The following is a 144179-nucleotide window of genomic DNA, read 5'->3' on the forward strand; positions in this document are numbered from 1 at the left end:
TATACCCTTGAGAAGTGAAAGAGGAGAAGTGGGTTACCGCTCCTCTCGGCTGTGTGACATCTTTTTGGTTTCATCTATGGATTTGGGCCTCACGTACCTTGCGTATATCGAGGACTCCCTAGCTAAACCAAATTTCATCCTTGTAGAAAGCTTCCTAGGATGTTGGTGTGTTTGACGTGCTTGCTGAAAACTTTTTTCTACTTGTTTGTTCATAGCTTTTGAATGAATGTTTACCAATTTTGGTCGAAATCCCAAAAAAGTAGAAATCTCCCAGCTCAAGGCATACTTAGCGTAGTCACTGCCTTATCAAAAAATTATCCAAGCTCCCCCGCTGCAACCGAATCTATCTAGTTCTTTGCCTTAGAACAATCTCAAATCCAAAGTCCATCCAAATCATCCCCCTAGCCAGCTAGCAACCCAATCCAAAATCACCCAAGCCTTTAAAGAGTTGTTGTCACTTTGCCAAAATTTGCTATCCAATCAATCTATCCTACCAATCAACCAATCTCACCAAGGTTATCCCTCTGAAAGAGCATTTTCTAGGGTAATCTAGCTTTGTCACTTGCATCCCTCATCACCTTGAGCTAAAGGTTGGGATCCACAAGTGGTCAATCTCGTGTCATGCCCATAGGATCATTAGTCTATCCTCAAGTTGACACAGCCACCACCAAATCTAGCGCATAGGAAAGCAAAATTCTCACCTTTTGACAACATGCCCTTGAAGTCTTCCATCCACAGGAAAGCCAAAAATCTCCAGCCAATCCTCCTTAGGTCTGTCATGCAGCTTTGACTCTCCCTAGGAAATCTTTCATCAGCCAATCCAAAATCTGTGCTTAATCCAAATCCAACCATGAGCTTCCGTGTTCATCCATATGCAAGACCCCATCCCCATCAAACTCACCATCAAAGCATGAAGTACCAATCCTATCATGATGTGTTTGGTCGCATTGTCCTTGCTCCCGACACCTCCTATTCCAATGATGATGAAAATCTTGTTGACTATGACGGGTATATTGAAAGCCTTAGAAACATTCCCCCAAGCATCCCCCAAAATCCAAGAGTTATTCCAAACTATCTAGTCATGCCATCTGATATCCTAGCTTCCCACCCATCACCCCATCAACCAAGCTTCCAATCTTCCACCCCCATCACACTAGCTATTCCTGTCAATCCACCTCCACCTTCGACACACGAGTCTCCAAGGAATCTCCTAGAGGAAATACAAGAAAAGTTGCCTCCAACAGTCGATAAGCCATGTCATCTAATCCAACCATGTGAAGTAGCCAGTGATGAAGCTTCCCCATCTATAATATCACCTCCATCTCCCATAGCTATCATCTCCATACCATCCATCAAATTGCTTAAAATCCTTCCACTTCCCGCAAGCATCAAAATTCCACCACCTGTCAAATCCCTCCAAATCCTATCCACATCGCCTCCAAGCATTTCCCAAATCTCTCGTAATGACCCTTATGCATCCATCTTCTACTCACCCATCTCCACTACTGAATCTCCCATCTATCCATCTGTTGCCTTTGAAGAATCCATCCCTTCACCTCCTATCACACCATCCACTCCAAACCAATCCTATCAAGATCCTTCCCAAAAGCATGTTGACATCCCCCAAAGCATAAATGAAGATATCATTGTACCATGTCTTCCATCCATAGTGTAGTCACCATCTCCTCCATCTCCAAAACCTCGAGCCATATCTCCTCCACTACAAGATATCTTGTCATCCCACCAGCTACATCAAGATCCTATCCTTCCATCTCCCCCGCTCCATGCTTCCATCTTACCACCTATCCAAGCTATTCCACCATCTATAATCTACCCTCTTGGTTCACTTACATTCATCCACGGTGGCCCTCTCTCAGCAGAAGAATTAAGAACAGTATCTCCCCATTACAATACACCTAATAAATCACTTCTACCATTTTCTGCAAGCAAAAAGTTTCCTCAGCTTGTTCAAATGCTCAATCGATGGCATTATCAAGGTCAAGGTTTAGGACCACAAGAGCAAGGAATCAAAGAGCCTATTATTGCACAAAAAAATCTAGGATTTCATGGTCTTGGATATGTATCCAAAGGCTCACCATCTAAAGGTGTTGGTACACCACACCCCCAAACCAAGCCTATCTCCAAGCCCACCATGCTAGCCTCCCATCACTCCTTCAAGAAATCTTATGTCATCCCCCCTCCACCATCTTTGCAACCCAAAACAACCTACCATATCCCCCCTTCATCCGCTAAATCCATTTTGGGTCCCTATGTCCCAAAATCTACCATCCTCCATCCTCCTATTAGCCATCATTCAAATCCTATTCCCTCCATTCCTATGCAAGATCAACAAAGACACATATCAGGGCACATCATCCATCATCATCCCCCTACATGATCTTTCATATCCTCTCCATCTCACAAAGCTTCTCCTAACCATCTTCCCAAAGCTTACCACAACAATGTAAATGCCAACTTCAAAATGCATAAAGCTAAAAATCCACATCCTAGGCAATCATATGTCTATTCTAAAAGACATACTCCAAAAAGGCAAAATCCAATTAAAGAATGCAAAACAATGCAAAAGCCTATGAAAAGAAAATCCAAAACCATGTGGATCCCCAAGAAAAAAGTTGAAACCCAATGCATAATGGCATCCACCATTGCTAATCCCCCATCTAGTGACTCATGTCCCCCATCTCCTAACTCCATCTTGGGTGCCTATATCCCCAAGCACGCTTCAACAAATCCTCCATCATGCCCGCATCTACCATCTATCCCCCATATTCTCTTTTCACACCTATCCCAACATGTGCCAATGTTGCTCTTGCAAGCATCCCCATCTCATGCTCCTTTCCAACCTTTTCATCCCTCCATCTCCTACCATCAATCCCATCTAATCCAATCTATTGCATAAATCACACATCCGGTGTACCAACAGCTAGCAACAAAATTGAACATTCCAACAGCCAGTGAAAAATCCCAAAAAAGCCAAAATAGCTGAAGAAAGCCAAAATCATTCCAGCTAAGTCCAAAGTCAAAAAGTCAAAAAAGAAAAGAAAAATAAAGCGTCCACTGGTGAAAACTTGGCAATTCAAGCACCTTGGACAAGTACCATGATGAAAACTTGGCAAACAAGCGTCATGCGTAATCCCGCCATCCCCAGCTTAGCCTATCACCCTCATGCTTTTGGTCATCTCTTGACATCCAACTCCATCTTCCAATCTATCCACCTATCCTCCATCCTCCAGCTTCCATCTCACACCATCCACTAATCTTATGCAACTTCAGCCAGTCATCTCAGCTATCATCCATCTCCCTAGCCCCTTCAGCTTTTTCCATCCTAGCTTCAATCCTATCACATCCATCATAAGACCTCCTTCCGCACGTTATCTTCTGATTGGGGGCACTATATTCCTTGGAGATCTTGTCTTGTCCATCCTCTCTTGTCATTAATATCTAGCTCTAGGCTATCCTCATGCAAACCCAATGTCATCTCCTTATATCCATCATAATCCTAGCTATCTACCATCCTATCCAGCCATCTCATCCTGCTCCTCTAGCTATCCTTGGTCACAAAATCTCTCATCATCATTGGATGCATCTTGTCAAATCCATATCTTTCGTTATCACCTCATCCTTAGCTTCTGCCTCTTGCACCAAATTGAGCCATCCTGCTATCCTCTCATCCTGAGCTTTTTATCCATCTGTATCATCCCTATCATTGGTCCATTACCTTGTACCATATCTTGATTAGCTCGCTTGTAAATATCTTGGTTTGTCAGCTTGTACATCCTCTTTAGCTTAGTACCATTGCATCTATCCAACTTTCATGTCAGTTCGTCCTTGATCAGCATCTTGCACCCATCACACATCTTGGTTAGCTATTCCAATGCATCCTTTAGCTAGATTTCCTATCACCAAAGTGTTATCTTTCTTAGTTCAACTTGCCAGATGCATCATTCATCCAAATCCACCAGCTTAGGTGCTCCCCGATAGGTCCTTGCAGGATATAGCTTTCCTCATGTCTGATCTTGGTCCGTTAGTACCTCGTCCTACCCATCTTGTTGGCAAACAGTTCTCTTTTGGATTTTCGCTTTCTTTTGATTTGGAGTCTTCCCTATTGGGTCTTGAAATATCTTTTCCAAGCAATCTCCTTGTTCCCTCCTCAAGGTTGCCACGATCTTCCATATCATGGTATACTGTGAATGGGGCAATCAGAGTGTAAGGTCTTGATCATGTCTTTTGCTTGTTTTCTTTTTTGCTTGTGGGTTACCCAGTGTCGTTTCCACACTGCTTCCTCTGGGATTCATGTGTGATACTGGGGCAATCCTTGCGTGTTTGTTTTGAGTCAGTTTGTTAGTCCTCTGGATAGTTGGTGAAAAGGCCTTGATGTTCTTGGTAACCTTGGAAATTAACCAACAATCCTATAGCAAATCTAGTGCTCAACTACATGGTGGTACTTCTCTTTGAAGTATCCCCCTCGCTCAAAAAGCTTCAATGGTTTTCCTTCATCTCCATTATCCCCCATCCATATCCAGCATCTGTCTCTCCTACCCCAGCTTATGCATCAATATCTCTTTGAATCACTCCTCACATTTAGCTTTAGGGATCCACAATCCTAGTCTTAGGGATCCACCAATCCAAATCAATCCACCAAGCCTCATCTTTCGAGATCCACAATCCTAGTCCTAGGGATCTCCAAAACCCATCTTCCGCCAATCTGACTCTTTGAAATCCTGTTGCATCAACTTTTTAAATCCCCTCATCCATCTCCCCATCCTGGATTCCTTTTATAGTGCTCCGCTCCTTCATCCTCTGCAATCCCTGAGATCTTAAGCTTGCTTCCTCTTGTGCCTCTGATTCTCCCTTTATCATTCTCCTGTAGTAAGAGTTTGAGCTAACCAAACCTCTTCTCTTAAGCAAATCTGAGTCTTCTTGCTCATCTCGAATTTTTGTACTTTTCAAGAAGTCGTCGAGCCTCGCTTTCTCTCCCCACCGCCTTCTTGAGGGGGCATCTCACAGTCCATTTTCTCCTCTTCTGCTCTAGCCTTGGGCATCTTATTTTCTTATCTTTGATGCCATGCCACTTGCGGCATCACATCAAATAGGGGCAAAATGTAGACACCTAAAAATCCTTTAGAAAATAAAGTATTTTTATTTTCTAAAAAAGTCCTGATGACATCATCATTTATTAATTAATTATTAATTAATTTTTATGCCATTAAATCCCTTTATCTTAATTAAAAATATTTAATTAAGGAATCCCTCCCAAAAATGTTTAAATCTTATTTAAACATTATTTCTTTATTTATTAATTATTTAATTAATAAATTGACCAAAAATCTCAAAATAAATAAATAATTTATTTTTTTCCCAAAAGTTGGCCAATTTCCTTAAGACCAATAACCTCTTCCAAAATCTTCTAATCCTTCTTTAATTTTGATTAAAGGCTAATCCCATCATTTCCTACCCCTAATCCCAACTCAAAATATTTAATTAAGATTAAATATTAATCCTCATGTTTATTAAAAAAGTTTTAATAAATATCTCCTCAACCCAAACCCTTGAAATAAATAAAACTTTATTTATTTCCTAAAAATCTAATTTATCCTCATCCTAAGAAGTTCTAGACTCTTCTAGAAAGTCTTCATCCTCATCCTAGGAAATTCTAGACTATTCTAGAAAGTCTTTATCCTCATCCAAAGTCTAGACTCTTCTAGAAGATGTCTTTAAACCTAATCCTAATCCCCTTCTAACCTTGTCACATTCCCTAAAAATGGGTTAAGACTTACTAACCCAAGCCAAAGTTAACAAATATCTCCTCCTTCACCCACCCTCATTAAATGCCATCCACTTGCCTATCCCTAAGCTAATCCTAAACCATCCTAATCCATCCTCTAATCATTTGCACAAGCCTAAGCAAGCTTAAAACCTTCCTAATCAAGTCCAAGTCGAAATTGCTCTCAGCACCCTCAAAATATCTCAACCATAAAACTTTATGAAGCCCACTAAGCCATAAATGACTCTTCCAAGCTCTTTTATTGCTCTTACAAGCCATTATGAGGGTCTTTATGAAGATTTTATCCCTTGAGCCTCTTTTGTTGACTCATCCTTCCCCTTTCCTTCATCCTCTCACCATGTGACATGTGTCACTCCTTGATTGGGTGTAAGGAAGCACAATCCATGTGCTCTCTTCTCATGCAATCTGAGCCCTCCATGAGCTTTTTCCTATCCTTGCATCTTAGCCCTCAATCCCTCAAGCCTCTTGCCTATAAATTGGATCCTTCCCCTTTGCAAAATAACACAATCCATGAAGTAAAGTCATAATGCCATTTTAAGAAGCCATTTTACATCAAAACCATACACTCACACCCAAATTCCAACTCCATTTGAAGCCATTTTTGAAGCATAAGCTTGAGCATACATCATATCTATTTAGACAAAGCCACTCAACAAGAGAGCTTCTCATTGAGAGAGTCCATTAATGGCTCATATTCTCAATTGAGAGCTCATCTTAGTCTATCTTGAAGTTTATGAATTTTGTTTAGTTTGTAGAAGCTTTATTTAAATTTGGTTTCTATTAGCATACTAACATTGCTCATATACAGATAGGAGACCCTTGCAAGGCATACCATAGAATAGAAGATTCAAAGATAGCAAGCAAAAGAGATGCAAGTATCCATGAGTCTCAAAAATGAAATGAAAATGAAAATTAATCTAAATGAGATGAAATAATGCAATATTAATATAGAATAAAATACAAGATCAAGAAAAGTATATCTAATTTAGAAAGATGAAAGATTACTCTATCTTATTTAAGCTAGATGTGCTAAGCTAATTGCAAAAAGAAAAATACTAAGCTATATAAGAATGGAAGTACTCAAGATCTCAAGAATCAAAATGACAACATAACAACAATATGATTTTTAGAGATGAAAAGAGTGAGAAGAGAGCCTCCTTTTAAAGAAATTTGGAAATGAGAGGGCATCCAAGTTTAAGAGGCAAAAGAATGAGCAATGGTGGAGATTAAGTCTTGGTTGACACATTTCCTTATGTCTCAAGAGGCCAAAGGAGTGGTTGAGATTAAGAGGCAAAGAACGAGTGGCGGAGATAAAGAGGCAAAAATTTTAAAAATCAAAATATTTCTCTCATCTTGGAAATTGCACTTTCAAATTGTAGATAATTTATTTTTATTTTTATTTTTTAAATTAGAAAATACCTTTTCATGTGCACATGCAATAAAGTGTTTTTTTATTTAATTAAAAGGGATCATGTTCTTTCAATTAAATAAACTTAGGATAAAGTGGTAAAACTATATAATATCATTAAATAAATGATTAAATGATATTTTGATCAAGGATTACTAATTAGTTAATTATGAAAAATCAATTAGAGCATAGTATGATCTACTGTATAAATTTAGATACTCAAAAAGGGTGCTTATAGTTTATTAGACCAAAATTGGGTGATTACACTTGCCCCTCTTTGCATCAGTGTACAAGCAAGCATATTGAATCAAAGAACAACAATGTCAAACAATTAATAAGAGGCCTAACTCCAAACCTTATTGAATGAAGTATTATTAGATAAATAAATCCAAACTTGATCAAACTAATACTAGAAAGGTTGGTTCTAAATCCAATTGAACAAAAAATAGAAAGATAATCTTGAATGCATAGTTTGATGTAAGGCAATGAAACTAAACATTAGGAAAAGGTTGATAAGACAATACCAAAATTGATGTGATGTGATTAGAACTTCTATGACCAAGAGGATCTTCCCTAAGTATAGAAAGGTTTAAAGAATCTCAACTTGATTCAAAGCGATGAAACTCAGATGCCCTTAGCAAAGATCACATAACATAATCCATTTAGAACTGTGAAAGATCTGTGATAGATTATTCCTGCCCCCTCAAGATCGAAATCAAAATGATGTAGAGGAGATACATAAATGGGATATATTGGATCAAATTGAGATAAGGTATGGTTCAAGATGATTGATAAGCAATTTAGAAAGTATGGAATTGAGTTTACCCATCAAGTGTTGAGAATTTGCCATAGTCTGACTAAGTTTGACCATAAACCTATATCATTAGAATTCGATCAAAGAAAGTGATGATGTAGAAATATGAAAGATTTTGCCTCAAGAGATGAGTAGATGATCCTTAGAAGAAAAATCAACTATGATGAAGATAAAATAATTTAGATTACGATTTTGACAAGAAAGATGAATCTAGATTTTCATTTTGATCTTGAAAATAAATTCAAGACATCAAAATTAGGAAAGGGTACAATTTTGTGAGAATATGAGATAATTGATAATGATTTGAAAGATTAGCATTTAGATACATTAGATATGATGGTAAGATCAACCCCTTTGATTATAGGATAGAAGAAAGATGATGAAAAAATGAAAGATCAAAGGATGATAAAGAGATGATCAAGAGGGAGGAAAATTGAAGATAATGTTCAAGTGTAGTTGATTGGAAAAGGTATGATAACTAAATTTTTCCAATGGGAAGACCTTCCATCACTCTATGCAAGATGAAATCCCAGAATAAAATTGCAAGGTTCTTAGTTAGTTCCTTATTTCCATTGTTAACCCTTATTAAAGGACATCACAAGATCATATAATGATCACTAGTGCAAGTGCAACTATGAATATGATCTATATCAAATAGAATGTAGGAAACTAATGTATGCATCAAAGACATAAATGTCAAGATGACTTAGGTTAAGTTTCTAGTTAATATGGAAATACTACACTAGCATTGATACATAAGTGTCAAGATGGCCATAAGTTCAGTCTTGTATGAACAAACACAAGGTAAAAATTAAGAATGTGATTCTAAGTCATGTCTAAGTGTCCAAATGAATTAGGTCAAGTTATATGTGACATTCCAATCTAGAGGAGGCAATTATCATAGACACCTAATGCAATAAGACATATGGGATCATCAAAACCACACCCATAGATAGAAGGCAAAGAAAATATGCCTCATGCCCCAAGTCCTCTAGTTAAGTGACATAATAGAGAGACTAAGAAAGAAATATTAGTGAAAATCATCAATAATAGACAATATACAAAGAAAGTATCATTAAGCATAGCTCAATTATTTTATTTTAAGAACAATGTAAAGATTGTCATTAATAAAACCATAAGCCTACAAGTGAGATTTATCACACAACCTTGACTGCTAACTAGATGTTTGTTGAAACTAAGATATCCAATAAGTGTTGAGAAGCATTCGATGTTTTAAAGGAGAAGTGTTGAGAAACACTGGTTGAGGTGGTGTTGAGAAACTCCTATTTTTCCCTAGAGACCAAAGATGACATAGAACACACCCCCTAGACAAAGACAAAGGTTGGTTCTAGACCAAGAAGAAATGCATATGGTGAGGATAATTTGGTTCATGGATAAAGCCACAAGACGATAGATGGAGTACAAAGGGCACAAAAAGTTCCTATTTTTAAGTTTTCACCGCTTGGGAGGACATCTTTTGATTTTTTAAAAGACTTTTTTACATATATATGTTTGGCATATATTGAAGTGCCTTTTTGCCAGGTTTTCACTAAGGTGATCATTTTTTAGGATATTTTATGATCTTTATATTTTTTAGGATCATATATCAGTTTTTGGGTTTTTCTAGGATCATATGCTATGTATAGGAATTATAGATGTAGAGAGTATCAAGTGTAGATTTTTTTTTAATGAAGAGTGTTGATAGACTCAAGAAGTTGTTCTTCCTCTAGTGTTGAGAGATGATAATAATTGGATCCAAACAACTATGATGATATAGGGACCTGTTGAGCGATCATTTTGCACAATGCATAATGACAAAAATCCTTTCGAATCTCTCTCTTGAAAAGTTGATCAATGACCAACTCCAAGGTTCTAGATGGTTATTTTTCAATTTCCTGGGTAAATCAATTGAAGATAAATGTGAATCTTCACAAGGAGGCATTTGCTAGTACAAACCAATTTGCACAACTCTACTAAAATGTAACCACGAAGGAAGATTTTTTTATTTTTTATTTTTGTGTATTTTTTGTTTTATGATGAATGTAATTTCTAACCAATGCAACTATATGAACTCCTATTTTAACCAAGTGTTTGAAAACAAAATAACAAAGATAGAGTAATGATAGACTAAAAAAAGTTACTGAAAGGGAAATTCCTAATATACATAAGCCAAAGTAACATCACGCTTGCAAATTAAATTATCAAAAGGATCTAGTAGGAAACAAATGAAATTAGGAGAAACACTTCCTCAACTCCACTGATGCAACTGTCAATGGGAACTCCAATAATAATTGAAAGATGTTTCATGAATCCTGAGGCCACAGAAAGTGTGCTCACACAAGACAAAATATTATGCAAGAACAATAATGATCCTTTCTCCAATTCGTCACAACAATGCAATTTGTTAACACAAGGCAAACACTAGAACTAAAAGATTGCACAATCATAGAAATGCAATAAAACCATTAGCTCCATTATTATTCATGAACATGCATTAAAAAAAGTAACACACTATGGCCAAATTTACTACACTCAGAATGAGAGCACCAATAGCATATATTATTGCATCAAAATAACAACCTGGAGTACATATTACATCCATGTATTTAAAAGAAGTCCTCTGCTCCTTTTGTGTTAAGAACGAGAGCTCTTCTAATACAAACTCATTAAAAAAAATCTAATTACATACAAATTGACTGTCTAAATAGTGCTAAGTAGGTCTCCACCCTTGTTTATATCAATTAAGGGGTGCATGAGCCTTTACATGACTTAAAACAATAAAAGAATAAGAAGATAAGAAGATGGAAGCCATGAGATGATCTGGGAGTCAATGAGAGCTCTAAAAATGGAAGCTCGACCTTCTCTACGTGTCTCTAAGAGTTAAATTGTCATCAAAACACATTTCTTATTTATGTAATGCTTTAAAATAACTATTGATAGTTAACTATCAATGCACCGCTTCTTCAAAATTTTCACTGCACCTCTAAAAAAAGTGCACCTTGGAAAAACGCACCTTCAAAAAGTGTACCTTGGAAAAGTGCACCTTGGTGACAGGATCAAAATTGACAAAAAAATTTCTATCTCCACAATTTTCCAAGGTGAGAATTTTTTCTAACTCCACAATTTTCCAAGAGTGAGAATTTTTCTAACTCCACCATTTTCAAGTTTCCATCATTTGGGTCTTGTTGAGCTTCAACCAAAATGATGCGTGGATGTTCCCCTTTGAACTTTCGGATGGTGGAGGTGATTTCTCAAGGAAATAACAAGTCTAAATCTTCATACTTTGTCCTTAATTCCCTATGGAATTCATGAAGTGTGATTTCTTGGGTATTCCCTAGAACTTGAAAGTCATGGGTTTGAGTGTGACCTTAGTTTCTATAGAAGACAAGGAAGCCATGCTAATGTTCAGGACCTCGAGGGCCTCTAGATGTTTTAAATATGCACACCTACACACCTTTAAAGTGAATTCATTCACCAAATCTTCAAAATGTGCACTTGCACACCTTCAGGGAATTGTTCACTTGCACACCTTCAGGGAAGTGTGCAAGGTGCTCAATTCACCCAAAATCAAAGTTCTTAGTTTTGAAAATGATTTCTAGGTTTTTCTCAAATGAGGTCTATGACCACTCTTTTGTAATTATTTTTCTCTTTTTGTTAATTTAGGTTATTTTTGCACCTTGTGCACCTATGCACTTTGTTCATAAAAAACCATAAGATTGTGCACATGCGCACCTTAGCATCTTTGGGAGCTCAGGCATCTTCAAGATTTTAGAATTCCACACATTCACACATGCACACCTTCTGGAGTCCTCCAACTTATGCATATTCAAAATTTTAATGTACACCTTGTCCATCTGCATACCTTCTAGAGATAATTCCTTCACCTAATCATGAAATTGTGCACCTGTGCACTTGCACACCTTCACACCTTCAAGGAAGCGTGCAAGGTGCTCAATTCACCAAAAGATCAAAGACTCTAGTTTTCAAAATGATCTTTGGATTTTGCTCAAATGGGGTTAAGGAGCACTCTAATGTACTTATTTTGATCTTTTTGATGATTTAGGCCCACTTTATAGCCCAACATTGTCATAGACTTGAACTCCTCCTATTTCTTCTATCTGAAGTCCCAAGGTGCCTATTTTGAAATTGTACATGCAATACCATGGTATTTTTTTTCCACTATGGATGATGAGGATGCCATGATGACCTACACAAAATATAAACATCATTATACTGGTGTCAGGGGTTAAAAATGATGCTAACTGACCAGACTCCTAAACCCAAACTATAAAATTTCCACTCCTAAGGCACCTTGGAAGATACCCTATTTTGATGAACGAGCTTCTGTGAGTAAAAAAAGGGGGGATCCCCATTTCTAAAGTAAAAAATGGGGTGTGTGTTGTGGAACCTCAACAAATAGCCCCTACAAAAGGAAGAAATGAAAAAGGCATTTCTTTGTCAACAAGCAATTTTAAAATTCATATCAAGTTTGCAACTTGATTCCAGATGTCACTAACGGCTTTTGAGAACTTCAAACTAGAAATTTGAACTTTTCAATTTTCACGCTTAATGTGCGTTTAGTGTTTTAATTCTTTTAACGCTGCTAAGTGCCAACCATGATGAGTGTACAACAACATAGAAACAATCTTTTGCTAACCGATGAGAGTTTGAGAAATCCCATCAAAAAAATTCCAATCACTATATGACCATATCAATGGGCTTTTAATAAGTCATCAATTACTTGTCTTTTGTATTTTTGGCAATCCATTTGTTAACTTCATAGAGTTCATGTGTTCCCACTTGATTCTTCCTTGAAAATTTTGTTCATTTAAAGTGATCCAACAATTATATTATGCTAGCTTCCATTGATCACCTTATTTTGGTTCATACCAAGTTCTGGAGTCCTATTTGATGACACTATTTATTACTATTATTTATATATATTCTCTTGATAACGATTATACTGTGTGGTCAAGGTATTCACATTCCTTTCTTATGGACATTTTCCAATACGATGACTAGTGTGTTCCTCTTTTAATGAACTTTGGGAAACTCACATGCCAACAAGTGATTTTGATAAGCCCCAGGGGAGATCCTTTGTTCAAGCTAGAAATTTTTGGACTATCCCTTAGCCACTGTCCACTTGGGTTGAAAGAAACCTAGATGATCAATTCTCTAAATTTGTAAAGTGTTGAGAGTGATCAATCTATAATCCAATTTTAAGGTTGAAAGTCATCTTTACCTACGAGCAACATGTGTATTTAGTCTATACAAGAAACAAAGTTATCCAAATACTTTGACAAACAAAAACCTCTTCTAGAAATTGAGACTAGTTGGGATGGATCACATGTTGTGAACAACCTTGATAAAATGTAGTGACTCCCTAACTCAAATACAAAAAAAGAAAAAAGAAGAAAAAAGATGAAAAAACCCAAATAAATAGACTCACACAAAGAAAACTAACACCTAACTAAAAAGACAAAAACAAAAACATATATACAAAAAGCCCTCAATAATAAGAATGTGGGGGGTGTTTGTTAGTAGATTTCTCATTATGTACGATAGCAATAACCCAACACATATAGTTCTAAAAAATGTTGACTTTTGTACTTAGAAAAATAAAATCTGGGCAATCCTGGTTCAAATTCTGGGTACAAATCACACAAAATTAGAAGTTTTGGTAACTCTTCATGGAAATGATTAATCCACAAACAAGTTGTCTTACCTTTAGCATCATATTCAAATTGAAAACCATCAAATTGAGAGGGATAATGGAAAGATATCACCTAATCTAGCGAGCCCCCCACCATAGGGGTACACTCACACATTGTAATTTCCCATTTTGGTGATCTTATCTCATGGTACACAACTCTATGTGCACATGGAAACACTAGTGTCGATGATGTAATATAGCTATTAGAACAAGACCCAAAAGATAGAACATTATTTTTATGGTCCTTATTATCACCATCATTAGCCTTAAACTGTGAATTGTCACCTTTAGGCTCCTTGGGACTAGAAAACTCAATCATAAACCTTCCTTTTGATTACATGATTCATTAATATCATTAATCAAGGTGTTTTCTCCCTCATATCCCAAAGAAGCATGTTCAAAACAAAAAACAAAAAAAAAACAAAAACAAAAACATATATACAAAAAGTCCTGAATAATAAGAATGTGGGGGGTGGTTGTCAGTAGGTTTCTCATTATGTGCAATAGTAATAACCCAACACATAGTGTTCTAAAAAAGTTGACTTTTGTACTCAGAAAAATAAAATTTGGGCAATCATGGTTCAAATTCTAGGTACAAATCACACAAAATTAGAAGTTTTGGTAACTCTTCATGGCAATGATTAATCCACAAACAAGTTGTCTTACCTTTAACATCATATTCAAATTGAAAACCATCAAGTTGAGAGGGATAATGGAAAGATATCACTTGATCCAGCAAGCCTCCCACCATAGGGGTACACTCACACATTGTAATTTCCCATTTTGGTGATCTTATCTCATGGTACACAACTCCATGTGCACATGGAAACACTAGTGTCGATGATGTAATATAACTATTAAAACAAGACCCAAAAGATAGAAAATTATTTTTATGGTCCTTATTATCACCATCATTAGCCTTAAACCATGAATTGTCACCTTTAGGCTCCTTGGGACTAGAAAACTCAATCATTAGCCTTCCTTTTGATTACATGATTCATTAATATCATTAATCAAGGTGTTTTCTCCCTCATATCCCAAAGAAGCATGTTTAAAATCATACCTACCCTCCATTGTGATCTCCCAAGCTAACAAGAAATCAAAACAATTTACTTTTGAATGGAACCCAAATGGATGGATTCTACATGGCTCGGTTATTGCATAGTTTGATATATAGAATACCCACAAAATGGCATTTCCTTAGTCAAGCTTGAGACCAAATTAAGAACTCTATTGATCTCATCTAATGACATATCTTGTTTTGAGGGAGGTGCCTCATCATTATCCAATGGGGGATCAATATCATAGTATGAAGCATTTGTATCTTCTTCTTGATGACTTCCTGATTAAAAAATTTCTTCAACCTTTGGATATTCTATATTTCCATCATTTTTTGCAACTTTGAGAATTTTTGCAACTCTATAAATATTTGGGAACCTCAACAAAATTTTGCATCCTCAAAATTTCCTAGGATATCCATTGTTGAGAATCTCATGTTTTGGATATTATGTAACTTGTAATAACACTTGTAGATTTTATGTGTTTTCCAAGTTACTATATGAATGAATATATATGTTATATAAAGAGGCATGTCTCTTGAAGAGACATGTCTCTTTAATATATTAACTTACATTAGTTATAGTTATAACACAAGTAATATATATATATATATATATATATATATATATATATATATATATATATATATATATATATATATATACACACACACACACACACATACACACACACACACACACACACACACACACACACAAACATATATATATATGTATATGTATTGTATATGTATGTATATGTATATACATACACATACACACGCACACACATATATACATACATATATATGTATATGTATACGTGTGTGTGTGTGTGTGTGTGGGTGCGCACACAAATTATTTCATATATAATATTTGTCATTATTTATATATCTCATAAGTATAATTTATCCAACAGAATTATAACATTAACACTCCCTCTTAATGAAGAAGGATAAAACACATAGATATTACACTATAGGTAATATTTTAAGAATAATACATATAGAAAATCTTTGATTAGAAGATTTCTAGTATATGATATCATATAAATATTGGCCTATCAAAATATTCACTAATTACTATTTGATATCATATTAGGTAACACAAACATTGACCTATCAAAACATCAATCAAATGATATTCACCAAGTACTCTGAGTAATGGCTTATCAGAACATCAACTAAATGATATTCACCAAGTACTCAATGCGGTAATGGCCTATCAGAATATCAAGGCAAGATATTCACCAAGTACCTAAAATATATCTATACAAACAACTTGTAGATAGTCAAATTAATGACATTTAACACCTAGTTGTTAATTTATAAGATAAAGTGTTTCATGATTTATTTCAACATCTACACAAAATGTATATCATGATACAAGTTATTGTAAGGTCGTCACCTTTCAATAACTTCTCCAAATACAAGTGACATCATTTGAAAGTCATCACTTCCTCATGATGTACATAGGGGGAAGGCTCGTACACACATGACAAGAAAAGTTCACATGAAGTCACCACGGATATTGTCATGTGGTATTGTCATAGCATCTAGCATGAAACATACCGGAGAATAAGGTTTTTACCTCAAAATTATCTCTCATAGATAAGAATGCATTACAAGGGATTGCACTTAGAACTTCTTCTTCATGAAGAAATATTAACCTTACGACCTCTTATATCAAATTTTATGACCTCTTAGAACAAAGTTCTCTCTGATGAAGTGTCAAACTCCCTTTGAATATGTTATCATCCTTCTAACCACCTATTTCATGCTTCCTTAGTTCAAGAGGTACCCTAATAGCATAAGGTCTTATGACTAAAGCATATTTTCTATCTGCTCCCTCTCTTTGTCCAAGGTTTCCTCTAATGATTTGTTAGACTCCCTCTCATAGTCTGCACAATATTTGGTAGCAAGCCTAATGTTCCAATCTTCTTCCTTGCAAGAACATTCCAAAGAAAATAGAAAAAGATCAAGGCAAATAGCTTCCTATGGTACATATAGAAATACAAATAAGATAGAGATTAAAGTAATACTCAAGGATATAAATACTTATCTACACACCAACTTCCTTGATATAAGTTTCTCCAATTAGGAAATGCCTTCATATAAGCATTTGTCAAACAATGGAAATAGTACATTGGTTAATATTCCCCCCTACAAAGTAAAATAGCCACTTCCTACATTTCATAGAGTTTCCAGTCACTATCAAGTTTAATAAGAGACAATCATGTATGAATGATATCACATTCTAACTTTGTTAGGCATCCACTCAAGTCTCATGGTATAAATTATCAAGTTCTTTCTTTAATACAATCTTTTATGCTTTTTGATCCATCTTGAAGGCATTTTAGAGAGATTACTTATAGTTCATAAAACTAACTATCCCAAAGAGAAACACCGCTAATAAACATACAAGGTTTTCTATCCCTCCTCCTAAGATGATTGTAGCTTGATGACTTGATATGGAACGACTTTACACAATTGTCAACTTAATTTTTTCACTCTTTTAAATGCATCTTCTAGGTTTGATTGAATTCAAAATTAGAGTTTCATATATATCACTTGTAGTCATGTTATATCTATCACGATATCCACTCTACCCAAATACACCATATTTCAATGGTTCTTTAAGAGATCCAAACTAAACTTTGAAGTTTCGATTTCCTCACATCTACATGTTAATGTATAGATGAGGCATGTACCTTCTAGAGTGCTTAATGTTTCATATCACAGAGGAATTAAAGCTTCTCTAGGCCATGAGATCTTTGTGATCATCATGTGCACTCTCACATTACTTTCGAGCCTCTTCCCCCATATTATGACTACATGACACATATCTATTAAAATTTTCTATATCTACTGGGTGATCTTTCATTGAGAGATTTTGACCACTAACTATATGTAAAGACTGTCTATGACCTTCTGCAAATGGATCATTTCTCTAGAGAGGTTGAACAACATTAATGGAGAGCATGTAGCTTTTAAGTTGTCTAAACTAGTTGTTTTGAATGTCTTGCACATCCAGATTGGAAAATTAACTTTTGATGCTCATGATGACTCACTCAACACTTGCATGATGACTCACTCAACACTTGCTAGGTTGCTCCTCATTGTGTTGTTATCTTCCATGCTTTCTAGTTGTTCATCAAAAATCCATTTTGAGCATATATTCAACTATCCATGTCGCCTTTTATAAAACCAATCAAAGTCATCAATTGGCAATAAATTATTTCTTCAACCTTTCTCTTATTATGAATTTAATTTTTGGTGATCATTTTCTCAAACAGTTCGCATGTGCTTTCTACCCATTTGTGTTTTGGTCTAACTCTTATATATAAGACGTACTTCTGCATTCAACATCAATGATGCATCCAACTTCTCAGCACAAATATTGTGTATCATGACACATTGATTTTGACAACCAATTCAATACCAATGGTTTCACTTGCAAGCATTGGACACAAAACATGAGACATTGAGTGAGCCCTTCCTTCTTCCAATTCAATCATTGTCATTTACAGGGGACACATATATGTTGGGAAAGTGTTTAAGCATTGGAAGTCAAGAAACATTGTTGAGCATAGCATACAAACATATGAAATGAGTATTGACATTACCCTCCTTTTGTCACTCAACAAATTTACTTTGCAATACCACTTCAATAGTTTGTCCCTTAATGATCCCACGTAAGAGACAATGCTTCAAGCACTAGCGAAGTATGCGGTTTAAACTGGATCAAACATTCTATGCAGTTACCAACTCGGTGCCCTTTATCTCCCAACGTGAGTCTCAATGTAAAAATCCAACCAGGCCATTAATACAGATTCGTGCCTGTATTTCTCATCTTCCTTTTTGGAGGTGAGAAGGAAAGAGAGCATATTTGACGCGCCTTAAATCTGGAAGATGTTTTGAGACATTTCTACAATGAGAGTATTTTCTTTGCTAAAATGTATTATAGAATCAATACCCATGAACGCTCTCACTCTCTTTTGCTGCTTAGTGCTCACCTCTTACTTTTATCTTTCCACTGCACTTCCCTCTCGCAGGATGGTTTTATTCTGCTTCAAAAAACAATGAAGATTAAAGGACACCCAAAATGCTTTGAGTGATTGGAATGAGTCTTGCTAACATCCATGCGCTTGGACTGAAATCTCTTGCAATGAGTTGTATGCGTAATCCATCAAGTACATAAAATGACATTAGAACAGAAGGTTCAAATGGGCACCGTTTATCTCCGTCAGTCTCCCTCTCGTCTCTCCCATACCGTCAGCCCATCTCCTCTGACATGCATGCTTCCTATGACACGACGAAGATGTACCACAACGATCAATGCGTGTAGAGGCACTCGCATGCCAAGGCTCTTGGTGTAGTGCAGACATATTTGAGTAATTATTGTTTCCAATTTAAATATTCTTGTAAGAGGAAATGGGATTTTTTTTCCCCTCATGCAAGAGACTTTTGAATTTGTGTGGGAGATAATTTAAAAAATAATATAAAAATAAAGCTTTGTGTCTTAAAAAATAAGATTGAAGTTTGGTTAGTATTTGTTAAATAGAATAAATTTGCTTATTTATTAATTAATAAAAATTTAAAACTTGTATAATCTAGTGACATATAAATATATAATTGATGTAAATTATAATACATAAAAATCATGAAGTTTCTAAACTCGTATATTTTTAATTGAAAAAAATATAAATATAATATTAAAAATTATTTAAAGTTAATTGCATGTTCATCTTTACATGTTTCTAATTCTAAATCAATAGTAATATTGCATAATTTAAAATCATAATTTTTAAAAACAAACTAGACAAATATTTGTGTTCATATAATTTATCTAAAGATAATTTTTTAATTTCATATAAATATAGGTCAAATTCTAAAGTCATATCTTGATATCCTGAATACAGTCTTTTGGGGCTCATATCCTGAATATGTAATTGTTGGCATTGGAGTAGCAATAACCTATGGTAGTAAAGGTACTCGATTCAACTAGGGGCTACTTTATTGTTCAAAGTGAAGGAAGACACAAAGTTCCCTCCACCATGGGTATCTACCTGCTTCGTGAATGTAACAACCTCTTTGAAGACTTTTTCAATAGTATCAATGTCTCGAGGTGTGAGCCTTCTTAGAAAAATAGAAGTTAATGAATCCATTGTTCCCAAATAGATTTGGATGACAACCTCTTGTGGTATAGTGTAAGGAAACTTCATTCTTTGATACATCCTATAGAAGTGATGATTAAACTGTGAAATAGTCTCGTGGGGATCCCTATTAATTGAGAGGAAGTGATGATATAGGATAGATGGATCAATATAGAGCTTGAATTGTGCAAGAAACTCGCTCTCAAAAGAGTTCCAATCTCTTATTGATGCTGATGGTAGATTGAGGTGCCAATTGAATGTTGTTTCCCACAAAGTTTGAGGGAAAAGGCGATAGACCACGTCCATATGTCGAATCTGGTTCCAATTACAAATTTCCTTGAAATTTTTATTATGATCTTCTATTGTTCGCAATTCTCCATAGATGAACTGTGGGCAAAACTTTTTAGGATTTTTGGGCAAATTGTGTAATGGACCAGTTAGGTTCAAAGGTGAACTTTGGGCATTGAAGAAAGACATGGTGCATAATGATGGGAATGTGTGAAGTAGAATGTAAAGTGGATGATGATGATGGATTTTGCAATGTGAGTGGGTGGAGCCTAGGTATCCCTTCATCGTTGTGAGGCTTGCAACAATGACTGAGTCCCAAGAACTCTTGCTTGTCGAGAGAAGACCTCAATGCTTGCTAAAAGGGAGATAGTTTGTCAAGATCTTCTAGCTTGTGTTTACTCTAAAAATTGCACCTCCAAAAAGTGCAGCTTCTGATAGTGACAAACTTCGAAAATTACAAAACTTCCACAACTATATAACTGTCAAACAACTTTTTTTTGAACAAAATGATTTTCAAGCCCTCCTATCGCCACTTCTGTTGAGCAGTCATTTTGCACAATGCTTAACAACAGAAATCCTTTGAAATCTCTCTCTTGAAAAGCTAATCAATGACCGACTCCAAGGTTTCAGATGGCTATTTTTCAACCTGTTGGGTAACTAAATTGAAGATAAATGTGAATGTTTACAAAGAGGCCTTTGTTGGTACCAACCAATCTGCATAACTCTATTGAATTGTAACCACAAAGGAAGATATGTTTTTTTGTATTTTTTGTTTTATGATGAATGCAATTTCTAACCAATGCAGGTACACCCTCTGACAGTGACAGACTTCGAAAATTACAAAACTTCCACAATTGTCGAATTGTCAAACAACAACTTTATTTTTTGAGCATAATCATTTTCAAGCCTTCCTATCACCACTTCTATAGAGTGGTCCTTTTGCATGGTGCTTAACAACAACAATCCTTTCAAATCTCTCTCTTGAAAAGCTTATTAATGACCAACTCCAAGATTCTAGATGACTATTTTTCAACCTGTTGGGTAACTAAATTGAAAATAAAAGTGAATGTTTACAAGGAGGCCTTTTACGGTACCAACCAATCTACACAACTTTGTTGAACTATAACCATAAAGGAAGATATTTTTTATTTTATTTTATGTTTTATGATGAATGCAATTTCTAACCAATGCAACTATATGAATTCATACTTTAACCTAATGTTTGATGAAGATGATCAAGGAGATACTTGATATGAAGATTAGTATAATTATGAACCTTGGCCTACTAAAATCACACGATCAACCTATGCAAAAATGGATATTTAGCATGGGGTACAAATGTGAATGTGTGGTTAATAGTGTGAATAATTTGAGGAAGCTTTTAAAGGAAGAGAAGGAAATGATAGACCAAATTATTGGCTACTTCAAATATATTGGTTACAAACTTCAAAGGAAAGATAACTTTAGGATAATAACAATGGATGAGTTGTTGAATCAATACCAATAAACAATTAATACTATCACTATGCCTCAAACATTCTGCAATGAGGAATGGAAGAAACTAGATAATATCTATTCTAATATGGTGTAGGAACCACCATCAAACACTCAATGCCAAGGCTAAGTAGATCAAGGAACAAAAGGCATATTGGACCATCTGAGACACAAATGTCACTAACCTAGAATTTAAAGACACCACAAGTTGTTGGCACCTTACAAGTGTATAAATTAAAGCAAGTAACTTAGAAGACATCTGCGGTAGGAGGAGAAGAGGCAAAGGCTTTATGACAAATGTTATCTCATGCTTTTTTTGTTTTTGTTTTTTTTGTCATCGGGCATATGTCTTAAAGAACTCTTATTTATGTTATTTTAAAGAATACTTTTTAAAAGACAATTACTTTTTGTAACCATCTCTAGTGGAAGTTGAAGAGACTATGTATTTGAAATAGAATGACAATACAAGGATAGACATTTTTAATTCTCAATATCTCCCTTATTACTTTAATAACCATGTCTTGGATTTTGTCAATGACTATTGTTTCATTAAGATTTATTTTCTTATGTTGCTTTAATGAAATTTGGTAGATAATAATGTAGTTAAATAAAATTTTGAAGCTAGAACTTCGTTTTCTCAATTAATGTTTAGGTATTTTTTTTAGCACGATATGCATGATATCTTTCCATTTCTCCATTGTGTTGGAAGGGTTGTTTTCGTAATCAAGAAATATTTTTATGTTTTCATATGGGTGAAGGTGGAGTAGTTGATTTAACTTGTTTTAAAAAGACCACCTTCAAAATTTGTATGTGCTCTCTGTAACTATTTCATAATGATGATGTAATCATTTAAAGTCTTTCCTATTTTTTGGTGAAAAACTTACGTTTCATTTAGTCGATAGGAAAAAGCAAAAATTAATTGTAATTTTTTTGAGGGAGTTGTACCTTATAATTAAAAGAGGAAATTGTCATAGTTTGCTCAAAAGTAGCTATCAAGGGGATTTTAAGGGTGAGAGTCAACTTAAAGAAATCACAATCTATTAATCGACACTATTGATCATGTGAGGAAGATTGTCCTCTCATCTCCCCAAGGTATTCAACCAATTTGAGCTCGTGATCTCTTTTTTTAATCCCAAGCATCCAATCTTCAATTGATAAATATAATATATTCTTGAACCGTTTTAAGCATTTCATGAAATGCAATTGTATGTAATTGGTGAAGGCACTTGGGAACCACCAAATTTATCATCCTTGAACACAACCAACATAGCTTGGTGCAACAAGAGAAATTTTTGGCAAGCATATTGTTTTGTTTCATTTCCTAGGAGTGCTTTGTAACTTTCAAATATACCAAAGACTTCAAAGTTTCTTTTCAAGATACAACTCAAACCTCCTAGTGCAATCTTCTAAAAGGAATTAAATTGATCCACCAATTGATGCTAACTTTGTAGGACCACAGACAACTAACATTAATGCCAACAATTGTGATTTCTTCTTGTATTTCTAGTGAAGAATTTAGTCCTCTTTTACTTGTAATATATATAGTGCTTGCATAAAAATTCCCTCAATTAAGATCCTTCTTATGCAATGCATAAAGCCATTTTTTACTCATGTGACTAAAGCCTTTTATGCCATTGTAGTTCACACTTTATCCTAGCCTTCTAGGACATACAAAAGTGTCTAATTTGCTTCCCCTAACAATCACTGAGGCTCATTTTGTTACCTTCCATGCATTTGACTCAAAACTGACACAACATCCTTGAACATCTAATTGCCTGACTGCAATCAAATTTTTTAAGTTGAGGGACATGTCTAACATCCCTTAGTTGCATTGGTTTGGGAGAATATGGAGTTTCGAAATTGCAAATTGTTGCTTTAATACATTTGGGATTTCAATCCATATAGTGCTGTTTGTTTGAGCCATTTTGTATTTGATTGGCTTTGATAATATATAGGGGTAGGAATTTAGTTTACAGTTGCATTATATACTTCAGTTGAGTCTATGGACAAAATGGCTGGCAAGAACCATATTAGTATCAGAATTATGCAGTTTTTTATATTATTAATATAATCAGGCATAGTGCCTTTTGCTATAAAAAAAAACATCCCTTAGCAACCAGCTTTTACCATTTTCCCAGCATCCCTTGGCAATCAAGTTTTACCATTTTTCAATTTCAACAAAGCATCTCCCTAGCCAATGATATCACACAGCTCAACACAAAGGTAAACTATCCAAAGTTGTTGGTTTGATAAAAATTTAAGTACTCCTTGTGTGATGTTGCATGAAAAGATGCTCCTAAATCAAGCACCCAAACATCTATAGTGGCCCTTTCTATGGACAAGATGAGCATCCTTTGCTTTATCTTGATTGTTGCACTTATTTTTTAACTTTTACTTTATGTTCAAAAATCATGAACGTGTGGAAATATCCAAAACCAAGAAAACCATTTCACAATATTAAACAAATCACGTTGGTTATGCAATTAGATTTGTTACTTGTACTGGGAACTATAGCTGAGAAATGTGTGTTCGTTTGTTAACACAGAAGTTACTAGACGTTGGTTGCCACAGAAAAAAATGGTTTATGTACTTCATTCAAATCATGAATTTGATTTGACAGCAGCACCAAAAACATCAAATTTGTTATCTTTCAGTCGGACAAAATTCCATATGAGAATATAAATAAACTAGGATACTAATGATTGATAAAGTAAGGCTTATGGAAAAGAAAACAATTTTTAATGAGATTGAGAAGAACTATAATGCCATCAAATCTGATTTGGAGCAGATGATAACAAAAAAAAGTTGAAATGTTGATATTAGTGGTTTATTATAAAAAATAAATAAAATGCTAATACCATCTTCCAACAGATTAATTTACTACAAGGATCTGCTAATATATACTACATTGATGGAATAAATTTTCAAATGACATGTTTATACATCTTTCACAATTCTGCACTTGTTAGTTCTACTATCCTACAAATCAAAAGTCTAGCAAATCTTGTTTACTGAGGAGCTGAATTATGTTGAGCTCCACACTGTTGTCAATCATTTCATCTGCATTGGATAACACACTTTACTTAATATTTATGCTAAAAAGCCTTTTTTCCCTTGACAGATTGAGCCAAATGAATATCCATTATCCAACCTAACATGGTGGCCATTTGGCATACAGCCAACTGGTATATGGTAAGGAAGCAATTTTACCATTCATAAACAATCATTGAGAAGATGTCTGTAATTGATTCTTGATCCAAGATTGCAAAGAAGTCAATTCTTCTGAATTGAGTGAGTGGCCAAGACCAGGATAAGCCTGTTTAACAAGATAATCAAATTGGAATGCCTTCAAAATTGCCTTGAAGCTTCTTGAAATTGATGCATTGACAATTAAACAATATTATGCACCCATGATGGTAAAAATCCTAATTCTTATACCTTGAACTGGCAATTGACTCCAGCACGCTCAAGCAATGGTGGCCCAGCTTGGCCTGCACTGAATTCCACTACATTGTCACTCATTCCATGAGACCATAGAACTTTTGTCTGTGAAGAACACAACTCATTACACACCTTAGTGTCTCAACATCAGTTCTTCGTAATGAGACTGAGAAAATGAACACATACAACTAGAAGAGAAATCAGCAACACTAAAAAAGAAAATGAATATGAACAGATAACAGAGATAAAATCTAGGTACAACAGCCTAATCTTTCTTAATTTTTGAAAATGACCCTTCTTCATAAATTGGGGTCTTTGTTTGCCCCTATAATTTGTTGCAAATCACTTTATGAGTCGTATTGACCTAGCTCTCATCCTCCCAATGGTGGCCCAGCTTGGCCTGCACTGCACTCATTCCATGAGACCATAGAACTTTTGTCTGTGAAGAACACAACTCATTACACACCTTAGTGTCTCAACATCAGTTCTTCGTAATGAGACTGAGAAAATGAACACATACAACTAGAAGAGAAATCAGCAACACTAAAAAAGAAAATGAATATGAACAGATAACAGAGATAAAATCTAGGTACAACAGCCTAATCTTTCTTAATTTTTGAAAATGACCCTTCTTCATAAATTGGGGTCTTTGTTTGCCCCTATAATTTGTTGCAAATCACTTTATGAGTCGTATTGACCTAGCTCTCATCCTCCCAATGGTGGCCCAGCTTGGCCTGCACTGCACTCATTCCATGAGACCATAGAACTTTTGTCTGTGAAGAACACAACTCATTACACACCTTAGTGTCTCAACATGAGCTCTTCATAATGAGACTGAGAAAATGAACACATACAACTAGAAGAGAAATAAGCAACACAAAAAAAGAAAATGAATATGAACAGATAACAGAGATAAAATCTAGGTACAACAGCCTAATCTTTCTTAATTTTTGAAAATGACCCTTCTTCATAAAGTGGGGTCTTTGTTTGCCCCTATAATTTGTTGCAAATCACATTATGAGTCGTATTGACCTAGCTCTAATCCTCCCAAGGACATCAAAATTATTAATTTCTTTTTTTTGCATCCATACTAAAAGTAACCATGTAAGAACCAGCGTGGACTACAAAAATTTGCATCTTAGTTTTGAGAAGAGGCCAAAGCATCATTGTCATTGTGCTTTCACAATGTATTGACAATTGAATATTCTCGTTGTCGTAAAACTATACTATAGCCGAAGGGATTAGTATTAGTGTCCGAAAGGTTGCATGACAGTTGAAGTCCACGCCTGCCGCATCTCAGAGGTCTCTACGTTCGGCCATCCTCTCACCTCAAAACATATTGAGATGATGAAGAGAGCATTGGAACTTCAGATGCAGGCCTAGCTGAATTTGGACGCTTGGATGCAGCAGGTACATGAGTTGCGGGCACAGCTGAGCAAGCTAAGGGCATAGAGGATGTCTACTACACCAGCCCTACCAAGGATGCAACCCTCTTCTTCTTAGTTTGTTTTGAGTCTTGATGTACTTAGTAGTTTAGTTGTCTCTATTTTGTCGTCCGGAGATGAATTCTCAACCCAAAATGGAAGAAAATGCCATAGTAAAGTATGATTGGTAAGGGAATTCAATGCTTTTGTGAAGTGAATGAATCTATTTCAGATGTATGATAGCAAGGACAATTATCAATTTACACAGTGAAACTTATAAAAAAAAATCAGTTGTACATATTTCATTTGGTTGGGATGAGCTTCACGGAAATTCATTTTTACCAAATCCATAAATTTCTACTACAGTAGGAATACTTTTAAGATTAAGTGATTGATTATAGTGCTGGAGAGAGAATTTATAACCTTACATAATGAAAAAATAAGGCAGAGGCTAGGGTAGCTTTTCATAATGATAATATTCATAGACAAATTACTCAAACTTAATTTCATAGTTAAATACACAAGATTTAGAAGTAATGCAATGGAATAGAAATATATGACTTTCAAAACTATACATGGTTCCAACTCAAGATTTTAAAGCTAGCTCAAACTGTGAAGTATTGACATAAATTCCTTATTTTCATACTATGAAGTATGGGAATTTTCCCCAGCCACTGCATAGTTCTTACATATTCTTTTTGTGCACATGTTTCTTGTCAACTATACATATACACAAACTGTTTACCGTATGGATTAATTAAGCAACGCACACAGACAAAGAATACGAACATGAACAGCAACCAGCAGAACTCTTCTTATTATCGCATATGCCAACAGTACATTATGCTTTTCTTCCTATGATATGATAATGATAAGATGATTACAATGCTTCCCGAAGGGGTTATAAATACTTTCCGACGAACCTTCCCGAAGGTATCCGTCGGCTAAGTACATTATACCCGTTACAAACTGTTCACCGTCGGCTACATAACAAGAACTTTCCCGAAGGAACCCGTCGGCCGATACAAAGAACTTTCCCGAAGGAACCCGTCGGCCGATACACAATTTCTACCGACGACATCATCCCCCCCAAAAAGAAAAGTCGTCTCCTGACGACTAGCAAAATTACGGGACAATCCATACTGAAGAAGAGAAGAAATACTAGAGAGGAGGAGGAGTCCCAGAAGAGTGTTGTTGACGACGCAACTCATACACCTGGTCAGTCCGGAGGCGCAGATCTGTCTGAATCTGTGAATTAACTTCTACGGCCTCCTTCAGGAGAAGCGCAGCATCCATAGCTTGTCTCTTGGCCAACTGTAATTCATGCTCTGCTGCATCTTTATCCCGGATAGCTGCGTCCTTCTCCTGTACCACTGCAGCCATATCCTTCAAGAGTTTTGCCCGCTCTGCTACCCATGCTGCCTGCTGGTCGGCAAAATCAGTGGCTAACTTTTCTCTGGCCTCTTTTTCAACTGCTAGGGATCTCTGAGCTGCAACACTGTCTGCGACCCTATCCGCCTCCGCACGCTGCCGTGCATAGTAAACTTCTTTGTACAGTCCCACGATCTCATGTGCCAGCTTCATCATTGGAGTGTCACTCGGTCCCAGCTCTGGTTCAGTGGCCCAGTCTGCCAACATCTCTGGTGTCTCAATGGTCGGCCAACCTCTATCTACAAAACAAGTTTGAAATCGTTCAGGACAAATCCTACGAATATACGTTCGAATCAAATGCCACTCCCTTCGCCGAGTGAGAGCCTGAATGGCCACATCATGCCCCTTCTTCAATGCAGACTTCATGGTCCTAAGGTAGTCCCTGCACCTGTCCTCATCCGACCCATAATCCTCCTTGGCGAAGTCCTCGAATGACCATTCGGAGTCACTATTGTCCTCCTTATCGGCGGGAGCCACGCCCACATCTGGTGCCACCTCCTCTGCTGTTGGTGGAATCACGGCATGTGGCGTTCCCTCCTCCTGAGACTGGGGCTGTGGAATAGGTGTTACTTCAGAATAGCTGGGGGACTGAATGGATGGGCCACGCTTGTCAGGGACGAGTTGGAACTGCTGCCTCAGAAAAATACTGGCTCTATCCATAACCTCTGGCTGTGCTGGATCCGTACACTCCTGTGCTCCTCCGTCTGATACGTTCTCTACTGGGGGTATCTGGGTTTCTGCTGACGGTGCTACTGTAACAACTGCTGCGGGCTGACTTAGGGCAGATGCCCCGGGTGGTGCTACCGAAAGAGCTTCAGGAGCTGACGAAGTCTCACGGTCCACAGGTGCGGCCAGGTGGGCGAAGCCGACCGCAAATCCTGCCCCTGGTCGGACAGGAGAAGGCCGTACCCCATGTTGCCACGGTACGGCTAGTGTAACTGCCTGGTGGGATCCTCCAGTCATCAATATCGGTTGCCGAGTTTGTCCAAACCCTGGAATGTGAGCCATGTGCAGACCCCGAGGTGTCAATGCGGAAGTCATAGGGACTGTAGTACACGGAAAAAGCAAGGGAGTAGCCGTGACGACCTGAACCTCTTCATCATCCTCGCCCTCCCCCTCGTCTTCTTCCATACTGTCTTGCTCAAAAGATGTCTCCTGGCGGCCACTATCACTATCTCCTGCCCTGTCTACCCGTGGCCTCTTTTGACCTGCTGAACCCTTCTGCCCAGGGATTGTGTCCAAGTGCTTCCATTGCATGATAGGAGGTTCTCCTGGAGCCAATGGTCCAGACTTCGCCTCTAACTCTTCTGATGGAATCACCCGTGCTATAGCATCCAAAAATAGACCAATGGCGTAATGAGGCATATAGAATGTCTTGTGCTGGAGAGTCATGAATTCATGCATCCGCTCAGCTAGTACAGACGCCCAATTATACACCTTTCCAGTCATTATGCCGTTCATCATAGATACTTGCGGAAATGTGATATCCGATGCCCTAGAGGATCCCGTAAGCCTGCTTTTAACCAAGTCCATTAAACACTGCCATGGCCCTTCTTGAATGTCAGTTTTCTTTAAACCCCTTCCCTTGGATGTCTCGGCTAATGCCGCCTGTTCTACTTCAGTCAAATCCCCACAAACTAACCTGATTAAAAATAGCTTCCCATCCTTTGGAATTTTTTTCGGCTGAATCTTTCTGCCCTGCTGCCCTGGAATGCCAAAAACCCGTGTGAAATCTGTTGCTTTGAATGATACCACTAAGTTCCGTCCCAGATACTGAAATGTGCTTCTGCAAGAGGTTCTGTCATATGTTTCAATCATGGTACGCAGATACCCTTCATAATCTCGAATGCAAAAGACAGGCATCTGAATGGCCCATTCCACCTGCGCTTTTCTGATGCTTGCTTTAACTGGATGGTCCTCAGGGGTTTCTTGCCACCATTTCCGGCAATCTGTTCCATTTAATCCCTCAAATTGTATAGTCTGTGGTGTGACTTCTGCTGCTGGAGGTGCTACCGGCTTACGCTTCTCCTTGTTGCTACTCGAACCCACATTCAATTTGCCTGTACCTGCCATGCTCCTCCTGGCTTCCTCAAGTTTGGCCTGCGCTAATTGTTTTTTCCACTGCCGTTTACCTGCAGACTCCATTATCTCTTTCTAATGGTCTCCCCAAATCCGTACAGTGAGAAATTAGTCCGTACGGTGAAGAGTTCTTTCAACAATATGTATGGAAAATCCCCATCCGTACACGCAGGAAGAGATTAAAATCCGCTCAAGGTAGAAGTTGGAAGACAAATAAAATAAGAAGCCGTACCTCACAAATCCGTACCAAAGTTTCCCTCCTCAAGTCCGTACGGTGGTTGTTTTTATTACCCGCCTGTGAAAAATGCAGAATCCCTTCAGTTCCTCTCTTTCTGAAATCCGTACACCACAGGCTGTATTTCTGATGGAATCCGCACTGCCTGAAAATTGTACAAATTGTGAAAATTTCCGTGAATACAAAAGTTATAAACCGTACAGTGCAAGAGAAGTCCGTACGGTGAGAATTAAGGTGTTTTGTGAACCGTACTTCACTTTAGGAAATCCGTACGGTCTCTTTAAAACTGTACCATTCCCCAACTTCCGTACTCAAAAACCGTACGGCGCCTTTCACACTTGTGTTCCTCTCAGAAATCCGTACGATGCAAAACCGTACGGTGCCTTTAAACCCGTCAGAAAGCCGTACGGTATCTTGCTTTTTAAAAAACCGTACTCCCTTTAAGAAATCCGTACGGTGTAAAAACCGTACGGTGCTTCTTTTTTTGTAAAAAAAAATTTTTAAAATTTTTTTTTAATTTTTTTTTTTTTTTTTTTTTTGAACAGCAAAAAAACAGTTAATTTTCCGTTCGACCGTCGTCACCATCAGTCTGCAGTGACGGAGGGGTCTTGCGAAGGCCATTTCATGTTGAAAGAACGCCTAATGCAGGAGGGGGCCCGCGGGGTCAATTCCTGATGCAGAAGGCTTCCGGGCGTAATAGATTTTCAACTTCGACCCATTCACCGCTTGAGGCACTTCATGTCCATCTAAAGTCCATAATTTGATTGCGCCATTGTCCCCTACTTCTCGAATTTGGTACGGCCCGACCCACTTAACCTTGAACTTACCCGGTTTGATCTCATTTCGACCGTCGTACTTTAATACCCACTGTCCGGGCTGAAACCTGTTTAGCTTCAGGTGCTTATCGTGCCATGCCTTTCGCCTATTCTGTGTTACTTCAGTCGCCCACTGTGCCAATAATCGCTTTTCCTCTAACTTGTTCAGTTTATACAACCGCTCTCTTAAGCTTTCCATGTCGTCCAACTTGTTGTCTAGTGCTATCCGCAAGCTTGGTATCATAAATTCCGCTGGTACTACGGCCTCCTGTCCAAACATCAGTTGGAACGGCGTGTGTCCGGTTGTGACTTTGTATGCCGTGCGGTAAGCCCACAGAGCAGAAGGTAATTTCTCCTCCCAATCTTCCCCTTCGATGGCGCAGGATTTGTATATAATTGATACCAGGATTTTGTTGGTAGCTTCGGCTTGTCCGTTTGCCCTTGGGTAGTACGGACTTGACAGCGAATGGTAAATTTTGAACTCCGTGGTGAGCAGCCGGATCACATGGTTTACAAAATGTCCGCCTCTATCGCTGGTTAATTGTAACGGAATGCCGTACCTAGTAATAATCTGCTCATAAATAAACTGTGCTGTACTTACCGCCGAGTTGTCTGGTAGTGCACGCGCCTCCACCCATTTAGTCAAGTATTCCGTGGCAACCACAATGTAATGGCATCTTCTGGTTCGGCTGGTCTTCAGGGGTCCTATAAAGTCCAAACCCCATCGTTCAAAAAGTTCCTGAGCATGAGAAGGATTCAAAGGCATGAAATCTCGTTTCAAGGGTTTTCCAGCTCACTGGCATGTATCGCATGCGACAACCCATTCCCTGGCGTCATTGTATACTGTTGGCCACCATAATCCTGCTAAAAGTATTTTTCGTGCAGTTGTGTCCGGCCCCATGTGTCCTCCTGCCGGTCCTTCGTGCGCTTCCTACAGTATCCGTGCAATCTCCTCCTTCAGAACACAACGCCTCAGGATCTGATCGGGTCCCATTTTATACAACAATCCATTAATCAGCTGAAATGTTCCACTTCGGATCACCAACTTTCATTTTTCATTAGGTGGCATGGTATTTGGAAACTGGCCTGTGGACAAGTATTCGCCGATGCTTGTATACCATTCTGGGAGTGCAGCGATCTGAAATAGCTGTGCGTCAGGGAAGTCATCATTTACACCGTCTGTCGGTTCCCCTGTTCTGAGACGTGATAAATGATCTGCGCTTACATGTTTTCTTCTGGGTCGGACAATGATTTTGAAAGTAAACTCTTGCAACAGAAGTAGCCATCGGCTGATTCGGCCTTGAATGACTGGTTTGTTGATCATATACAATAGGGCCTGATGATCTACATAGAACACAAATGGAGTGGCCAGCAAGTAATGTCGGAATTTCTGTACAGCATAGACCATCCCCAAGGCTTCCCGTTCGGTGGTGCTATAATTTTGTTCAGCTTTTGATAGCAACCGATTGGCGAAATAGATCGGATGATCCAAGCCATGGCTTCCCGTCTGTGCGAGGGTTGCTCCAATTGCATAGTTCGATGCATCTACATGCACGTGAAACTCCTTCTTCCAATCTGGATATATTAAGATAGGTGTTGTAGCCAGCCGTACCTTAAGTCCCTCAAAGGCTTCATCCTGCTCCTTGTCCCATCGGAACGATGCTGTCTTGCAAGTTAATCTATCCAATGGATATGCTATTTTGGCAAAATTTTTGATGAACCGTCTGTAATACCCTATATGTCCAAGGAAAGATTTTACCTCTGTCACATTGGTGGACGGTTGCATCTCTAATATGACCCGTACTTTGTCCGGATCTGTCTTTAGGCCCTCCTTACAGACGATGTGTCCGAGTAACCTTCCGTGCGGGACCATAAATCGGCACTTTTTCGGATTCAGGGCCAAACGTGCACGACGGCACCTTTCCATACATTCGCCTAGGGCTGCCAGATGTTTGTCCTCCGTACTGAATACGGACCAGTCATCCAAGAACGCCTCAAAGTTTCCGACGGACATCTTGTTAAAAATGTGTAGTATGATCCGCTGAAATGTAGCAGGCGCATTGCATAGGCCGAACGGCATCCGATTGCAGGCATAGACTCCATCTTCTACGAAAAATGTCGTCTTCAGTTTATCCTCTTCTGCGATTGATATTTGATTGTAGCCGAAAAAACCATCCATAAATGAGTAGATCTCGTGTCCTGCTACCTACTCCAGAATGCTATCCGTGAATGGGATCGGGAATGGATCCTTGATGGTGACCGCATTGAGACATCGGAAATCAACACATGCGTATCTGAATGGAGTCCTTCTGTAGGGAGATCACGATCGGAGAGACCCATTCACTGGTTTGTACTTTGAAAATAATTCCAGCTTCTAACATCCGATTGATTTCTTCCGTAACCTGGGCCGCATAATTTTTGTTCATTCTATAGGGCCTTTTCCGTACGGGTATTGCTCCTTCGATCAATGGAATGCGGTGCACACATAATTCGGGTGGTACGCCCTTCAGGTCCTTGTATGTCCATGCAAAGACATCCTTATATTCTAAAAATATTTTGAAGGCCGCTGCTTTTAGTACTGGGTCCCAATTGTCCCCTACTAATATGGTCCGTGGTTCAGCTTCATCTCCCAAATTCATGGTCTGCAACGCGACTTCATTATACTTGATGGGTTCTCCTTCAGGGAACTGATGTGCCGGGGTCACATCGAGTGACGCATCTCCTTCCTTTATTTCAGTAAATTCTTTTGGGAAGGCATTGATCTTGTTTTCTTCTATTGTTAGTACATTGCAGGTTGGAAACAATTCATAATCCTCTATCTGCCAATGGTACAGACCATTTACTGAATCCAAATCGTCGTCTCCTTCCAGCCGTAAAACTCCCTCCTGATCTGGTTCCATACTTTGCCCTTTTTCATCCTCTTCCCCCTCGGAATCTGACGAAGGGCCTTCTTCCCCGACCATCTGAGTGTGCAAATCAATGACATACTTTCGGCCTTTGCTTTCCAATGATAAAGTATTTTTCTTCCAATCGTGCTTTGCTTTTGCTTGTATCAGCCATCCCCGACCCAAAATGGCGTCGTACCCCTTCCGCTTGAGAGGAATCACAACGAAGTCCAATAGGAATGGTTGTGTTCCGATTGTCACTGGTTGCGCTGTGAGTATGCCCAAGGGCTTGATTCCGTGTTGATCGGCTGTTAACAGCTGGAAGGTAGGTGGCCATAATGTCGGTCGTCCTAACTTTATCCAAGTTTCCTCTAGTAACACATTGACACCGGATCCTCCGTCGATGATCGTGTCTGTTAGCACCGTCCCGAGAAGGCCCATTTCCACAACCGCTGGATAGCGTCCAGATGAAAGGGTCAACAACATCGGATCTTCTGCAGTGGTACCCACCTGTTTGTCATTGGCTTGCTCTACAGGTTGCTTAACACTCGGAACTATATTTGCGAGGGCCGTACGGAGTTGAGGCATCGTGAGCAATAGATCATTTATCTTGACAGGTATCTCCGTGTGCAATAGTTTCCGTACAATGTTCTGTTCTGCACAATTCCGTACGGAAGTACTTGGCGTGTCCTTCAGGTGTGTTGTTTCTGCCTGTGTTGCTTTCTGGATTTCTGCCCTTGCTGCCTCCAGTCTCCTCTTTTCTTGTGCTGGGTCAAGATATAGCTTCGCTTGCTTCCGAGTGATGGCCAGAACTTCTTCCTCGTCTGTTCCTACAGTAATCAAATTTACTCCGGACTTTGGGCACTTGGTATCATCATGATCACCAGGTCCACACCAGCGGCATAGTAACTTCGGTGTATTTGTTGTTGTGCAGTCGCGGGCGAAGTGACCCCACAGATTGCATGCGCGGCATTGAACAATTGGCCGACCATTTGCATCGTACTGAATGCGACTCCTTCCTCCATTGTTGTTGTTGCCACCATTGTTGTTAGTGCTGTTGTTGTTTGGACCGCGCCGGTTGTTTCTATATCCGCCTGATGTGGCACCTTCCGTACTGGTGTTCCCATTCCCTCTGGACGGAGAGGCCTCCTGTGTCAGGAACACTTGCTGTGGTGTTCTTGTTTTCAAATTGAAAGGGCAGTCCTTTATTGAGTGTCCCATAATCTGGCAGATCTCGCAAAATTGCTCTTTTGGGCAAGATCCCTTCGTATGGCCTTCTTTCTTACATTCCGTACACCATAAGTCATTGCCCTTAGGTTCCTTGTTCATGTTCTTGAATTCCTTCATCATCCAAAGCATGTCTTTCTGAAGGGCACGAACCTTCTTGTTGCTTCCTTCGTCATCGCTGCTATCATTTCCGGAGGATGCATCGTCATCTGAATCGGACGAGCTGGTCTTCTTCTGCTTCTTTGTCTTCTGATCACTTTCGAGGTTCATTGCTCGGTTGTAAGCTTCATTGTATGTGGATGGCGGCACGATCTTCATCTTTTTCCGCAGCTTCGGGTGAAGGCCTTCAATGAACCATCGTTTCTGTAACCCGTCAGCTGGTTTATTCTCCATCTTACTGATTAAGTCCTTCAACCGCCTGGCGAAGACCCGTACAATTTCATTCTTCTTTTGCTTGGTATTGAATATCTCTGCGACAATTTCGTTGTCATCCCGCAAAAGTTGAAATTCTGCGATGAACTCCTTAATGTTATCCCAACTATTCAATTTCTGTGGATCGGCATCAGTAAACCAATCAATAGCAACACCGTGTAGGGTTGCGAGAAATTGTCGGATCCATTCGTTTGTATCTGTTATGCCATTCGCCCTCCAGATTGTTTCACATGTTTTACAATGCCGAATGGGATCAGCTGCTTCATCACCATCAAATTTAGGCAATTTTTCCTTCGGACCTGCCATTATTACTGTATGTCGAGGGTTTTGTTGTGTACCTGCGCTGTTTTTCACTCCCGCGCTGTTCTGAACACCCGCGCTGTTCTGTACACCCGCGCTGTTTTGCACACCCGCGCTGTTTTCTGCTTCCGCGCTGTTTTCAACACCCGCGCTGTTTTCTGCTTCCGCGTTGTTTGGTGAAGAAGAGGGTTTGTCAATCGTAGCTGTCCGTTCCGGAAGTATATCTCGGACGAAGAGGTCACTCCACGGTCGTGCTCCTTCTGCACTCCGAGCCGTGCGAGTCGATCTGCTTCCGTCAGGATTCTCTTCCCGTGGCGTATGCAGGTTCAGAAAGTCCTCCCTCGCTTCTTCCACCAAATCAAGCCGTTGTCGAGTCTCTTTCAACAATCCTTCCGCACTCTTGCTTCCGTCGGAAATCTTCTGAAACCTCCTTCGACGCTCTATCTGCTGAGCCAAAATTAAATTTTCCTGCGCAACGCGTATGTCATCTTTTTCCTTTAGCTTACTCTTGTCTTTGTTCAACTGATTCGGCATTTAATTCATCTCCGCCTGCCTGCGTACCAGATCCATCGGGCAACGGCGCCAAATGTTTACCGTATGGATTAATTAAGCAACGCACACAGACAAAGAATACGAACATGAACAGCAACCAGCAGAACTCTTCTTATTATCGCATATGCCAACAGTACATTATGCTTTTCTTCCTATGATATGATAATGATAAGATGATTACAATGCTTCCCGAAGGGGTTATAAATACTTTCCGACGAACCTTCCCGAAGGTATCCGTCGGCTAAGTACATTATACCCGTTACAAACTGTTCACCGTCGGCTACATAACAAGAACTTTCCCGAAGGAACCCGTCGGCCGATACAAAGAACTTTCCCGAAGGAACCCGTCGGCCGATACACAATTTCTACCGACGACACAAACATTGCTTCCCTTTGTACATGAATATTCTGACATATTCTCTATCTTTTCCATAAATAGACAGTCAAGGATACAAAATTATATATGTATATTTATTATTTAACCAAAATCAAGGAAATGAATATTTAACAAAATCAAAACCATTTTGTTAATGTATACTCATATGTCTAACAAAAACCCAACTATAGCTATACTGAACAAATACCAACTTCTGATGAAAACATTAAACAGTTATCAGCATTTGTTGGGTGGTGCTGGAATAACTTGTAATGTTGGAGTGGTAATAAGATTGAGTAGATAGCGGCTCCAAACAGTAGAAGATAATACTTGTAGAGTGGGAGTGTCAATAAGATTTAGTAGATGGTGGCTTCAAATAGCAGAAGATGGTACTTGGTTGTGGCATGTAACATTTCCTCTGAATGCTTTACAGAATTCAACTTTACAATCTATACTAGTTCTGAGTAGTTCTTGTATAATGTACTCTGTTATATCCATGTGATGCCCATTGGTTTTTTTTTTGCCCTTTAGAAAGATTTGCAACATTCTTGGCAATTCTCAATTCTGCAACTCCATCTATTGGCTTTCCACGTGTAGAGGGTAGAATAATCTATGAGAGAACTAGCGAATTCCATGAATACTGTACACAATTAAGCAATTGATCTGAACACAACTGCACACACAGCTTCAGTGTCATTAATTCGTGCATATTATGAGCCCATCTCTATTCAACATGTACCATGCAGTTCAAGCACACTTCCATGCAACACTTGTGCTAAGCAGCACAATTCCACATGGTATTTGGAGTTTAGTCCTACATGTTGCCATGAACCAAAATACAATACAAAAAAATCTATTAGATTCAAGGACAATTACAAACACCTCCTTGTATAGATTTCAAAGTGAAGAACACCGTGCATGATAATCTAGAAATAATTGTGTTACATGGAGACGTCCTCACCCCTCAAACCCTCAATCCATCTCTTGACGTATTTCAGGGATGGCAGAACACTAGGGGATGCCCTCTTGTCCCCCCTTCATCTACCATATCTTAAAAATGTCCTAGGACGTGTCCTTGAAATCAGGAACATAAAGCAGACCCCTGGCCATACCCCATATGGTCGGGGACATCTCAGATACCCCTTGACCATCCTAGGGCCATCTGAGACATCCCCCAACTGTCCCAAGCAAAAACACTGCATCATTCAAAAAAAATTACTATTCAATATTTTTGGTTGAGTTGTAAAGGATTATGGGAATTCTACAAACCCTCATGCCTCTTATAAACCCTAAAATAACAATAAGAATGAAATAAAAGTAAACATTGATTGTCGCAATGCTGCTGAGTCACTACACTATTGTTGTTTAATGTTATCAGTTATAGGAAGGTTATTTTTAGGGGTGGGGGCACCTCCTTGTGTGACACAATTACAAAACATAGCCCTAAACTTTACGCCTGATGATAGCTGAAAACTTGAATCCTGGCTGCTTAAGTAGAAGCTTAATAGTGAGGAAAGTTCAAAGCTTATGCAACAATCAAGGTATGTCATTTTGCTCTTTTTCTGTAAGTGCTTTATCTTGTTAGAGAGGGCATGCAATTAGTTTTAGTTTTAAACTTTTAGAAGTTTTGGTTTCAAAACACCACAAAATGAGCACAGGCAATAGTGACGACAATTTGAATGAGGACGATGAAGAAAATGAAGTAAACAGAATACACCTTTCTTCTCATCATGAAAACTTGAAGCCCGGGCCGCTTGAGAAGAAGCTTTAATAATGAGGAAAGTTCAAAGTGTATATAATGGTGTCAAGGTATGTCAGTTTTCCTTAAAAAGTGTTATAACTTGTTAGAGGAGTTGTAATTAGCTTTCATTTTAAACATGTACATGTTTCAATTTCAGAACACCGGAAAAGGAGCACTGGCAATAGTGATGACAATTTGAATGAGGGCAATGAAGGAATGAAGCCAACAGAATAGACCTTTCTTCTCATTCAGAAAATCTAAACATGGGCCGTTTAGGAACACCACAAGACAATTTTGCATGCACTGCACCCTCGCTTCAAAAATATGCAGAAGGCCCTTTCAACCTCCAAGAACATTTCAATTTGCTACCGATTTGACCATCAATACAAGAAAAAGTTTAGGAAGCAGCAGATATTGGTTATGTCATATTTGTAAAACTAATTAGCAAGGGAGTTGTAGGCCAGCATTTATCCAGCCACCAGAATACTAAATTTTACCAAGGAGAGTTTAAAAAAACTGTCCCTCGGTAAGATTTAGTGTTTCGATGGTTGGCTAGACACCTCCGAGTTGTAGTGAGGTTACACACCATCTACTGGGTGAGACATGAAAAAACAGTTGATTGAAATGAAAAAGTTGTTTGAAGTGAATAAGGACAAAATAACTAGTAAAACTCAGAGTGAGAAAGAGTCAATCCAAAACATTGCAATTTACTAATTAGTATGTGAAGGTGGTGTTTATCCACCCATTACAAGGCCGAGAATGCATGTGCATCAAGCATTAGATAGAAACCACATGAAGAGGATAATGCATGAGCATAAGGATAAAGAAGCAGGGATAGCGATCAGTTTGAGACAATTATCTTTTACACGTGAATATCCACATGATCTCAAAGAGATCTCTTTGAAGCAGTAAATTTCCAAATCTAGTTCATATTACTTGCATTGAGAAAGTAAGCACCATACAGTCTAGTTACAACACTGTATGCCATTTATTGCAAACCTTACATTGTTGTCCATCTCTTCCATATGGTCAACTTGGGTACTCTTTGTGTTTGTATCGTACGACAGCACATACTCACACACTGTATGCCCTTCACATCCAACCTCCCCATACACCACATTGTCTTCACTGTACAGCCAAGGAAGTCTTGTACAGACCACTAATATCGTATGGTAGGTTTGACATGCACTCCCAACCCACCATACAACCATCATTCTGCCACCGTATGGCCAGTTTTGCCATTTGCACAGTGTCATTTTCCTCCGCACATATAGGATATTTGATTGTACTGTACACCATTCTTCTTATAGGAAGAGTTTAAAGCTATTCGGGCAACTCATCTGTAAACAGAACATTACATCATCTGATTTGCTCATACATTTCTGTATGTCTCTGAGCGGTAATAACATCAGAAAATTAGTGGAGTTTGCAATACATCCGAGTCTTCACCTTTCTGTTATTTCATAATTTTCAAAGTGGCATGTTTGAATCTGAACTTTTGAATTGTATCTAGAATTGAATACATAACATTGATAAACATCTCTACAAGCAAACTGTGTTTCAAATTTCTTGAGGCAAAATATTGAGAAATCAGTAAGGGACATTACAATTATTGTTAGAATCTGACTGAAAAGGACAAAAAAACTAATAGCTTTTACTATTATCCATGAAACTGAAATTTCAATATAAATTCCAGATGCTTTGGTTTTACATATATATAAAGATATTAAGTTCTAGCACTCTCAAGTTCAGAACTTTGAATACCTGTTTTGCTTCAGGGGAGATCTTTTCAATAAACGATGAATTAAATGGCACCCAACCACTAAACACTGCGGCTCCTCCAAGAGCTTTTGGGTACAACATCGCACTTGCTAAAGTTAAAGCACCTGCAAAATGCAATAAACAACAGAAGTGTTCAGTAATTTACTACATCATGTATTTCAGAGCTTTCACTTAACATTACACCAAACCACAAGTTATAGTCCAAATATTTACCCCCCTGGCTAAAGCCACAGACGAAAATGTTCTTGGGACTGATGCCAGTTTCTATCTCATTGTCTATCATTTCATGTACCTTTTCAACAGATCTCAAAATTCCTTCCTCATCTTTAGGAGACTCCTGCAGCATTGATTTCATAGACCATTCTCACAAGGGAAAACTTGAAATTCACACATAAATTGCTAGCATAATAAAGACTTTCTTGAACTGCACTTGCAAGTTGCGTCAAACATTAACAGAATCAAAATCTTATAAAATTCCTTTTTCAATGTTCTGTTATTTAAAAGTAAGACCAACTCACATTATTTTAAATCACCGTTGTCTAAAACACATTGTCAGCTTTTCACAGAAGATAAAAATGCTTGTAACATATTTTCCATAAATTTCTCAGTCAAGATTAACAGAAGACAGAAGGATTCCACTTGATTTTTAATACTATGTTGTAAAGCAGGTCAGCTATGCCTACTGTATTTCTATTTGGCACTTCTTTCAGGGCCTGTTTGGCTGTGGGAATATGAATACGGGAATAGGAATTGTTATTCTGGATTCATTATTCTGAAATAGAAAATGGGGATACGTATTCCTATTTTCTGTTTGGTACAGCCAGAGATTGACTGGGAATATGTGTTTTCTCTGTTTGATTCTACAAAATTAGAATTGAATTGAAATAGCCATTTGATTATGTGGGCATGCACCTGCATTCGACTCGTACCTTAAGTTAGGGCTTTTGTTTAAAATATCATCAACCAACATCGACAAAATCCTATGCCTAGAGACAGCCGACTCAGATCTCGCAAGATAAGCTTGACGACAACGACATTATTGCAGTTCTAGGAATACACCATCTTATTATAGGCAAGTTTGTTCTCTCCACACAGAAAATGTGTGATCAGCACGTGCTCAATGGTCAAAGATTAGAAAATGATGGACCAAGCTCCAATTTGGAGTAGATCTAACCTGTCCAGGCTGCCAAATTTCTATGGAAGAGATCACAATTGCGATGTGTGCCGAATTTGGAAGACCAATGGTGATGAAGGGTTTGATTGCTAATATGAGTGTCTATTGTTGCCTTGTGTCAAATATGAGATCTGGACGATGATTTGGGTCCGCAGGATATCCGATTACTGTGCAAGCCCGCATTGGTGAGCCTGTGTCATTATCATGTCGCTTGTAACTTGAACCGCCAATCTCCATACATGCAAGCGGTTGTGAAGGAGAGTTTGAGAATGGATCCACTGGGGCCTCTACTGTCATGGGTGCACTTATGCACGGAGGACATTGATATAGCAAGAGGAATGCACGTTTCAGCTGGGACAACGACCATGGTCAACATTATTTTCACCTCTCAAATAAATGTTGGGCAAATTCCAGTTGAAACCGTAGAGCATATTTAATCCTCACCTTTGTTTCTCCGCCAAATCCTATCAACGGATTGCAAATTTACATCAAATCTGAAAAAGTCAGAACTAGAATAGGAACACATTCCAATTTCACCTATTTAGGTGGAATGGAAAATGCTTGTTTTTGGGCCAAAATTGGAATACGTGAATTCTCAATTCCGATTTGGCACACCCAAACGAAGGATTTGAGATTTTTGGAATTTGTAGATGCCTATTCCAATCTAATTCCTGCTGCCAAACAGGCCCTCAGTCTCCTCACTCAATACAATTTAGAAGCTAGAAATATACTAGGAAAACTAAACTCAATCAGTTACGCTAGAACCATACAAAGCAAGGGTCCCATGAGGTGGGGCTATAGATCTATTGGACGGCTACATGATTAGTTTGAATCTTTTCCTTCAAAATAGGAGCCCCACTTTTTTTGGCCTCTAAATTTGAGCAGATGAAAATGGGGTGGGGCTAGAAATTGCCCCACCGGCTTAAGAAAAATTTCAGCCACTTGTCAAAAAATGGCACACTTTATTCTCACGAAAACTACAAAAATCTTTACTAAAAAATAAAAATTAGAATTTTTTCCTTCAATTTAGGAGCTGAAACATCTAAGGTGAAGCACATTACAAAAATCATAGGGACAATCATCTTACAATTTTCCTTAAAAATCTCAGCAGGTGCAGCTCTATTTTTAAAGAAGTTGGCATCCATGGGACCCCAGCCTAAGAGGCCATCTCAAAAAGAACGAGCGCTGACAAAGAAAGGAGCACTCACAAGAAAGTCAGAAACAACACTGACAAAAGAAAGGAGCACTCATAATCAAATGTCAATAAGTACCTATTGATGTCAGTTTTATACCACTACATAACATATAGGAATTGAATGCTTGATATAGAATACCAAACACTCAACCCTCTCTTGAAAAGTAAATACTCATGAATAACATGAGAAAAACTCCAAAGTTCTTTACACTGGTGGATACTAACTCAGTTATATTAATGTGATTTGCTGGTTAATCATGTAGGCGGGCTTACATTATTCATTTGAAGATAATTTGGACTTTTGCTGTGATGGTGATGAAATCTAGCTTTGCAATGCATATCAGCGCCAAATGATGTTGCTGGTGATGATGGAGGGTATGTCTGCCAATGATGCTTCTCCTTTCTAACTTTCTTCTAAAATGAATTCCAGTTACTACACTACTCGCTGCTTTACTTCTACTCCTATGAATGGAAAGATTAGCAAATGGACGGGGATCAAATCTGATGAAAGCTTACTAGCGGCTCTACCTCCATAGATGTAATGATTCAAGGGAAAAAAGACTAGATTACCACGCAAGGCTTCCTAGCATTAGTTTATAGATCCCTATCAAACATCCACTAATATAACCATACAACTATCCATCTACTCTTACTCTTAATAACTTCTTGAAATAAAATCTACTTTAACTACTTCAATGAAATTTAACTCTAACTATTGGAAGTAGAAACCATGCACTAACACCAAGTGTCCCTAATCACCATGCAAGTCACAACAATGATAAGAGAAGCAATTTTGGTATTATCTTAAGCAACAATTTTCTTCAACCCTTGGGAGTAGAAACCATGCAATAACACCAAGTGTTTTTAATCACTATGCAAGACACAACAATGATAAATAAGCAATTTTGGTATTATCTTAAGCAACAATATTCTTCAACCCTTTACAAATGAGAGCAAATGGCCTTATATAGGGACCAAAATTACAACCAACGGTAGATATTAAAAGGCAAAATCAACAATCCATATTAGATCCTAGAAACCCTAATTAGGGTTGCCACCCCATCAGTTAATGAGAAGACGCCACCTCATCAATGGACCAATGAAAAAAAAAAAAAGTGGCAACCAATGAGAAGGCACTAAAATGGTAGCCAATTAGAATCAGACACCTATCGTACTCAAGAAGAAAGGAGAATTTGCCACTTCGGCTTACATCAAATAACCTTCTAATATAATTCTACCCTTTTCTTTCATCTTCTTAGCCAAGGCAATGAACTTGGCTAGCCTGTCGTTGACTTCCTTCATGGGAGAGCAAGGCGTGTGCTTCATCTTGAGCTCAGCTAAATTCATCATGTTATTCGCTGCTTGAAGTGTCTTCTCATGATCCTTCTCATACTCTTTCGCATATCCGATAAAGGCATTGAGGGAGGCAAGGGTGCCCAAATGTTTCTTCTTGATGACAACCTTGCCCAACTCATCCAATCTTGATCTAAATTTTGTCTCATTGACATTCTCCTCTTTGATATCTTCAAAATCAAGTGCAACCCCAACATCGCCCAACATGGTTGAAATGGAGGCGTCAATGCCTGGGCTATGCTGTGCAATCTCATTCCGTATCTCTTCAAGTATCCTCAATCTGATGATAAAGGCAACATACCAAGACTCCACCGTACTCATTCCTTCTTCATCCACCAACTTGGTTCTCTCCACATCTCTCTAGTAGCCCAATAAATGCTCGTAGCTTGGGAATGGCTAAGTCCTTGACTGGAAGGAAATCCTTCCACTCCCCTTCAAATGTTCTGAATTTGTCTCTAATAGCCACCAATGACCTAAATGTCGAGATAAAGGAAGGCAAAAAATTTCGCCCCATCTTGAATTATATCATTGATCCAATCTTTGATTTTGAGCAACTAAGCCGATATCTCTTCTATGTTGCTCCCATTGTCTTGTGGAAGGGGTTGCTTGATGCAAATTTTCAATAGGCAGACACTCTCTCCAATACTTGTTTTCGGCCTCCAACTTTACAATCCTCTCGTTTGCCTTCCTCAATCTTTCTCTAATTGAAACCACGCCTTCCTGGATCTCCTCACATTTCATGTCATTTGTGATTCTTCCCAAGTTATGCTCTACTATCTCATACTCTTGGGCTACAATCTCATCCATTGCCTTGCTAACCTTTGGTATAGCAATCTAAACTTTTCGGTGACCCTCATCATCACTCCTGATTACCTTTGCCACCATTTTTGCAGTTTGTTTCTATTTCTCACTATCTTCCTTTTCCACTAACCCTTGAATATCTTCAATTGTTCAGACAGTCACGACCTCGCCTCTTGGCATAAGCATTTCCCTTAACCATAGCAATACCGTGCATCTCCCCAAATCGGGATTCGGTTCGACTAGCAAAGCACCACCAACAACCTCGGGCGCCTGGCTTATTTCTTTAATATCAACTGGCCTATCCTCTTTTTCACTAGTGATTGTCACATCATCTTCATGTTAGTTCTCCGAGAGAGGAGAGTATTCGGTACTGTTGTTGTAACAACTTGATTCTGAATCAGAGCTCACCTCTACTGCGACCCCTCATCCACTTGTATTATCTCCTTGGCTTCTAGCCTCAATTATGCTCTCCCTTGACGGTGTTGCATTTCATCTCATTGTTGGAGGCTCCTAATGTTCTTTACTTTTCTCAACCTCCAAATTTCTCTTCTTGCTGTTAACTGTTTTTTGCTGCTGGTTACTGCCTCCACCTTTCTGTCTAACAGATTCCGTTGGACCTTCTTCCTCTGGTTTCATCTTCTCATAAGTAAGGTGTACCCTTCGACTTTGTAATTGCCTTAACTTCTCATTGTACCATGACTCCGTGTGTAGATCACCTGTCCTTGTAACTGCTTCTAAGGAAGGATCCTGATGATCATCCCAATCCACTGGACCCAATTTTGTTCCATCCACTGTATCACAATCCTCTCTTAGCACATTTTCATCATCTTCTAGTTGATCGGGAATATCAAGGCCTCTCCATTTGATTGCCTTCATCATGTGCACTGACAATCTTGAGAAAGCTATCTTCCTCACATGAAAGTCATCCTATGCATTGGTCCAAAAATCTTCTATAGTAGAAATATGTTTGAATGTGTTTTCGTGAAATGCCTTGATAAGGCCATTAGGATTGAATCCTTGTCTTGCTCTATACCATCCTAGATGATACCATTCTAACTCCTTTGCGGTTGCAAAGGCAATAGGATTGGGGCAAGTATCATTGCCCATTCCAAATAAGAAGGTAATCCCTGCCTTACGTTTAAGTTTCATCATCTTGTCATAATGCTCAAGTTGCCTAGCCAACTCCATCAAAACTATCTCATTGAGTGGGTACCTTGGAAGTCTCTTGGGACAAACTGTACTCCCTACTACTCTAATATATGTGAATTGCGAAAATTGGATAAACCAACTCCCATACTTCTTAACTTTTTTTTCCGCTTCCAATGAGAGCCTCCTAGTAGGTGTCCCTTGTAATATCCTTACCATCTTCATGGCAAAGGCATCATAAAACATCTTATAATCTTTTGGTGTTGTGCAAATGAAGCTGTGGATAGCACTCATGCAACAAACATTGCTCTGACCCATTGCCAATCACTCCTAAGGCCTTAAGTCCAAGATTTTCATATAGTCTTGCAATCAGATAGAACATTGCTCCGACCCATGTAGAATTGCTTTTGATTTTGCACTGTCCTAAGTTGCAACTCTAAATTTTCTCTTTTTGTTTTCAATTTCATTAATAAAATAGTACATCCAATTCTCAAATTGCATACCTTGAGCCACACTCATGATCTGGCTGAGAAGCACAATAAGGTCGCCATACTCTAATTTGAAATTTGACTTGGTAAGCCTTTACGACTTGGTAACTCCCATCTTGCCTTCATGTAACCAATTCTGCTTTAGATGAATGAAGTAGGCCTCTTAGTTACCCCGAAATAACTTGGTTGTTTGATCCATGGTTACCACCATCATGCCTCTATGTTGGGGAATATTGAATACTTTTTCAAACACTTGTCCGCTAATGTTAGCCAACACGCTAATGTTAGCCAACACTCTCTTCCCTTCATCAAAAATGATGAACTTGGTCAAAATATCAAACTGGGATGCACACTCCATTACCAATTCCAGACAAGGCAAGGTAGGAGGGAAAGCCGCCGTGTGTACAATTCCGCTCTTGTAGATCTTCATCATTGAGGATCATCCTTCCTTCAATCTATCTTTCAATTGCACCATGTTCACCATGCCAATATTGGTGTCACTTATTCAAGAAGGTGGTCTTAGGTATCATGTCTTCCTTGTCTTTTTTGGTATTCATTCCCTTTGGGTTCTTGCTTGCACTAACATTCACCATCTTAAACACTTATTTTTGCCCCTTCGTTCTAAATGATATGGACTACACTTATCAATTTCCAAACTTCTTTCTATCGATGAAATCTAGCTTATTTTTGCCTCTCCAAATCTTATCTCTACACTCATCAATCTTCAAACTTCAATCCTAGGGGTGGGACTACCACTTATTTCTGTCTTTTCGTTACCTTAGGATGAACTACACATTATATCTCTCAACTTCAATCCTAGGTGGTCTAGCTTATTTCTGCTTCTCCAAATGTCCTATCATGAAATCTACACTTATATCTCCCAACTTCAACCTATCAATGGAAATGATGAAGTGGTGGATGAATAGTGCAAGAAGAAGATAAAGGAAACAAACCAAGCAAGAACAAGGAATAAAATCCGTTTTTAAAACCAATCTTCACCTCAAAAGATGAATGCGAATCTTACCTTAAATCTGCCTTCTACCAACAATTGGGCCTATTCAAATTTAGATCAGCTCTCAGAAATTTCAATCCTCCTCCAAAATGTGATGCCCTATCAAATGAATTGCTTGCAAAATCTACTCATGCCACTGAATTTTGATCTTCTTGCCAAAATCGCCTAAAATGAAGGAAATCACTGCCATAGGGCAGAAAAATCTGCTCTAAATCAGAATTTCAATTTTCCAATTTCGCCCAAAATTGCCAAAAATAAATCAGACCCCAAATCGCTTTGCCTCTTCACCAAATAAAATCGCCATAGCTGGAAGAAGAAATTATTGCCAAGGAGGAAAAATCAGACATCAAAATTGCTGCCAATGTTGCAAAAATCAGGCTTTCCCTCACAAATTCGACCTAGGGCAAAAATCGCTCAATTTGCAAAAATCAGATTTGCTCTTTCAAATTTGCCCTAGGGTAGAAATCGCCAAACCAAGGAGGAAAAAATCACTGCCAAAGAAGGAAAATTCAGACCCCAAAAATCACCTTAGCTGGAAATTCGCTCCCTAGAAGAAAATTGCTCCAACTTGCAAGAGGGGTTGGAAAGAATGAATGAGGAAACCCCCTCTTATATCAAACATTTTGCCTCCAGAGTGGGCCGACAAAATTAAGTTAGTCCCTCAATTAATGGTCCAAATTTAAATGCACCATTAAATTTACTTAGCCCTACAGTGAAATTGGCCCATTTAATTACTAGTTTGATCCAAAATTGCAAAATAGAAACAAGGTAAGCCTAGGAGATATCAAAATTTTCATTTAACAAAGTTTTGACAATTAAAATATCATTAAAACCAAATCTAGTAAGCCAGAATCAATTTTCAATTCCAAATTACCAATTTCCTTTAACATTTTTAAAATACTCTAAGCAAAATTTCAACCAAATTAATGAGATTTTGCAATTTAATCCAATTTCAATTTTGCAATACAATTTCAATTTTTTAACAAAATAAATAATTTTTTCGATAGTCAAAATTCAAACTCTAAATTCAATTCCACTATCAAAAATTCTTTTCATCGAAAAAATTCAAGATTTTCCAAAATGACTAACTCTAACAAATTCATTTTGAAAATGCTCAAGCTTATACAATTATATCAAATTTTCAAAAATCTAAGTGCAAAATTTGCAATTTTATCTTGCCAAATATCATTTTAGCCATAAAAAAAAAATGTTACTGTATGAAACCTGCTAGGCCTAAGGACAAAATTACATGTTCCAAAAAATCAAGTTTAGCACGAGGTGAAAACAAACCAAATTCCTTCCTAGCGCTAAGGCATCCAAGGTGTAAAATTACCAATTCAATAACCTCTAGACAACTCTAGATTTTGCTAAGGCAACCAAAAAAATTCCCAAAATCTGCAAAAATTGCCAAGGCTTGCCCGAAAAAGGGGGTCCCTAAATTTTTTGGGAGCGATGGTGTGAACACCTCACAACAGTACCCACAAAAACCTGTAAGTACTGATAATAGAATGAGAAAACATGTATCACTATTTTCTTAGTCATAGTCTAAATGTAATAGAACATTGTGTCCAGGCCAATATGTACAGGGATGATTATTAGGACTTTTCTCTGGTAACTTCAGAAACCTAGCTTGTGGATCAGCTCATCCCTAAATGTACAGAAAGAAATTGCAGTAGAGAGCTAAGAGATCTGCTAACAAAATGACTAGAAAACAATGTAACAAAACAAAATTGTTAAGGACCTTAAGAACACAAAAACTAGGAGGAAATGGCTATTATTAAAAAATTCAATGAAAGCCTATACAAACCTAAATTATCAAGAATGAAATCAGACTTCGAAACCAATGGAGCTTGATGAAATGAGTCAAAAAAAGTAAAATGGATGTGCCATGTCCCACGTTAAAAATCCTAATGATGATAGTATTTAATAATGAATAATAATAAAACTAAAATAAATACAACAATACTATTTTAGTTTTAATTATTAATCAATTCTCAATATTAATAATATAATATTACATTGTTGAAGATATAATAATCAATAATAATATATCAATTCTTAATATTATGTTAATATTGCTTCTTAAAGATATGCTTTCAATCATCTAAGGTCATGATTTCATCAAGGACAGATATGATCATACTCACTAAGATTGAATAGTCGATTATGAAATAACATTTTCAATGATCTAATTTAGAAATAGTTATTAAGAAATGTGAAAGTTAAATAGTTAAGATATTAGCAGAAAATAACGATTATAATCTGAGGATATCATTCAAGAGTGCTTTGAGTAATAATATTTTTCAAAACTATTGGATCCCCCTAAAAAGTCCATATCGCTGATTATGATATGGAAGATTGATAGTAAAAAGTCAAGACCATCGTTATTCCAAAGACTATGGATTCAAAAAAGAATTTGTTGTTAGTAAAAACTATATTGTAGCCGACAGGTTGAATTGGTATCTAAAAGGTCATGTGACGGTTGAATCACCCCTTCAAGAAGTATATGTATATCGTTTGAATGGATTTATGGATCATCATTGCAATTGGAATTGCATATGTGCTTATATGAATTAAGTATCTGTTTTGTGTTATATTCTAATCTATTGATGCGATAAGTATCCGTTTACCCTGTACGATAAACATTTGGTGTTGTTGCTAGTCGAACTTGGTACAAAAGAGGTGTTATGAAAATTAATGTTGAATTTGCTCAATAAGGATAGGAATAAAATAAAAGACAAGGATGAGATACGCACAACACATGAAATATTAATACTCACAACAAGCGGAGCGCAGACAAAAGTTTCAGCAGCTCACCAACAGGCACTGAAGTGGTGAAGGAGCACAGATAGAGGGAGTACACCATCCCCAGTGCTTCTCGCTCTGTTGTATTGTAGTTTTTCTCTGCCTTAGATAATAATCTACTTGCAAAATACATCGGATGGTCCAATCCGTGGTCACTTGTCTACGCCAGTGTTGCTCTAATGGCATAATTTGATGCAACTACATGAACATAAAATTCTTTATCCTAGTTCGAATAGGCTAGAATTGGTGTCGTGGCCAACCTCGTTTTCAATCCCTCAAAAGCTTCATTTTGTTCCACTTTCCATTTGTAAGGTTCGCCCTTGTAGGTGAGTTTTTCCAGCAGGTAGGAGATCTTCGCAAAGTTCTTAATAAATCTCTTGTAATATCCAATGTGTCTGAGGAATGACTTTACTTCAGATACATCTGTCGATGGTGGCATATCCAAGATTACACGAACCTTGTTTGGATCCATCTTTAGCCCTACTTTGCAAACTGTGTTCGAGCAACTTCCCTTGTGGTACCATGAATCTGCACTTCTTCGGATTCAATACCAATCTCGCCCGTCTGCACCTCTCCATGTATTCTCTGAGCGTCGTTATGTGTTTATCCTTTGTGCTAAAAACTGACCAATCATCTAGAAATGCTTTAAAATTTCCAACAGACATTTTATCAAATATGTGTATGATAATCCTCTGGAATGTTGCCAAAGTATTGCACAATCCAAACGGCACCCTGTTGTAGGCGTATACTCCATCTTCTATGATGAATGTTGTTTTTAATTTGTCTTCTTCAGCAACGGATATCTGATTGTACCTCGAGAACCCTTCCATGAATGAGTAAATCTCATGCCCCACAACTTCCTCTAGAATGCTATCCGTGAATGGTATCGAAAATGGATCTTTTATTGTTACCACATTTAGGCATCAGAAGTTTACGCATATTCTTATTTGCATGGTGTCCTTTATTAGAGATATCACAATCGGTGATACCCATTCACTTGTTTGTACTCTGAAAATAATTCCTCCTTCCAACATCCGATCGATCTCCTCCGTGACTTGTGCAACATAGTTTTTGTTCATTTAGTACGACCGCTTCCATACGGGTATTGCACCTTCTATCAACGATATCCGATGGACACATAACTCTAGTGGCACTCCTTTAAGTCTTTATATGTCTAGGCGAAGATGTCCTTGTACTCTATAAATATTTTGAATGCTGATTCCTTCAAAAATGGATTCCAATCATCTCCTACAAGAATAATTTTTAGATTAGCCTCATCTCCCAAGTTCATTGTTTTCACATTAGTCTCTTCATACTTTATAGGTTTGTCCTCACTAAACGTATGGACCGGTGTCTCATCCACCTACGCTTCTCCCTCCTTCATTTCGCTATACTCCTTCAGAAACTCGTTTCCTTCTTTTCCCTCCTCGACACCCAACATGTTACAACTCGGAAAGAGTTCATAATCCTCCATCTTCCAATGGAGTAGTCCGTTCATCGAGTCTAGGTCGTCATCATTCGACCCTCCTAATCTCAATACTCCTTCCTCCGATTCCATTCTCTTCTTTCCTTCATCGTCACTCTCACTCTCACCTTCTAAGTCTAATGACGCTGCCTCCTCCCCTACCATTTGTGTGTGCAAGTCGATTATAAATCTTCGGCCTCCGCGTTCCATGGATAGGGTATTTCGTTTCCAATCATGTTTCAATTTTGTTTGCACCAATCAACCCCATCCAAGGATAGCGTCATACCCTCTTCTTTTTAGTGGAATGACCACAAAGTCTAATAAAAATGGTTGCATTCCAATAGTTATCAGCTATGCCATCAGGGTTCCCAATGGTTTGATTCCATGTTGATCCGCCGTGAGTAATTGGAATGTAGGTAGCCACAACGTAGGTTCTCCCAACTTTTTCCATATATCTTTTGGTAACACATTCACACCCGACCCTCCGTCCACAATTGTGTCTATAAGTACAGTTTCCAAAATACCCATTTTGACTACTACTGAATGCCTTCCTGTTGTGAGTGCTAGTAGCATCGGGTCTGCTGCAGTCGTTCCACTACTGTCCTTTCCTACTTCTTCCATTGCTTTCGAATGTGGTGTCATATTCAAAATCGCCATCCATAACTAAGGCATTGTAAGAAGGTCGTTTAATTTTATAGGAACTTCTATTTGCATTACCTGCCTTATCATGTTTTGTTCAACTAGGCTCCTCCTTGAGATATCGATAGTGTCTTTTACTTGCAACTTCCATGTTTCCATCTGTTTTTCCAACTCCATTCGTGCTTGCTGCAACTGCTTCTTTTTCTCCTCTACATCAGGGTACTTTTCCTTCTTAGCTTGCTCACGCGTAATGGCTAGTGCTTCTTCATCACATGTTTCGATGCTTAACAAATTCACCCCCTGCTTCGGGCATTTCGAATCTTCGTTGTCTCCCAGACCACATCATCTACATAACAGTTGCGGCGTCTCCTTTGTGGTACAACGCACGTATGGTATTGGATCATCGATCGTCCACTCACATCGTACTGTATCTGATTCTAGCCTCCATTGTTATTATTGTTATTATTATTACCACCCCTTCTGCGTCGATTATTGTTGCAATAACCTCCTGAGGTTGCATCGTTGTTCGTGTTTGTTCTAGCAGACACTTCCTACATCAATAATACTTGCTAGTGTCCTTTTGACTTCATATTAAACGGCATTCCTTTATGGAATGTCCCGCAACTTGGCAAATATCGTAGAATTGTTTTTTTTGGCAGGAACCCTTTGTGTGGCCTTCCTCTTTACAATCCGTACACCACAATTCTCCCTTCACTGAATCATGATTCTTTTTCAAATTTTTAAATTCTTTCATCATCCGTAGCATATCCTTCTATAACACTCGAACTTTCTTGCTTGATTCTTCATCATTGTTGCTACTCTCGGACGATGAATCGTCTGAATCCGACAATTTCTGCTTCTTCTTGCTTGTTTTCTGTTCACTCTCCAGATCCATCGCCCGATTATACGCATTTCCATACGATGCTGGAGGTACAATCTTCATTTTCTTCTTCAGAGTCAACCGTAGCCCCTCAAAAAAACATCATTTTGTCAATCCGTCAGCCGATTGACTCTCCATCTTCCTCACCAACTCTTTCAGTTGTCTTGCATAGGCACGGATCATTTTCTTCTTTCCTTGCTTTGTGCTATATATTTCTGCTAGAATTTTGTTATTGTCCTATAGCAATCGAAACTTTGCTATGAACTCCTTTCTGATGTCTACCCATGTAGTCAATTTCTGAGGGTCGACATCCACAAACCAATCAATTGCCACACCCCGCAATCGCTGGAAACTATCGGACCCAATCATCTTCGTCTGTTATACCATTTGTTGTCCATATTGTTTCACACGTGTTGCAGTGTTTGATCGGATCTGTCATTTTGTCACCCTTAAACTTCAACAATTTCTCCTTTGGTCCTCCCATTGCTACTTTCTTTTGATTCTACCCGCGCTATTCTGAGCACCCACACTGTTCTGAGTACACATGTTGTTTTGAGCACCTGCGTTGTTTTGAGTTCCCGCGCTATTCTGAGTACCCATGTTGTTCTGAGCACCCACATTGTTCTGCACAACTGCCTTGCTTCCAATAACCGTGTTACCTAGTGAAAGAAAATCTTCCTCAAGCGAAATTGTTTGATTCTCTGCTTGTATCCATTCGTCGGGTGTATCCAGAACGAAGAGTTCATTCCACGCTCATGCTCCTTCAGCACTTCAAGCCGTGCGAGTTGCTTCCCTTCCGTTCGGACTTTCTACCCTCAACGTATACAAGTTAAGGAACTCCTCCCTTGTTTCTTCCACCAAATTCAATCACTGTCAAGTCTCTTCTAGCAATTCCTTGGCACACCTCGGCCTGCTAGGTGAATGCACTCCCTTCGTCTGTGCCCCTTCACCCCCTCGATGTTCGTCGGCAATCTGCTGAAGCTTCTGTCTACGCTCCGCTTGTGCTAAAATTAAAATTTCTTGTGTTGTACATATTTCATCCTTCTCTTTTATCTTATTCCTATCCTTGTTAAACAAATTCAGCATTAATCTTCATAACATTTCCTTCGTTATAAGTTCGACTAGCAACGGCGCCAAATGTTTACCGTACAGGGTAAAAGGAAACTTGTCGCATGTAATATAGCAAGATATAACACAGAACAAATATTTTATTCATATACGCAATATGCTTATTACAATACTTCCAATGATGTTGATGATGGTCCAAAGTCCTTTCCGAACGATGTACATATACTTCCCTGAAGGGGTGACTCAACCGCTACACGCCCTCTTGGATACTATTCTACCCATCGACTAGAATATAGAATTTAACGACAACACATAAAGAAATTGCAATAGGGAGCTAAGAGATTTGCTAACAAAATGACTAGAAAACAATGTAACAAAACAAAATTGTTAAGGACCTTAAGAACACAAAAACTAGGAGGAAATGACTATTATTAAAAAATTCAATGAAAGCCTATACAAACCTAAATTATCAAGAATGAAATTAGACTTCGAAACAAATGGAGCTTGATGAAATGATTCATTAAAAAAAGTAAAATGGATGTGTCATGTCCCCCATTAAAAATCCTAATAATGACAGTATTTAATAATGAATAATAATAAAACTAAAATAAATACAACAATACTATTTTAGTTTTAATTATTAATCAATTCTCAATATTAATAATATAATATTACATTGTTGGAGATATAATAATCAATAATAATAATATATCAATTCTTAATATTATGTTAATATCGCTTCTTAAAGATATGCTTTCAATCATCTAAGGTCATGATTTCATCAAGGACAAACATGATCATACTCACTAAGATTGAATAGTCGATTATGAAATAACATTTCCAATGATATAATTTAGAAATAGTTATTAAGAAATGTGAAAGTTATATAGTTAAAATATTAGCAGAAAATAACAATTATAATCTGAGGGAGGATATCATTCAAGAGTGCTTTAAGTAATAATATTTTTCAAAACTATTGGATCCCCCTAAAATGTCCATATCGCTGATTATGATATGGAAGATTAATAGTAAAGAGTCAAGACCATCATTATTCCAAAGACTATGGATTCAAGAAAGAATTTGTTGTTAGTAAAAACTATATGGTAGCCGATGGGTTGAGTTGGTATCCAAAAGGTCACATGACAGTTGAATCACCCCTTCGGGAAGTATATGTACATTGTTGGAATGGATTTATGGATCATCATTGCAATTGGAATTGCATATGTGCTTATATAAATAAAGTATCTGTTTTGTGTTATATTCTAATCTATTAATGCGATAAGTATCTATTTACCCTGTATGGTAAACATTTGGCGCTGTTGCCAGTCGAACCTGGTACAAAAGAGGTGTTATATAAATTAATGTTGAATTTGCTCAATATGGATAGGAATAAAATAAAAGACAAGGATGAGATACGCATAGCACAGGAGTATTAATACTCACACAATAGGCGGAGCACGGACAAAAATTTTAGCAGCTCACCAACGGGCACCGAAGTGGTGGAGCACAGATAGAGGGAGTGCATTCACCTAGAAGATTGAGGAGTGTCAAGGACCTGCTTGAGGAAACATGCCAAAGATTGAATTTGGTAGAAGAGACAAGGGAGGAGTTCCTAAACTTGTATACGCTAAGAGTAGAGAATTTGAACAGAAGGGAAGGAACCCGCACGGCTCAAGGTGTCGAAGGAGTACGAGTGTGGGGCGAATTCTTCGTTCCTGATACACCTGACAAACAAATACAAGTAGAGAATCAAACAACTTCGCTTGAAGAATATCTCTTCACATTGAATAATGTGGTTGTCCAAAGTAGCTCAAAGTAGAGCAGGTACTCAGAACAATGCGGGTATGTAGAACAGCGCAAGTGCACAACAAGTACCTGTTGTGAGGTCTTCACACCATCGGCCCAAAATTTTTGGGGACCCCCTTTTTCGAGCAAGCCTTGGCAATTTTCGCGAATTTTTGGAATTTTTTTGGTTGCCTTAGCAAGTTTTTCAGAGTTGTCCAAAAGTTTTTGATTTGAAAATTTTACACTTTGGACACCTTCGGGCTAGGAGGGATGTGGTTGGATTTCTTTCTTCACCCGGTCTTAACTTGATTTTTCGGAACTTGTAATTTTATCCTTAGGCTAAGCAAATTTCAAAGACCATTTTTTTCAATGGTTAGAACCATATTCGGCAGAATAAATTTGCAAAATCTTGAACTTAGACGGATTTTGAAAATTGGAAATAATTGTATAGACTTGGACATTTTCAAAATGATTTTTTTTTTAATAGATTTGATTGTTTTGGAAAATCTTGAATTTTTTGATGAAAAAGAAATTTTTTTGATAATGAAATTAAAAATTGAAAAATTGATTTTGGATGTTAAAAAAATGATTTATTTTATTAAAATTGCATTACAAAATTAAAAGTGGATTAAATTGCAAAATCTCATTAAATCGGTTGAAATATTGCTTAGGAGATTTTTAAATGTTCAAAAGAAATTGGTAAATTAAAATTGAAAATCGATTTTGGCTTGCTAGAGTTGATTTTAATGATATTTTAATTACTAAAACGTTTTTAAATGAAAATTTTGGCATCTCCTAGGCTTTCCTTGTTTTATTTTGCAATTTTTTATCAGAACCAGCAATTAAATAGGTTAATTTCACTTTGAGCTAAGTAAATTTAGCATGGCATTTAAATACGGGCCATTAGTAAGGATGCTAATTTAATTTTTCTCTCCTCCAGGGCAAGTCAGCTAGCTTGAAGGAGCAAGAAGGTTTTGGTATGAGAGGGCTCTCCTCTCTCTCATCTACTCATTCCACCTCATATCCTCCTCTATGTTGAGCAAATTTTCTCTAGGAAGGCAGCTTTTGGACTTGGATGATTTTCCTTGGGCAGATTTTCCTTGTTTGGCATCATTTTTTTCTTCCATTAAGGCTGCAATTTCTGCCCTAGGCGATTTGAGAGCAGATCTGAGATTTTTCTCTTGCTTGGGCGATTTCTTGAAGTCTGATTTTCTTGCTAGAGGCTGTGATTTTCTGCCCTAGATTTGGGCGATTTTACTTGGTGAAGGAGATACATTATCCAAGGTCTGATTTTTGGCAAAATTTGGGCAATTTCAAGAGGTCAAAGTCCTGATTTTTGCTAGGGCATCATTATTTGCAAGGAGGCTTGACATTTTTGAAGTTTGATCCGAATTTGAGAAGGGCCCGATTATTGGTAAAGACAAGATTAAGGTAAACTTCTACTCATTTTAGAGGTGATGATTGTTAAAGGCGGATTCTATTGCTTGTTCTTGCTTGGTTTCGTTTCCCTTATATTCTTTTTGCATTCATCATCCACCACTTCATCATCCCATTGATAGGTTGAAGTTTGGAGAGATAAGTGTAGATTTCATGATAGGACACTTGGCGAGGCAGAAATAAGCTAGACCACCCTAGGTTGAAGTTGAGAGATATAAGTGTAGTCCATCCTAAGGTAATGAAGAGGCAGAAATAAGTGGTAGTCCCACCCCTAGGTGGAAGGTTGGAGATTGATAAGTGTAGAGATAGGACTTGGTGAGGCAGAAATAAGTTAGAATTCATCAATAGAAAGAAGGTTGGAGATTGCTAAGTGTAGTCCATATCATTTAGAATAAAGGGGTAGAAATACGTGTTTAGGATGGTAGATGTTAGTGCAAGCAAGAACTCAAAGGGAACGAATACTACAAAAGACAAAGAAGACATGATGCCTAAGACCACCTTCTTTTTGAAAGTGAGGCGAATAAGTGATACCAATATCGGTACAGTGAACATGATACAGTTAAAGGACAGATTGAAGGAAGGACAATCCCTCATAGCAAAGAAAATCTACAAGAGCAGAATTGTACACGCGGCAGCCTTCCCTCCTACCTTGCCTTGTCCAGAATTGGTAATGGAGTGTGCATCCCAGTTTGATATTGTTACCAAGTCCATCATTTTTGATGAAGGGAAGAGAGTGTAATCCAACATCGGCGGACAAGTGATCAAAGAAACATTTAATATCCCCCAATACAAAGGCATGGCAGTGGTAATGATGGATCAGGGGGCTTACTTCATTCACCTAAAGCAAAATTTGTTGCACAAAGGCAAGAAGGGAGTTATCAAATCATCAAGGTTCACCATGTCAGATTTTCAAATCAGAATATGACAATCTCATTGTGCTTCTCAGCCAGATCATGAGCTTAGCTCAAGGTATGCAATTCGAGAACTAGATGTATTATTTTATTGACGGAATTGAAATTGGAAAGAGAATATTTGATTGGGCTAGGATTATAAGCGAGAATTTAGAGTTGCAACTTAGGACCGTGCAAAATCAAAAGCAATTCTATATGGGGTCCTACCTCTTTTATTTGATTTAGAGGTGGTGAAAATTTAAAAGTGAATCTCAAGGAAGAGTGAATTTCAAGGAAGAGCAAATTTGGAGGAAGTGATTGGAAAATAGTTGAGGCTAGAGACCAAAGGGATAATTCAAGTGGACAAGAGGAGAACATCAATGAAACAGAATTTGGATCAAGATTGGATGAGTTGGAGAAGGTTGCCATCAAGAAGAAACACTTGGGCACCCTTGCCTCTCTCAATGCCTTTATCAGATAAGCGAAAGAATATGAGAAGGATCATGAGAAAACACTGCAAGCACCGAGCAACATGATGAATTCAGCCAAGCTCAAGATGAAACATACACCTTGCCCTCCTATGAAGGAAGTCAACGACATGCTAGCCAAGTTCATTGCTTTGGCTAAAAAGATGAAAGAAAGGGGTAGAACTATATTAGAAGATTATTTGATGTAAGCCCAAGTGACAAATTCTTCTTCTTCTTCTTGGGTGGGATAGGTGTTTGATTCTGATTGGCTACCATTTTGGTGTCTTCTCATTAGTTGCCACTTTTTCTTTTTTTCATTGGTCCATTGATGAGGTGGTGTCTTCTCATTGGCCGATGGGGTGGCAACCTTAATTAGGGTTTCTAGGATCTCATCTGGATCGTTGGTTTTGCCTTTTAATCTCTACCATTGGTTGTAATTTCGGCCTCTATATAAGGCCATTTGCTCTCATTTGTAAATAGTCGGAGAAAATTGTTGCTAAGATAATACCAAAATTGCCTCTATTTATCACTGTTGTGACTTGTACGGTGATTAAGAATATTTGGTGTTATTGCATGGTTTCTACTTCCAATAGTTAGAATTAGATTTCCTTTGAAGTTGCTAAAGTAGATTTTATTTCAAGAAGGTTGTTAAGTAAGAGTAGATGGATAGTTGCATGGTGATATTAGTGGATGTTTGATAGGGATCTATAAACTAGGCCACTAGCATCCTAGCGGCTTGTTAGGAAGCCTTATGTGGTAAACTAGTCTTTCCCCTTGAATCATTGTCATCTATGGAGGTAGAGCCATTGGTTAGCTTTCATCAGATTCAATCCCCGTCCATTTGCTAATCTTTCCATTCATAGGAGTAGGAGTAGAGTAGTGAGTGGTTTAGTATTTGGAGCTTTGAGAAAGGAGGATAGGAGAAGCATCATTGGTAGAAACACCCCTCCACCATCACCACCATCAACATTATCTGGCACTCATATTTTACAAACCCATCATCATCACCATCATCCCAAAACCCAAGTCATCCTTGAATGAACAACGTAAGGCCGCCTACGTGATTACCAGCAAATCACATCGATATTGTTAATGTTTAGCGTCAAAAGAAGCAAAACATGAATCTCGTATGCTACCACTATTTACTTTGCATCACAGAGATATAAACATTTGTATTTTGTTACCGATATCTGCTTTACATTACAAAGAGATAAGCATCAAATTTATGCTACCACTGTCTGATATGTATCACAGAGATATGTGCATACGTACATATATTCATACTTACATATGCATACATATACATATACATATACCTCTGTCATACCTACGAATTATTGACAGCAAGGTAAGCATACTGTTGACCAACCTGTATTGGTCGCGCTTCATATTATCAGCGACTTATTACTTGTATCGAGTTTCATACCCCGTGCTTTGCCTTTGCTATGTATTAAGCATTATTGAGCCCTTTGATTGTTATCGGGCGTGGTTTATATAATTTGTTTGGGCAGTTGTATTAACTAAACATGCCTCCGAAGAGGCATGTCCCTACGTGGCTTTTGAGCCGCGTAGAGACATGACTCTTCAGAGTCATGTCTCTCCATGCATATATATACTCACCACTGCCATTGGGAAAAGCATCGATTCAAGGCATCTGAGTACCTGCGGATAAGTATCAACATTATTTATTGTTATCAACTTCATTTTGTTATACAGTGATCAGCCATTGCTGAAGAAGGAAGACTGATAAAAGTTTGTTGCAAGTCACAGTACAAATAAGTACTTATATTCTACATAGTTTGATTCAGAATTTATCTACAAGCATTTTGTAATTGTTTATCTATCAGTGATCCATTATTCTTAACACGGTATCAAAGCACAACTGATAAGAAAACTCTTACAAAATATTAATTTTAAAACTGAGCCAAAGTTAAAGAAAAAAAAGTATTTATTAAGCATTAAAATGGTGAATCATGTAAGAATTGAAAATAGGCTAGATGGAACATCAAACTTCTCATCTTGGAAAACCAGACAATTAATAGTTCTAAGAGAGATGGAATTAGAAAATCACATTGAAATAAATTTGCCCATGCCTAAAAATGAATCTGAGAAAACATGGAAAAGGCATAATAATAAAGCAATGAAAATAATCATAGATTCAGTAAAGGATCATATACTTCCATCCATAGCCAATCTTAAAACTACATTTGATATGTTCTCCACTATTCAAAATACATTTGAAATTAAGAATACAAGTAGATTGCTAACTCTGAAACAAGATCTACTTTACATAAAAATGAAAAATAGAGAATCCATTACCTCTTACTTCCTTAGAATTACTGAATTAAAGGATCAACTTGCTACTATGCAAAGTCAAATGGATGATAAGGCACTTAGCATGATTGCTCTTAGAGGTCTTTCTTTATCATTGGAAACCTTCATACGAGGTTTAAGTTCGCGTCCTGAGCTTGCAAAATTTGATCAATTAAAGAATGAATGCACTCAAAAGGAGTCGAGACTAGCTTCCAAAGGTCTAATTTCAAATCAAGAAGGTGACATCCAAGCATTGTATTCTAAATCAAATAAGAAAAGAAAGTTCAAGTATAACAAGAAGGACAACAACAAAAATCACAAATCTCACAAACAACGTGACTGGTCCAAAGTAAGATGCTTTAAATGTGATAAGATTGGTCATTCCTATTATGTATGCCCAGAAAAACAGAAAATTCAAGCAGCTTTAGCAGAAGTTAAAGAAGAAAATAATGAGAAAATGGATAAAGAAAATTATGCATTTATAGTAGCTCTCTCAAATGAGTTAAGCACTAATCACAACACCTGGATCATAGATAGTGGAGCTTCTCGTCATATCACCGGATTTAAGGATAAGTTTGAAACCTTCTCAAATCATGAATTAGAAGAAGTAACTATTGGAGATAATTCCTCTCACCCTATTAAAGGAATCGATACTTGTTCTATTCAACTAAATTCTGAAATCACTCTTCAACTCAAGAATGTCCTATATGTGCCAAGGATTAAAAGAAATCTTGTCTCCATCTTTGGACTTGATGATCAAGGGTACAGAATTGCATTTCAAAGAGATAGAGTTCTATCTTAGACTAAGAACTCATATATTAAAAAAGTCATCTCCATTGGAGTTAGGGATGGAAGTCTTTATAAACTTTGTAAATAATCAAAATCCAAAGTTAAACTTAACCCTTAGTGATGATAAGTCAAATTCCACTGAAATTTGGCATACAAGATTAGGTCACCTTAACTTTCGAGCCTTATCATCTATAGATAAAATTGTAAAAGGCCTACCAAATTTAAAATCAGATCATTCAAACATTTGTAAAGGGTGTGCTTTAGGTAAAATACTAAACACTCATTTCCCAAAAGTGATCATAAATCTAAAAGCATTCTTGAATTGATTCATACAGATCTTTGTGGTCCTATGTCAGTCCCCTCCCTTAATGGATGTTATTTCTATGTAATTTTCATTGATGATTACTCTAGGAGAACATGGATTTATTTTCTAAAACAAAAGGAGTCATCTGAGGTCTTATCCAAGTTTAAAGAATTTAAAGCCTTAGTTGAAAATCAATCAGAACAAAAGATCAAAACCCTAAGGTCTGACAATGGGGGTGAATTCACATCTGATATCTTTAAAAACTTTTGTATTTCTATTGAGATTAAGAGGGAGTGTTTTGTACCTTATAATACTCAACAGAATGGAATAGCTGAAAGAAAAAATAGATCTATTGTTGAGTCAACCAGGGCCATATTACATGATCAAAATCTACATTACTCCTTTGGGGCTGAAGCATCCAATACTGCAGTCTACATTCAAAATCATTGCCCTCACTCTATATTAGAAAACACCACTCCAGAAGAAGTATTTACCAGTGTTAAACCAGATTTAAGCCACCTGAGAATATTCAAATGTCCTGTCTATATTCACATACCAAAAGAAAAGAGAACCAAATTGGAGCCTTCCGGGAAAAAGGGAATATTCATTGGCTATAGTGACACTTCAAAAGGGTACAAGATCTACATTCCTGGGCAAAAAACAATTGAGATTAGCAGAGATATTATATTTGAAGAAGATACTACCTTTAAAATTTCTAATAATAGTGATGAATCCATTTTAGAAGAAGATCAAGCTACAGAAATTGAGAGGGAGGATAATAATGACATCTCTTCTATGTGTAATCATTCTGAATTAGAGAACGTCAACCATACCAATAAGAAGAGACCCCTTTGAGCCAGAAAAATGTTAGCTGAAAATCAAGTTGAACCAGATGATGTAATTCAGGAAAGCAAAATCACTAGAAATCAAACCTGTTATGTTGCACTGCTATCTGAACTCATAAAATCTGTACCTACTAATGTTAAAGAAGCACTTTCACATCAATCTTGGAAGGAAGCAATGATTGAAAAATATAACTCTATATTGAAAAATGATGTATGGGACATTGTACCAAAACCCAAAAATAAATCAGTGGTTTCTTCTAAATGGTTGTTTAAGATTAAACATGTTGCTCATGGTAGTATTGAAAAATACAAGGCAAGATTTGTAGCCCGAGGTTTCTCTCAAAAGGAAGGTATTGATTATGAAAAAACTTTTGCCCCAGTCGCTAGGTATACTTCAGTCAGAACTATCTTAACTATTGCACCATCTAAAGGATGGAAAGTACATCAAATGGATGTCAAAACATCATTTCTCAATGGTAAGATTGAAGAAGTTTATGTTGAACAACTAGAAGGGTTCAATACCTTTGATTGCAAGACTCATGTTTGTAAATTGAAGAAAGCACTTTATGGTCTTAAACAAGCTCCAAGAGCCTGGTACGAAAGAATAGATAATCACCTATTGAAATTGGGATATGCAAAAAATGAAGCCGATCCAAATCTATACTTCAAATCTGAAGGTAATGATACGGTTATCTTTGTATTATATGTTGATGATTTGCTAATTAAAAGTGATGAACATCTTATAGAGAAATGTAAGCAAGATCTCTTTGCTGAATTTGAAATGAAGGACCTAGGGTTACTTCACTATTTTTTAGGATTAGAAATTTGGCAACTGAACAACTGTATTGTATTAACTCAGGGAAAATATACAATTGATATTTAATCAAGTTTGGAATGATGGAATGTAAACCGGCTACTACCCCTATGGAGATAAACCTACACAAATTAAAGGATGAATCTAAGAATGTGGATCCTACTTACTACAGACAAATTATTGGATCCCTGATGTATTTGGTTAATACCTGTCCTGACATATGCGATGCAACTCATACCTTGAGTCAGTTTATGTGTGCACCTAAGAAGATACATTTGCATGCAGCTAAATACATTTTGAGGTATCTGAAGGGTACTATTGGAATGGGAATCAAATATGACAAAGTCAATCTTGAACTAATTGGATACTCAGATTCTGATTGGGCTGGGAGTTCTATTGAGCGAAAGAGCACTTCAGGATATTGCTTCAGTCTTGGATCTGGTATGATTTCCTAGACTAGTTGGAAACAAACTTCAGTAGCTTGAAGCTCTACTGAAGCCGAGTACATTGCGTTATCCTTGGGTGCTGGAGAAGCAATATGGCTATGAAAGTTGCTTTCAAATCTCTTCAAAAGACCTTTGAAGCCCACTGTGATTTATTGTAATAATCAAAGTTGTATCAAGCTTTCTTCTAATCCTGTATTTCACAATCGCTCTAAATACATTGAAATTTCATTTCATTACATCAGAGATATGGTTAATTGAGGAGTCATTCAATTGGAATATATATGTACAAATGATCAAACAACTGATATCCTTACCAAACCTCTTGCTAAAGTGAAACTAAAATACTTCAAAAAAAAATTTGGTCTGATTATTTGTAATGGAAAATTTTTGAAATAAAAGAGTTATTTCATTTGAGATTTTGTTTCCATTTGGTTACTTAATAGTATTCGATATGTAATGAAAGGTGACGATCTTTCATGGACATATTCAAGTGTAAACAAATTATTTACAAGGTGACGATCTTTTAAATAATAAATCTATTTTTGGGCTTCTCTAGACATTGCTTAAGTGCAAGTAGAGATTATTTCTGGACTTCTCTAGACATTGCTTAAGTGCAAGTAGAGATTATTTCTGGGCTTCTCTAGACATTGCTTAAGTGCAAGCAGAGATTATATGAGCTATCTCTAGACATTGCTTAAGTGCAAGTAGAGACTATGTGTGCTATCTCTAGGCATTGCTTAAGTGCAAGTAGAGATCATTTACTGTTCATATTATGTTGCTTATATGATAACTTTGATTTAATTGATGTTTTACTTCTCCCTAGCTAAAGAGTGAGTGTTAATGTTTAGCGTTAGAAGAAGCAAAACATGAATCTCGTATGCTACCATTGTTTACTTTGCATCACAGAGATAAGCATCTGTATTTTGTTACTGATATCTGCTTTACATTACAGAGAGATAAGCATCAAATTTATGCTACCACTGTCTGATATGTATCACAAAGATATGTGCATACGTACATATATTCATACTTACATATGCATACATATACATATACATATACATATACCTCTGTCATACATACGAATTATTGATAGCAAGGTAAGCATACTATTGACCAACCTATATTGGTTGGGCTTCATATTATCAGCGACTTATTACTTGTATTGAGTTTCATACCCCGTGCTTTGCCTTTGCTATGTATTAAGCATTATTGAGCCCTTTAATTGTTATTGGGCGTGGTTTATATAATTTGTTTGGGCAGTTGTATTAACTAAACATGCCTCTGAAGAGGCATGTCCCTATGTGGCTTTTGGGCCACGTAGAGACATGACTCTTCGGAGTCATGTCTCTCCATGCATATATATATACTCACCACTGCCGCTGGGAAAAGCATCGATTCAAGGCATCTGAGTACTTGCGGATAAGTATCAACATTATTTATTGTTATCAACTTCATTTTGTTATATAGTGATCAGGAGTCTTTGCCATTGCTGAAGAAGGAAGACTGATAAAAGCTTGTTGCAAGTCACAGTACAGATAAGTACTTATATTCTGCATAGTTTGATTCAGAATTTATCTACAAGCATTTTTTAATTGTTTATCTATCAGTGATCCACTATTTTTAACAGATATAACTGAGTTAGTATCCACAGGTGTAAGCAACACGGGAGTTTTTCTCATATCTTCATGAGTATTAACTTTTCAAGAGAGGAATTGAGTGTTTGATATCCTGTGTCAAGTGTTCAATTGCTATATGTTATGTAGTGGTACAAAACTGACATCAATAGTACCATAGACTCAAAAGAAATTAACAATGGTAGGACCGAAGGAAAAATTGTCGAAATTTAATGGTGATGGGACAACCGATCTAGTCAAACATTGTAAAACATGTGAAACAATCTGGACTGCAAACGGTGTAACAAATCAGGATGACTAGGTCCGATAGTTTTTGGCTACCCTACGAGGTGTAGCGATCAATTAGTTTTCAAACACCGATCTGAAGAAGTTGGCTACATGGCTAGACGTCAAGAAATAATTCATAGCAAAGTTTTGACTACTCAGAGACGATAACAAGATAGCAGCGGAAATCTACAGTACCAAGCAGGGCAAGAATGAAACAATTTGTGTGTATGCTAGGAGGTTGAAGGAGCTTGTAGGAAAAAATGGAAAGCCAACTAGCAGACAGGTTGAAGAAAAAGTGGATTGTTGAAGGGTTACAACCATCACTGCGGAAAAAGATGAAAATTGTACCTCCAGCATCATATGTGGATGCATATAACCGTGCGATGAACTTGGAAAGTGAACAAAAAATGGGTAAAAAGAAGAAAAATAGATCATCGAACTTAGAAGATTCATCCTCCGAAAGCAGCAGCAACGAGGAATCAAATAAAAAGGTTCAGGCACTACAAAAGGACATGTTACATATGATAGAGTTCAAAAACATGAAAAAGAATTCTGGCCAAGCGAGAGAAGGGGAACTGTGGTGTACGGATTGTAAGGAGAACGGCCACACAAAGGGCTCCTGCCCGAAAAAACAATTTTGCATATCTGCCAAATTGCAGAACATTCCAACAAGGAATGCCCGTTCAATATGAAAACGAAGGGATGTCAACAAGTATTATTAACGTAGGAAGTGTCCACCTTGGGAGCAAGAACAAATACGAATAATGATGCAGCAACCTCAGGAGGGTACTGTAAGGACAACTGACATGGACGAGGCGGTAACAACAATAATTATAACAATAATGGGGGCCAAAGCCGAATACAGTACAATCCGAGTGGATGACCAATGATACAATGTCGTGCGTGCAACCTTTGGGAGACTTCGCCAGAGACTATACTATGAAGGGAACATTGCAAGTATTGTGCAGATGGTGTGGCCTTGGAGACCATGAGGATTCAAAATGCCCTAAGCCCGATGTGAACCTGTTAAGTATAGAAACATGTGATGATGAGGAGACATTAGCCATCACTCGTGCGTAAGCGAATATGTATCCAGATCCAAAAGAGGAAAAGAAAAGGTTGCAGCAAGCGCGAGCAAAAATAGAAAAAGAAATGGAGACTGAAAAATTGCAACCAACGGACACTACCGACATCTCAAGGAGGAACCTGGCAGAACAAAATATCATATGACAGGTAATGCAAGTTGAGGTTCCCATGAAGCTAAATGACCTTCTTACAATGCCTCAATTATAGATTGAATCTTGAACATGACGCCTTCCCCCAAGGCGACGAAAGAGCCAGGAAAAGACACACAAGGTGGAAGCGGAACGACTGCAGCAAACCCAATCACCACAGGAAGACACCCTTTAGTAGTAGAGATGGGTATTCTAGGAACCATCCTCACGGACACAATCGTAGATGGAGGGTCAGGAGCAAATGTACTACTGGAAGATACATGGAAGAAGCTAGGGCAACTTATGTTGTGGCCATCTACATTTCAACTGCTCACCGCCGATCAACATGAGATCAAACCCCTAGGGACTCTGATGGCACAACCTGTAACAATCAGAACACAACCATTCTTACTGGACTTCGTGGTCATACTGTTGAAAAGAAAAGGGTATGACGCCATCCTCAGACAGGGCTTGGCTAGTATATGAGAAAATAAAACACGATTGGAAAAAGAACATCCTATCCATGGAAGGTAGAGGTCGTAGATTTGTAATTGACCTACATACACAGATGGTAGGAGAAGAGGCAGCATCGTCGAACACCGAAGGCAAAGGCGAATAAACAACGAAGGGAAGAAATAAATGGAACTCAACAAAGAAGGAATCCTAAGATTGGAGGGAGGGTCCAATGATGACGACCTCGATTTAGTGAACGGCTTACTCCATTGGGAAATGGAGGAATATGAGCTCTTCCCGAGCTATCACATTTTAGGGGTCAAGGAAGGAAATAAAGGAGAGGAAAATGAATTCCCGAAGGAATATAGAGAAGTGAAGGAGGAAGAGGCGCAAATAGACGAAACACTGGCACGTACATTTAGTGAAGATAAGCCTATTAAATACGAAGAACCCATAGTAAAGACGATGAACTTAGGGGATGAGGCTAACTCAAAAAATTTATTTGTGGGAGATGACTGGAATCTAGTTCTAAAAGCAGTAGCATTTAAAATATTTATGGAATATAAGGATTTTTTGTGTGGACGTATAAGGACCTAAAAGGGTTACCGCCGGAATTATGCATCCACCGCATACCACTTATAGGAGCAATGCTCGTACAAAAGTGGTCGTACTGGATGAACAAAAACTATGTTGCACAAGTCACTGATGAGATCAACCAAATGCTTGAAGCAAGCATTATTTTTAGGGTACAAACGAGTGAGTGGGTATCACCGATTGTGATATCTTTGAAGAAAGACACCACTCAGATAAGGATATGTGTGGACTTTTAATGCTTGAATGTAGTAATAATTAAGGACCCATTCCCGATACTATTCACCGACAGTATTTTGGAAGAAGTTGCGGGGCATGAAATCTATTCATTCATGGATGGATTTTCAAATTACAACCAAATATCCATCGCAAAAGAAGATAGGCTCAAAACAACTTTCATAGTAGAAGATGGGGTATATGCCTACAACAAAATGTCGTTCAACCTATGCAATGCTCCAACCATGTTTCAAAGAATTATCTTGCACATCTTCAATAAGATGTCAGTCAGAAACTTGAAAGAATTTTTGGACGATTGGTCAATTTTCAGTGCGGAGGAGAAGCATTTGACCGCACTCAGAGAATGCATGGAAAAGTGTAGACGAGCAAGACTCGCACTAAACCCAAAGAAGTGTAGATTTATGGTACTACAGGGGATGCTATTGGGACACATTGTGTGCAAAGCGAGATTAAAGACACATCCAGACAAAGTCCGAGTAATCTTGGAAATGCCACCTTTGACAGATGTGACGGAGGCAAAATCATTCCTGGGATGCATAAGATACTACCGAAGGTTTATTAAGAACTTTGTGAAAATATCTTACCTGCTCGGCAAACTAACCTGCAAGGGAGAACCCTACAAATGGGATATAGAGCAGAATGAAGCCTTTGAGAGATTGAAAACACACTTAGCCACAACACCTATCTTGGCTTATCCAAACTGGGACAAGGAGTTCCATGTACATGTGAATGCATCAAACTACGCAATTGGAGCAACATTGGCACAGACAGGCAATCACGTATTGAACCATCCGGTGTACTTTGCAAGTAGACTATTGTCTAAAGCAGAGAAGAATTAGAGTACAACAGAGCGGGAGGCTGTCAAAATGGTGTACGTCGTGCAAAAGTTTAGACATTATCTACTGGTGACTCCATTCATATTTTATGTAGATCATCAAGCATTGTTATATCTCGAGAACAAACCGATCATCCAAGGACGGATAAGTAGATAGCTACTATTATTAAAGGAGTTTACATTTAAAATTGTGGTACGGCCTAGGAAGAGCCATGTAAGTGCGGATCATTTATCAAGGATCAAATCGGGAGAAGCACCCGAGGAAGCCAATGACGATTTTCCCGACACAGAACTATTCCAAATTGTTGTACTACCATCCTGGTACATGAGTATTTGGGAATATCTTTCGACAGGACAATTTCCTAGGGAAATGCCACCAAGTGAAAGGTGGATACTGGTGCTAAGAAGTCGAACGTTCTAGTTGATTAACGAATTGTTGTATAAGATGGGACCTAACTAGATTCTACGACAATACATTCTAGAGGAAGAGGTCCTGAAGGTATTGACAGAAGCACATGAAGGACCCGCAAGACATATGGAGCTAGATACAACTGCACAGAAGATACTTCTGGCAGGATTATGATGGTCAACTATGCACAATGATGCCAAGGAGTGGGTCCTTGCATGCAATACATGTCAGAGGGTTGGGAAACCATTGAAGAGGGATTTCATGCCTCTAAACCCTTCACACGCACAGGAACTATTCGAACATTGGGGGTTGGACTTTGTCGGACCCCTCAAGGTGAGCAAAACCTAGAGATGCAGGTACATTGTTGTAGCAATGGAGTACCTTACCATGTGGGTAGAGGCACAAGCCCTACCAGACAGCTCTGTAGTAAGCATGCAAAGATTCATCTACAAGCAGATCATCACAAGGTGTGGAATCCTGCTATAGTTAACAAGCGACCGTGGGGGACATTCTGTCAATCACATTATCTGGCAACTAACCACAAAATTCAAAATATACCATCCCCTATCGAGTTTGTACATCATGGAGCAAACAGACAAGCGGAAGCCACAAACAAAATCTTGGTTGCAGTAATATACAAATCTTGCACAATTGAGGGTGACGATTGGGAGGAAAAGCTACCATCAACATTATGGGAGTACCGGACCTCATACAAAATCACCACAGGACACACTCTGTTCCAGCTAATGTATGGTCAGGAAACTGTAGTACCAACAAAGTTCATGGTACCAAGTTTGCGAAAAGTGATCGAAAACAAGTTAGGAGATATGAAAAGTCTCAGGGAAAGATTGCAAAACCTGAATAAACTTGACGAACAATGATTACAAGCGCAATGGGCTACCGAAGTTTCACAGTGCAAACGCAAGGTGTGGCACGACAAGCACTTAAAACTAAACAAGTTCCAACCAAGTCAATTAGTTTTAAAATATAATGGGTGTAACAAGATCAAACTAGGCAAATTCAAAGTGAAATGGGTCGAGCCATATAAAATTCGTAAAGTGGGTGATAATGAAGCAATAAAACTGTGGACGCTCGATAGAAGGGAGGTGACGGATGCAGTAAATGGGTCGAAATTAAAAATATATCATGAAAAGAATAAGGTCCTAGGAGAGAATGAGACCCAAACGAACAACTCAAAAGCAGCATAAAAATATAATAATGATAACTAGTAGATAATAGTAATATTTATATATATGTAATAATAATAAAAGAAAAGGTATACCAAAAACTAAGTAAGAACAAAGAAGGCCCACATTAAAGTTACTCCAGATTAAAGAGAGCACCTTAGCAAACATCGAGAAGAAAACAAAACCATACAAACGTGGAAGGCAAGCCATACGAACTTGGTTATCGTATGACCGACATCAAATAAAACCCACCGTACGGTCGTACAGACCAAAGAGGCAACAATAAAGCTATATACCGTACAGCCCAAAAAGAGATAAACAACAATCTAGGCATAAATATCCATACAAAACCCCGTCTTAAGTAACCAATATAGTTTGGGGGAAAAATAGCGTTTAAGTGACCACCATATGGAAGTAAGAACACGGGAAGAGCAACAAAGACTACTGTGCAGCCATAGACATCAAAGTACAAGCAAAGACTATCGTACAACCATAGGAAAGCAAAGACCACTATATGGTCATAGGCCTATCAAAACTCCTGCACGATAGTAAAGAGGGAAACTTAAATGCTATCATACGACATTAAAGGAGAGAAACCTAAATATCATTGTACGGCTTGGCAAGATTCAGGAGAGGGACACAACAATTATTAATCACCATCAGAAGACACCGTACGGATGACTAGGTAGTAGGGCAAAGGCACACCATATGGATTTGAGGAATAAAGGGACTCCCACACCATGTTGGAAAGTAAAGCACAAGTAGGATCAACATACCATGCAGAAGTAACACTAGGATCCGATAGCATCAGGATACAAGATATCCCATATGGCAACAAGGAAAACGACCTACAGTCAGCCCACAGAGGCCGTACAGTTGTAACTAGCACATCACCGAGCACGAGAACAATGAACTTTAGTGGGGCTATCTCTCGAGAGCTGTACAAACATTGAACGATGGTAGAAGAGCCTCTCGGAATTAGTTGTACGAAATAGTGTGAGCAACTGACCTAACTATTTTCTGTCCTCTTCACACAAAAAGACAAAAGAGGTGACAGTTATGCATTCAGTAGGGAAGTGAGCATGGAAGAAGAAATTAGAAGAAGATTCAGCAAGCAGTACAATGAATAGGAACGTACAAGCTTTACCATCAGGAGTACGTATTGTAGGAAGTACAGGCAAAAAGAAGGCAAGGGTACAATTGGTTGCAACTACACACTTCACACCCCAAAATGTGACGTTCGAGGGTTTGAACAGGCTAGAGTGTAGCAAGTGGTGGGAGGAAGCCCCGAATGACCACTTTGGGAAGGAAAGCATACGGAGGGCACAGGTGGGACGTTGCAAATGCCAATGTTCTGCATTCGCAACTTTGAGGGTTTTCTTCGCACCATGTTAGAAGCCTACGACCAATTTTCGCGAACGAGTTCATTTCTATACCTAGGACATAATCTTGTGATATCTTTTAGAATCGCAGACTTCACTAGGGTGTTTGGCATACGAGGTTAGGCGCAAGGAAGAAGAAAAATCAATAACAAGCCAAAGAAACTAAGTTGGGAAGTAAAGGCGCAACTGGTAGAACTAGTATGTGGGAAACGGATTCAAACAGAAAGAAAAGCCTTAATGAATACTTTGAAGGGAAAGGGATTGAAGAAATCCGATGTGTAGGAAGGACACTAGCGTTGTTTGATGGACCTAGTAAAAAGTAGACTCATTGGATCGAGTAGGGCATCGGACATCTCATTCCTACAGGTGACTATGATGAATGACATCATAAATGGCAGAGTATATGACTGGGCATCTTTATTGGCTAAGCACATGAATGAGATCATGACACTACACTAAAAAACATTCTATATGCCACACTATGCCATTGGTTTATTCCTTGACACCAAAGCACGGATTACCTAATGATAGACTGGTGTAATGTCCCCTTTTTCTGGGACATTATAATTCTGTGTGCTGGCTCACTTCGCCTAGGTTTCGGGGGTAAAAAGGTTCTTTATAGGGTTCAGTTCAAGGTTTGGCCTAGGCATTTCTAGTTTCAGACCCATCAGAGCAGTTTTGGCAGGTTGTTCGGATACTTACTATTTTTAGTAAGTAAACAGACCACAATATTTTCGGTACCTCAATGTTGGTTTAGAAGCGTCTCATCGAGAGCTTTCCAACGAGCTATTGCACGTGATTATCTGAGTTCATTTGGTCAGCTATTTTAATCCCTGGTGAATATATGGTTTACTAAGTGACTATTAAAGTTCATTTAACTTGTTTAAAAAGGTACTATGTTCACTTAAGTGACTAGAGGACAAAAAAGGTGCTTTATCCTACATTGCTTAAAAGAGCATACATCACATTGGGAAAAGTGATAAAGGTACAACAGACTCCACATGGGAGGATATGAAGATATAATATTTAAAACAAATATTAATTTGGAAGCTGGAAACAGTTGTTGGTTATTTCTTCAAGGACGCAAACCCTTGAATAAGCTTTTGAAGGTTAGATGCAAGCCTAGCCTTCTTACAGGTTTTATCTACATTTGCCAATCTGACTGTTATTTATGTCTATAAGATTGGGTTATTTGGATAATTGCATGTTATTGTATTGCTGTTATTATAATACAGTAATGTCTTTGGTGGATATCTGAGTTAATTCCTCGTTTATATATGTACTTTTTGAATATTGGAGAAATAAAACAAAGTTTTCTGAGTTTCCTTGTATGCAAATCTGGGGATTACAAATCAATTAAGGTTCTAGAATTTGTATCAAATATTGGTTTACTGTTCGGATTATATCTCCAAGTTTATATCATGGGTTTTTAGAAAAATATCTGGAAAGGGATAGTACAACTGGAGATCAAACCAGGCCCGACAGAACTAGGGGAGCCTCCATCCATGTAGTGGAAGCACCTTGATACCCCAGGAGGGGAGAAGGCCATCGAATAGAAGAGTTTGTGGTAGGAGGTAGAGAACTCGGAGCACGGGAACACTGATAGTGGGAGGCAAGACACATCCTTCGAAGACACTGACGACTCAGAGGAGGAAGTGGAGGACAAGGAGGATGATGAGGATGTCGAGGTTATCACAGCACCATCACTATTATTTCCGAGGTCCCTCACAGCTACATCTCACTCTCACTCAGTCCCTGTCGGCATTCACATTCCTAGATTTGGACAGTTTAGGCAACCTATGGTTATGACCCCAATCACCATAGCAGCCAGACTAGCAACACGACCAACACCCCGGCCATTAGTCTGACCAACATTAGCACCTTCAAGGGTTGTTGAGCCTTCAGTCAATCAAGAGGCTTCGCCAACTACAATCGTAGTTCTACCAGAGATAGGGGCTGAAACACATACAACCAGAGTTATACCTGATGATGAGGTGGAGACACAGGAGGGAGTGATGGAGGTAACTACACAGAACGGGAGGAAGTGATCGAGGTACCTATACAGGCAAAAACAGGTGAGGGTTTTAGGACACCCAGTGTTCACTTAGATATAGTGGCCTCGAACACAGTGGTCACATTAGACGCAAAATTGTTAGCAACGCCAGTAGCAGAGAAGCTGAGCAAGGCAAGCAGATCTCAGAAGTTGAGCACATACTTGAGTACGAGGTTTAACCACACACTAGCACCATGGGCGTCAGGCATTCTTTCACCTACGCAAGAAGTAGCCACGGAAGGAGACTCTACTGGCACATAGACACAAGTGGTGAAGAGTCACCCAATGCAGATCAATGAGATACCACACTCCTCGACAGATAGCATTGCAGAGTGGATGATAGAAGCAGTGAAGATGGCTATGGGTACCTAGCAGCCTACAGTGGGGTCGAAGACATTGATGGGAGAGGATGTTGAGACATTTCTAGCTAGCGTGGTGACTCAAGCTTGCCAAGTGGTGGTCTCTACACAGAAACATGCTTTGGATTCAATGGTCCAGGAGCTAGAGAACGTCATATCCTTCATGCGAGTAGGGTGCTCAGTTGCCTTTTCAGTCTGCTTTGAGGAATGTGGGTGGCCTAGAGTAGAGACTTTGGAGATGCATCAAGATTGGGCCATCATCACAGAGCCGATTGTGGAGAGCCGCATAGAAACTTTGACTCGTGAGGTAGTCCAGATATATCATGATGCTTATTATGCTCTTCGGAGGAGCCAAGCAGACTAGGCAGTGGTAGAGAGGGCTCGAGAGGAATTAGTTACTAGGTTAACAGTAGCGAAGGCAAATCTAACTGCAGAGAGGGCAACTCGAGAGTCAAAAAGAGCATCTTGGGAGTTTGAGAGGATAGCATTTTTGGCTCAACTAGATGAGGCTAGGCGGGAGAAGAGTCGGCTACAGCGGGAGGCAGCAGAAAAGGAGGCAGAGCTTGGAGAGATTGCCAAGATGATGCAATCAGCCTTGGAGATTCAGATGCAGGCCAATGCAGATTTGGAGATAACCAAGCAAGTGCATGAGCTACAAGCACAACTAAACGAGCTTAGAGCACAGGGGATGTCTACCACACCAAGGACACATCCCTCTTCTTCTTAGTTGTTTGAATCTTGATGTAATTAGTGGTTGAGTCATATTTTGAGTTTTGATGTATAAGTTGTCTCTATTTTGTCATCTAGAGACGAATTTACCATTTGGGGGGGATGATGTTGTCGGTGAAAACTATATTGTAGCTGACGGGTTGAGTTGCTATCCGAAAAGTCGTGTGACGGTTGAGTCACCCCTTCGGTAAGTATATGTACATCGTCTGAATGGATTTATGGATCATCATTGTAACTGGAATTGCATATGTGCTTATATGAATAAATTATTTGTTCTGTGTGATATTCTAATCTATTAATGCGATAAGTATTTGTTTACCCTATACGGTAAACAAAATTGACTAATTGAATGATTAATCAACTATAGACAAGATAGTAATTGAGTGGTTAACGCTCAGCCACCACTTTACCAATTAGTCATAAAGAGATGCAATTTATATAAAGCTAAGTATAAACCATGGAATGATTCGACTAAGGGAAGGAGATAGCTAGCGATTAGGTTTAACATGTATATCATAAACCAACTTCTACTGTGGAGTGTGATCCTTCAAGAAGAGATAGGAAGTTCAAGTGCATAGACCGATAGGAAATGTTTCAAACAAGATATATAATTGCGCCTTTCCTCCTTCCGTGGGGGAGTAGTGAACAATACTCAATCTCTTTGGGAATCATTGGTTATATTGTAAGGCAGAGATTTAGAAGAATATATAATAAAATATACATAATTGGGGTACTAACAGCTGGAAGGATTGTGAAATATATTTTACTGAATCATATCAAAGGATGAAAAATGAAAGTGAAATATATGTATGACTGAAATGGGATCTCAATGGTTTGAGATGATGAGAGGCTTACTGAGTATTTTATATATATATATATATATATATATAATTCTGAATGACATAATACATCCACTATAAGACTGAACTAAATATATTATAATGAAATCAGAATTATATTTCTGTTATTTTCATAATATAAAATATAATAATGTATGCTTGGCCGATTCCTTGATCACTTGTTAATTACGTTAAGAGTATAAGGAGTTTGTATTAAAATTTTGTCAGGTTAGATTTATTTAAATTTACTAAATAAATATAGAGCTCTTAATCCTTACAATAAAGTTATATTCTTATCTATAAGAACTCTTATATATTTAGTATTGTGATATTTAATCTTGTGAAGCACTTGAAAAACAATATATATGTTTTCTTATACAATGAGGCAGTAGACTGAGTTAATCGGGGTACTATCATATCTTGTATATCCTTACAAATTTGAATGGTAATATATATATATATATATATGAATGGGCACGGTGTGACTGAGAAGTCACGAATATTCAAGATGCAATATGAAACAAGGCATCCTTAAGAGGATGTGGATCCCCATCAGTACACATCGTACCTCTTAACAAACACTAATTTGGAGATTAGTAAATCAGTACTAAAGCATAGTCAATGCAAATAGATCATCATGGCATGTAGTACACAAGATATACTCCCAATCATAGGGTGTTAATACTTGACTTTATAATGTATCAGATGTAGCCGTTGCCGACACCATATACCCCCAGCCTCTCACAAGGCAGACATGTACAACGCGCAAGCCTTAGGATGCATACTAACTGGTACAATCACCTAGAATACATTCGAAGGACAAGACAGTTATGTATAAAATAACTTTGATTTATAATTTACCATAATATAAATATTAACATACAATTTTATATATATATATATATATATATAATGAGTAAGATATTCATATAAATTATCTGACTAAAGCTATAAATCATTAACAGTTTGTGAAGGGAAAGGCAGAATAATTTGGTCATGACGGGAGGGTCTCAAGACTGGGGCAAGGAGGTACATCACGAATCCTTGAGGACATCATTCCAAAATAGAAAATGCATATAAGTGACACAAATGCTTGAGGAAGCCTGCTTTTAGACTGTTTCTGCGCCTGAGAACAGTAAATTTACCTTATGTCTTATGGTTGGCAACTAGGAGACAGGTAAAGAATTAGGACTTAATTATGTATTATGAATAAGTTTTTGTTCATTCTAAAATATGATTTAAATACATAGTGTGCATGTTAATCATTAGGAAATTAAAATTTTCCTAATAAGGAACATTTAAATTTGCATTTCAAAGTGAAATCCAAACTCTAGTTGGGGTTGGGCAAGTAAAACAGTATGTGTCCCAATAGGGACAATTACAGGTTGACCACCTACCTTTGTTCCCAAAGGCTGGATATAATACCTCACTTGCAGGTGGTAAATAAGCTTGTTCTGGCTTTACGTCAGCAGAGCTATCCCATGTAGAGCAGAAGCGACAACTTTTGGGGACAGAATCAGAGAACTATCGAATGGGGCAGTAAAATATAGAAACTTAACAAAACCTGAGCAGAAGCCAGATATTTTAGAACTCGAAGAACAAAGCAAGCATAAAATGGTGTACATATACATTTCTACAGTCACTGTCATCTTGCTAAGTAAGCAATAGTCATGCATGTAAGTCTATGATCTGCATCACTAAAGTTTTCAGTAATTGTCTTTTCTGTGCATTAGTGGAAGAGTTTCACAATGCAATGTTTCCCTATGCGTCTGGTTAGCAGTCTGATAACAACAGGTGCACAAGTCGCAAAACAACTATTTGACTCAGACTAAAGCAGCAGCAGAATGCAGGTTTCAGTGGTTCCATCACTGTTATGGAGTATTTTGTATTGATTAGGTCACATTGGCTTTAAACATTAGGCATACAAATCAATTACAGAACCATGCCAGCACATCTTATTTGTCCTTTAAACTAAAAAGGAAATGCTTGTGCAATAAGAAAGATCTTACCACTGTGACTGGTATCTCATAAAGGTCGAACCATGCTGGCATCACAACCCCATCTGCCAGGATAGCCAACACATCATCTCAGCATAAGTTCACAAAAAAAGTGCAGACAATAAATGAATATCCTATAGAACTGATCAGCACAGTAAATAGTCAATATTCTCAAATCATCACTAGAACCCCATTTCTCATAAGCTGCTGCTCAAACAGGAAAAATTAAAAAAGCAAGCATGATTGCTGCCACTAAATCCTAACTTGTAGAAATGCTACCAGCATTAGTTACCTTCATCTGGTGCATGCACGCTTCTTGATATACATACACATGAATCTGGGTAATACAATATTGCGAGATTTTACCAGGGCTTTATTGACAAAACCTAACACCTTTTAGAATTTACAAAAGGAATAACCACAGCATCAATGCTAGTTGTGCTAGAATATAAGGGCATTTGTAATTAAATAAATGTTAGTATGTTAGGTGGGTAGTTAGTTGGTCAGGCAGATCAGTTGATTGTATCGTAAATGGAAGAGATGGCATTATAAACCAATATATTGAAATTTAATTTGATATCCCAAATGACCATTAATATTATTTTATTTATTTGGTATCATTTTCTGTGAAATCATGGATTAGTTTTTTCAGCATTCTCTATTCTCAACCGTTTTCAAAAAGTTTAACTATACTTTTGCAATCATTGATCAGTTGGAACAAGTGAGCAATTGATAGACAGTTTCAGAACTAAATTGCAGCTAAATGGGATAGAGATCAAGCAGAATTTTTTTGGAAAAATTTGGATACCACACAGTTGAAAAGCAACATGGATGGAAATATATAAAATATACAACTGGTTGGTCTGTTCTCCTCTGTAAATGTAATAGGATCTCTTATAGAGATAGGTTATACTTATTTCTTATCTATAACTATACAGATCAGCAATGGTTCTGATACAGAATTCTGAGTATAACTTTAATATAGAATTCTGATATATAATTATACTGTAGTTTGTATGTATTTTAATGTCAGTATATTCTTAAGTCTTTAAACTATAACTCACTTTCATCACCAATCTCTGCTGAAGATAATACATTGCCTTGTGATTGATATATTTCTCAGTCAGCGATCCCTACAGGGACATCACTTTAGTGATATAATTATGTTTAACTCTACATCAGACAGGAGTCCTGATAGCCTTTTTGATTGTGTGTGCGTGTGTGTGTATTATATTCTCAGATAATCAATGAAGTATATGAAATTACACTGAAATGCATAATCAGTAACTATCTATCTATCTATCTATCCTAAGTTACCAATTCTGGTTCTGATGCTGATGCGGGTGCGGGGTGCTGATGCATGGATGTGTGGATTTTTTTAGGGGGATTTTGGATGCGTTTGGGTGCGTCCGTACACAAGTGTATATATATATAAAGTTGTCAACTATAATTTATGACAATGTATGCAAAGAAATACAAGAAATATCAAATATACAAAAATAAACCATTCATTGAGTCATTATCATAATCAAATTGAAATAACAGTAATCAAAACATCAAGATTTCAACGCAATTTGAATTACAAAATCAAAACATAGTTCATGATTCAATGTTGATCAATCAAGAGTCAAGGCTCAAGCATCACAAATCACATTCAGTCATTCAGAATCATAAGGATTCTCAAAAGAATCCACATTGTCATCATCTCCTCCTGCTACAACACTTGCAAATTCATTTGAACCATGCATGGTTCTAATTGTGCTAGATGCACGTGCTATGATGTTATCAATATCATCATCCATCATCACAGTAAGATTTTGAAGTGTTGCATCCAAGTCTACAGATTCAGGGGCTACATCCCAAAGCTTGGTTGACCCTTCCTTGTATCCATCCTCCTTACATGACAAAAGAAACAAGTCAGTATGTATATAAACCAAGTCCTCAACTTTCTTTGAGCCCAACCAGTTGCGTTTACTGAATGGATATAGGAGTATGTACTCCAATTCTGTTCAGCAGAAGAAGAACTTACAACCTGAATAGTGTTCATAAAATTTTAAAATTTTAAAATTAAACATACAAATGAAAAGCAAATTAGAGAATGTTAAACACTAAAGTGTAAAATACATTGCTAGAAATAAATAATTAAATAAATGAAAACTTACTTGTAAGAGGATCTTGATTGCAAGAGGTTGTAGATGCTTGAATGGCTGACCATACATGTACCACCATGTGATAGCTCCCATGTCATTTTGGTCCTTTATTGCATATGGAGTAAGTTTTGATCCTAAAGCAAATAAGCCAAATTCTTGCCTCACCTTTTTGTGTATTTCATCATCTGGGAAGAGTCTTGCAAATGTAGTGTAGCACCCAGTAGCAACTTCTTCATCCGCATATGGTACAATTCTATCTGACATAGCAAGTGTTTCCTGCCTATAGTACCTTGGAGATAAGGCATATGCAAGGAGGTGCAATGGGATAGTCATCCTCTCCCAATGATGATGAATGATATCCTCCACCTTTTTGCACAGGGCTTCGCATTTTGTGGGGTTAGTTTCATGTGCTTGCATGGGAAGCTTTACCTTTTATACCATGGTGTCCATGCCATCGTACACATCCCCCAAGCAAGGTGCATCTGTATCGGCAAAGCATAGCATAGTCATGATAGGCTCGGTGAAATCCAACACAAATCGCACACGAGCCCACCAATGCTCATCCAAGATTATACCCCTAACCTTTAAGGCGCTCTTTGAATTTGAAGTCTTTCATATAGCCCATTGGTTACAAATAACCATTTGGCCCAATACTGATTTCACCTTGAGGAGTTGTTTCAGAACAATAGTATGAGATGCAAATCTAGTCTCAGCTACCTATAAGCAAGTTGACAATATGACATCAAATATAAAACGAAGTTATAAACAGGAAATTTGATGTTGAACATGAATATAAAACTTATTCAAAATAAATAAATAAATGAAACTAAATAATTACAATTTTAAATCTACCTTCAACAACTCCAACTTGGTGAATGATTTGAATATAGATTGTGACATGTGGTGGTTTGTCACAAACATTTGTATCTCCTCTCCCTCTCGATATATTTGCTTCACCCAATCTATTTGGGTGCCAATTTGTTGCATGACCAAGTTGAGAGAGTGTATGGTGCATGGTGTCCAAAAAATATGGTCGTATCGAGACTCAACCAAAGCACTTGCACCCCTACAATTCGTGGCATTATCTATTACCACCTGGACCACATTCTCACTACCCACCACCTCTGTTGTCTCAATGAGATTTCTAGAAATGAATTGTGAATCCTTAACTTGTCCTTCACAATCAATAGCCCTCAAAAAAATTGCCCCTTTGGGGGACACTGCAATCACATTTATCAATGGTCGATTTCTTGTATCTTTCCATCCATCAGATACAATAGTTATGTCGGAAGTTTTCCAAAATGTCCTAATTGGTTGAAGAGCATCATCTATAGAAATCTTTTCTTTTTGCAAAAGAGTAGTACACACCTTTTCACACCCGAGGCTAATGTAATCAACTGGTGCCCTAAGGATGGCTACAACCATTTCCCTCCAATATGGCGATCTTACCAAACTGAAAGGAAGACCATTGGCATAAAGGCAACATGCAATTGCTTCATCAACAATCTCTCTTGCCTCCATTTTGAATGCTTGATCCAACGGACCTCTTTTGTGAGTAATAACTATTAGCACCAGAATTTGCACCCTAAAACTAAGCACCTAAATACTTAGAAATTCTGGTGAACATGGGAACAATCACGAGTTTGTGGGTAAACTATGTAGGTGACTAAACCTCTGAATTCTAGGCCGGTTCCTATTTGATGCTATGTGATGCTCCACCTATACTATGAACTTATGAGAAAAAGGGTTAGGAAGTACGAAAAAGAGGATTATTTAAATCGAAAAAGGTGATGCACCAAAACAAGATGAAGGATTTGATATGTTAATGACACAATGTTATGACATACAATCAACTATGAGATACAACTTTGATGAAAATCTCTGCATATAAAGTGTTTCAAAAGAAGGCTTTAATGAATAATATCAAAAGATATAAACCATAATCAATATTATTCCATTAAATTCACAACTTATGACCTATGCATAATGATTTTACTAACACAGATAGGTGCGAAAATGAGACATAAATTTAAAGGTTCTTGAGAAAAAACATAGAAAATAAACATCAATCACCAACCTTGCACACAAAAAATGAGTCCCAGAGTAGATCAAGCTAACTGTATTATGCCTTCAAAGGTCAAAGAACATCAACTTCAAAAAATACAACTCAGAAAAATGAGCATACAAAGGACAATGGAATGTCACAATAATCTTCTCTCCTTTCAGAACTACATTCATCCATCCTTTGGTCTCACAATTTCAGAATACTAAATACAAACTCTTGAGGGTCAAAATCAGGAAACAAGGCTACAAAAAAGGAATCAAATCTTATCAAAAAAGATGACTCACTACCTTATAACCCTACTAAGTCAAAACAAAACCTATGACTCACCTTTAACTGCCCTTACAAAACTCTAACTGATCATAAAGACCCCCAAAAATAACTATTCAAACCAAATCCGACCCAAGTTGAAATCCCTATAATCCCTCCTCATGACTCAAAAAGATTTGAAGTACTTAGTCTTCAGCTAATATTTCTCCTCCTTTAAACACGTCACACTTATCCTAAGTGTTAGACATAGTAAAACAATGAATTATATAAGGGACACATGTTGTAAAGGTTTGCAAATTTAATAAAAATATAAAATAGTTTATAAGAGCACTATTATATATTTTTACTTTACATAAGATTTTTGCAAAAAAAATACAACTCATAACCTGTGGCATGTATAAGACATTGGAAAGAAATGGGAAATAAAAACCCATGCAATGCATTGGACTCCAAAAGTTTATAAAAACGATTAAGGGCAAGATATATTGTGAATACCCTAAAAATGCCTTCATTTTCGATGCACTCATTTTGGAAGCTATGAGGAGATAATGAGGGTTTTCTGTGCATGCCGCCATGAGATGTTTGCTGGATCATTCAATATCAAGCGTTTTCTTTTCATCCACCAACTGTGACTTGCTTTGCTTAACTTAGTCATCAATGGAAGCACATTTTTGGTGTAGCCGCCATGTTTGAACATATTCGCAAGTAACATTTTGCTTGGATTTACAGGGTTTTGAGTAGCCATTTTGGGTCTTCTACTCTGCTTGTTGCGATTTTCTGAATATATGCTGAATATGCGATTTTTTATGCCCCCAGTCCATGAAGGAAATTTGGTGTTTGTTCTGATTTCCTCTTGTAATCTTGCCTGTAGCTGCTCGTTATTGATTTTTAAGTGGGCATCATTCTTTTATTTGCAGCTGTAGATGATATTTGGAGCCGTCATTTGCTGGGTCAGCGTGATTCGCTTTGATTAAATGCCATGGCCGAGTTAATAAAAAAAACTTCTTGAGTTTTTTCTTGATCTGCTACTATATTCTTGCTGTCCTCCAGTCTTTGACGTCTTTTATCTTTTCTGCCTTAACATGTTGTATTCATTTATCATTGCCAAAAGCAGCACTTCATTGTATAAGAAAATCGTTCTTCTTTCTTACTCCCAATTCCTGATTTTTCCATCAATGAATCCACAAGAGCAGGAACTTTGTTAACCTCACCCACACACGTTCTGCCCTTTTAAGATTTATATGGGCACTTCTGCTCACGCTGTATCTGTTTTCATCCCTGTTACATATACACCCCAGTTTTATCATTTTAACATAGAGGTTTTAAAACCCAAATGGGGTTTATGCAGTGTATTTCATCTTTCAAAGTTTTACTGTTTTGTGCTTCAATATTCTGAAATTTTTTATCAGATTCCAATGGACAATCGTTCGACCTTGGTAATTGTACAGAATCAATGTCCATTTTCGCTTCCTTTTTGTCAAGATTGACAGTAGCAGCATCTTCTGTATTTGCAGAAACTGTTTCTAATGATAAGGTTTTATGATTATGATGTTAATATTAGAATTAGAAAAAGAAGAGTTAGCATGATGACTAGACATTGTTTTCTTTGTAGCATCTACAATGCATTCTTTTCCAATAGCTAAAAGGACGAAGTTGCTGATTCTAGATGTGAACAATCATGTAATCTTTGAGAGTATTTGCAAATTTCCATTGTTGAATAGCCAATATTGAAACCGTCTGCAAGGGTTTTGTTTTTTTAAAAGCTTTCATCTTCAGCATTACCTGATTATATATTTTTGTGAAAATGCATGTAATATGATGCTGTTTGCAGCTGCTTCAAAAAGGTTTCAATTTTTTATACACATTTCTGTCTTTTCTGCACTTTTAAACTTTGTACTCACTGCATTGTTCTGAAATGATATCTTTCTGCATCTATATTTTGCTTCTTGCTACTGCATCGTGCTTTTAAATATTTCCATGTATCTGACTGATCTATTGTACTGTTAGCAATTTTCGCTTTGTTCTTATCTCTGCTTGTGATTACTCCTACATTTCTCTGTCTTTGCTCCTATATCTGCTGACTGTTGCATCAGGACTCACATTAAGAGTATTGGAAAATTTACTGTTGGAACCATAATAACTTGGTGATGAATCAGTACAAGATTGGCTTTATTATATGCAGGGTCATATTTGCTTGTTGATAGTAGCACAGATAACTTTTGGTCTATTATCATGGATGTTATAATAATTGATCTTCTTTGATGTTGCATTTGGACAAAGCATTGAAGGTTTCCTTTCAAAACTTCTTCTTGAGTTCCTCTTTCCAATCCCATCTGTTCCTTGTCTTTGTGCTCTGTTTTCCAGCAACTCACTCTTTTCATTTTCTTGATATTTGAAATGGTATTTCATGAGGTCCGAGCACGGGCTCGTGACACTCATAAACTACCCTTCTATGATTTGCACCTGTTCCGATTGAGATCAACATGCTTGTTTGTGATTATATGAAAGGTTTCATATCAGAGTTAATATGTCCCTTTAACATTATACTTTCTGGTTTTTTTTATATATTCAAAATAGGAAAGGTATTACATGTGTGGGTACATAGTTGTAGATAGTCAGTCATTGCTTAGATCTATTAAGATCTAACCCCACTTTTTCCCATGCAGGAAAACGAAGACCAGGAACTGCCAGATCGAGAGCTGGACCAGGAGCAACATCGAAGATCATATAACCAGTCAGAAGCTGAAAAGGCAATGACTGGTTACCTCTAACCCTACCTTTATATGTATTGTTTTACATATTTTGAATATGTATGAAAGGTAGTAGTAAAGTTAAACTCACAACTTGTGTGAGATGTTTCACTTTCAGCATTTCATTCTTTTGTAAAATATCAATTGTATATTCGAGAACATTTATATTCTTTCAAATATCAAATAAAAAGTGCTTTTAGCAAATAAATTTTTTTAATTTTCAGGACTGAATTTTAACATGTGTTAAAATTAAGTAACAATAACTTCTACTTCATCATCCTCCTCTCCCACTTCCAAGAATGGATGTTTGGAGGATGCAACATGATCAGTAGGCACGTTCACTTTGCTCTTTGTAGATGAAGGTTTGTACAAACTTGTTTTTGATTTGCTCACTAAACGATCAGCAGCCTCTTGTTCTTTCATGAATCTGGCTAACTGTGCATCGCTCAACCTTTTTCCATCTTTACTTCCCTTGCACAATGTTATTCCTTTACCAGTAGGGCCCATAATATGAGCTTTGACTCAACAATTTGAGTTGTTGAATGGTTTACTATGATATATATTGTATCTCCAAATGTATGACCCATCTCCAATAACCTGTGATAATCTTGTGGTGCGTCTCCATAATGGAGATGCCACATCAATATCGAAGTTATCACTTCGTTCTTACCCTGTTGCTAAACTTTGACTATCAGTAGTGGCCATTCTTGCACAATAGAAACTATAAATCTAATAAGAATGTTTAAAAAAACTTACTCCTTCATTTCTTTACAAGAAAAAAAAATATCTTGAAAAATTTCTCCTAAAACTTGAAAAATTCATGAACTAAAAAAATCACTAAAAAAACTCATGAAACAAATCGAATGCTTACCTTAGATGCTTATTCGTCATTTGTGGAAGCTCAATGGACACCCTACAAATGATCTTCTTCAAAACTAATGACATTGCTTTCAGAATTTCACAATGGAGACCAAAATGAGTAGCGAGCCCAGCTGAAAAAAAATCGAGAAGAATGGGCAATGAATGGCCTCTTTTAGGGCCGTTTTAGGGTTGTGAGGCAAATAGAAGAAAAAAATACAAAAAAAACCATTTAGAGCACATGTTTTTTAAGTCACTTAAGTGACTAGGCGGTGGAAACAACATAATGCTCACGGGATGTGCCCGGATGCTCTCCAGAGCACCCTGTGTGCATTTGCAAGAGACAATGACGTTTCCTGCCAGCATCCACCACACCTCCTCCTGCATAGACGCACCAGTTTGCACCCCCTTCCTGAGTTGACACATCGGTAACTTAGTATTTGTATATATATATATAGTCTCAGATAATCAATTAAGTATATGAAATAATATTGAAATGCATAATAAATAACTATATATGCGATCTTGTTTCTTTCTCAACCAAGAAACCAATCTTCCTCTTAAGAAGAATGCTCCACCACTGGTACTCTTTCTATCATCTACACTTCCTGCCCAATCAACATCAATGTATGCACACAATTTGAAATCATGTAATCTGTCATACCATAAACCATAATCAAGAGCTCCTTTCAAGTATCTGAAAATTCGGTTTTATTGCTGCAAGGTATGTCTCTTAAGGATCTACTTGGAATCTTGCCACAATTCCAACTGCATTAGCTATATCAGGTTTGGTATGTGTCAAATTGACGTAGGGATGGATGGAGAATTAGGGCCAAAGGCACACCTAATTGTCCAAACACCTTGCTGAGTACACACAATGGAAGCAAAACACAAAGAGCAACACCAAAGAGAGAGAAACAACAAAGGTCTTATTGATTCATCAAATGATTCGCAAATACACCTGACTATGAGGCCTTCCAGGTTAGGACCAATAAAATGATCAGATATACATCAAAATGCATCCAACGTGATATAACTACGATAAGATATCCAAACTCTAACTCGCTAATTCTGCAATTCTTCTACTTTATCTCATACCTCTAAACCTAAACTAGGCTCGCTAATTTTACTTGCCAAAACGACTTACAAAAGATTCTAGATCTTTACATAAGAGAAAGTCTACCTCATAATGGTCTGCATGCATCCCAATGCACGATCCTTACATTAAATTCCCAACTCAAATTAAATGAACAAGTAAGCTCTCACTAAGAACCAATCATAGACAAACTCGATCAAAGAAGGAACTGAGTATCAGAAGAAACACCAGGCCAACTCGGCGATCATAGGAGCTCGACCAACATAGGGACTCGGTCGATACTGGTACTCAACCACAATTGAAACTCGGAACAACTGACATAATAAACAAAGATGAGCAGGATATCAAGACAACCCAGGATGCTCCTGCATCACAAATACTGCAATCCACCAATCAAATAGATTTGTACTTTTGTTTGTCCTACACTAGGGGATTCAACTTTGCTAAATAACTTACACCCAATTATCATAGGTGTTCCAATAGATTTACAATTCTCCAATCCAAATCTCTTCAACAAATCTTTAAGATTCTTGGCTTGTGACATGAAAATGCCATCTTTGTTTTGTACAATCTGCAATCGCAAGAAATATTTCATCTCCCCAATCATACTCATCTCAAATTCTCTTCATCTCTTCTAAAAATGTCTTTCTAGCTTCATCATTACCTCCAAAAAAATGTCATCAACAAATACTATAACAATCAACAAACCATCTACATTCTTTCTCAAGTATAAATTACTATCAGCATTACCTTTCACAAATCCCAAGTTTGCCAAGTGTTTATCCAATCTTGCATGCCGAGCTCTAGGTGTTTGTTTCAGTCTATACAATGCCTTCTTAAATCTACAAACCATATCCTTTTCTTTGATCAAAGGAAAGCCAATAGGTTGTTCAATATACTTCAAGTTCTCCATTCAAAAAAGCTGACTCAATATCCATTTGAGAAACTTTGAAGTTCTTGTTAGTTGCATCTGCCAAAAACATTCTTACTGCTTCTAATCTAGCAATAGGTGCAAAAGTTTCCTCAAAATCAATTCCTTCTTGCTATGAATATCCTTTACAAACTAGTCTTGTTTTATTTCTCACAACTTCACCTTGTTTATAAATACCCATTTAGTTCCAATAACATTCTTCAGGTCTATGAACCAATTCCCAAGTTTTGTTCTTTTCAATCTACTCTGATTCTTCTTTCATGGCTTTTATCCAAAAGTCATATTTACAAGCTTCATCAGCATTCTTAGTTTCAACTTGAGAAATAAAAAACAAATCTTCACTAACCTTGTTTCTTGTCATACCTCCTTTGTTCACACTTCCAATGATTTGTTCAACAGGGTGATTCTTTGCCACATTTATGTTAGGTATCACTTGCTCAATTCTAATTTCTACTCTAGGCTCAAATCTAGGTTCTCTCTATTCTTCTCTTTGTAATTTAGTCTGCAAATCAGTGAGTTTCATAAAATACTTACTACTCAACATTATGATTGTTAGTCCTTTGGTTAGTCTCTTCATCAAAATTATAATCAAGTATCCTTTCTTGAATTCTAAAGTTTTCATCAACTCTCACATTAGTGCTTTCAACAATTGTCTTCAGTTTCTAATTAAAACATCTATATACTTTACTCTTTGATGAATAACCAAGAAATATTACTTCATCACTTCTAGAATGAAACTTCCCAATACCATCATTTCTTTCAATACAACACACTTTCAAATATTCTAAAATATTTCATAGGAGGTGTATGTCCAAACCAAAGTTCATAAGGTGTCTTACCAGTGTCTTGTCTAATTTGCACTCTATTCATAGCGTACACTACTGTATTCACTGCTTCTCTCCAAAAGATATCTCATGCATGTTCTCAAACATCATTGCTCTAGCTACTTTTGTCACTGATATGTTCCTTCTTTATGCTATCTCATTCTGTTGCAGAGTCTTAGGGATTGAAAGTTGTCTCTTTATATCATTATCCTCACAAAAGTTGTTAAATTCATTTGAAATAAATTCTCCTCCTCTATTTGATCTAAACCATTTGATCATCAAACCAGATTCAATCTCAACTCTAATCTTAAATATCTTGAATTTCTCAAAAGCTTCAAATTTCTTTATAAGAAATGCAACCCACATCATTCTAGTGAAATCATCAATAAGAAGCATAACGTACCTTTCACCATTAAAAGCTCTTGTTCTTGTAGGACCACTTAGATTTGTATGCACAATCTCCAACTTCGTTGAAGTAGTAAGCATATTGCTTGGAAATGAACTTTTATTCTACTTTGCTAACACACATTCATTGCAAATCATATTAGTAGGTTTCACAATCTTAGGCAAATCTCTAACTGCAAATGTTGTACTGACCTTCACAACGTTATCAAAGTTGATATGACAAAATCTATTATGTCATAACCAATTGTCATCCACTTGAGCAACCAAACATGTCATTTTAGTAGGGTTCAACTGAAATACATTACCTGTTATTCTTGTACCAATACCAATCAATGTGTCATTCTTATCCTTGATAATGCAAGTTTTCTTTGTAAACTGCAACTAATATCCCTTGTCAACAAGTTGTCCAACACTAAAAAGACTATATTTAAATCCATCCACAACGTAAACATCCTCAGTGTTAGTCTTTCCATCAAGAGCAATAGATCATTTTCCTTTTATGTGACAAGCTGCATTATTTCCAACTCTAACTATTCCTCCATCATAACTATTGAATTCAACAAATTCGTTCATATCTCTAGTCATATGATGGGAACAACCACTATCTATAATCCAATCAGACTTTTTCATCTCAATCTATGATACTAAGACTTTTTCTTCTTTTCCTTCCTCTTTTATTTCTTTTATAGGGCTTTCTTCTTTAATAGCAAAAATCTTATCTCATCATCCTCATCATCACTATCATCTAGGAAATTCACCATCTTAAAATTAACTTCAACATCCTCATTAAAAAAGAAGCACTCTTTAAGTATCCTTGACTTGTAAGGCTTTCTAGGCTTAAACTTATTTTCTCTCTTAGGACATTTAGAAGAATAATGACTAGGTTCTTTACATGTCCAACAAACAAGAATTTTGTAACCTTAAGGTTCTCTCTTCATTAGTGAGGCAAGTCCTCTATTAATCTTCTATCTTCTTCTTCCTTTGCTGCTCAACTACTAGCATAATCTCCATTTATACTCGCACTTCTTGTCAATGTAGGTTTGTCTCTTTGTATGTTGACAACAGTCTCCACTCTAGGCAATTCCTCATTTTGTTTCATCCACAATTCATATGGCTGCAATCTTCCAAGAAGAGTCTCTTTTGTAAAGTTACGTGTACAAGGTATAACTTGTTCAATCATTTGTGCCCTCTGAAGGTAAGAAGGTGTCAAAGTCCTCAAAATTTTCCACACAATCTCATCTTTTGTCATAGTTCCACCACAACTTCTAATTCCAATAACAATCTCAAATATCCTAGCAAAATATCCTCTTATAGTTTCATCTTATTGCATTTCAGCATCTTGAAACATACATATCCAACTCTCCAATCTAGCCTTCTTGGCATGTTCATCACCTTCAAATATCTTTTGTAAAGTAAACCAAATTTCATGTGCAAGCTTTAAAGATTTTACCTCTCCATATTATGTTTCAAAAAGAGCTGACAATAATGCCTCCTTAGCAAGCATATTTTGCATGAATAGATCTTTTTCATCTTGATCATAGGAGTCAAGATTATCTTCATCAATTATATCCTTCTTAATCAATGTAACCAGCCAATATTAAGGACCCATGCACAACAGGTGAGTCTTCATCTTTTCCTTCCAACTGTCGTAATTAATTCCATCAAACTTTGAGCTTTCTTTCCTAAAATAAGAAGCCATAAATCTCCTCAAGTTGTTAAACTTTTTCTTTAAGAACCTGACGCTTTGATACCAATTATCAGAAAGTAAAGTCCACCAAGATATCTGAGAGGGTGACAATGAATTAGTTATTCATTTAAAACAACTCTCATTATCTTTATTAATTCTAAAGCATGTAAATAATAGATGCAACAACCATAGAAAAATACCCACAAACAATAACACCAGATATGTTAAATAGGAAAACCCTTGAACAGAGGGAAAACCCCGGTGGGAGTGATGCTCACAAGATGATGTACTAATATAAAAGTTTCTTGTGAAGGATGGACTCTGTTAGGAGCCAATGAAATAAAATTAGTACATATGAGTCCTTGTCAAGAGATTCCAACTCTATTAGGAGTTGAAAGGAGGACAACTAAACCCACTGTTCAAATAGCCTCAAATTGTCTTCACCAAACAATCTTTAGGATAATCTATCCAAGTTTTGAACTGACCAAACAACTTCTTTGCAAATACAGTTCCTTTGAAGCTCACAGTACATTCTCAACATCAATCTCTACTTTGACCTTAGCCAAATTCAAATTCAAGCTCATATAAGCAACCCAATGATCTCGCTGATGATCTACCACAAGGAAACGACCTTTCCTTTATACCAAGACTTAAAACAAGTATTGAGTTAGCCTTGAGGCTTTCTCAATTTACAATAAGTAATATAGGACCTCATTAAGATGTTACATTATAATTAAACTCTTTCCTTAAAGATATTTAGAAATAGTCAGCTCCGAGGAAACAACACCTTGAATGGACTTCATAAGTGGGCTCAAACTACATATCTAATTTCGCCATCTTCAAACATAGCATCTTGACATTGCCTCTAACCTTCCTCTAAGTTCATTGAACAAACTTCCATCTCTGCTAAAAGATATAACCAATTTACCAATACCCGCTTTCCAGAAACTCTCTTTGAAAGCTACCTCCAGAAAACATCGCATAACTCTGTCACATCTTTACATCTCTTTCAGCGTAAATAACGGTAGCATCCGCACACATTACCGAACACATGTCTATGAGCGCAAAACCCAACTCGTTGACCATTGACCATGACAAATGCATCTTCCTTTGCAACTACAGTGACCTTCACAAAACAATGTATATATTAATATCAATGACAAACACTGCATGAATGCAACACATAAGCACTCAATCATGTCTCTAGCAATGCTACCATACTCCCCCATAGGAATATCATCAACATTCATGCTAACATTCCTTGTGTGTCCATGTGAATAGATCCTTGTACTCCATAAAGCTTAAATGTTGTCGCCTTTAGCACTCGATTCTACTCGTCCCCTACTGATTTGTGTTTGGGATTTGCCTCATCTCTGAGGATTGTGATCTGAAGAGAGGATTGTTCTCCCCTTATCAAACTTGTGCACTGAAGTCTCATTGACTTAGGCTTCTCCCTCCTTGTATTCCCCGAACTCCAACATAAACAAGTCCTTCTCTAATTCTTTATCAACATGCAACATATTACATTGGAATAGTTCGTAGTCCTCCATCTACTAATGTAAGAATCCATTCATTGAATCCAGATCATCCTCAAAGTGTCCCTCAAGTTCTAGAATGCCTTCCTCACTAGGTTCCATCTTTTGCTTTCCCTCATCTATTCCATTCATCTCTCCATCGGACTCAAGCTCCAAAGAAGATGTCAATTCTTCACCAACCATTTGCGTTTTGAGATCAATAACAAACTTTCTTTCTTTGCTTTCCATCAAGGTATTTCACTTCTAATTATGGTTCACTCTTGCCATGACAAGTCACCCTCTTCCCAAGAGGGCATCATATCCTTTCTTCTTTAGGGGGATTACAACAAAGTCTAGGATGAAGGGTTGGTTACTAATTATCACCCATTGCACCATCAATGTTCCAATCAGCTTGATATTGTGCTAATTAGGATTCACCATGTTAAAATTTGTTGGCCACAATGTCGTCTTCCCCAAATTCTTCCATGCCCTCCTTCAGCAATACATTCTCCCCCAACCCTTCATTGACATGCTATCTGTAAGAATGGTCTTGAGGATGCCATCTCTATGACCGCAGGGTATCAACCATTGCTTACTGCCCGTAACATAGCATATGTCGAAGGACTAACGAGAAACATCTATGCACTTTGTCATACAGATCAGTACCAGTTCGGTGCTCAACAAGGTCGATCTTAAGTGTGGCGTGGTCTCAAGAAGTTCGTTGACCTTTACTAGTACTTCCATTTGTAGCATTTGCCTCAAAATGTTTTGTTATGCTTGATGGAAGTATTGTCGTTGATTTCAAAGGACTTCATGGCAAGTGTCAGTATCATCAATGTCAAAGGCAATAGAAGACGATAACAAACTGGTCGTGTTCATTACATAAATGACTAGTTGAGAAGAAATAGAAGAGAAGCATAGTAAAAGATAAGAAAATATGTACTCATGACAAGGCAATTCTATTAGATGTATGTAATAGTATTATGAAGTGTCCAAGTTCCTCCTTTACATGATACAAATCAGTTACAGATGCAACAATAAATGAAGAAGAGTAAATACTATGCACAACTGGATAAAAGGAATTTATATTTACAGATGGTACTATAAGTTGAATGTGACCAGTATTTCCAGAAAATTGTTATCACAAGACTATGGTCAACATCTAACAGAGATTGGCATCAAGAATAGAATATCAGATTGATTAAAGTTTTGACAGTGATTACCAAAAACGTAAATACCATATTTAGGAAACAATATTGTCAATAAAAATAATAATTCTGGAATAAGCAAAGACAGACGGTAATGTCAAAACAGTAATAGCAGTAACATTCAAATACATTGACTAAGGAGCGATACTGTTCAGAACCATATATAGCTACACATCATTCACAGGGGGAAAATGAAGAAGTTGAGCTGAACAAATACACAGAGGCACTGCAAAACAACAGATTGGAATTTACTTGTCCAGTTGAGAAAGAAGACCCATCAGAATATAGTGCGACATGAACGGTCAAATGCATACATGGCACTGAGAGTTCCAGGTCAAGAGGGATTTGTTTCAGCAGATGAATATATTTGTGTAAGTTATGGAAATATAAAAAAGCCTTTATACATATCTGAAGGAGACAACAGTAGCATATAAGGAAATATTGTTTACATTTAAAGATGGTAATAAGTTGAATAACAACAATATTGAAATGCCAATCAACGTCTAAAGGTAGTTTGCCAGACAGAGCCACATAATGAAGACTGTAAATTATCGAAGTCAAAACCAATTTGAAACATTTGATACAAATTGGAAGGATGCCATCTATACACAACAAGTCAATAACGTCATAATATATGAACAGTCAAAGAGTTGTGTATGGAGCCCGATAAAAGATATAGGGATGGTTGTGTTTGACAGAATGCAGATAGCAAGTGTCATTCAAAGGTGCAGATAACAATGAAAGTTTATTTATGAAGACAACAATAATATCCACATAACATGGAAAACCAGAATCATTGGCCACAGAGGATGAACCTATAAAAGACGACAGAGTTTAGAAGATTAATATATATGCAGCAACATATAGTCAAACAAAAGTATTAAAAAAGATGGGTGAACACAAGAGTCAAGAAGCGACTTCCTCAGAAACAACGACTTGAACATATGTAAGTAACACCAAGGCACAACCACATCGTGGATTGACTAAAGGCGAATCACCATGAGTTTCCAAGTCAGCAGTGTTGAGTATACACAGGTAGCACTCAAATTGAAGGTCCTGAACCATAGAGAAAGTCAGCAACATGGAATGGCATCGTGTGTTAGTTACAGGTGACAAGGTAAAACAATGATCTCCTTGACCAACACAATTCGCAGTATTGGTATCAGAATCTAATCACCAAACAGCTATATGAAAATTGGTACACATCGATTTGTTTGTGGAGCATATATTAGCAACGTCGTAATAACCAGAGATAGAAGACAAAGGCTGGGAATAAAGTCAGAATGAAATGCTTGGTATCGAATGTACTATGGAGCAAGGAAATTAACTTTTTAAAATGAATATATGCCCAAAACAGTCAGCGATAAGGAGGACCTGAGTCAGCATACAAGACAACAGCGATAACATTGGAAGCCTGTTAAATATTAGCAACGATGATATATTATGCATGGAGTCGACTGTTGAAATGGGTGAGTAGAACACTGAATATGAGAGGAACCATCATAATTTTGGTATACATGAAAAACAATGAGAAAAAGATATACAGGTTGTCATAGTTATAGTCACCAATTGGTGCAGGAGCACCTAGGCAAACAAATAGGCACACCTTGGAAGCAAACAAAAGAAAAGGATCTATGGTATCCTTGAAAGTGGATTGGAATGTGTTGAAGCCTATAATGGCTAAATGTAATAAACAATTTAATGTTAACTTGAAAAGTCCTAAAGATCCGGATAAAGGATTTAGGCATAAAAATGATGTAAGGGTGGCCAATAGTGCCAACAAGGGATCTAGATTGGTTAGAGGGATCAAATAGGTCCTATGGGGGTATTATAATAATTCCCAAGTGGCAGAAACAAATAAAGTATGAGTTAAAACATTTTAATAAGGTTTTTAATTCAAATTGAAAGACTTAACAACTATATTTTGAATTAGGAGGGAAAATTAGTATTTGAGTGTTTTAACCTTTGTTATGGATTCCAACCAATGGAATATGGTTGGGGAAGTTGTATTTCATCCTATATAGCATGGTAAAGGCATAGGATCATCAGATTCAAGGCATTGTACGGATTCCATCAGCATTGTACGGATTTGGCAGTTGGAATGCAATAAAAATTCCATTTTTGAGCATTTTGCATTAGATCTTTTGTTTGGATTGGTTTCTAATTGCTGTTTTGATGTTTTGAACCTATTGGGATGATATCTAAACCATTTCTAGTGCATTAAGACAAATAGGTTTTCATTTTACCAAAAGTGCTGATTTCAAGCAACTTTTGCAACAATTTGTGCAAGTTTTGGGCACTTTGGAAGCATTTGATCATTCCATGGATGTAAGAAACTGATTCCCATGGAATGAACCTGTATTCTAATGTAAACAATCATTCCAACAATTATTGGGCAGGAGTTTGCACGAATGGAGGCTTCTAACGGGTTTTTTGTGGTTGTAGGTGCATGAAATGCATGCCTAGAGTGTAGCAGCTAGAGATCTATCCATTGGAGAGGGGTATTTTATGGTAGATATCATCTACATATACCTTGGACATGGTGAATCAACCTTCATTTGGTTAATATTGACCTGGGAAGTCACACATTGAGAAAGCCCTAGATTTGAGGGTTTGTAAGAGACCAAATTGCGGGTTTCTTATTTGCAGAGGTTAAGGAGTCAAATTGATTTGATTTTCCTTTGGTTGGGAACATTTTGGAGGACTGTTGAAAGCCTGAAGTTTTGGATGTACGGGAAGCATATACTTGCTTTGTAAAATCACCCTATTTTATGCTTAAAAAGGGTGCCAAGTTTGGGGATCTGATTGTTAGTCCAAAACAACCTATATTGAGTTTGACATATGTTGAAGAAGGTCGAAATGGGTATCTGAAAACCTATTTTGTTTGAGGAGTTCTTTGGAAAAGTTTGGAGAAAACTTCAGATCTTTCTCACTGCAGACCTAGTTGGGGGCAATTAGGCTGACTAGGCAATATTGAAGGATTTGAGTGCTAGGATTGGGTTGGGGGTCTAAAACCATTTGGAACCTCTTGAATCCATTTTAGAGAAGTGAAATACATCCACCATAGCCATTGGGAGGGTGTAGGAATTGTAGAGTGGATAGTTGTTGTTTTTGGGTTGGGGGAAATCTCCTTTCCCTTGCACATTTTCACTTTGTGAACTTGGTTGGGCCACATCACACTTGTTCGTTGCATCACCAATTGGATAAGAAATATCAGATTGAAAATTTGTTTTTACCTGTTCCAAAGACATGGTGATATTATCAATAAAGGTTTAACATGAATACTAATATGCTATCGACAATCAAACTTACCAATGGCTCAGTATGGATTCATCACGAGGTTCAAATGATTACACGATGATAGTTTGAAAATAAAATAAAATTATACTATTAGAGGATGCTATTAAAAGTCATGATATAATTATAATACTTACCATATGCAAAATGAATTTAATTCATTATCGTTGGTTATGAAGAGGCACATCTATTCAAATGTAAAGTCCCAACTTTAAGGAGATAAAAGATATAAATAGAGGTATCTTTAAAAAAAAGAAATGAATTAAAAGAAAGAATGAAATATGAAAAAGAAGCATAAGAGGGTGCAACGAATAAGATTGTATATTTATATACTTTCAATTAAATTCTGAAGTATATCTATGTGTGGTAATAAAAGGTGAAAGTTGTCGGTAAAATCTATACTCTAGTTGATGGGTAGAATTGTATCCGAAAGGGCACATGACAGTTGAGTCAATCCTTTCGAAAAGTATATGTACAACAACCGGAAGGGATTATTGGGACATCATCATAATCATATTGTAAGCATTGGAAATCATATTGTAAGCATTGGAGTGCATATTGTGTATATGAATAAAGTATATGTTTTGTGTTATATCTTATTGTACTACATGCGATAATTATCTATTTACCCTGTATGGTAAACATTTGGCACCGTTGCTAGTCGAACCTGGAACAAAGGAAGTGTTATGAAGATTAATGTTGAATCTGCTTAATAAAGATAGGAATGAGGTAATAGATAAGAATGAGATACGCACAGCAGAGGAAGTATTAATTTTAGCACAACAGGCGGAGCGCAAACAGAAGCTCCAGCAACGTATTGACAGACACCGAGGGGGTGAAGGAGTATAGACAAAGGGAGTGCATTCACCTAGTAGACCAAGGAGTGTCGAGGAATTGCTTGAAGAAACTCGATAGCAATTGAATTTGGTGGAAGAGACAAGGGAGGAGTTCCTTAACTTTTATATGCCGAGAGTAGAGAATTCGAACGGAAGGGAAGTAACTCGCATGATTCAAAGTGTCGAAGGAGCACGAGCGTAGAGTGAACTCTTCGTTCCTGATACACCCGACGAATGGATACAAGTAGAGAATCAAATAACTTCACTTGAGGAAGATCTTTTCTCATCGGGTAATGCGGTTGTCCAAAGTGGGGCGGTTGTTTGAAGCAGCGTGGTTGTGTAGAACAACATGGGTGCTCAGAACAACGCAAATACACAACAAGTACTACAGAAACCGAAGAAAGTAAAAATGGCAGGACCAAAGGAAAAATTGCCAAAGTTCAATGGTGATGGGACGGCAGATCCGATCAAACACTACAAACCATGCGAAACAATATGGACGGCAAATGGTGTAATTCACTAAGATGGCTGGGTCCGACAATTCTCGGCGACCCTATGGGGTATAGCAATTGATTGGTTTTAGGACGCCAATCCCCAGAAATTAACTACATCGCCAAATGTGAAGAAAGAATTCATAGCAGAATTTCGACTACTGAGGGATGATAACGAAATAGTGGCGGAAATATATGGTACGAAACAGGGGAAGAACGAAACAATTCGGGTATATGCAAGAAGAGTGAAGGAGCTGGTAGGGAAAATGGAGAGCCCACCGACGGACGGATTAAAGAAAAGATGGTTTGTTGAAGGGCTACAGCCAACACTAAAGAAAAAGACGAAAAATGTACCTTCAGCATCGTACATAGATGCGTATAATCAGGTGATGGATTTGGAGAGTGAGCAAAAAAGAGCAAAAAGACGCACAAATTGTCGGACTCAAAAGATTCATCTTCCAAAAGTAGCAGTATCGATGAAGAATCAAGTAAGAAGTTATGAGCATTGTCGAAGGATATGCTACAGATGATGAAGTTTAAAAATTTGAAAAAGAATCTTGACTCGGTGAAAAGGGAATTGTGGTGTACAGACTGTAAGGAAGAGGGCCACACAAAGGGCTCCTACCCGAAAAAACAATTTTGCGATATTTGCCAAATTGTGGGACATTCCACAAAGGAATGCTCGTTCAATATGATGACCAAAGGACACTAGCAAGTGTTACTAACACAGGAAGTATCCACCTCAGGAGCAGGAATGAACATGAACAACGATGCAACCTTAGGAGGATATCGTAATAATAACTGGTGCGGACAAGGTGGTAACAATAACAATAATAACAATAATGGAGGTCGAAGTCAGATACAGTACAACTCGAGTGGATGGCCAATGATACAATGTTGTGTGTGCAACCTCTGGGGGCACTTCGCTAGAGACTGGACCACGAAGGAAATGGCATAGCTATTGTGTAGATGGTGCAGTCCGAGCATCCACGAAGATTCGAAATGCCCTAAGCAAGGGGTGAACTTGTTAAGCATTGAAACATGTGACAAGGAGATACTAGCCATCACTCGCAAGCAGGCAAAGAAGGCAATGTACCTAGATATAGAGGAAGAAAAAAGGAGGTTGGAGCAAGTATGAACGGAGTTGGAAAAATAAATGGAAATGGAAAAATTACAAACATAAAACATTGTCGGCACCTCGAAGAGGAACCTGACAGAACAAAATATTTTAAGGCAAGGAATGCAAATGGAAGTTCCTATGAAACTGAATGACCTTACAATGCCTCAATTGCAAATGGCGATACTGAACATGACACCACTCCCGAAAGCAACAAAAGAAATAGGAAAGAATGACAACAGAATGACTGCAATAGACCCAATGCTACTGGCACTCACTACAGGAAGACATCCGACAGTAGTAGAGATGGGTATCCTAAGAACCGTACACACAGGCACAATCATTGATGGAGGGTCAGGAGTAAACGTACTATCGAAGGATATATGGAAAACGTTGGGACAACTTACGTTGTAGCCACCTACATTTCAATTACTCACCACCGATCAACATGGGATTAAGCCCCTAGGGACCCTGATGGCACAGCCTATAACTATCAACACAACCATTCTTATTGGATTTCGTGGTCATTCTAATAAAAAGAAAAGGGTACAACGCCATCCTTGGATGGGGTTGGCTGGTACAAGCGAAGGTGAAACATGATTGGAAATGAAATACCTTGTCCATGGAACGTGGAGGTCGAAGATTTGTAATTGACTTACACACATAGATGCTAGGTGAGGAGGCAGCGTCATCGGATTCCGAAGGCGAAGGTGGAGGGGATAATGAGGGGAAGAAGAGAATGGAACCTGATGAAGAGGGAGTATTGAGACTGGAAGGAGGGTCTAATGATGAATACTTAGACTCGGTGAATGGCCTACTCCATTGGCAGATGGAGGACTATGAGCACTCTCTGAACTATAATATGTTAAGGGTTGACGAAGGTAATAAAGGGGAGGAAAATGAATGTCTGAAGGAATATAAAGAAGTGAAAGAAGGAAAGGCGATTACGGTTGAAGCTGAAGGAAAAAACATACCATTTGGCCAGTACACGAGGAAGAACATACCATACGAACCCAACAAAAGGAAAGATTCCACCATACGGTACACAGTGAATGGACCGCGCAGAAAAAAAAGGTTACACCACACCACCAATTTAGTAGAAAGTGTAAGAATTTGGCTTAAGGAAAAATTCACCCAGGAACTAAGAACTCAAACACAAGCACAACTGTAAACCAAAAATGGATATGATCAATTAATCAGAGTATGTCCTAATACATTGCACTGTTCAGTATATGATGTGCAAACACACTAGGAGTGTCTGTATATAAAGGCCTCTCAGGAAGCACCTAGAATGTCTCTACAAAGAACCAGGAGATAAGATAAGCATCATGACAACTAAGCACATGCCTTATCCATCATTCTAGATGAGTGGATAAGAATGAGAAGGTTGTAGACACCATGTGCTTAATTAGTGTATTAACTCCTGTGTTGTAGACACCATGTGCATAAATGAGGTGCGAACTCCTGTGTTGTCAACATGACAACTCACAAGAGTACGCATACTCTTAGGTGGCTAATAAATAAATAATAAAAAATATGCATTAACCTAAGTAAACTTAAGTGTAAATAGTAAATACTTATTTACACTAACAGAAAGATGTCGGCAGCAAGGAAAACACATCGTAACAAAGAGGCAGGGCTTAATAAAAACTTCAACAATACAGAGTGAAGCTTCTAGAATCAAGAATACAGTTATTGACAATAAGGAGTGGCAACCGACAGAATTCATAGTACCAAGTTTAAAGATCGTGATCGAAAACAAGCTTGGAGATATGGAAAGTCTGAGGGAGAGATTGTATAGTTTAAATAAACTTGACAAACGACGATTGTAGACACAATGGGCCACGGAGGTTACAAATAACAGGCGTAAGGGATGGCATGACAAGCATTTAAAATTGAACAAATTTCAACCAGGCCAACTACTGTTGAAATCTAATGGACGCAACAAGATCAGACCAGGCAAATTTAAAATGAAATGGGTTGGGCGATACAAAATCCGCGAAGTTGGCAATAATGGAGCAATCAAATTATGGACGCTCGATGGGAAGGAAGTGCCGGATGCAGTGAATCGGTCGAAACTAAAAATCTACCATGAAAGAAATAATGCGCCTCTGCAAATGAACAACTTAGCGAGAATATAAATAATAGAAAAAAAGTATATATGTAATATAAGTAAATATAAATAAAGTATATTAAAGATCTTCAAAATAAAAAGCTAAAAGAGAAAATTATAACATTGGAGCAACGACAAAATATAATAAATAAGTTGAAGGCTATATAGAATGAACCGTATGGTCATGGTGAATGTGTATGAGGAGATGACCATACCGTACAACTGTGATAAAGCATGTGGACAGAGTGCAATAGGAGATTAAAGCCATAGTACGCCCATCAGTTGAAGGAAAAAGCATTGTATAGGCATCCAGAAAGGAGAATGGTATCGTATGACCATGAATTGGAGGGCAGAGGACAACGTACGGCAATAAGGGAACTGGAAGATTGTCGTACGGCATCAAAGAGTGGACCATACAGTCTTTTTTGAGTCTACATACCGTACGGCCCTGCTTGAGGGAGGAGACTATATGTTATAGCCCGTATGGCAATAGGGAAGGCATAAAGTCAAGCAGAAAGCACCGTACGGAATGAAGAGGAGAGAACATACAGGGAACACTGTACAACCAAAATAAGGAAGAAGCAAGAAGGTGCTCACCATACACCGTACAATAAAGTAAAAACAAGGAGGCACAAGATCGTCGTACGGTCGTACGACCAATACAAATAGTGTTGTCATTGTACGGTCAAGAGAGTGCACGGATATATGAATTAAAGACCAAATTTCATACTGTATGGAACAGAAACACCACCGTACGACATTGAGGAGAACAACATAATGTCGTACAGTCATCATAAGATATTATATTGTGTCGATAGCCAAGGAATATAACCGTATGGCTCAACAGGATATAGATTACTACTTAAGGAGGTCAAAGTGATCACCGTACAGTGGAGGTGGAATATCGTACGGACTTGCACATTCGGAACATACGAACTTAGCAAAGTAAGCCAAGTCTACATCATATGACTACTAAGGAGATAAGAACCATATGGTCATGAGATTGAAGAAGGCACATAAAGAGTAAACATTGATAGGCACACATTGAAAGAGTACCTCCGTACGGACAGGTAGATCTACAAAGTATAACCCTACTGTGCAACATTGGTAACAAACAAAAAAACGACGACAAATCAAAACAATTCACAATGAATAATGTATAGTACCAAAGGTTAAGATATAAACAGGTAGTGAAGAAAACATAAGTGGTTGACAGAAAGAGTATGGGATCGAAAGAAAATCACAAAAATGGTGTGTTCCATGGATTTCTGAGTGGGTTTGAGGGTGCTAATTTGGTTTTGGCAGTGGGGCGCTACCCCTGGACCATGTTGGGGATGTTGCCCCCTAGACCCCCAGTCAGTTTAGTTATCAGTCTTGGGAAGTGTGACCAGTTGATGAGACCTAGAGCTGCTACAAGCATAGAGTGTCTGTCTGCCAAAGGTGGAGAGAGCACTGAAGCAAGCCTTTCAAGAGGGGTGCTACGCTTTGAGGCACTCGGAGTAGGTGTTGGATGTGAGGCTATCTTGGTGGATGCATAAAGAGCTCAGGAGGAGTTGACCATCCAATTGGAGGCAATAGAGCAACACTTGGCTTAGCATACCCAAGAGTTGGAAGCAGAGAAGGCGACATGGGTGGCTATCAAGGTCAGATTGGCTAGGGAGACAGTATTGTGTTAGTAGAGGCTACAAATGCAACGTGTTTTTGGAGACCAGTTTGGTGCAGGCACGAGAGGAATGTGAATGTGATGAGATGGAAAAAGATCTATCATGTTATAGTTAGTCACAGTTAATGTATTCCATTTTGTTAATTTGTCTCAGTAATTTTGTATTTGTCCTCCGGAGACGACTTCTTTTTTTTTTTGGCAGTTGGGGGGGGGAATCTATATTGTAGCCGACAAGTAGAATTGTATCCGAAAGGGCACGTAATGGTTGAGTCACCCCTTCGGGAAAGTATATGTACACCGTCTGGAAGGGACTGTTGGGACATCATCATAATCGTATTGTAAGCATTAGAGTGCATATTGCATATATGAATAAAGTATCTGTTTTGTGTTATATCTTACTGTACTACATGCAATAAGTATCCATTTACCCTGTATGGTAAACAAAAGTAAAAAAAGGAATATGTTAGAAAATATGAATAGATATAAAGAGAGGAAAGGAAGTACTTGTACTTGAAAACAAAACATATATATTCAGAATATTTGATGTGTAAAAGTGTATGTAGGATGAATGTTGGAAACTAAATAATGGTGTTAAAGGCCAAGACATGAAAAGGATGTGTGCATTTTTTTTTTTTTAAATATAGATACAAATATCAGATTGGAAGAGAATTCTTGAAATACAAGTATCCATCATCAATCAAGTAGGCAACATTGCTAGGGTGGAAAATGAGTTTGTGTAGAGTGGGTTGGTGCTCACAAAGACAAGCAATGGGGGTTGGTGCTTCCAGTAGGTCACATCCTGCAAAGTGTGGAGTTGGAGCTTCCAGTGAATCGATGCTCATAAACATAGGGGTTGGAGCCTCTAGTAGGTCATAGCCTACATAACATTGTAAAAGAATATATTATATAAGAAAGCATTTATTGTCATGGTTTTCTCCTACATTGGGTTTCCACATAGATTATTGTGTTATTGTGTTATGTACATAATTGTTGATTCCAACATTTAAAGTTATTTGGATAAAAAGTTTTAAATAGGCAAAAGTTTTTATGATACTGATTTACAACCCCCCCCCCCCCACCCTCCGAGATGAAGTGGTTGTCAACTCATGCATCTCCCTTTGTTGGGCCATCATTTCCTTTTCAATGTCCACCTTAGCTTTTCGTACCCTCCAGTTTAGCATGCAACATCTTCTTGGCTTGTGCTTAAGTGACTACTAACACTTCATTTGTGCTTGTCTTCTCAATTTTAGTAAGTTAACTCCAGGCTTCAGACAACTGGCTTTGTCATTATCATTTGTTTCCGCTATGGTAAAGTGAGCTAATGCATACTAAAGATGGAATAAATGTGCAGATACATATAAGAGCAATGTAATATTAGAGAACTGCCACTTCTTTCATTAATGCCAATCAAGTTTACATCCAATTATGACCCCATACACAGTGATAAGCATAACGATGATATCAATAGATTTCATCCGAGATAGTACATATAAACCCCAAGGAGGTGCGAGGTGAACTATTGCAACCCATAACTGTCTACCCCTTCGCCATACTAACAACCAACAACATAATAATCTAACAACATATTTATGATGACAATACAATTATGCCTAACAACATCATCATCCTCAAGAAGAAAGTTGTCTCCTAATGACAAACAACAAAAATGGGATAACAACTGTATATAAAAACGATTCACGAAGGAGGGGGCAAAGGAAGCTATTAGTGTGAGGTTGATGTTGCATCATATGACTGATCTATTAGTACCCAATACAACCACTCAACTTATAGTACATAGGAGGCGGTTAAGCCCTTGTCACAAATCTTGAGGGAAGCGCTAAACATTTTGCCAACAATCTCCCCCTTAGCATTACCTAAAGGTATGGAGATTCGAACCTGTGACGAAGCTCTAATACCACTTGTTAGAGTGGGGTTGTCGTTGCACCAAAAGACTGATTTGTTTGCCTAATACAACCACTCAACTTATAGTACACAGGAGGCGATTAAGCCCTTGTCATGAATCCTGAGGAGAGTGCTGAACATTTTGCCAACAGAAGCATCCCTGAAGAAGATGGCAACTGCTCTCTCACCAAATACATTTGCTTTGTCATATACTTAAGGTTGTTCTTTGTGATCATCTGACGCTCGCGAGCTAACTTTACCATTGTAACTGCCTCAAGGATCTCCTTATCCTTCTTTTCCACCAGCTCCATAGAACACACCAGGCAAGTCTCCAGCATGCCTCACAACATCTGTTCCTCCTCCAACTGAGTGATGGTCTATGCCTTCTCGGTTGTCCACTTCTCTCTAGGCTAAGTGGGCCTCCAACTCTCTTGGTGTTGGGATAACTCATCCTCCCTCTGAGCTTTAGCCCCTACTGTAACATGCTAAGTCCTCTTGACCTCGTAATATTTGTCCTTGAAGATCCAATCAATCTACCTCAACATGTGTTGGGTGTGGCTATCTTTTGGTCTATCAAGAAGACTCTAGTTGTCCAACATGTCAAGTGTCTTTGTAATGGGCCATCCCCTAGCTCAAAAACCCCAAGCAAACTTTGTAGCACACCCTCCAATGATAAATGCCAAGAGATGCTCGATCTACTCATCCACTCCCTAACAAGCCCAAGACTAGACTGATGTCACTACCCGCTTGGAGCCAGCAACTACATCGACCAAGTACTCTTCCAACTCAAGATCAAGAGTCTCTGCATGCATCACCTCCTCCCAAGGCCTTACTAGCTATTGCAAAAGTGGCTCCAAGGGTGGCTCCTCTTTGCCTTCATGCATCTCCTTTCCAATCATGATGGCATCCTTCTATGGCATTTATGGTTTCTATTGTGACACTATCTCCTCTATCCTCTAAGTGTACGATGGCCCCAAGTAGTGGCAACTACCTCTATAGTGAAAACACTATAGGCCTCACAGGGATTTGTGGTACGAGCTGGAACCTATCAAGCCTAGTCTCCATTATGGCCTTTGTGGTGTGCCCACACAAACTATCATTACACTAACTTGTCACCTAGGGACTCCTGTGTGATTGATTGTCTAGTCTCATATGCCCTAACTCCACCACTCTCCAATATCTCTAGCTCTTCGTGTGGCTCTCCCCTCTCTATCATTGTCTCGACTACCTCTCTCTCATGTGGCTCAACACTCAATATGCTTCCAAGCATCTCCTAGCTAGGCAAAGCGGCCCAAGGCTCTACTACCTTGTTTGTTGTAGAGAGTCCCTCAGCCAACTACACTAGTGCATCTATGGACAATGTAACTATGGTTAATACATTAGTTCATACAACCACTGTGGCCATGATAGGGGACAACTTGCGGGCATGTGAATATGATCGAAAGTGGGGATAGGTGTCTTGGCACCAACCCTACTAATGCTAATGGGGTGAAGTGTGTGGTCTCAGGCAAAGAGGTGGAGTAAACTGCACCTGTGTGGCCATAGGTGTGAGTGTGGGAGCCACTGTGGCAACAACAGACTCGACAGCGTCATCCTCAGTCACATAACTATACCCCTCTCTTGAGGCAGTAGAGCTCTTTGATGTCTCCTCTCTCCCACTATCCACGTCCTCTAAGTTAGACTAACAACTTGGTTCTATCGCTTCTAACTCACTAGTGCCTTCCCAATGTCTAAGTCCCTCCAATATATGATAGGCTGCTCACCATGTGCTAGAGGGCCAAGTTGCACCTCGAGCCGATCTAGTAGTACTTACATCTATGTGACATCCAGCAATAGCCCTATGGCATAATGGGGCATGTAAATCTTTTTTGTGTTGCGACATCATGAACTCCAACATCCTCTCCGCCAAAAAAGTGGCCCGATCATAACAATGTCATTCATGAGTCTAGTAATCAATACTATCTGAGGGAAGGCTATGTCCAAGACATGTCTCGACCTTATCGGTCTACTCTTTACCACATCCATAACGCATTGCCAAGGCCCTTCTACAACAAAGGACTTCTTCATCCCTCGTCATTTCGTTGCCTTTGCTACTAAGTCTCAGACTACAAGCCAATTCAATATTCACCTAGTTCAAAGGGCTAGGAAGTGAACCAAGTAACGTAGATTTTAGGTAAAATACAAGGGCATCCACCTTTGCATCAAATACCGGAACTCAAATGCACTGGAAGTAGTGACTCCACTTGGAAATATACTAGAAGAGGACCAATATTAAGAACTGTGATTTGTGTATTTGTAATGTCCCCTTTGAGATTGCCCTAGATTATACTGTAGAATCACAAGTTCAACTAAAAGAAGACGTGTAGTATAACTAAAATTGTTACTTCACCAATGTCTTTAGCAAGATAAAAGCTAGAATAGGTCCCACAATCATGTTAGCATATGTAGCATAGTTTTACCAAATATTTCTACAAACATTAGGCTAGAATATAAATGCATTACTATAATGCTAACTCACAAGGTTCAAATTTGAATCCAAATTTGGAATCATAGAATTCGGATGAAGTTTGGCAAGGGTAAAAATTCACCAAAATATGAATTTCATTGATGAAGTTCGACAAATGTTGTGAACTAGTATATTACCAATCATTTCAATCAATTCAAATAAATCGTTTAAAAAGTCAAGTATCAATAATTCAATTCCCACAATCAACCATAATAGAGGTTGGAGAGAAAGCATGTTAGTGTCCTAAATCCATCATAGTTAAGACCAAGAGTGTGGAGTATCCAAACTCAACCTCTTGGCCCCAAGTGATAGGAACTCCTGCCCATCTAGCATGAGGTAGGCTACTTAGAAGGGGAATACACACACCTCCTCCCCTGATCTTTTGGACTTCTGTAGAATAACTAAGAGGCAGGGGGCAGGGGGGTGAATCAATTATCCAAGGTCCAGATGTACAAATAAAACTTTTCACAGCTTAGTGAACCATAAAACATTTATCATCATGGACGCATCCATAAGATTATGCAATCACTTAAAACTTGTAGGTTACTATCAAATCAATTTGCAGAAATGCAAACATGAAACATAACAGATTCAGTAACACACTTGACACAATGATTTATGTGGAAACCCAGTTTGGGAAAAACCACCAATAACATGCTACTCTTTTTCACTCTTCTGAAGTGATGCCCTATGAAAGGCCAACCCTGTTAATGATTACAATACACACTGTTAAATGTGACTCAGTTAAAGGATTTCAATCACCCTATTAGGAGTGAGCCTTGTTAGAGGACTTTAGACCATTCACTTGGAATGTCACCCAGTTAAAGGATTTACAAATAACTATTAGGTCAACCTTAATCCAAAGGATTTACCCTAGACTAATACAATTATTAGAAAGTAACAATAAGGTTTGATTTGATAACAACTTACAACTCCGTTTGCAAATTACAAATCTTTGTTTTAGTCTTCCATTTTGCTTGGCTTTCACACACTTCAGCTCTAATAGCTTGTTCACCCTTCAAACATCCATATCCTTAAGCCTTCTTGCTTAACTTGCCAATATAGACTCTACACTTAGGTCACTGAATGAAGCAATACCCTAGACTCCTTGTCTTCCTTAGGTTCTTGCACATGACAACCTTGTTTCTTGACCAGCCATCACTATAAATAGAGAATTAAGATATTTTGTCGTTCATCCTCCATCATCCAATTTAGGGTTAGGATAGATTAGGGAGGATTCAATGAATCCACCCCTTATTTCATTTCATTCCCTTCTAAAAACTTATTCAATTTGAATTCGCCACAAAACGGTTTATCATGAATTCTGTGCCACCAGCTCATCAATCTTATCTTCCACATGGTTCACACAATCCAAGAAAACAAACTTGTTGGCTCAAATCCATCGAATTCACAATCTTTCTAATAATGCTGAGACTTGGCATTAACTAGCTTCTAATGCTCGGCACATACTACATTGCTCAGCATCTACTATAAAAACACTCGACACGAACTAAAGTTTACTAGTGCTCAGAATTAACTGTTTTACTCAGCTTACACTAAAATAGACTTTTGCTTGGCTCCAACTGATTTTTTGCTCGGCTTGCACTAACATTGCTCAGCACCTACTATCCACTTGGTCAAGCTTGGTAGACAAACTTTATTTAACTTGTTCTACTAAACTCGCTTAGTGTAACCAACCTTTGCAACCATAAGTAGATTATCAATGCACTACGATATCACTATCGTAGCTGATTTTTGTACTATTTTTCATATCATAGCTCAACCTTTCCTCTAGGTGCTATTGTTACATCATTTGATCAAATCCTCTTTATGAATCAAACAAGTGATAGTACTTAAATCATATAAGCAATTGCCTTACCAACAAATAGCAAGTTTGACATTAGTGACAAAATAATGGTTGAAACACATTTATCATATTTGTATCAATCTATTTTCAACAATCTCCCTCTTTGGCATTGATGGCAAACCAAACTGATCAACCAAACTAAATAGGTTTAAACAGTAAGTCCAACAAAATACCAAAAAGAAAATAATTCCTTGTATTGAAATCTCTCCCTCTATCAGCAACTTTCATCTTGCGAATAGATTACAAAATTTTGTTATGTTCTATTCAACAAACAATCAATTCATCCTTATGACTCCCTCTGAATTACTTCTTATAACTCCCTCTACATTATCTTCCTCTTACTAGGTAGATGTAATCAACAGATACACTTTCTCTCTTAGTAGTTAAAAATTTCTCCTACTTTGTTCAGTTCCTTTATGTACTGATAACAATGTCTGTCTTCAATATCTCTCAAGTTTCTGTTCAATGTCCTTGTATATCTCCCTCTTTGACAACAATGTCAAAGGCTTGTCATCTTAATATGCAGATATGAACATCTTCAGTTTCTCTCTCTGTCACCTTGCTTGTGACTGATTTGTAGTTTCAGCTCTTTGATCATCTTAGGCAACTCCTAAAGTAAGATCTACTACATCAATGTCTAACATATGTCAATTAGTTTGTTTGATGTAGGACACTCCTTTTGATTCTTTAAATAGCCTTTGATAAGGGTATCGCTCCTAGTTTACGTCTTAGATACTCATGAGCATCCTTGGGTAATGCTTTTGTGAAAATATCAGCAATTTATTCTTTTGTGTTTAACTATTTCATCTTCACCTCTTTATCTTGAACTAATTCTCTCAAGTAATGATACTTGATTGCAATGTGTTTAGTCTTTGTATGCATCACAGGATTCTTTAATATATTTATAGCACTTGTATTATCACAATAAAGTATCACAGGTTCAGTTATCTGTTCCTTCATACCTTTGAGTAGTTGTTTGATCCATAAATTGTTTGTACAATTTACTGCAGCGGCAAAATAATCAGCTTCAGCAGTAGATTGAGAAGTGCAGTTTTGTTTCTTGCTAGTCTATGTAACCGGCCTCTTGCCCAAGAAAAAAGCTCCTCCACTGGTGCTCTTTCAGTCATCAATATTTCCAACCCAATCAGCATCAATATAGGCTCTTAATTCAAATTTCTCATTTTTCTTGTAGTATAGACCATATTCCTCCGTTCTTTTCAAATATCTCATTATTCTCTTTACAACCATCAAATGATTCTCTCTAGGATTAGTAGAGAATCTTGCAACTATCCCTACAGATAATGCAATATCAGGTCTGCTATGTACTACATATTGTAATTTCTCAATCATAGACCTGTATAATGTTTGATTCACCTCAGTTGAATCATCATTCTTGGACAATTTACGTCCTATTACCATAGGTGTACTCACTGGCTTGGAATCTTCCAATTCAAAAGTTTTCAATATCTCCTTAACATACTTTGACTGAGTGATGTAAATACCATATTTCATCTAGTGAACTTGCAAACCCACAAAGAACTTAATCTCTACAAACATAGACATCTCAAATTCTTGCTTCATTTCATTTGCAAAAGCCTTACATAAAGTATCTTGACCTCCAAATATGATATCATTAACAAAAATTTCAGATAACAAAATACCTTTGTCTTCTTCTGTCTTCAAGTATAGATTGTTGTTATCATCAGTCCTTTGAAATCCAGTCTTCACAAGATAATTATGAAGTCTCTCATACCATGCTCTTGGTGCCTATTTCAAACCATATAAAGCTTTGTGTAATCTACATACTATGTTTTTATTGTTAACATCAACAAATCCTTTTGGCTGTTCTATATAAACTTCTTCCTCTAATATACCATTCAAAAATGCAGACTTAACATTCATTTGATAAACTTTGAAACCTTTGTATGCAGAATAAGCAAGTAGAGTTCTTACTCCTTCCAATCTAGCAATAGGGGCAAATGTTTCTCCATAGTCAATTCCTTCTTGTGCATATCCTTTACAGACTAATCTAACCTTATTCCTTGTGACTTCACCATTTTCATCTAACTTTTTTCTGTATACCCACTTGGTACCAATCACATTTTTGTCTTCCAATGATTTGTGCAACAGGATGATGTCTTTTGACATATTTAGACACTCTTAGTTTAGCTCCAGTTTCCTCATTTGGTCTCTCAACTTCTGAATCACTATGTACATCTCTGTCAGGTATTTCAACATCTCTTTCATGTACACTCATCTCAAAATCAGAATGTGTCTCAACTTCATTATGTAACTCGGCACTTGAATGTAGCTCGGTTCCTGAATGCAACTCGGCATTCATAGTATGTGACTCGGCAGTCACTGAAACTTGTTGTTAATTTGTAACTTGATTTGCAACATCTTCTTCAGCAGGCATACCTTCATAAAAGTATACAAATGATTTGTATTATTCTAATTTCTTCATAGGTTCAGCCTCATATTCTGTATATTCATCAAATTTCACATTTGCACTTTCCACAACTTTGTTAACATTAGTAGTTAAACACTTATAAGCTTTACTTCTTGTGGAATAACCTAGAAATATACTTTCTTCACTTTTTGCATCTAGTTTACCAATCCTGAAATCTTTGAGAATATAGCATTTGCTTCCAAATACCTTAAAATATTTTACATTAGGGAAGTATCCATACCATAATTAAAAAGGTGTTGAATGAGTACCTTTCTTGACTTGTACACGGTTCAAGGTATAGACAGCTGTACTTACAGCTTCTCTCCAGTATTCTAAAGCAACATTTTTCTCCATCATGAGTGTCCTAGCACAGTCCATTACAAACCTGTTCCTCCTTTTAGCAATTCAATTTTGTGGAGGGGTTCTAGGAGCAAATGTCTGTTGTTTGATTCTTTTGTCATTACAGAACATCTCAAACTCATTTGATGTAAATTCTTCTCCTTTGTTAAATTTCAAACATTTCAGACTTTTACCTATTTCCTTTTCAACTCTTGCTAAGTACCAATTAAACATTTGGAAAGCATCAGATTTCTGTTTCAGAAATATAACTGTTATCATTCTAGAGTAATCATCAACAAGCAACATAATGTATTTATCTCCTTTGTAGTTTTGCACTTCAATTGGTCCACACAAATCAATATGAATAATCTCTTGTATTCCTTTAAAGGTATGAGTTTTACTTTTAAAACTTGACATTTTCATCTTGCCTAACTGACATTGTTTGCATATTATATTGTTAGGCTTCTTCAACTCAGGCAAACCTCTAACTTTTCTCATATTACTAATACTATCCAAGTTATCAAAATTAACATGACATAACCTCTTGTGCCATAGCCACACATCATCAAATTCTACAACTAAACAAATAGCATCCTCTACATCAAGGTATAATCGATTACTTCTAGTTTGATCACCCTTTCCAATCAATTTTTCATCAATATCATATATCTTAGCAATCTTGTTTTCAAACTCAACCTTACATCCTGAATTATTCAGTTGTGACACACTTAACAAATTATAGTTAAGTCCTTCAACATAGTAAGCATTGTCACATAAAATCTTTTTTGTGAGCTTGATAGAACCTTTTCTTTTTATCAAACATGGTGCATCATTACCAAATCTTACACTATTTTCATCATAACAATTCAAAGTAATGAACTTACTTTTATTTCCAGTCATGTGATGTGAACATCCACTGTCAATGATCCATCTGTCATTCTTGTTCACACAAGACACAAGTGCAGTTGCCTCATCTTCATCGGATTCGTTGTTCATTGCAACATACACCATTTCATCATCATGTTCATTAGATTCATCTCTTGTTTTCTCTTCAGCGATGTAGCAAGACTTCTTGCCTTTGTCTTTGTAATCTTTGTTGTCTTCATCTCGTCTACTTTTGTACTTTTCACCACCTCTGTAATTCTTCTTCTCTGGACATCTAGTAGCAATAAGACCAACCTCATTGCAATTAAAAAAAATTATAGGTAGTTTACCTTTAAACTTCCCTTTACCTCTGTGAAATCTCCTTGCTAATAGTGCTTCAAGTTGATCTACATTCTCCTCATCTGTCTCACTGTCACTGGACCCATATTTTGTCTTTTTCTTCTTCTTTACATTGGGTTCCTTCAATGATAGCTTCGCTTTGAAAGCAAATTCCATATTTTCAAATTTATAATTATCAAAATTAGATACCTCAAAAGTAGTGAGCCTACCAACCAGACCTTCAAGATTTAAAGTATTCCCTGGCATAGATCTTAGTTCTTGTATTGTAGAAACTCTAATAGCATATATAGGCAGTAGTGTTCTTAAAACTTTGTTTAATACTGTATCATCATCTATTATACCAGTAGCTCCTCTTATCAAATTAACATCTTTTATCCTAGAGCAATATTGAGCAACATTTTCACCCTCTTGCATTCTCATATAATCGAACTTACCTCTAAGACTTTCAGCTTTGGCTCTAAGAACATTCTTATCACCTCCATAGATAGTGTGTAAAGCATCCCACATTTTCTTTGCATTGTCAAAACTTTTGATATCATCAAACTCAGCATAGCTTAGGGCAGAGACAATCTCCAACATTGTCTAGTTGTGTTCTTTCTTCTTTTTCAAATCTTTAGCAGTTAGGGCTCCAAGAAGGTCTGTATGCTCAATAGTAATGGTAGATTGTGCATGATCTCCAAGTCCTCCAAGGTGTAGCTTCATTAGACTTTGCCATGCAGGAAAGTTTTCTCTATTAAGCTTGGGTACTTCTCTTTTTGACATCTTGATCTTTGTGCTTCTAGTACCTTCAAACTAGTCCTCTTAAGCAGATGGCTCTGATACCAATTGTTGGACTTCTTTAGAATAACTAAGAGGTGGGGTGAATCAGTTATCCAAGGTCTAGATGTACAAATAAAAATTTTCATAGCTTAGTGAACCCATAAAACATTTATCATCATGCATGCATCCATAAGATTGTGCAATCACTTAAAACTTGTAGGTTACTGTCAAATCAATTGGCAGAAATGTAAACATGAAGCATAATAGATTCAATAACACACTTGACACAATAATTTACGTGGAAACCCAATTTGGAAAAAACCACCAATAACATGCTACTCTTTTTCACTCTTCTGAAGTGATGCCCTGTGAAAAACCAACCCTATTAAAGGTTACAATACACACTATTAAATGTGACTCGGTTAAAGAACTTCAATCACCCTGTTAGGAGTGAGCCTTGTTAGAAGATTTTAGACCATTCACTTGAAATGTCACCTAGTTAAAGAATTTACAAATGACTGTTAGGTCAACCTTAATCCAAAGGATTTACCCTAGACTAATACAATTATTAGAAAGTAACAATAAGGTTTGATCCGATAACAACTTAAAACTCCATTTGCAGATTACAAATCGTTGTTCCAGTCCTCCATTCTACTTGGTTTTCACACACTTCGGCTCTAATAACTTGTTCATCCTTCAAACATCCATACCCTTAAGCTTTCTTGCTTAACTTGCCAATACAAACTCTTCACTTAGGTCACTGAATGAAGCAATACCCTAGACTCCTTGTCTTCCTTAGGTTCTCGCACATGACAACTTTGCTTCTTGACCAGTCATCTTTATAAATAGAGAATTAAGATTTTTTTTGTGCATCCTCTTTCGTCCAATTTAGGTTTAGGACAAATTAGGTAAGATTCAATTAGTCTACCCCTTATTTCATTTCATTCCCTTCTAGAGACTTCTCCTTCAATCCTTTTTGAATTCACCACAAAACGGTTTATCATGAATTTTGTGCCATCAGCTCATCAATCTTATCTTACACATGGTTCACACAATCCAAGAAAACAAACTTGTCGGCTTAAATCCATCGAATTCACAATTTTTCTAATAATGCTAACATTCGGCATTAACTAGCTTCTAATGCTCGGCACATACTGTGTTACTCGGCATCCACTGTAAAAACACTCAGCACGAACTAAAGTTTACTGGTGCTCGACATCAACTAAACTTTACTTGGCATCAATTGTTTTACTTTACTTACACTAAAATAGACTTTTGCTCAGCTCCAACTGATTTTCTGCTCGGCTTGTATTAACATTGCTCGGCACCTACTGTCCACTCGATCAAGCTTGACAGACAAACTTTGTTTAACTTGTTCTACTAAACTTGCTTAGTGTCACCAACCTTTGCAACCATAAGTAGATTATCAATGCACTATGATATCACTGTCTTAGCTGATTCTTGTACTCCTTTTCATATAATAACTCAAACTTTCCTCTAGGTGCTATTGTTATATCATTTGATCAAATCTTCTTCACGAATCAAACAAGTCATAGTACTTAAATCATATAAGCAGTTGTCTTACCAGCAAATAGCAGGTTTGACATCAATGACAAAACAATGATTGAAACACATTTATCATACTTGTATCAATCTATTTTCAACACTAATCATGACTCCACAATGAGATGCCCTAAATTCACCACAACTAAGCCCAAGAATGCAAAGTATCCAAACTCGACCTCTTAGCCTCAAGTGGCAAAAGCTCTCATCCATCCATCATGAGGTGTGCTATTTAGAAGAGGCTAACCTTACTGAAATCCTCCCTAATCCTTACACAATAGTTTATAGAAGATTTCAATAATAAATGATTAATTACCATAATAAAGAATACATATATATGTATACACACATACACACACATAGGACACCTATGCAGTCACAGAATATTGATAGGTTTTCTATTTATCATTATCTTGCATACAACAAATAAATAAGTTCACTATGGTTTGCAATACATAGTCGTTTCTGATCTCATCAATCTATATGCTTGATTGCAGACATATAAACTGACCACACTTTTATGACGACCAATTTACTTTTATTGATTGATTCCTTGATACTTTTATATGGTACTGAGGAGACATGTGCCCTTCAGAGACATCTACCTAAAGGGTCATTTCTTATAATTGCTGACTTAGTATTCAAATCAGATCTGTCAATTCTGATTATTGATTAAAATCTTGTTTTCCCCATCCTCCCCCTTTCTCAATTGAATTGATCTTCAGGGTAGCCACGCCTCTTCATAAGAAATGAGATTGCTGCCCTTAGAGAATAATTGTTTATTTGAATTTCCAAACTATTAATTGATGATCTGATTTCTATTTAGTAATTATTACCCCATGAATTTTTGAATTGATACTTGGTTGACAAGTACCATCATATTCCATTTGCAACTATATGCAATAGGTTATGCCTTCAATGGTTCAAATAATAGCTCATGTTAAAAACCCATTAAGTCAAAGTCATGCCTAATTCCATTACACACTCTTTGGGCCACTATCAAAAAATTATATTGACTTTAATATTTTAATTTTTGGATAGGTAAAAGGCCATAAGACCCAGATTATGACTTTAATATTTTTAAAACAAAATAGTGTTTATATTATATTTGTAAATATTTGATAATATGCATAATTTATTTATTTCTTATAATTATGAGAATTTGGATTGAATAAAGAGATGTATAAGTTTTAATTAAAAAATTAAGTGTGTATGAAAATCCCAGAGTTTAACAACAAAGCGAGGCAGATTTTTCTAAAAACACAGGAAAAACCACATGTTATTGTAAAATCCATGGTCTTTTCAAAGTACCAACGTGACAGTAATAATCAGCATCGCCCCAGCCCAGGTTAACACAAGCTTTTCTCATTTAATACTAGCGTTTAAAAATGCATACTACTATTAATAAATAAGTTTATACATTTAGGTCAAAAAGCATGATGTTGAGGGATGAGTTTAAGTTGGGCACTTGTGTTTTATTATTAGTTTATTTGATTTTATAACCTTGTCCTCTCAAAGAGAGATTTTAACGTGTGGTCGTGTATAACGCATCATTTTACTTCTAGATAAGCCCTTAGATTTTTACTTCGTTCTCTCTCTCAAACAAGGTTTAAAAATGTATAAAAGGGAAAAAAGCATTAGAATTTAATGGCATAAATTTTGGGTCAATGCTTCGCAAAACAAATATTTTGGGACTCATTCATGCAATTTTGCTAAATGCCGTAACATAAATCTTAATTCAAGCTGGCATCTAGCATGTAGAGCTGGCATATTGAGCAACATACAGTTTAACTAACACTTAGTTTCAAGTTTTTGAAGTGAAACTTCAGTTGGTAACTTGGTGGGACTGGAAACTATGAGGTTGGGTTTCCAAAATTCTAATACAGAGAGTTTCTTACATCAGGTGTTGATATTTGAGACATAGGGTTTTCTAATTATATTAGAAACGTGGTATTGGGTGCTAGGAAATATATTTGACTTGTTGGTATAATATATTTTTTCTAAGCGCCTGACATTTGGGGTAAAGTGTTTTGAATTAGTATAAAAATGTGTTGCATTTGATCTGAAAGCAAAAGTGAGATAATGGATCACAAACTGCCAATTGAGTGTTCCAGATTACATCTTCCAAATTGGACATACAGTTTGATGAGAGTCAAAAGTTTATGGTTTTCGATCAGTTTTAAAAATTTGGCATTAGACTCTTGGAAACAAATACTCACTTTGTAGGATTGGAAAATACGACATTCGGTGTCCAGATGAGTATCTTAAAATTCAAAAGACATTCAATTTGATGAGATTTAATATACATCTTTTCGGATCAGTATAAGGAAAAAGTAATCTCGATATTTGGAAATACAAATTGGCCAAGTGAGATTGCAAACAAACCGACTAACAGACCAAATTTATATCTGGAAATTCGAAAACATCCAGTTTGATGAGATTTAGGATTTAGGGGGTTTTAGATCAACGATTAGAACTTGCTACAATGAACATTTTAGAATTGAAAACTTACTGTTTAGGTTTGTCAGCCCTGAAAGTGAATGTTCAAGCATATATAAAAGAGAAAGCCGAAAACCAAGAAAAAACCTTAAAACCACTCACTGTTGCAGGTAACTCTTTGAGCTGGTGCAGAAGGGAACAACCACTTTGTGTTTACGAACTCGGGAGCAGAGAAGAAGTTCTTTATGGGCACATTGTTGGGGCCAGAATCTCCCAGCCCATGTAACCACAGGATTAAGTTCTTAGCCATTTCCTCCTCTAAATTATTTCCGTGCACACGTGTTGCGGCTTCCTCTTCCTCTCTTGTTCTTCTCCAAACCACGGACCCGCTTAGAACGCAGGCCAATGTTAACGTGAGTGCTATTGTTAAGAAAGCAGGCGACCTTCCTCGACTCATGCATGCTAAAGCCTGTTTTTGGACTCACTCCGACATACGTTGCTTAAAGTACCTTGGTGTCCTCGTAGCCCTTAAGTGGAAAGAAAAGGACCCGGCTATCCTTCCTCCAAACTATACACTTCATCAATTTTCAAAAGATCAAAAGCATTATGGATTTTTCAAAAAAATTCAGCATTTGATCATGATCTATGATTTGCATGATCTGCATAGTTTGTAGTCAAAAACAACAAAAATTTTGAAAAAAAAAATCATTACATTTTTTTGAATCTAGAAAAAAAGTTTGACTTTATTTTGCTTATAGTGCATTTTATACGAACACGGTTATCCTCCCTACAAACTATATAGTTGACCAGTTTTCAAAAAATCGAAAATATCATAGATTTTTATGAAAATTTCAGCATTTGATCTTCATGATTTGCATAGTTTGCAATCGAAAATAACAAAAAATTTGGAAAAAAATCAAATACATTTTCTTAAATCGGGAAAAAAGAAAAAAGTTTGACTTTGTTTTGTCTTTAGTGCATTTTGTCTGGATATTAATCTGTCTCAAAAGAAAAAAAGTCTATGGGATAGACTGCTAACTGATTGAAAAAATTCAAATATGCTTGATTTGACAGAAGTTTTTCACTAAAAGTTCAGTTCCTTATGATATCATATTGAGTGAGGTTGGGTTAGCATTTATTGAAGCTATAGTTAAGGTGTGATTTATAAGATATTTGAAAGAATTTGAACAAATAGATAAGGGTAGATGGTTTAAGGTTGTCTTTACATAAGATATTTGAAAAGAATTTGAACAAATAGATAAAGGTAGATAGTCTAAGGTTGTCTTTACATACATATTGTGTAAAAGAAAGAAGACTTATGCAACAAAATAGAAAATAATTCAATAAATGAAATATTTACTTTAATATTATGTCACAAATACTATAGAGATAAAGATTTTTGCTATGAATAAATTGTCTTGTTGTCTTTAAAAGCATCACACTTTAAAATGAAATGTTTTTCTATTTCCACTTTTTTCAAACTTGGAGAATATACACTCTTTCTTCTCAAGCTTCTTTCAGTCTCAACTATCGATTTCACACCAAAGTTGATAAGAATTGGTCATTAATTGAGCGATCAAAATTTTGGCTCTTGAAGAGATATTGACCTTGTTGTAATCTTTTTTATGATGAGCACTTGGGCCCATTCCTTTGCAACTTGGTGATGAGTGCTTCAAGCTTCTCAAAATTGCATTGTTGTTTTCAAAGGTATCACACTCTAAAATGAAATTAAAAAAATTTCCACTTTTCTAGAGGTGGAGAATATATAAACTCTTTCTTCTCAAGCTTCTTTTGGTCTTTTTAACTCCCAATTTTACAACAAAGTTAATAAGAGGTGGTCCTTAACTGAACAATAAGAATTTTGGCTCTCTAAGAGATATTGACCCCAATGTAATTTTTTTTTAATATAATGATTACGAGTGGGATTAAACTTTGTCAAATAGTACTCTTTCTTTCTTGTTAAACCTTTATCCGAAAAAGCCTTCTGAAATTTATTCATAACAAAAGTTTTTATCTCTTTAAGAATTGTGGGGCACGACTTCAAGTAAATATTTCATTTATTGAACTACTCGTTTTGTGCCTCCAAGTCTTCTTTCTTTTGCATAGCATGTCTTTAAAGACAACCTTGGGTCATCTGCTCTCATCCATTTGTTCCAACATTTTTTAAATATCTTATGAGTCACACTATAGCAATTGCTTCAATAGGTGGAACCCCCACTATGAAAATTCCTATTGTAGTCACTAATTATTAATCTCTTATCATAAACGATTATTAAACTACCAAAAATAAATTCCTAGCTAATATCAAAAAATAACACAACTGCAACTTCACTTATACAATATGGAAAAAAATTCACAACACAAAGAACACAATGTTTTTGGACAAATTGTCTCTAAAAAAACCCCTAAGGGAAAACCAATTCTACAAATGAGAAAATTATATTAACTTCAGCAAATCAAGAGATATAAAATATCTTGCTTCTCACTGGCAGAACTCAAACAACCTCCTAATTTCTCCTGCTGATATTCCTCCGTTATTATCCCCAACGCTATCATTGTGCCCTTGCTAACACTGCAAGACTATTTGCTAACACTGCAAACTCATTTGCTAACATTGCAAATGCTTCTACTTGCTTGTTCAAGCTTCTTGTTCTCCAAATGCCCCGCTTGACCCCCTTTTATACCAACTTCAAGTTTATTGTACTTGGTGAACATTGGCATGTCTTATTCAAGAATTCATTTTGTTTCATTTGTAAATGTCAAGATGACTTAAACATCACATACTAAAGCTTGATTCCTATACTAAAAGTGTTATATAGTCAAAATTGATTTATTTTTCCAAATTTAATTCCTATTAAAAAATTAATTTTCCATATACTGATCAGAGCCATTGAAGGATTCAAGAGTTGCAACTAACTATACTCGGGTCTATACAAAAGTAGTGAAGTGTTATGTTGATAGTTATTGCTTGGGATTGAGATTGAGTGTAGGGAGAATCAAGGTTGGTGAATGGTAAGATTTTGATTCAAATTACTTGTTGCTTCAAACATAAACATATGCGTGAATCAAGATTGAATAGTGTTTGGACTAATTGTAATAGTTAAGAGGGTTGTACTTGATGATGAAAGGTGAATTCAAAAATGTTTATGAATAAGTAAATAGAGACAATGTCTCCATTGGGAATCATTTCGCTTGTGACTAAATACATGATGCTATTTGGCATCTAATGCAAAGGTTTGTTGATAGGAACGGTAGCATCCCAAATAATATTTTGGTTTGTGACTTAGCTCTTCATCACAAAACAAAAAATAGTTCAATGAATGAAATAGTTAGCTGAACTCGTTTTTCACAAATACTAGAGAGGTAAGAGCTTTTATTATGAATAAATTGTTTGGTTGTCTTTGAAGGCATCCCATTCTAAAATGAAATGTTTATAGGTTTTAATTTTTTGAAAGGTGGAGAATATACATACACTTTCTTCTATAGTTTCTTTTAGTCTTTTCAAACTCTTAATTGAGTAATAAGAGTTTTTGAAGAAATATTGACTTCAATGTGATCTTTTTGATGATGGGCATTTCATTCCATTCCTTGTGCAACTTGGTGATAAGTACCTCCAAAAGTTGATGAGATCTGGTCCTTAGCTAAGCAATAAGAATATATAATCATTTGTAATTCTGGATCTGATATTTGTAGTCATCAAACTCCAAAAGACAGAACATATATTGATTTTTATGTCTTCCCTTAGGGAAGACATGCCCGTTCATATCAAGATCAAACAAAGGATATGTTATTACCTCAATGTAATATCAAGAATGACATGTTTAAGAATATTAAGTATGTGCACACATATCCTTAATAATACTTACCACATAAACATTCATGGTCTATTTAAGAAACTTAATCCACCATGCAAGATATAATCTATCATGATTTGAAGATTAAGTTATTGTAAGATCGTCATCTTGCAATCACTTTAACAAATTGAAGTGATAATCATTTGAAAGTCATCACTTCTTCATTTCAATTGTCAAACTACCTTTGAATATCAATCTTTTGAGCTCTTCAACCAATGTTGCTTTTGATGAAGTGTTAGACTCTCTTTGAATCTAATATCAATATTCATTTTCATGCAAGAACATCTCCAGAGAGAAAGGAAAAGATCAAGGAAAATAACTCATAATAAAAAACTAACTATAAATAAATAAAAATTGTACTCAAGAGAGGATACTTATCTCATTATTGTGGATAAAATGTTCATTAACTTCCTTCTTCGTGCATGCAAGAGCTTATGTGGTCAAATATTATTTACTTGCTTATAAGAGTTTATAGATGTAAGGTGCACCCATAATGATCAATACTTTAGAATAAAAAATCTCCAATGCTATTATTTATTTGACTCCTTATAATCTCTGAAAATTTTCAAAGTCTTCTAATGGATGTGATTTGTCCCTTTTCAATTATCCCAATTTTGCAACAATAATAACTTGTAATAAGTGTGTCGCTCAATGAAAAAAATGTGTCCACTACTCAAATCCTTCAATTTATACTCTATTTCTAAATATTGGTACACTTCTATAATGTTTGAATGTGTTGTGTCTTTTGTAAACCAACACTCTATAAACAATTTGTCTTTAATTCTAGAATATGAGTTGTCATTATCCAATGTTACTGCCAATTGTCCATCTCTTTATCATGCCTTAGAATTTATTTTATGGTGCTCAACATAGTTGAAACCATAATAAGGGGAAGAATCTTCTTGTTGCAATACAATATTGTTCTTCAACATATCACTGCATGTCACAACTCACTTTTCAACATGCTATTTATTAGGACATGTTATGAGTTCGACTCTTAGACTATGTTTGACTATGTTATGACTCGACTTGAGTCAAATACTTTATAGACTTTGATTAGACTTTTATTGTCGATGTTATTAGATGGATAATTTAATTTACTTTTCATTATGATAGTCGTTATATATTTGATTTATGAGTTAGGAACATGTTGGTTAATGTTTTGGTTGTATTTTACATGTTTATATCTTGTGATTAGATTATGAAAATAATTGATTTTTTAAATCATGCATGAATTCGGTATTAACAAATGATGAATTTTATAATTCATGTTATTAAATGTTAATGAGGTCATGAATTTTGTTATAAGATATCATATTTGATTTTATGATGTAATCTTATTATTATGTTGGCAATACTAATGCTTTGGCCTATGCGAGTTTGTGAGTGTTTAGGTATTAAAGATAGAAGGGTTGTTGAGGTAGAAGAGTTTAGCTCCTCAATAGGGTTGGTATGGGATCGACTAGTGTATGTACACACACACTTAATTTTTTTTATTTTGAATAAGTCATTTGCTTTGATTTTTACATCTAGTTTGATTATGTGGATTTGTACATGTATAGAGTAATTAACAAAATTAGTAGATTTGCCTATTGTTTTTGAATTATTATAACTTAGATTTTTAAAATCAAATATTGTGCTCTTAATTTTTCAATTAGTAATTACATGCTCAAATTTGAAATGATAGTTGTTAGTTGAGGAATTTATTGTTAATTGATAGAACAAAGAGTGAATTTTTCATCCACAATCTTAACTAGAGTTACTCTCCAAAGTCAGTGGGAAATAAAACTAAAAACCAATGATTTTAATTTAATGTTCATAATGTCAATAGAAAAATTGAAGGAACGACAATTTGGAGAAAACTTGTTCTTTAAGAGAATTGGGAGGAAACTCTAAGGACCCGTTTGGTTGCTGGAATACGATTTGGGAATGGGGATCTGAAACCCTTGATTTGGGATTCTAGAACTTGAAATCTAGATTACGGTTTCCAAATTTATGTTGGGACTGTTTGGTTCAAATTAAGAATTTTGAGTTAATGATGTGCTTTCCTTTTACTGTATGTTCTATGATGACTGTAGAGTGAACTGGTATAGAAATATTATTATGATGAACATTTTAAGCTCCTCCATGGAAATAGAGCATAGATTCACCATTTAAGCTTCCCACTACGTCGATATCGTAGGTGGAACTAATAGAGTAAAGGGCAAAAGAGACAGTCAATCTCTTGACTACTTAGAAGGGGGGGTTGGTTCGGTTAAGTCTGGGCCCATATTTATGCTTCAATGTCAAGAGAGATGTTTTGCTCATCGTCCTCAACTACTTGAAGCAGCAATGTCACACATACCGTTCGAGCAACCCATTTTCACTAATACAATATGTGGTGATGTATTGATTTCTAATGGGCTAATTTTTTAGACACACACGCAAGCAATCATCATTTTTAAAAAAATTGGGATTTAAAATGGGAATCCCAAATAACAAGTATTTTGGAGGAATACAGAATCCTTGTTTTGGGGGTCAAATGGGGATACCAAATCCACATTTGCTCGAATTCTAATTCTCATTTTGCGACCCAAACAATGGATTAATTTTTTTTAAGAATTTTGAATTCTAATTCCTGCTCAAATCCACGATCCAAACAGACCCTAAGGGGTTGGGAGTTGGTTTTTATTTTGGGGAGGAAAAAAAAAGTCATTAAAAAAGATTGTTCAGAAATGGCAAGGGAGAGGTGGAGAAGAGCAGACAGAAACTAGCATGATAGCTTAGCAGAAGAGATCTTTCTTCGCAAGCAATAAGTTCTTTATTTATCTTCTTGAATGGATAATAGTGATTTGGGTGAGTGCACCAAGTTGGTGTACAAAAAAGTGGACACCAAAAAAAAAAGCAAAATTTTCAATAACAGAAAAAAAAAAAGTTTCATTAAAAAAGATTGTTCAGAAATTGCAAGGGAGAGGTGGAGAAGAGTAGACAGAAACTAGCATGATAGCTCAGCTGAAGAGATCTTTCTTCGCAAGAAACAGGTTCTTTATTTATCTTCTTGAATGGATAATAGTGATTTGGGTGAGTGCACCAAGTTGGTGTACAAAAAAGTGGACACCAAAAAAAAAAAGCAAAATTTTCAATAACCTGATTGGGTTATTTAAAAGTGAAATGTTAGCCAAGCTTGGTATCAAAGCCTATCCATTATACTTTAAAAAACCCAATTGGGTTTTGTAAACTATATATTTTATGTGTTGTTTGCATTTTAGGGCATTTTTATACCATCAAACAATAGCAGCAGTGTAGAATGCGGAGGAGAACATCAAAACTTTATCAGGTTTAGCATAAAAATTAATTTTCTATTGCATTTCCATCCATGGTGCCCTGCAAACGAGGTAGGTCTTTATCCTATTCGTCGTTTATGCATTTTATTATCAAATTTTGTTATGCGGTTTTGTAATTTATAAGTTTTGTAATTATTTTTTTATATGTTTAATATAGATGCATCAAGGAATCCAAGAAAATGAGGGAGAGACAAAAGACCACCTCCTACATAATAAAACCCTTCAACTGTCATGATACAACCACAAAACACTCCATCCATTGTGACACAACCACAAAACCCTCCACCCGTAGTGACACAACCACAAAACCCTTCACTCAATGTTCTCGTTCAACAACTATGGCTTCTTATAAACCCTCCGCATATACAATTACATCATTTAACTACTACACAAGAGGACCTCATAAACTGCCTTACACAAAATAGTGTTAACGTTACCCAAATGGTCAATAGGTTGTGGTCATCTAGACTTTCTCACCACTCAACCCTAGGGAATATAGTTGAACAAATGGCCCAAACTACAAATGAGGTGTCTATGGAGGTTACGAAATGGGGTACATGGAGGGATAGGTGTTGTACATTTTATGTCGATGGGTTATCATATTAGCAAGTGAAAGATAAAGACATAAAGAAAGGTACTATGTGTTCTCTTTTTAGTGATCATATATATGACAACTCCCCATTACACACAATCAAAAAAATTCCTATTCATTGGTGCACTCATACTAGGATGAGATCATATTTTTAGGATAGGTGGTCTATGGTATTTGACCTACCACCATGTAATAATTATGAGGTGCCTCTATATTTTTTGAGAAAGATATATTATGAGTTCATCCTTGGCAAGAAACCAAATTACTTTGACATCTGTCAGTTCCAGGGTAGAGGGAGAGGCTCTACACAAGATAGACATGGGGCTCATAAGGTGATACCACAACATGAGAGGATATGTACAACATGAAAAATCATGCCTCATGTTGTGCTCCCATTAATTGTAAAGGAGTCTATTGATTTACAGACTCTTCATGCGGTTGCATCATTGATAGATGTTATCATTGAGTATGGCTCATAGTTAGGTGGTTTTCTTTCACCTATGGCACCTTGACCATCATTAGATGCACCTTTAGGGTCAGCATAGCATGTGATAGCTCCATCATCATCACCTATGGTACCAGGGTCATCACAACATGCGGCAACTCCATCATCATCACCTATGGCACTTCGGTCATCGCAGCCTATGACAACTCCGTCGACATCACCTGCACCACTAGTGCCATCTCTACTTGTGTCATCTGCACCACTAGTGTCATCTCCACTTGTATCACCTACACCAACAGTGTCATCCTCATTCGTACCACCTATATTGTCATGATGTACATCATTACAATTTTTGGGGCCCAATCAACATTTTTATTTTAGCTATCAACATTTGTGTGATGGGATAGACATGGAGGCATCTCAAGGAGTGTCATCTCATCCATGTGTACATTGTGGGTATACTTTTTATTCATATGGAGTAGGGGATTTCACACTCACACATGATTTGATGGCGATGGTCTTTGATAGACAGGATACACAAGTTTGTTTTTTTGAGTTTTGACATGATATTATTTAATCACCTAAATATTGTAAAAGTAAAAAAAAAAATTATAGATCACTCTATATTGATATGTGAACAATATGCAATGCAGGGTGCAACAAGAATACAAGAACACCAAAAAGTACTCATTCTTCTAAAGGTGTAAGGCTAGGAGCAAGAACCCTCGAGGTAAAGTTTTTCAAATATTCTTAAAAAGTACAATAATACATTGGCTTTAAAATATTGTTTCTTAATTGGTATGACACTAACAACTTGCTTATAAATCCTCTTCCATCTCCTACCATCATTGAAACCCTCTCATTCATCAAATCCATTCAATTCCCATCCACATCTCTTGCTCCTAGCATTACCCAAACCCCATCTAATGAACCTCATGAGTTTTGACATGATATTATTTAATCACCTAAATATCATAAAAGTGAGCACTTTAGATTGATATGTTCAAACAATATCCAATGTAGGGTGCATCAAGCGGTACGAGAACACCACATAGTACTCATTTTGCTAAAGGTGTGAGACTAAGAGCAAGAACAACCGAGATAAAGTTTTTTAAATATTCTTAAAAGTATAATAATACATTGACTTTGAAGTATTGTTTATTTGTTTTCTTAAAAGTACAATAATGCCTTTCCATCTCCTACCATCATTGAAACTCTCCCAAATTCATCAAATCCATCCAATTCCCATCCACATGTCTTGCTCCTAGAATGCCTAAACTCCATCTAATGAACCTCATGAGTTCATCCTCCATACACCCATCTGCATCGAAGAACCTCCATATCACATAGGGTGTCTTTCATGAGTGTGGAGATCATAAATCTTCACTTTTATTTCTTGACAAGGTGCCAAAAGTTCATTCGCATCTCTCTTTTCCTTCTCGGTCTCTTTGTTTTCAATTTAGGCCTTGTAGTCTTTTTGAGCCCTAATTTTTCCTATCTTTCAACTATCCTTCCAATATCATCCTTCAAGTCCTTCTTGTGTCTTCTTGCCCTCCTATGATCTTCTTGTTGTTATTGTGCTTTCTTTCCATTTACAACATTATCTCATATTTATAACAATACTCTTTACTATTTTGTAGGGCTTGTAGGGGGGCTGAAATTTCTCGAATTGATGATGCCACACTTTCTGCCATTAACTTTGGCCTTGAGAGCTATGCAATATCATAGCTTGCACACCTATCAAGTTTACAATTTGAGTTGAACTCATGATGTGCCTTAATGATTCCTCTTATGTTATATTTGTTTCTTCTTTAGGGTACTCCACATAGCTTGAGGTCTGGAGGAAAGGGAAGCAAATTAGCAAGAATACTAAAACAAAAAAAAGGTATTAAATACAAGTCAAGTTTATATTTTGAAATTTATTATGAATGAATGTATATACATGTACTCAATATTGATAAATACGTGTTGACTTGTTTTTTGTATATATGTAGAAACAATTTAGTTTTGTAGAGTTGATGAATGCACCTGAGACTGTCGATGTTGAGGCAATGGAAGAGATAAAATTTCATATTTTCCTTCTCATAAATTTTAGGTTATAGTATGCATTTGTTCTATGTACATATTAAACAGTTGTATTTACAAATGAGTACATGTCTTTTTTCTTTCAGTTTTATAGTTATTATCAATAATTTGTCTTATTAACATGTCTTTATTTATCTTTTACCTATTACAAAACTCTTTGAGACTTTGTGCAAATCCTTTCCCATTTTATTTCATTAGGAGTCTCGAGCATTAAAGATGGGGTCAAACACAACAGAAGCCATAGGTATGTATGTAGAATCTTAGTTGAAGCCCTCTTGTGATCTCAATTTGGATTTCTTGTGTGTGTGATAGAAATCCTGCCTACTCTACAATTTTAACATTTTATCGCTTACCATACAGGTTGTGCCTCATACCAGCATTGATTCGTCAATGGTTGTGCCTCTTGCTAGCACAGAAGATCTGGCTCTAGCTATAGTATGTTTTTAGTTTTTACTCTATTTGAAATCCCTAATGCCACTCTATAATGCTAACATTTTATCACTTACCATATAGGTTGTGCCTCATACTAGCATTGATTCATTAGTGGTTGTACCTCCTGCTAGAATGGGAGATCTAGCTCAAGCTGCAATACATTTTTTATTTTTTTAGTCTATTTGGAATCCCTAATGTCTACTCTACAATTCTAACATTTTATTGCTTACCTGTAAGGTCCCTCCTTGCATGTACTTATTAAATATAAATTTCTCTGTCAAATCTGTTGTAGGAGATTTGAATGGATATGGAGTAATGTTTTAGGTTTTTAGATGTCCTAATGAAAAATTGAGAACAACAGATACATCCATGCTTGAATACTTAAAGATTAGAGAACGACTATGTTGTCTCAACTGTTTAAACATTAAATTTGCACTAACAATAATACAAGGTGTTTCACTTAATGATGATGTTATTGCTTTTGTTACTTCAATGATTATTCTTGTATTTAATCTGAATTAATGGATAAGTTATATGTCATGTTGATTTTGTAATCATTGATGATTAAATGTGAGTAGAAATGAATTAAATAGTTAAGTAATTGAAGCATTATGTTCTGAGTTCGCCCTGACCCATCGTAGCATAGTGATACATTACTATTATTTTGATACCCACAACTCGAGATGTCGAGACATTATCTGATGCTTAGAACATACTTTATTATTTCATATTGTGTGATGTTACTTTCTGATATATTTGATGATTGTCATTTAATATTTCATGTATATGTATGTTGATGAGATCAGTAAATGTAGGATTGAGACTTTGATTTAAGAGATTTTAAATGATTAAGAATTAAGCAGGATGAAGAAACCCTTATTGATGTATGTTTTAATTTATGATACGTATACATTTATGTACATGTGATTTTACGGGACTACTGATGTGTGCAATGAGTGTGCAGATATTTAGCCAAGAGACCCTACGGAGGAACAAAACTGATTTCTTTGTGGTAATTTTGGAAACATTATTGTTCATAATTCACGTGTTGTCTTGTGAGATATATGTATGTATCTTCTTTGTTTAGTGAATGTTAATGTTCATAATTATGTTCTTTCAGTGTCGCTTGACACTCGTTAAATGGTTATGTGCTTCAATGGCTGTTTAGGGTTAGTTGTTTAACCTTTGGACCCAAGTTGGCTTAGTTGGTGTCAGTTTGCTTATTGAGTTCTTAATCGAGGTTAGTCATCCCTTGATTCGAATTAGTGGTTAATCTGCAGTGTTAGAGTAGATAGATGGTCCTATTTTATTCCTAGTTTTTATTTAGCTCTAAACCTCTTTCCTAAGGCTTTAAAACATGGAATAATTATACCCAAAGGGTATGGGTATGGGTTAGGGGTCTTTTCCAACCCCTAAGCCCCTTTTTTTGACTTTTGAGGCCACTCAAAAAGTCTCTTTTTGCTTTTGTGCGAAAATTGACTATGGCTACCATGAGTTTCATTACCCCACCTCTACTTAGGGTTTAACCATAGTGTGGGATTGAGTTAGGGGTTTCTAGACTTGTTAGTGGGTGGGTGTAGTTATTGCTCCTTTTGGGTGGTTGAGTTGGAGGCTTATTTAGAGGCCTTCATTGGGCTAGTGGAGGTGGTTACCCAATCTCTACATTTAGAGAGAATCTTTTGAAGGTTGAAGGAAGGAAGTGGAAACTCTACTCAAACTTGTTCATTGCCATTACCTCTTTGTGAAGGTTGGAATTCTCATGTCCCTTGTTCAAATTTCATTTTGTTTGTTTCATGCTTATGCTACCTTGTTGTTGGTTGAATGTTTGTATGTTTGTGGGTATGTTGGGAATATTTGTAAACCATGTTATTTTGGATGAGTTCCTTTCTTGTTTATGTTTGAAATTTTGAGTTTTCCTTGCATGGGTGTTTTGGTATTACTCACCCTTGGAGAGGGCAAAAGTGACCAATTTTGGGAAAGGTCTGTTTAATTGGACTCTAACCAGTGTAGAGTCTCTTCTCAACATGAGAATAGGGATAAAAGGTAGGGTGTTATGGGCCCCTACCCGTCAGCACAAACCTGGTATGAGTATGGCATGTTTAAATGGAAGAACGAAAGTTCTTGGTTATTAGCCCCGATTGGGCATCTGAATTGGTGTTGTGCTTGACTTCTCCTGTTGGAAGAATCCACCTTTCCCTAGTTTTGATTCATTGTGAATCCATTGTGTAAACCATGTATGATTATGCTGGTTTGATTGTCTCTTAGTTATGCTTGGTTGTCACCTGATTAGATATTTGTTCCCTCCACGGTTCTTGAATGTGTTGCAGAATTCGTTTTGAATCCCTTGATGAGGGTCATGAAGAAAATTCAATTATATTGTTGAAATTTGGGATTGATATCCTATGCAAATTGGTATTTCAAACTTTTTTGGATTGGCAACGAAGCAGGGTTTTCTTCCTGATTCTTTCCCGGCTGAGCCTTTGAATCAGGTTTGCCAATAAAATGGTGTTTGAGTAATATGCTTGCATTGAGTCTTATAGCTTGTTTTTAGTTTTGCATATGTAAATTTAAAGAAAAACAAAATCAGATGTGATGGTGTTATCTTACTGCACATTTTTATGATTGGTAATCACATTCGTTTAAATTAGATTAATTAGATAACATGTTGATATATACTTGGCTGTGCAATTTTAAGTTTAAAATATGTTAAGAAAATTTGCATTTGAGTTGTGTTTAAATTTTATAGTTATACATGTGCGTGAGAAAGTTAAGTGAATTTATTTGAAAACTTGTTTATTACCTTTAATCCTATTATGGTTTTTTAAATATATTAAAACATATCTGGTTGGCATTTTTGGGCATGACATTACCATACAAGTTATGCCTCATACCCGCACTGATTCATCTATGGTTGTACCTCCTACTAGCACGGGAGATCTAGCTCAGGCTATAGTATATTTTTTATTTTTTTACTCTATTTGGAATCCCTAATGTCACTCTATAATGCTAACATTTTATCGCTTGCCATACAGGTTGTGCCTCATACCAGCATTAATTCATCAATGATTGTACCTCCTACTAGCACAAAAGATCTATCTCAAGCTGCAGTACATTTTTTTAACTCTATTTGGAATCTATAATACCGCTCTATAATGCTAACATTTTATCGCTTACCATATAGGTTGTGCCTCATACCAACATCGATTCATCAATGGTTGTGCCTCCCGCGAGCATTGATTCATCAATAGTTGTGTCTCCCATCGTCACTCTACCTCATCATTTTTTTAGGTGTCCCACCCATCAATGAAGGAGCCCATTACCGTTATCATTCTATCCAACTATGGGACAAAGGGATGAGGTAATGAACAACTCAACTATCCATAGTTTAGAACCCAATTTCTAGTTATTTTCATATTACTTATAGGTAAGATATTTGATAGTGTATTTTAATTTTTCTTTTGTAGACACCTAGTGATCCACAAACTGCATCAGAGAGGCTCAATTTTGATGATCTTACATAGTCATAGATATTGATGGTGATATACATAGTAGTTGTGATCATCACATGACATTGACATATATTCAACTTTTGTATTGTATATATTCAAGATTTGCATTGTGTTGTGCATTCAACATTTCTATTGTACACATTCAACATTTGTTGGGTATTCAATTTTGTATTGTATATATTTGAGATTTCTATTATGCACATTTGACATTTCTATTGTATACATTTAGCATTTGTCGAGTATTCAACTTTTGTATTGTACCAATGAGACATAACACCTTTTTGCAACTATATGATTGATATGACATAATATATTGTTCATTTTGATATACATTAAACTTGGATTTCCATCCAACTTGTTCAATGTTACAAACTTGTATTTAAACTTTTTTTTTTGCAATTAAAATCAAACACATAAGCATTCATTATTTTATATTGAAAATGTAACATGTTTATCAAATTCATTATAACATGTAATCATATGTCACTTATTTTGATGTAATAAGACATGAAAATAAAAACATGTCATGATTTATGTATTTGTGTCAAAGATCATAGCCTGATAGTGCTTAGAGACCCTTAGGGACACTTCCATTCAGTGTGGGTGATACCGTTAGAGGGACGTTGCGTCTGAAACCAAGTTGGTCCTAGACTAAACCTAACCAACTAGAGCTAACAGAGTAGATGATTCGATCCTAGTACCAACGGTTTGAAATATACACAACCTTGCTCATTTTAACTAGGCAACATTGCAACTTTTAGCAATAGGCGAGATATGGATGCCAAATTCAAACAAAGTTGAATCTCTAAAAACTAAGATAGGATTTTGTAGGTCTAGATAACATGATCCTATAGCACCTGACAATTTTTCAATAACTCAAAAAAAGATTAGAGAAATGTCTGATCAAAGGTCCCATCCTGATGGTTCTTAGAGACCCTTAGAAATGCTTCCATTCAGTGTGGTTGATACCATTGGAGGGACGTGGCTGAAATGAGGTTGGTCCTAGCCTAAACTCAACCAATTGGAGCTAACATAGTAGACGATTCAATCCTAGGACCAACGGTTTGAAATATACACAACCTTGCTCATTTTAATTGAGCAACATTGCAACTTTTGGCAATATGTGAGATACGGATGCCAAATCCAAACAAAGTTGAATCTCTAAAAACTGAGATAGATTGTTATAGGCCTAGATAACATGATCATGTAGCACTTGACAATTTGTCAATAACTCGAATGATCTTAGAGAAATGTCTGATCAAAGATTGTAGCTTGATGGTGATTAGAGACCCTTGGGAACGCTTCCGTTCAGTGTGGTCAATACCATTGAAGGGACATTGATGTAGGACCATCCCGAGTGTAAGAGCAATCTTGCATCACCCAAAAATATTTTCTTTTCAGTCTTTTCTATTGTAATAAGGACTAGTAAATAGGGTAGTTACTATTTATGGGAACTTGCTATTTTTGTCATATGAGTTCATAATGGTCTCATTTTCTATATGAAGGTTCATTTTAGAGTTATAAGCCTATAATAAAAAATTGCATTGCTCCAGCTTAAGTATCAGAGAAGTTATTGCAAATTTTTAGTGGAAAATTTGTAGAAAAATCTTTAGGCTCACCATTGGAGGCCTTAGAGTGCCCAGATGAGGTCCAAAAACTCAATGGAAGGGCGCTAACACCATTCCAAGCCTATAGATCAAGAGCTATAATAGCCAATTAGAAAATAGTTTGAAAGTAATGCACTTCCGAAGTTGGGCTACCCAAAATATTTAAAAATTGTCAAAGATGTATTTGGCTAACTCTATATGTATTGTTAGGGTTTGTCAGCTCTAGGTATTAAGTTTCATTGTCTAGAACCTTCCTGGGTGGCATAAAATTGCCTATTTAAGAAAGGCCCGAACATTGTCTAGGACAACTCTAGGTAGTAGTTCATAGCTTTGTCTTGCAAATTACTATAATGAAGGCACCCATTTGGGTTAGCATATTGTAATTGTGAATTATGCAATTTCACATTTGCGGTGATAATAAGAAGTCCATATTTTGTTCTCGCATTTGTTGTTGTTTTTTTGTTCTTGTTATGAGTTTATGGTATTAAGGGGAGCACCCTTCATCAAATGTTGTGGCTGAAATGAGGTTAGCCCTAGCCTAAACCTGACCAACAAGAGCTAATGGAGTAGACAATCTGATCCTAGGACCAACAGTTTCAAATATATACAACCTTGCTCATTTTAACTGAGCAACGTTGCAACTTTTAGCAATAGGCAGATACAGATGCCAAATCCAAAAAAAGTTAATTCTCTAAAAACTAAGATAGGTTGTTGTAGGCCTGGATAACGTGACCCTGTAGCACCTAACAGTTCGTCAATATCTCAAACAAGCTTAGAGAAATGTATGATCAAAGATCATAGCCTGATGGTGCTTAAAGACCCTTGGGGATGCTTTTTTTTAGTGTGGACAATACCATTAGAGGAACATTGTGGCTGAAATGAGGTTGGTCCTAGCCTAAACTCGAGCAACCTAAACTAACGAAGCAGACATGGATTGCTAGGAAAAGCCAAAATTGCTCATTAGGTCTTAAGTTGGTCAAAAGTTGCTTAATAAGGCAAATGTTGTCCAATAGGATAAAAGTTTTTAGGGATGGGAAACTAAGGTATTAGGTTACTTAATAGGTCCTATGAATCTTAACTAGGGTCCTAGAATAGTCCTAGATGGATCCATTTGACCAAAATATGTCAAGAGCAAAAATTGCTCAAAAGTTGCAAAGTTGCTCAAAAAGTTGCAAATGGAGGTTTGGGAAGGTTTTTTAGATTAAGGTAAAAATAGGTTTTGAAGGGACCCGAAACCCTTAATAGAAAAGAAAAAGATAATCTAGTAAGCACAACCGGGTTTTACAAGGACCTGAAACCTGTAGTATAAAAGTTACAAAATCAGGTTTTATAGGGACCTAAAACCACAAAATAAGACCTTAAAATGAAACCATGTTTTACAAGGACCTGGAACCTAGTGTTTGAACAAAAGGAACAAAAACTAGATAAAAAACCTAGACCAAAGACTAGTTACCAGTACCACCACCAGAATAGAGACTAGTTACTAGAAACATCACTAGATGCTACTACAACTCTTTGATCATTATCACCACCTCTTTGCCCACCTCCATAGTGCTTTGGATGGTATCAACAACAGATCCCCCAGTTACCTCAATTGCATTCTTTCTTGAGCTTTGTCTTGTTCTTTTGCTTGGTCCTCTAAGAGACATGATTTCCTCATTATTTCTCTTCCCTAAGCTAGCAATAGCTGCACAAATGCTGGAAGTAACCTGCTCCATCTTATTTCCACTCTCTTTAATCAAAATATGGAGTTTATGTTCATATTCCTTTAGTTTATCTGGAATGTTACCAACCTAAACTTCCATCTGAATGATCTTTGCTCAGTCAGCTTCCTAGTCCTATTGTATCTTTCCTACTTTTCTTTTCAAATTCATTAACTCATTGTACATCTAGGAGTCACCCCAGAGAGAGGAGTTAGCCATAATCTTAGCAGTATGAAGGAAAGAAAGCATAGTGTCCTTACCAATAGAATCATCCTTCTCCTTCCCCGTTTCTTCCTTACCAGTTGACTCATCCTTCTCTTTCCTCGTCTCTTCCTCTACATTCATAGCATCTCTACCAGTGATGTCCTCCTTTTCCTTCGTCATTTCTTCATTTTCATCCCTCGCTCTCTAGGTATGCTCACTCTAGTTCTTATCCTCTTCTTCAACATTATCTGACCAAGTGTTTTTATCATTACTCTCCTCAACCTCATCCTTACTAGTCTCACCCTTATTGCCAGGGTACCCCTCTAGATTTGAACTAAGATCTCCCACATCTGTATTCTCCTCATCCTCCATATTCTTATCATCATTATTATATGAATTCTCAGACTCGATAATCTCCTCTGCATTTTTTTGAGAAGTTTCTTGCTTCAGACTCCTCCTTCTCGCACTAACTCATTCCTCACCCTTACTCTTCCTAGAGTAGGTTTCACTAACAAAGCCCTTCCTTTTCTTAAAGGGAGGGGAAGAAACAATAGCCTTGTTCTTACAATAATTCTCAATTAATAGGATTAGCCCTTCATGTAAAATCAGACGGGACTCTTTTTTCCTATGTGCTTGAAGACTTTGATGCAAAGAAAATCTCAAATAAAAAGGAAATGAGATCCTATCCTTATACTAAAAATGATTTAGGAACACAAAATGGAATTTATGAACACGCTTTGCCCTACCATCTAAAATAAAATACTCACGGATGCGTGAGAGAACATCCTGTTAGATAGTCTTAATTTGACCTAGTTCATAAAAGTCACCATTCTTCTCTAGATTATTTTCCTCCTCATCAGTCTTCAAAAATTTCTTAAACACAGCAATGGAAATACTGGTTTCCTTACTAAATTTTATGCCCTCCTTAGGCAGCCCTATAACCACGACTATGAAATCTTCAGACAAATGAACCATCACCCCATGCATGGAAACCCTATCCTCGATCCAATTTTTGAAGAATGCCTCTATGACATGTGGTTTATAGCCATGAAGGCACTCCAGGTAAGTAGTGACATTGCCCTTCTACAGAATCTGCCAGACAGAGGCTTTGGCCTTCCATGCTTTACAGTTCTTTGGTTCCTATTTTCTTGGTTCCCGGCCCATTTCCAAAAACTTTGTTTCATTGTGAAATGCCAAAGTCAAGCAAACAAGTAGATGTAAAGAACTAAGAAAAGCCAATGTGTTCATTAAAAAAACTAAGGTGCTCATTAAAACACATACATGCCAAGCTAGGATAATAATCACATTTATGTACTTTCTCAAGATAATAACACTGGCTTTCGTAACCCCACTTCCATTTATCATTAAATTGATAATCTTAGCATATCTTTCCCTTCATTGTGTGAGTTCTATCATAATTAATAAGATCTTTTAGATCCATGCTCTTTCTTAGGTCATCATGCCATGTCATCTTACACTCGCATTGGATAGCCTAGTTAGCAATCCAATCAGCCACAACATTTCCTTCACGGAATGAATGAGATATAAGGACTTTCTCAAATTTATCCATTAAAGATTTAATTTCCATTACACTAGCTTCAATAGGCCAAGTGATCGATCTTTTACCATTAAGCATATTTACAATGTTCAAGGAACCCCTTCCATCCAGAGGTACCAGAAATTAGTTTCCACTGCTAACCTCATCGTATACAGAGCTGCAGTAGCCTCAGCTTTATGGATATTAGAAATACCAACAGGTATAGCAATAGCATCTATGATATTACTTGTGTGATCCCTCAAAACCCCTTCACAACCCGCTTTTCCAGGATTTCCTTTAGCAGCACCATTGAAATTCCCTTTAATCCATCCCATAGGAGGAGCCTTCCATTTAGTATTCATTCTTAGATCTTATTTCTTCATATTAGAACCTTTAGAAAACATTATATTGTCAATTTGGAAATCTTCATTACACTTTCTTTGGGAATTGAAGTTTTCCTTTATTGCCTTGACAATGTTTTGACCAAGCACCCACCTTGGCATTTCTTTATTTCTAAAGATTTTGTTATTTCTTTCTTTCTAGATACCCCACCAAAGATGGGGAAGAGTAATTTTCCATAGGAAATCAACATCGTTATCCTTAGATGGGAAAATCCAGCTCTTAAAACAATGTTTTATATTATTTTGGTGTACCTAAGTGATATTCCAAAAGTTGAGAATAGAATTCCATACTTGTTGACTGTAAGTACAGTTTTAGAACAAGTGATCTCTATCTTCATAACCTTCTTTACATAGGCTACACCTATTAACCACATTAATGCCTCTCTTTTGCAAATTGTCCTGAGTAAGAATTTTATTCTGAAGCAAGAACTAATAAAAGATATTTATTTTTGGTATAAGACCTTTCTCTAGTCCATAAAGGGTAGTTACATTTCTCCTCAAATTTGAATACAAAGGAAACTTTGAAATGGCCACTTACATTAGCACTCCATATCATCTTATCCTCCTTAAGGGGTTACAAAGAAAAGGCATTCAACATAATCTAGATTTTATGAAAAGCCTGGTTAACATCAACAAGGCTAACCCAACTATTATTAAACCAATAATGTCACACAAGAGTCCCATACAATTGCTTACATTTATCAAAATCCTCAATCAAAGGATGATCTAGAATCCAAATATCTTCCCATAATGTAACCTTTTGCCCATTTCCAACTTTCCATGAACATCCTTTACTTAAGATATTCATAGTTCCCTACATAGCCCCTTAGATAATAGAAGGGAAAAGACCATTAGGAGATGACAGAAAATTAGATAAAGGAGTATTAAAAAGATACTTATCTTTCCATATAGTACTCCATTCCTTATAATCATGATATACTCTTCAACCCTATTTGGCTCAAAGAGCTCTATTCATACTTTGCACTGACCTGATTCCCAATCCACCTTCCCTGATAGGCTTACAAATTTGATCCCAAGCTATCAAAGCCATTCTCTTCCTTTCCTCAGTGCCAGACCAGAGAAAATTCCTTTGGATTTTATCAATAGTATTGAAATTTTTTGTTGGAATTCTAAAGAGATTCAAAGCATAAGTAGGAATGCTTTGGAGACAAGCTTTAAGGAGGGTAATTTTGCCAGCTTGACTCAAAAGGTTACCCTTCCATCCAACAAGCTTCTTATTAAACTTCTTAATGAGATCTTCCGAAAAAGAATCTGGAGCTTTAGGTCCCAAAGGGAGGCCCAAGTAAATACAAGGAAAAAATCCTATTGAACACCCTAAGAGGTATTAATAAAAATCAAAGAGCTCTTATTCCAATTTATCAATTGACTTGAAGTAGAAGAGTACAAGCTAAGATCCTTTTTTGAGATTTATGGCTTCCTTGAATTCAGCTTTCCCCATAAAAATGGTGTCATCAACAAATTGACCATGAGAACAAGTAAGAGGCTGAGAATAAGGTTGCAAACCTTTAAGATCCCCTTGCAAAACTAGTTTCCCAATATACCTCCCCAAACAATCAGCCATAATAGGGAATAGAATAGGGGATAAAGGATCTCCCTGTCTCAAACCCCTAGAAGGGCTAAAGAATTCAGAGGAACACCCATTCACCAGAACAACAATTGAAGTAAAAGAAATCAATTGAAAAATTTCCCTCACAATCCTATGACTAAAACCAAAGGCCAATAAAATCTTAATAAGAAAATTCCATTCCACTCTATCATAGGCTTTCGCAATATCAATTTTCATGATAAAACCCTGACTATTGGAACAAGATAAAGAATGAATATTCTCATGAGCAGCAATAACAGAGTTAAGAATTTGCCTACCTACAACAAAACCATTTTGTTGAACAACAATAAGAGATGAAAGCACCAAAAGCATCCTAGAAGTGAGGACTTTTGAGATAATTTTATAGAAAGAATTACACAAACTAATAGGCCTGCATTGATCTGGAGAATCAGCCCCAATATTTTTAGGAATAAGGCATAGGAAGGTGGAATTGATCTCCTTTAGCATTCTTTTAGCCCCAAAGAATTCTTTAACAACATCACATACATTTTTTCCAACTAGATTCCATGCCTTCTAGAAAAAGAACATAGGAAAACCATCCGGTGCTGGAGACTTATCCCCTCTTAAAGAACAGACTGCCTTTAAAATTTCCTCTTCCTTGGGAATGACACCTTACAATTTATTTTTCTCCTTAGTAATTAAAGAAGGAATCACCTTTAAAAGTTTAGCTTGATGAGTGGGATCAATGTTAGAGTCATATGTCATCAGAGTAGAAAAAAAGGAGACCATCTCTTCTGAAATGTCCTTTTCCTCAATAATCTTCAAATTACCCTTCTTAAGATAAGAAGATACGAGTTGTAGCTCTATGCTTCAAAGTGGGAAGATGAAAAAACCTAGTATTCTTATCTCCTTCATCCAACCAAACTAATATGGACCTACAATAAATTTCTTCTTTAGTAACAATGTCATGATACTCCACCAATTTTTCATTTTCTTCTCTAACACGGTCAAGAGTGCATCCTTCCTTCTATATCTTGCCCTGGATATTTTGTAGCTCTTCCTTAATACTTGATTTACTCTCAAAAATATTACCAAAACATCTTTTATTCTAGATTTTAACCTCCTTTTGACATTTCTTAATTTTGAAGCCACTCTAAAAAGAGTAGTTCCATCAACTTCTATATTCCGTCATTCAGCCAATTTACTCTCAAACTATGGGTGTTGCATCCACGTTTTTCAAACCTAAAAGGAAAGGTTTTTTTGATATTAACTTTTTTAGCAATAAAAATCAAAGGGAAATTATCCAACCCAATTTTCTGTAATGCCTCTAACTTGCATACAAAATCTTTAGTCCAATCAGGAGAAATAAGAGCTCTATCCAATCGAGCCTGAATACAATCATTACATGGCCTCTTATTACTCTAGGTAAACTCTATTCCATGAAGATCTAGATCCATTAAGCCCTCCTTATTAATGAAATCCATTAGATCCAGTCTCCCATCCAATTGACTCACATTACCCCCCTTTTTTCATGGTCATAAAGAGGAACATTAAAATCCCCCATGAAGATCCATGTGCCAAAATAGTCTTTACTCTTTATATAAGATAGAGTTTCCCATACCTTTTTCCTAGAGTTCTTAATATTAGTTGCATACATATTAACAATATACCATTCATTATTCTAGTCAATGCTAGTAATTTTAACCACCAAAAAATGTTTACTAGCATTCAAAACGGTTCCTAAGTAGTGAGATTTCTTCCATAACATCAGAGTTCCTCTTGAAGCTCCTTCTAAACTACTTGCTAACACCATCAATCTAATCTACTTCCATCCATCAGAATTTCCCCCTCCTCTATTTCTTCCATCTCAATTAGGTCTGTTCAGTTTGTATCATTCTTCTAATAAATGACTAATTGCTTTGTCATGTCAACCATATTCTTTGTATTTTTCTTAGGTGAGGCAGAGTCTAACGTCACCCCAATCTCCTAATTTTCACTGCTCAAGTTTTCCCTTCTAGGCAAAATTTGTCATCATACAAGTTTCCTGATTTTCCAGGTTCAGATTATCCTGCAAACCCTTTGCAAGAGTAGCTCTAGGTTTCAAAACTTTCTTCTGGGTTTTTTCTTCTTTCTTTTTATCCTCCTTATCAGTCTTAGGATAGTTTTTGCCTTTGTTAGGACAATTTTTCACCCTATGACCCTATTTTTTAAAGGAAAAATAGGCATTTGGAAGGTCTTCATATATCATTTCTTGTATTCTTTTTCCAAGTTTTGAAATTAGTTCCACCTTTTCAGGGAGGTGATTTAGGTTTGCCACTTTCACATATAATCTTGCACTCTGAAGTTTAGATTTTGAAGCCATAGCATGATCCATTATAATTAGTTCCCCAAAGGAACCAGCTATTCCCTTAAAGATATCTTCATGCCAAAATTCCAAAGGGAGGCCAGGAAGTCTAACCCAGATCAGAGTAGTTAAGAAGAAGGCATCAGATAAATCTATGTTTGGCTCCCATTTTTTAATAGTGAGAGTGCTTTTGCCAAATGACCATGGGCCTCCACAAAGGACCATATTCATATTTTCCTTGCAGTTAAAAACAAATGGAAGGAATCCATTCAACATAGGAGCTATATCAACCTAACCACAGATAACCCATTTCCATTTTATCATATTTTTCAATGTTTATATATCTGGTCTAGCCCCCATAAATTTTCCAACAAGAGTAAATTCTATAGCAAAAACAGAGAATCCAATGATCGGAAACTCACCTTTCTCCCAGCAAGATTTCAATGTAACCAGAGGGAAAGATGATTTTCCACTAGGTTTCCTACCAAATAGGGAAGACCATGTCCTTTCATCACCTATCCCTTTCCTTGAACTTTTTGCTTTCCTCTCTTTAGTCATCCACATTCTCCAAAGGAATCTTCTCATTCTTGAGTTCCTAACTAGGCACATGATTTGTAGTAGAAGAATCTAAACGTACCCCACATCTAGTGGTACCAACATCTGTAAATCCTATAGAGTTTGTCAATTTTTCCTCATTTCAATCTTCTGTCCCACTAGGATCAGTACCTCCTGCAAGATTCTCCGCTTCCAATTTCTCGCCTAACAAAGAACCAACTAGTTCAAAAACACTTAGAGTGCCAACCATCTCTCTCTTAGGTTTGGGAAGTTGTAACTACCCATGCTCAGTTATATAAGCATGGGGAACATATTTTGGAAGGTTAGAAGGTTTCTAATTAGATTCCACATGTGTGTACCTATTGTACAAACTATTGCATCATTTATTATTATTTTGGCAGTGTTTTAATGCCCTAGTACGATTGTTGATAGACATAAAGAAAATAGGCCTAGTTATCCCTATTTGAAGATGGTGAGTTTTGAATGGTTATAGTTGTGACTAGAAATGTTAGGCAAGGTCAAGAAGGACTAGTTATAGTTTTGAAAACAAGAACCATTGAATGGTTCAAAAATTGGATCCTTAATTAGGAGTGGTTAAGAGCTAAAGCCCTAGATCCTCTACATTATTCCTAACATTGTATTGTAGAAGTATAACAATTTGAATGCAGGAAAGAATGTGATTGTGTAAGTGGAGAGTGTTTGGAGGAGTTTGATGGTGTTTTGGAGTGTTTTTTGGGTCATGAATTGGAGCCATAGGTGTAGAAAAAAAGATCTAGCCATTGGAGGGGGTCTTTTTATAATGGAGTCCATCTTAGAATAGTCCAAGGATGGTGTAACAACTTTCATTTTGCAGGCATGCTATTGGGAGGTCAAACATTGAGCAAGCCCTAGATTTTTGGGGTTTTGGGGTCCAAATTGGGACTTTCATACCCAGATGTGTCAT

At 37.0% G+C, this 144179-nt stretch overlaps 1 protein-coding gene across 2 annotated transcripts; it reads right to left on the bottom strand.

Moving 5' to 3' along the window:
- Positions 1-24525: 24525 nt before the first annotated feature.
- Positions 24526-119577, bottom strand: LOC149564559 (putative carboxylesterase Os04g0669500). 2 transcript variants are annotated; one of them, XR_016361855.1, is made up of 7 exons: positions 119241-119577; positions 78771-78823; positions 40667-40790; positions 40436-40557; positions 25172-25947; positions 24944-25049; positions 24526-24793 (listed from the first exon to the last, which is right to left on the bottom strand). XR_016361855.1 is itself a non-coding variant. In XM_089818113.1 (7 exons), the coding sequence occupies exons 1-6, from the start codon at positions 119533-119535 to the stop codon at positions 24957-24959; spliced, it is 795 nt and encodes a 264-aa protein (XP_089674239.1). In that variant the 5' UTR covers positions 119536-119575; the 3' UTR covers positions 24526-24793; positions 24944-24956. The 2 variants fall into 2 exon arrangements, 1 of the variants encoding a protein (XP_089674239.1); XM_089818113.1 differs by having other exon boundaries at positions 25172-25279; positions 119241-119575.
- Between the last annotated feature and the right edge of the window lie 24602 nt (positions 119578-144179).

The sequence above is a fragment of the Cupressus sempervirens genome, chromosome 3 (assembly GCF_028749045.1).
Source record: "Cupressus sempervirens isolate cs-2001-9-10 chromosome 3, ASM2874904v1, whole genome shotgun sequence".
Taxonomy (NCBI): domain Eukaryota; kingdom Viridiplantae; phylum Streptophyta; class Pinopsida; order Cupressales; family Cupressaceae; genus Cupressus; species Cupressus sempervirens.

Bases quoted from the DNA above. Each gene is read 5' to 3' on its own strand.
- LOC149564559 (XM_089818113.1), bottom strand. From the start codon at position 119,535: ATGAGTCGAGGAAGGTCGCCTGCTTTCTTAACAATAGCACTCACGTTA. The intron at 40,791-78,770 runs GTAAGATCTTTC...TCAATGCTGCAG, and splicing joins ATGAGATACCAGTCACAGTG to GAGTCTCCTAAAGATGAGGA. The intron at 25,050-25,171 runs GTATAAGAATTA...CTTGTTAAACAG, and splicing joins GAGTCAATTGCCAGTTCAAG to GCTTATCCTGGTCTTGGCCA.